General features: G+C 51.8%; 1 protein-coding gene across 2 annotated transcripts; it reads left to right on the top strand.

Annotated features, from left to right (window-relative positions):
- The first annotated feature begins 35922 nt into the window (after positions 1-35922).
- On the top strand, positions 35923-99288 carry CRISPLD2 (cysteine rich secretory protein LCCL domain containing 2). 2 transcript variants are annotated; one of them, XM_036345627.1, is made up of 15 exons: positions 35923-36079; positions 52622-52935; positions 58487-58605; positions 61084-61216; positions 61625-61740; positions 65797-65897; positions 71623-71757; positions 73587-73647; positions 76262-76328; positions 76800-76930; positions 78787-78830; positions 80035-80107; positions 82972-83047; positions 87424-87557; positions 96829-99288. In XM_036345627.1, exons 2-15 carry the CDS (start codon positions 52696-52698, stop codon positions 96881-96883), a joined length of 1485 nt encoding a protein of 494 aa, XP_036201520.1. In that variant the 5' UTR covers positions 35923-36079; positions 52622-52695; the 3' UTR covers positions 96884-99288. The 2 variants fall into 2 exon arrangements, with proteins under 2 accessions (XP_036201520.1, XP_036201521.1); XM_036345628.1 differs by having other exon boundaries at positions 35930-36079; positions 52604-52935.
- Positions 99289-105268: the final 5980 nt, after the last annotated feature.

Here is a 105268-nt window from a genome sequence, read left to right as displayed (position 1 = left end):
AAGTCTCATAGAGTTTCTCTAACTTTAGGTCATTTACATGTAGAACTTTGCCCATTAACCTTGGTGTGTGGGTATAAATTGAGTTACTTTTCTTCATTAGCATTTGATACGTCCTTATAGACAGTCCTTAAACTAATGTGAATGCTGCGTTATCGTCAGAAGTATATTATAGAGAGATTTTTCTTTAATATGTCATTTATTACAAGACTTGGAAGTTCTCTTACAGGGAAGAATGTAATGAGGTTTAACTGGTTGGTGTATTGTTTGCCCAACAACCAGGAAAGTGCGTGAGCTACTCTGGGCTCCACTCAGAATTAAAAATGGCAGTCATGCCCTGGCCCGTGCGGCTCCGTCAGTGGTTAGTGTCAGCCCTCGAACCAAAGGGTCACAGGTTTGATTCCTGGTCAAGGGTATGTACCTGGGATGCAGGCTCGATCCCTGGCACTGGTCAAGGCACATGCAGAGACAACCCATCGATGTCTCTCACATCAATGTTTCTCTCTCCCTCTCCCTCTCCTTCGGTCCCTTCACTCTGTCTAAAAATCAATGTGGGGAAATGGCAGTCATTTCACTGTCCTATTTGAATAACCGTAGTTCAGCGGCCCGAGGGGCCCAGAGCAGCATTGTGCTTTTGTTTTCAGTGTCGTCACCTCATCATGATCTAATGTGTAGGCGACATGAGCAGGAACTTTGTAATCAGCAGTTGCACCATTTATGTCTTTTACTTAGTGGAAATTTCCTAGGCTCTCACTGGCTGCTTGTACTTGACCAGGCCAACTGGTTAGAAAACAGATTGCCATGTAAGTCAGTTGCTTTGAATTGACCGATTAAACCAGTGCGTTTGATCTTGTACAGCTCCCCGCTAACTTGCAGGAATCAGTCATCATTGGTTGTGTGGTCTGGCCACCTCCCTCAGGGGAGACGAAGACCCAAGGCTTTTCTAACACTTCTCCAGCTCAACAAAGAAAACGACCTAGTGAGGGCAAGTGTGTCCATTACACCAATTTCCTGCGGGGCAGTGGACATAGAAAACATTAGACAAAATCTGAGTGGTTTAAAAATAGTTCCTGCCTGGCAAGGCCACACATTAACAGCCAGCTCCACATGCAACGTTGTGTTTTTCCTTTAAGTTCAATCACCGCAGATGGTCAAGGGGCATGCTTGTTCCTCAGCAAACGCTTCCTCTTGCTTCCTAGGATGATTTTTTAAGTGTTGTTACTCATCTTCTGGTCTGACCATCCCCATCTTATTTCTATCTTTTGGAGGAAAATTTATTTGCTTGAAAATGAAATTCACTTCCTAGCCCTTGTGATAATGTTTGTTCTTTTCAGGAATGAACACATGAACCAGTGAACAAATGCTTGGTCCGCTTTTCCGGTCTTTCTCTTTCCTTCCCTCCCCACCCCCTTTACATGAAGGGGTGTATTGTTTTAGTTAGCAAGTGTATGTTCCCTTCATGGGATTTAATTGTGAGTTTACTTCTCACTAGTACTTGCATTTCGCTTCACACATTTGGTCATGTCTCCCGCTGTACCCTCGCTGACGGTAATTAGGTATAATTGACTAAGTACAGATTTGCTCAGCCTTTGGTCAAGTGGTCTGTCCTCTGAGACACGGGAAGTAAGCTTTTAAGTCACCATATTTGATTAAAGGAAACAACGCAATCCTGGCTGCTGTGGTTCGAGGGAATTATTTTGGTTTTGACTCGGATTTCACACTGATGTCGTCTAAAATATTTTCATTTTCTTGTAAGCTCCATTTTATAATAGACTCCCACTGAAGTCTTACTTCTCATTCATTGCGAAAGTGTCGTTTGTTTTCTAACAAGTGAAATGTTGAGGCAGCGTCACGTGTTCTACCAGAGGAACCGACGGAAGGCATGTCTGTGCATCGGGAGAGTCCCTGGGCAGGCTTTGCGCATTTGGGAGCCAGAGAAGCCTCACCCCTAAGTTTCTGATTTGTGTGTGTTTTTTTTTTATTTTATTTTATTTTATTTTTTATTTTTTTAATTTTATTGCTTAAAGTATTACAAAGGGTATTACATATGTGTCCATTTCCTCCCCCCCCCCCGCCCTAGACAGTCCCCTAGCCTCCCCTATCCCCCAGTGTCTTATGTCCATTGGTTATGCTTATATGCATGCATACAAGTCCTTTAGTTGATCTCTTACCCCCCCTACCTCCTGCCCCCCAACCCTCCCCGGCCTTCCCGCTGCAGTTTGACAATCTGTTTGAGGCAGCTCTGCCTCTGTATCTATTATTGTTCAAAAGTTTATAGTGGTCTCTATTATCCATGAATGAGTGAGATCATGTGGTATTTTTCCTTCATTGACTGGCTTATTTCACTTAGCATAATGCTCTCCAGTTCCATCCATGCTGTTGCAAATGGTAAGAGTTCCTTCCTTTTTAGAGCAGCATAGTATTCCATCGTGTAGATGTACCACGGTTTTCTAATCCATTCATCTACTGATGGGCACTTAGGCTGTTTCCAGATCTTAGCTATGGTGAATTGTGCTGCTATGAACATAGGGGTGCATATATCCTTTCTGATTGGTGTTTCTGGTTTCTTGGGATATATTCCTAGAAGTGGGATCACAGGGTCAAATGGGAGTTCCATTTTCAGTTTTTTGAGGAAACTCCATACTGTCTTCCATAGTGGCTGCACCAGTCTGCATTCCCACCAGCAGTGCACAAGTGTTCCTTTTTCTCCACATCCTCTCCAGCACTTGTCGTTTGTTGATTTGTTGCGATTTGTGTGTTTTTTAATAGAAGTTTTTTGTAGTTTTGTGTGTGTGTGATTTTTTTTTACATCTAAACCCATCCGGAGTGTGTTTTCTGTTTTCTGTTGTGGGCCATCTGCATGGTTTTCAAAGTGTTGGTGGTCCTGAGGTTACTGGTTTGGGTCTGGTGATCCTGACCTTGGGTTTCCCATCTGTCCCTCAAAGAAAGCAAATCTCTTCACATGCTTTTTGAGTATTTTGGGATTCTCTATGTCAGTGGTTCTCAACCTTCTGGCCCTTTAAATACAGTTCCTCATGTTGTGACCCAACCATAAAATTATTTTCGTTGCTACTTCATAACTGTAATGTTGCTACTGTTAGGAATAGTCATGTAAATATCTGATATGCAGGATGGTCTTAGGCGACCCCTGTGAAAGGGTCGTTCGACCACCAAAGGGGTCTCGACCTACAGGTTGAGAACTGCTGCTCTATGTGATTTAAAATGAACATTTTTTTTAAATCCTCACCTGGGGATATTTTCCATTGATTATTTATTTATTTATTTATTTATTTTTTAGAGAGAGTGGAAGAGAGCAGTAAAGACAGAGAGAAACACATTCATTGATTGGTTGCCTCTTGCACGAGCCCCGACCAGGGCCCAGGCCAGGGAGGAGCCTGCAACTGAGGTACTTGCCCCTGACCGGAATCGAACCCGGGACCCTTTGGTCCGCAGGCTGATGCTCTATCCACTGAGCCAAACTGGATAGGGCTCTATGTGACTTAAGAAAAAAGCATTGCTCTGCTTTGAAAAAATGATTGGAAGTCTCTTGTAAGATGTGGACTTACTTCCTGATGTGAGGATTGGTTCTTCATCCTCGTTCCTTTTCCATTTTGTCAGCAGGGCCGGCTCTGGACTCTTGGTGCTGTTGATAAGTCTGTCTCCTTTGCTCAGGCAACCACTTACTTATTGCTGCTCAGGCAGCTTCTGCGACCTTAGGGCTGGATTTGCGTCCTGCCCTTTTTTATCTAAGGCAGCCTGAAGTGGTGCTCCTGTGCCTCCCCCATTCCAGCAAATACCCTCGCTTGGGTCCTCCTGGGGGTGATGCAGTGACATGAACCTTACTCTGTTTTTGGAAAGGTGTTCATTAACTTTGCCATGAGTAGCACTGACTTTCTAGGAAGACATCCCCTGTGTCCTGTGGTTTCAAGTGCTCCTTGCACTGCAGGCCCTCCCTCCCAGCGAGAGAAGCGCAGGCTCCAATGGAGTCCTCTACCCCGGGCTCGCGACCTGGAGCATGTCCATGGGTGTTGGCACCAGCGACTCACAGCAGTCAGTCCTCTGTGGCCACCCTTGGGGTGCGCCTGCTTGCCGCTGCCCTCAGCTTCTCTGGCTTCCCCACCGCCTATCCCCTCTCCGGGACGTAGTTTCTGCTTTGCCGTAGGGCTTGGTCTGTATTCTTTTTAAGATGTTCACAGTGGCCAAGACCTAGGGCAGTGATGGCGAACTTTTTGAGCTCGGCGTGTCAGCATTTTGAAAAACCCTAAGTTAACTCTGGTGCCGTGTCACATATAGAAATTTTTTGATATTTGCAACCATAGTAAAACAAAGACTTATATTTTTTGATATTTATTTTATATATTTAAATGCCATTTAACAAAGAAAAATCAACCAAAAAAATGAGTTCGCGTGTCACCTCTGACACGCGTGTCATAGGTTCGCCATCACTGACCTAGGGCTTCCGACAGCCCTGGCTGGTGTGGCTCAGTTGGTTGGGTGTCATCTCGTGCACCAAAAGGTTGTAGGTTCGATTCCCGGTCAGAGCACATACCCAGGTTGCAGGTTTGAGTCCCAGTTGTGGTGTGTGTAGGAAGCAACCGATGTTTCTATCCCATTGATGTTTTTCTCTCTCTCCCTCTCTCTAAAAAACCAATTAAAAATGTTTAAAATGAAAAAACAGGGCTTCCTACAGACCAGGCCCACTTCTGAGCTCCTTACAGGCACTCGGCCCTTGCAGCGCCATGGGTACTTTGTTCTGTGTGCAGCTGGGAATGGTGCCGGCTTCAGTCTGCTCTGAGCCCTGACCCTGCTGTGCGAGGTGCTCAGCCTGCATCCCTGTGGTGCCTGCCTGCTTGCCCCTTTCAGCTCCTGGTACTTGGGAGGAAACCGGAATGGCAGACGGGCTGGTGGGTATTGCAGAGAAACTGAAGGGGGAAATCTGGGTGAACTCCCAATGCTTGTAGCACGGAACAAAAACAACAATGTAATGAAATGATTAAGAACTGGATGCAGAAGCCACACAGCCTGTGTTCCAAACTCCTCTGCAATGATCAGCCACGTGACCTTGGGGAGGTGGCCCAGAGTCCATAAAAGGGTGGAGGTGGCACTGCCCCCCCAGACCGAACAGGATTAGGCTGGAGGATGGGTGTGATCTGTCAGCAGCACAGTGCTGGGGCCCGGTGAGCCCTGGAAACCGATGGGTCCTTTGGGTCATCCCCAGGCCTGGGGCTGGGGCCTTGTTTCTGGCAACTCACCTTTTGAATTTTTTTCGTGCCTTGACCTTTGACCTTGCCTGCCCGTCCCCTCATTTGACTTCCTGTTATCTTGGTAGTTCTGGATGTTTCTGTTCCATTCAGACAGCTGGGCTTTGTCTCTTGCCTGGCCAGGGCCACCAGAGCAGAGAGATGCTTGCTACTGGCTGAATTTCCACTAAAAAAACAGGTGTGTCTGGGTGGTGGGTGACCCGGCAGGACTGCCACAGGGAGCGGTCCTGCCTGCCCAGAGGAAAGTCCACTCCTCCCACTGTCTTCCTTTGATTCAGCTGCACGGCCCGGGGCGGCTGCACCACACGCCTGTGTTTTCCTGTGACGGCTCTTCACAGCTATAATGGGACTTCTATTAAAAACTAAAAGCCACCCGGCGCAGGACAAACAAACCCGTCCAAGACAGGCCCAGCCCGAGGTTGCATCCAACCCAAGATCTGGAGCAGCCTAAGATTTGTTTTCAAAGAAACAGAAAGATAAAACTTTAACTCACTCGCAATACAACTGAGAAGAAAGCTCGCACTTAATTTAATAAATACAGCAAATGACACGAAGCTTCAGTTCTCTAACATAGCCAGTTAAGAGCATGGGAGGGGTGAGGCTGCGGGAAGTAAAGGAGATGGAGGAGGAAGGGCAGGACGTGCCCAGGGGAGCCCAGGGGAGCGCTGTGGTCTAGCCTGGCCCTCCCAGGGACACAGCACAAACCGTGACGGGGCCTCGGAGCCCCAGGCTGGCCTTGGTCACCACCAGCCACTGAACAACATCGCTAACACTAACTAACCCCTAATCCAGAAGGTTCTCTTCTGGCCCTTTAAACACAGTTCCTCATGTTGTGACCCAACCATAAAATTATTTTCGTTGCTACTTCATAGCTGTAATGTTGCTACAGTTACGAATCGTCATGTAAATATCTGATATGCAGGATGGTCTTAGGCGACTCCTGTGAAAGGGTCGTTCGACCGCCAAAGGGGTCGCGACCCACAGGTTGAGAACCGCTGCCCTAATCTCTCCGGGAGTTCTGTCTCCTGAAACTGTTGACCCTGCAGTTCTGAAGGTCTGTTACTTCTGTATGGTTTGCGTTTTAGAAACTCGTTTTGGGAATTTGGAGTTGTCCGTCTGCTCGGCCTGCGCGACGCTCACAGGCTGCGGGGTGCCTTACTTCTCGGGTAAGTCCCTAGTGCTTGACGCTTGCACTGTGAACCCACATGCACACTGACTTGTGAGCCTTGTTCTTCTAAAACCAAATCTATTTCAGTGTTTCGGTCCTGCTAGCCCTAATGGCGACAGTATATAATTCGACTCAAAGGGAAAATAAGATTCACTGTGAAAAATAGAATAAGTAGGCGGACAGTTCTTCATGGCTTGGCTCAAAGCCTCAGAGCTCACCCTTCCTGGAGCCAGAGCCACAGTAAGGTATCGTGGCAGGGTCTGGCCAGAGCGTCACTTCGACGCAGTCCTGGATGGAATTAAGCTGTGGCTCAGAACTTGAGCACAAGCCAGCTGACCTCCTGGCCCACTGAGCAGGTGACCCACTGGTCTTTGAACACCCAGCAATGCTGGCACCCCCTCCTCCCCAACAAGTTTGCGGTTGATTGAGCAAGAAGGAGTGGGCCAGGTCCTGCCCCCTTTTCGTGGAAATGATGAGTTCTCGGAGTTGAGGTGCCAGAGCAATAAAACCTGGGGTGGGCGGGGCTGTGATCTCCAGATGCTGTGTGCTCTCGCTGCGACGGCCGTGGTTTGGAAATATACTGTGAAAAAACGAAGTGGCTACCATGAGTCTGCACGTTCATATGGTTCATATTTGACTTGGAATACCCGAAAACCAAACCCTTTAATTTCCCTTGAGTAAAAGTGATACATTGACTAAAATGTCTCGTCCTACTTAAGTGGGAGCCGCGGCGAGGATGATGATGTAAAACACCCAGGAGTCATGACTGTGCTGGAGCGCCGGGCTGGGTTTGGGTCCAGGGGTGTAGGTATGACTTACATACGGGGAAGTGCACACATCGTACATATTAGCTCCATGGGTTTTGCATATCTATCCATGTAGATGTATAAAGCATTCCCAGCACCCCGGGCCCCCGAGCTCCCTCCCTGTCACTACCCCCATCCCTAAGGGCGACCAGTACTTGGCATCTATTATACATCAGTTTCTCACCCTCCGCACTGTAGACATCTGGGGCCAATAATTCCATGTGTGGGGCTGTTCCCTGAATTGTAGGATGTTAGCAGTATCCCTGACCTCGACCCACTGGATGCTGGTATCATTCCCTGCCCAGGTGTGACAACCAAAAATGACTCCATGCATTGCCTGATGTCTCCTGGGAGACAAAATCACGGCTGGTTGAGAACCACTGCCATAGATCGTTGTGACTATTTGGAACTTCGTGTCCATGGCACCATCCAGTGTGCACTCTTCATATCTTCCATGCGGAATTATTTCTCTGAAGCCCACCCACGCGGCGATTTGTCCCAGTAGTTTGTTATTTTTCATTGCCGAGCAGCACCATTATATTCATAGACTGCAGTGTGTGGATGCGTCCTATTGTTGACGGACCCTGTCGTTTCCAGTTGGGGCTGCGATGAGTAAAGCTATGAAGGTTCTCCTGCTTGTCTTTGGTGCACGTGTGCCCTTGTGTCTCTTGGGTGCACATCAGTAGACTCTGTCACAGTTTTCCAAAGTAGCTGTACCAGTTTCCACTCGCACCAGCCAGGGAGGGGATGCCAGCCACGGGGCCTGGTCAGGATGAATGCAGTCCTTTTGATGTCCTCCAAGTCACTTGGTATTGAAATTCACAAAAAGGGGATTCAAGTTCACAGAGAGATAGCCAGAGTTTGCCAGTGTTAATAGCAGTGTATCCACTAATAAATTATTTTCAAAATGATAAATCTCAACAGCTGATTAATCTCACAGCTCCACCTTTCATAGTTTGGAACGATGATTACCATTTACTAACTGCCAGGCAGGTAACATTGAGTCTTTGCACAACAATATCTTCCTAATCCTTGCCAGAATCTTAGGAGTGGGGCGGGGTTGGTCCCATTTATAGATCAGGAAACGGAAGCTTAGCTAGTAGTTTGCAGTCACCACATTTTATCCAACACCCTCTCTCCCCTAATTTGCCCCCATTTTTACAACCTCTGTGAGATGTGCAGAAATTGGCACCCATATTTTCTGGAGGAAGTATGTGTGAGTGACAAGTGCATCTGGCAGGAATCCTGATCCTGGTCTCCAAGTCCTGCCCTCTGGCTTGCTACTCCTCACCTGCTGCCCAACAGGAGGGCTACCCAGGGCCTGAAGCTTGACCTGAGGGGCCAACTGCCGACTCATTTTGCAGCTCCCCCTTTCATGTCAGTCACACATTTGCCACCCTGAAGCCAACTCCCAAAGCCCAGGACAGAAGAACCTGAGAGCAGATACCCTCAGCCGAAGCATCACCAGGGGTTGTCTCTGTAGCTTGTTTTTTCTCTTTCTTTCCAATTTTCCCATTTGTATATTCCAATTTTTCTACAATGGGCATTTTTTAAATCTTCTACATTTAGAAATATTTTCTCCCTTTAGTCTCCCCTGCTTGGTATTGCCAGCCCAGGGAGCCGCTGGAACCCCTCCCACCCCCACCAAGGGTCCTGGGGTCTCCAGGGCCCGCAGTTTGGTCCTGTTGCAAGTCAAGGAAGGGCTTATCTTGATTCCAATAACTGAGGGACACGTCTGCCAGGCCTGCTCCCTCTTGGAATTCAAGTACTGGCTTGAGAATGTGAGATTCAGTTGCATGCACCCGAAATGCAAGTATCTAATTCCACTTTTAAAATACAGAGAGCGCAGGCCGCCGTGGCATCGTGCGCCATTCCATCGCAATGAGTTCATCACTCAGATCCTAAACCTAAGGATTAAATTCTCTTTTAAATATGTACGGTTTCCAACTTCTGGGAAAGTATGCCTGGGAAAAATGTCTTTGGGGTTTCATCAAACACTTGGAAAATAATCTGAAAACATTTTTCCAAACCCTGAGTGGTTCCAGCCTGAATCCTAATTGATACTTAATAAGCATGTCTGTAGGACCTTCTCAGCCCGCTCTTCCTGCTGTAAATAGCGAAGGAGACCTGTGCGTGCTGAGGATTTATCGCCAGTTACGCTGCTCTGGCCAGGCTGTCTCCACCATCACAAAACAGCCTGTCTCCCTCTCCCCGCCTCGCAGAAGTACTTGCCCCAAGTCTGCTATTCATCTTTACCAGAATCAGATCTTGGGTCCATTTCAAGTGCATTTATTCATTTGTTAGACCGTTCTTGAGCATTGACTCGGGGTCAGGTTTTTCTTGTAGTTGCAGGGAGATAAAAAACGAGAGGAGGTGAGAATTTTGACAAGTCCAGTGGAGCTCACGGTCAGTGGGAGAGAGGTACAGCAATACAGCAATACTGTGGCGAGTGCTTAGTTACCGAACATGCAGAATAAAACACACAGGTCATGCGCACGTTCTGTTAGATTTATTCCTGTAGTATTTCATTTCGGGGGAGCTATTGTAACCAGTATTATTTTTAAATTTTCAGTTGTCAGTTGTTTATTGCCCGTATAAAGACACATGATTGATTTTTGCATGCTGACCTTGCATCCCGAGACCTTGCTAAATTCATTATTTCTATAAGCTTCTTTTATAGGCTCCTTAAGCTTTTCTACATAGACAATGATGTATGCAAAGAAGGATAGTACTGTTTCTTCCTTTTCAGTCCTAAGGCCTTTAAATTCCTTTTCTTGTAACGTTTCACTGGCTTTCAATAAAGTGTGTTATTGGAATGGTAAGAATGTATATACTTGCCTTGTGTCTGATCCTAAGGGGAGACATTTGGTCTTGCACCATTGAGTAGAATGCTAGCTGTGGAATTTTTATAGATATCCTTCAGCAGATTAAGGAAGTTCCCGTCTACTCTTTTTTTTTTCCCTCTCACTGTTTTTTATCCTCACTGTTTTTATTGATTTGAGAGAGAAACATCATGTGAGAGGGAAGCATGGATCAGTTGCCTCCTGCACACACCCCAATCAGGGATCAAACCCACAACCTTTTGGTGCATGGCAGATGCTCCAACCAACTGATCCACCTGGCTGGGGCGCTTCTACTCTCAGTTTTTTGAGAGTTTTTTTTTCTTTCTTTCTTTTTTATCATGAATGGATGTTGACTTTTGTCAAATGTTTTCCTGTACCAATTAATATGATCATGTGTTTGTTTTTTTCTTCAGTCTGTTAATATGGTGGGTGGCGTTGACTGATTTCTTTACTATTCCAGCAACCTTGCATTCCTGGGATAAACTCCATTTAGGCCTGCTGTAATATATTTTTTATATAGAGCTGGATTCAATTTGCTGGCACTTGTTGAAGATTTTTGGGTCTAGGTTTATGCTGTGCTCTGGTCCGTACACATTTCTCGTACTATCTTCACATCGCTTAGGTCTCAGAATAATACTGGCCTCAGAAAATGAATTGGTGAGTATTCCCTCCTCTTATTTTCTGAGAGACACTGTGTGGGATTGGTGTTATTTCTTCTTTATATGTTTGGTAGAATTCACCAGCAAAGTCACCTGGGCCTGAGGATTTCTTGTGGGGAGTGGTGGTTTTAACTACGTGTTTAATTTCCTTCATAGATAAAGGGCTGTCGGATAATCTCTTTCATCTTGGAAGCGTTTTGGTCATCTGGCTTTTCAGGAATAGTTCTAATTCATCTATGTTGTTGAGTTTATGTTCATGGAGATGCTCAACGTGTCCGCTCATTCTCCTTTTAATGTCTGTATGGGCTTCTCTGGGGGTAGCACCTTTTTATTCCGGATATTGGTCGTTTGTGTCCTTTCTCTGTCAGTCTTGCTAGAGGTTTGTCAAATTGGATTGCTCTTTTCAAAGTGTCAGATTCTGGTTTCATTGATTTTTCTCTTTTTTTCTGTTTTCAATGTCATTGAATTTTGCCTTCATCTTTATGATTTCCTTCTGTTTGCTTTGGCTTTATTTTACTCTTATTTTTCTGGGTTCTCAGTGTGGGATTGTGGGTTAAGATTTAATTGGGGAATACCTATTTTTTCTTTATTTTTTTCAAGTGCTATAAATTTCCCTATAAGCATGGCTTTAGCTGCATCTTACCAATTTTGATACTTGGTATTCTCATGTTCAGTTCAAAACCATTTTCTAATATCGCTTGAGACTTTCATGCATGTGCAGCTCAGGGGTGAGCCTGGAGTCCCTGTACCACTTCCTTGGGGTCGCTTTCTTGAGTGCCTCCCCCTCTCCATCTCCCCTAACAGATGTCCTCCTTCCCCCTTCGGTGGGCCCTGGTGCCCTGCCCTGCCATGTTCTTCCTGCCACTGTCTGCCTCCAGGGCCAAGTGGTAGAGCACAGACGTGGGAAAAGCTGTGGACCGCATGATCTTGGGACCACAGATTTGTGATTAGAAAGAGCCTTCCACTCCTTGAAGTTTCAGGTGCCTGCCTAAGGCCAAGTTCACTATCTCCCTCCTGCATTCCGCCTACGGCCAGCCCGGAGCAAGTGGGAAAAACAGCAGGAAGGAAAAATAACCGAGGGCATCCCCTCTCTGACTCATCAGAATCTCCCTTTGGTGTTGCTTGGCCCAGAGACAGAGGGTTCTGTTGGAGCTCGCTTGGCCTCACTTGGTGCGTGGTTCACGTGGAGGTCTTGGTGGGCTCAGCACCACTGCCCCGGGGGCGGGCGCTTTGAGTCTGGTTCCTTCCTGTCTGTCTGCCTCCCTGTACTTCTCAGAGTTCCCGAGAGAGCGCCCTGCATGCCTCAGGGGTCGCAGCTGCTTCCTTGGAAGAGCCAGGAAGGACCCTGCTCATCCGTCGTGAGGACCCACCCCTGCGCAGGCTCATTTTGAATAAGGCAGCCTGTGGGAGCCCGCAGGGCAGCTGCGGGCGTGTGGACCCCAGCGCAGCCTGCTCGCAGGGACCCAGGGAGTCAGTCTCATTTAAACTGCAAAAGCCGTTTTCCTTCACAAAGTGCACGTTCCCACCCAGACTTCAGCTTCTCTGGGCACATGTGTTCCTCAGCCTGACGCCACGTTTCGCACGTTGAGCTGAATGTTCTGCTCTTCACTGGGAAAGTGGAGACAGGGTGGAGAAGTTCTGAGGGAGCTTGTCAAGTCCTGTCCTGTCACAAATGGAGAAACCAAGGTGCAGGGAGGGAAGGTGGCAGAGCTGGGAGTCCCCTGCCTCCCAGGCCCTGCTGTGATGTCACTGGGCAGGGGTGTGCACAAACCCCGCTGACCTGAGGGGCGCTGTGTGCGGAGCTCGGGGTCTTGGCTCCCGGCCATGACTGTGATTCATCTAGGGAGCGAATGTGCTTGGGTCAACTACACACAGCCGAGAATCTATATTTGAACATGAAAAAGAAGAGCTGCCGTTCCTTAAATACTGGCCGTTAAACACCAGTTACTAAGCACTTCATAATCCCCCCCTTTATCTCTACTCGGCCCTAAGGGGTAGGCCATGCTGACCGTCTCATTTATAGATGAGAGGAGGGAGGACCAGAGAAGGGAGGCGACTTTCCCAAGGCCACACAGCACGGAAATACTATGACAAGGATTCGAACCCAGGCCCATTTCATGGTTTGTTTTAGTCAGGACACGCCTTCCAGGTACACACAGGGGGCTGGCTTGTCCTTCCACGATGTGCTGTCAGGATCTCAGTCTTCTGCCGATCACAGCTTCCTCAGGGAGAACCAGCCCGTCAGCCACGGCGTCAGCCAGCGTTCCTCACAGAGACCTCAGCAAGTGGCCAAGGAGCCAGCGCTCGCTCAGATGACTTTAATTTATTGGTGGGAAATGTTAGCAAAGAGCAGTTACCCTCGAAAGGTTTGTGCGTTTATGGTGTTCTGTTTTGATTAAGAATTCTGGGAAGCCGGAGACGGCTTTCTGTGAAGAGAGCTGCCATTTCCCTGCCAACATTGGCTCCTTCCACAGACGGAGCAAGAACACGTCACTCGTGGGGACTTTGTGACCTTCTCTTCCGCTGACCTGTTCCAGCCTCGGTCAGCAAAGCTGACTCAGAGGTCCGAATTCCTGCCCCTTCCTTAGCGCTTGTGAGGAGGTGGAATCTCCCCAGTTCCCCATCATTTTGATTAATCTCAGAAACAGGCCACAAGGGGGCTGCCCCTGGGACCCCATTCAGGCCGTGGGTGTACACCCAAAACACGTCATCCCGTCGTTGCTGGCAGCTCGCATGGCTGCAAGAGGTAGGTTTGGTGGTGGTTTGCAGTGAATAAGCAGGTAGCAATAGCTCGTCTACCCTCCGTTCATAATGAGGCAGACCATTCGGCCACAGGTGTGCCCTGCTTCACAGGTACGTCCCTTCTCCAAGTTCACAGGATGCCCTGTTCTTTCACGTCATCTGGCAGCCACTGTGCTACCTTTGACAGAGCCGAGAGGCTGGGGAAGCTGAGGGCTTACAGACGCCCGACACTCCCTCCTCTCTCTGCTCTACAGATTCTCCGTCAGATGGTTTCCTTCCTCCCTTTTTCCCCTTCCTCTTCCCTCTCATATTTCTTCCATGTTCTTGTTGTGCACATTTCCCCCTAAAGTAACGCATGCTCATTCTAAACAGTTTTGTTGGGCAGAGAACAGTGAGGGGGGGGGGCGGCGGGGGGGGGACCACAACCCATCAGCTCATCATTCACATTTGTGCATATTTATTTTTTGTCCTTCTTATATCTCTTTCTTTCTTTCTTTCTTTCTTTCTTTCTTTCTTTCTTTCTTTCTTTCTTTCTTTCTTTCTTTCTTCCTTCCTTCCTTCCTTCCTTCCTTCCTTCCTTCCTTCCTTCCTTCCTTCCTTCCTTCCTTCCTTCTTTTCTTTCTTTTCTTTCTTTTCTTTTCTTTCTTTCTTTCTTTCTTTCTTTCTTTCTTTCTTTCTTTCTTTCTTTCTTTCTTCTTTCTTTCTTTCTCTCTCTCTCTCTCTCTCTCTCTCTCTCTCTCTCTCTCTCTCTTTCTTTCTTTTTTTAAAAAAACACACACACATTTTAATTGAATTTTAAAAGGAAAGGAAGGAAGAGGGAGAGAGAAAGAGAAACATCGATGTGAGAGGAACACACTGAGCACACTGGCCAGGGCTCCTTTCTTTATAGATTCAGGACTGGACCCTGATGCGATGCTGTTTTCTTCAGTGTTTGCTCAGCGTATTTCCCCGGGGCAATGCAAACACCATCACTTTCAGTGGTGGTTCTAGGGATTGCAATGTGCGTCTTTAACTGATCACAACCTACTGAGAGTTAATATTAAATTACTTCAGGAAAATAAAGGACTCCTGCAACAATATATTTCCATTTACTCCTCCCCCATACTAAATGTTGTTGTAGTCACATATGTCATTTCTAGACACATTGTAAACCCAGTAACTCAGGGTTATAATATTTGCTTTAAACAATCCAGTTTATCATTTTGTTCTTTTATGGGTTGTGCTTTTGACATTGTATCTAAGAAATCCTTGCCTAACCCGAGGTCACAAAGAGTTTCCCATTTGCTTTCTTATAGAAGTTTTATAGTTTTCAGTTTTACATTTAGGTCTATGATGTGATTGAGTTAATTTTTGTACATGGTGCAAGGTATGGAACAAAGGTAATTTTTTGCATAAGAATATACAATTTTCTACCACCTTTTGTTAAAGATACTGTCTTTTCCCATCGAATTTGCCCTTGCACCTTTGCAGAAACAATTGGCCATATATGTGTGGGTTTATTTCTAGACTCTCTATTCTGTTTTATTGACATTTTGTCTCTCTTGATACCAGTAACACTTGATTTTGCTTTGTTTTCTAATAAAAATCTTGAACAGGAATGTAAATCTAACTTCGTTCTTTTTCAAGTTGTTTTGTCTGTTTTATATTCTTTGTATTTTCATATGTATTTTAGGACCTGCTTGTTAATTTCTAACAAACAAAGATTGCTGGGATTTTGATTGAGACTGCACTTAATTTGAAGAAATACTCAAATTATGGTTCATGAATACAATGTATTTCTCCATTTATTTAGGTCTGTAATTTCTTTCAGCAACATTTGTAGTTTTTAATGTATAGGTTTTGCTCATCTTCTGTCAGATTAAAGCCTATGTATTTCATATTTTGTATACTATTGTAAATGGTATTTAAAATTTTTATTTTTTAATATGTAGAAGCACAATTGATTTTTGTATTTGATCTTGTATCTTGCAATCTTGCTACACTTACTTATTAGTTCTATGGCCTTTTTGTAGCTTCCATAGAATTTTTTACATGGCGATCATGTTGTCTGCAAATAGAGTCCTATTTTTCCTTTTCCAATTTGGATGGCTTTTACTTGTTTTTCTTGCCTTATTACACTAGCTAGCATCTCCATTACAATGTTGCATAGTAGTGGCAAAGGGGACATCCTAACCTGTTTCCAGATGTTAGGTGGAAACATTGAGACTTTTACTGTTAATTGTGATGTTAAATGTAGACTTTTGTAAGTCTGCCCTTTATTATGTTGAGGCAGTTTCCTTCTATTTCTGGTTTACTGAGAGTTTTTTTAATCATGCTTGAATGTTGAATTTTGTCAAATGCTCAATCTATTGAAGTGATTATCTGGCTTTTCTTCTTTAGTCAGTGGTTATGAATTATATTGATTGATTTTAATAAGTCTTTAACTTGGAATGATTTTAGATTTTATAGAAAAATTCAAAGATAGTGCAGAGAGTTCCACTATACTTTTTGGATTATAATCTAATGCTACATAATTTTGTTTTTCATATCATTACAGCTTTGGTCATAAGTCTTTGAAATTGTTACTGTGTCCACTGTTTTTTATGCCCCTATCCTTTTTCCTCCCCCAACACAGCAATATGTTTTAAGCTTAGTCTTTTTATCATTAGGATAAGTTCCTCTTTATCCCTGGAAATGTGTCTTGTTCTGAAGTCTACTTTGTCTGGTACTAATATCACCACTACAGCTTTCTTTTGATTAATAAGTGTTGAATGATATACATATTTTCATACCTTTACTTTTAACTTCTTTATATCTTTACATCTAAGATAGTTGAGCCTTGCTTTTTTATACTATCTGGCAATCTCTGCATTTGAATAGGCATGTTTAGGCCATTTATGTTTAATATCAATATCAATATAGCTGGGTTAAGACCTAGAATTTTTGCTATTTGTTTTTAATTTTTCTTATCTCTTCTTTGTTGTCCCCTCCCCATTTTTCTTGCCTTCTTTTAGGTTAACTGAACAGCTTGTATTGTCAGTAGGAAGGGACTGGGATTGAGACAGGTCTGCCCTGGTATGGTCTGGAATGTGTGTGTTCTTGGCTTTGTGCAGGAAAGATTTCATGATAAAAGTCCAGGTGATTTTGAGAGTACGTTTATTAAAGCTGGGGCAAGTGAAACCAAGGGATGGATTAAGATCGAAGAGGCAAGATCGTAGCAACAGGAGTGAGCCTAGGTGAGACTGCCTTGGCCCTTTAAGAAGGAAAGTCACAAAGGCAGAAGTGAGCCAGCTGGGCTGTGTGGACTCAGGAAACAAGTTACAGCGGCAAAAGGAGGGCATTGGAGACAGGTTCAGGGGGGTAAACTTGGGACAAGCTGCTGCTGCCTGCTGCTCCCCTGATTGCAAGTCTCCTTTAGAATTTAGGAGAAAGAAAGCAAAGATACATGCCTGAGGAAAGAAGGGTGTGTGTGTATGGGCAGCGGGGGAGGGGAAGGGGCGTGGGGGAGGGGGTGAAGGTGCCGTGCCTTAGTCTCCAGGGTTTGTATCTGTTTCTAAAGGCAGGAATTCTAGAGGAGATCTCAGGGGAGGATCTCTAGAATATTCATCAGCTTTTCAGATGTGTCCTTTCCAGATGATGTGCTGATTCATCAAAATGAGCATATAGGGTCAGGGCCATCCTCTGGTCAGTTTAGACTATAATCCAGTGCTACATAATATATGTATTTGTAGTAAGGAACGTTTTAGAGCATGAAATATGCAGCTCTAAGGAGACTCCAGAGAGTGTCACCAAAGAGGGACCGGAACTGAGGCGGGTCTGCCCCAGCATCGTCTGGAATGTGTAAACTATTCGCCCTAAGTGTCCTTGGTTACTGAGGGAAGATAAGACCTGGCTATTTCTCTGGCTGTAAATTGCTCAGCTGTTTAACTATCTGTCTCAGTTTTCCTCATTCCACTTGTCAAGGAATTTTCCCAGCTTCTTATTCTGATTCCTGCCTTATTCTGATTCCAATTTATCTTTTTTATTTGCTTGCAGGTATTTAAAAAGTGAAAATTTCCTTGGGGATGTATAGAAAGTAGAGGTTTTTTCCTAAAGTAATGAGAGCAATCACAAGATGACTGGTTAAGGAAACGGTCGAGGATAATAATGCATAGGACTCTGCCCCTGTTTACCACTAGGCAACAGAGGAAACCTACACCAGAAGCCGAGTGCATTTAATCCCCTGAGTTCACAGTTGTGTTGCCCATGACTCGAATCATCACAGGAGTGAAGTGGAGAGTTCTAGAAATGTGGGAGAAGTGAGGTAATGGCTGAAAGCCCAGCCATCTGGAATGACACGGTCACCTCGACCCCCCTTTCCTATGGCTCTCCTTCCCTCCCTCATGCTAAGCCTTTATCTCTGGAGCTGCATATTTCATGCTCTAAAACTTCCCGAGCCAAAGGACACCTCCCTTTAACCAGTATTTTCAGTTCTTATCTGTGTTAAGTACAGTTCTTGGGTTAGCTTGCATCTCTCCAATGGATCAATTTTAGGTAGTATTTTTTTTGGGGTGGGGTGGGGGGTGGGGAAGGCTAGCAATGTGCAAGGCTCTATACTCAGAGCTTCACCTCCATTGGTTCATTCACTCCTCCCAACAACACTGTGAGGTTCACATTATTATTAGCCCCACATTATAGTTGATGAAACTGAGGCTCAGGCCTTCAAGGAAGCTGCTGGAATTCAAGCGGGCCTGTCCAGCAGTCAGAACCCATGCCCTGAACCCCTAAGCTATCCCAAAGAAGCCCATCGTGCTTGGACTCCTATTTCTCTCTTCTCTTCCCCATGGCTGGAGTGAACGGTACATTATTGCACAAGATGTTCTGAAACATCTTTCCCTTCAGCTATCAGCCCTGGGGAGACAGAGGAAGTGAGACATGGTTCCTGCTTATAGATGCTTGTCATAAAATGAGGTGATGAAGCCATTGTAACAGTTAGCTATTGCCACAGTGATGCTGAGTAACAAACCACAGATAACTGGTTCCTGTGTCTGCAAATCAGCTGGAGGTGAGAGGAGTGGTGTTATCTGATCTATGCCAGGTTCAGCTGGGCTGGCCTCCAAGCTGCAGGTTGGATTCAATTCTTCTTTCCACATCTTCATTCTGTGCCCAGTCCTCTAAGGGTCAGCTGGCCACGGCAGAAGCCCATTGGTCAAAGCCAGTCACATGGCCAAAGTCAAGCGGTAGGAAGTACTCTCTTGAGGCTATGGGAAGCCGCGTAGAACATTCTTCTAGCACATTGAAGAATTATGGACCAATAATTCAATTTACCTCTTCCATTTGGACAAGTGAATAAAGTAATTTGCATGATACACTTGATCTTGGCCAAAAGGCCTCGAGAAACTATGTGTAATTTGCATGATAAATGCAAAAAAGCAAAAGATGCTGTTAAGGAAGACAGAGATAAAAGCAATTGTGACCTGTCAGCCACACCTTCTCGGAAGAGGCAGCATTTGTGCTGGGTCTTGAAAGGAGGGGTGGAGTTTTCCAGATAGAGGTGGGTGGAGCATATGCAAAGGCCCAGGGGCACAAAAGGCCCTTGTGAGCTCAGAGGGCAGTGAGGCTGACACACAAGGTGGGTGGGGGCAGGGAGTTGGGGACAGTAGAGGGTGCTGATCCCAGGAAGCAGTCAGTAATGAAGCTGATGAGGTGTCTTGGTCAGGCTTGCATTTTTAGGTGAGCATCTGGCTGCAAAGTGGAGAACAGAGAGTAGGCACAATAGTAACTGTCATTTATAGGTTTTAAAGTAAGTATGCACTTAAGACATCTAATTACATTTGAATCTCACAACAACCTATTAAAATAGGTATTATTTTAACATACAAATCAAAGCATTTTTATTTCTTTTGAAGTATTTCCTCATTGGTGAAGCTTGATGAGTTGGAGGCTTGAATGTGCTCTCCTGTGGGGGAAGCGATGGGTCAAGAGCAACTCTTAGCATGCCGTACGATTCCATTAAGGGGACATTCTAGAACTGGCAAGGCAAAGCAGGGGACGTGGTGTATGGGAAGGGAGGGAGGAGTGGGGTAGACCGGGGAGGGGTATGAGGTGGTGGAAACATTCTATAAAGTGATTGTGGTTGAGTTGGTGTCGATGTTTGTCCCAGCTCATGAGACTGGTGTACTTTATTGTAGCTTGCCTGGCCGGTGTTGCTCAGTGGTTAAGCATCGGCCCATGAACCAAGAGGTCACCAGTTTGATTCTCTGTCAGGGCACATGCCTGGGTTGTGAGCTTGATCCCTAGTGGGGGACATGCAGGAGGCAACCAATCGCTGGTGTTTCTCTCTCATTGATGTTTCTACTCTCCATCTCCCTTCCTCTCTCTCTCTAAAAATCAATAAAAACATTAAAAAATAATAAATAAATAAAGTCCACCAAGTGATTTAAAGGCTGATTTAAAAATGTCTCAAGCCCTGATTGGTTTGGCTCGGTAGTTGGAGCGTTATTCTGTGCACCAAAGGATTGTGGGTTCGATTACCAGTCAAGGGCATGTACTTCAGTTGCAAGTTCCCCAGGACGTGCAGGAGGCAACCAATCAATGTGTCTCTCTAATGTAGATGTTTTTCTCTCTCTTCCCCTCTTCTCCCTTCAACTCTCTCTAGAGGTTGGTGGCAAAAATATTCTCGGGTGAGAATTAAAAATAAATAAATAAGTAAATAAATAAGAGCCCCTCTGAAGCCTCCTGCGGGCGAGGCTGGGTCAGTGTGGGCAGTTAGTCAATGGAAGAGGACTGAGGTTTTACAACACATGTATGTGCTTTCCTCTTGCATTTCGGGGTATGTGACCTTTTCCTTTATCTGCCTTGGGGGACTAGGAATGCTTGGCAAGAGCTAAGCAAAAAAGGAGTTGGAGTTTAGCTTTCAGAGTTCTTATTGAGATGACAGGCCAGACTCAAAAGGACTCTCTAGACTCCTTTAGCTCTTACTTACGCATCAAAAGTCAGGCCTGTGGTACTTGACCTTCAGGCTGATTATCAGCCAGAGGGGACATAAAAGTCCGTGCTTCATGGACGGGGCACCCTCGCAGCACAAGAAGGCGGGAAATCCTTCCACCCAGCTCCAGACAGGTGAGGCAGGAGATGGAGATTAAAGAGATGTGTGTGTGTGTGGGCAGGGGTGGGGGTCGGTGTCGGGGGGAGGGCAGGGGGGGGGGGGAAGAGCGGAGGGTGCAACACGTCCTGAGCTGCCCCCTGCATCTGAATCCTGGAGTTGAGGGAGGGAGCAGAAGGCTGAAGGCAGAAGGGCTGAGAGCCACCCCCAGTGTGATGTGGAGGGGACCCCCATGCATGCTGGCCCAGCTCCAACGTGGATGGCACGGAAGCCCAGGCGCTGGTGTGGCCTGGATCGGAGGGAGTGACCGGAGTGAGCCCGAGCTCGATAGAGGGGTGGATGGGGCCACTACAACGATCTTTCCAAGTCCTGACCCCAGAACCTGTGACTGTGACATTTGGCACATGTGACCCAGGACCAGATCTCAGGACGAATGCTCTTGGTTTCCCTGGGTGAGTTCTAAGTGCAACGAAAAGTGTCCTTGTAGGAAGAGGAGAAGGCCATTGAGGACGGAGGCCACCAGGACCTAGAAGGGGCAGGAGGATCCTCCCAAGACCCTTGGGAGGGAGTGTGGCCCTGCTGACACCTTGACTTTGGACTTCATGTCTCTATAACTGGGAGATCAATAATTCCTGTTGTCCTAAGACCCCTTTTGCGGCCATTTGTTACGGCAGCCCCAGGAAACCAAGTTAGGCTCCTGTGTCTTGTAAAGGGATCTGGGGGTGGGGTGCGCTCCCTGCTCCCAGCAAAACCACAGAGACCCTACACTTTCCTTCCCACCATGTAGCATCTGAGGAGGGGGAGAGTGGAGGGGACACAGCTGTGAGAGGCTCCAGATGGCACATCCGTGGACTAGTGACCTGAAGCTTTTCAAATGAACAGAGGTGATGTCAAGTGAGAAACTGAGACACTGCTTCTTGTCAAGTTTAGATGACGTACCACTCCCCACACACTCCCAACCGCCCTGTTACAGAAAACAGATCCACATCCCTGAGTAGCTGTGGGTGTAAAGGTAACTGCTGTCCGGGGAAATGAGAAACGCCCGCAGGAGGACAGCTTGGGGAGACAGGATGCGTGGGCCTCGGCCACTTTCAAGTGCAGCCGTCAGAGCTCCTGCAGCGTCCCTGGGCTGCCCCGGTGGCGGCAGGACAGCGCTGCCCACCAGGACACTGAGAGCATTGGCGACGCCGTGCGGCCGCTCGGGCTGAGGTACCCACCGAGGGCCACGTGTGGACCCCCAGACCACGCAGAGTCTGAGACTGGCTACTGTCCAGTTTGTGCATCTGGAACGTGTTGCTTGATTGCTCGAAAATTAATCAGGATGAACCGGGGCTTCTGGTAAAAAGGCTGTAAGGAGCGCCTCTCGGAGCCAGATGAGTCAGGGCCCTGCCGATGCTGTGTGGTCTGCGAGCAGCGCTGCCTGGAAGCGTCCGTGCGCTCTGGCTGATTCACAGCGGTTTCCCCTTGGAGGGCAGCTCTGCAGCCCCCCAGCCCCACGCCCTTCTGCAGAGACAACTGATCATGCAACCGTGTTCGTGTCCTGTGGCTGCTGTAACAAGTGGCCACACCTTATAGGCTCCCGGAGAGAATATATTCTTGGCTTTTGTCAGCTTCTGGAGGCCGCCTCCATTGGTTGGCGCATCGCCCTTCCTGCACCTTCAACGTGCATCACTCCAGCCTCCGCTGTCATCACCGCTCCCTGGCTCGGCCTCCCTGCCTCCCTCTTATAAGAACCCCTTGATCACATGGACCCACGGGATAGTTCAGGGTAATCTCATTTCAGGATCCGTACCCTAATCACACTAGCAAAGTCCCTTTTACAGTGTATAGGGGGCGGAGTAGTGCCCCTCCCACCCCCAAATCCATGTCCGCCTGGACCCTCGGGATGTGACCTTATTTGGAAATAGGGTCTTGGTAGATGTAATCCAGTTGATGTCATACTGGACTGGGGTGGGTCCTAATCTAGCCACCGGTATCTCTGTAAGAAGAGGGAAATTTGCTCACACATACACAGGAAGCTAGTCAAGTAAAGATAGGCAGAGATTCAAGTGACATGACCCAATGCCATCGATGCCGCAACCACCGGAAACTGAGAAACCAGCACGGGGCCAGTTCTTTTCTAGGGCCTTGGGGGGGGGAAGGGGGAGGGGCGGAGCAAGGCCCTGTTGACCCCTGATCTTGGACTTCTGGCCTCCAGGCTGTGAGAGCACACCTTTCTGCTGTGCGAAGCCTCCCCGTTTGTGGTCCTTTCTTACCGCAGCCCTAGGAAACTCATGTCCACGCCAAGTTCCAGGGACTAGTCAGCTGGGGGGACCTGAGCTGTGGGAGGCTGCAATGTGGGAGGGTGGGAGAGGGCCTAGCTGTGTGCCCATGGGGAGGTTGGGCAGCCTCTCTGGGCCTCAGTTTCCCCATCAGAGAGAGGGGGCAATAATAACACATACCCCCGCAGAAAGCGTGAGGATTGGCTGGAAGGCCCCATGGGGAGGTTGGGCAGCCTCTCTGGGCCTCAGTTTCCCCATCAGAGAGAGGGGGCAATAATAACACATACCCCCGCAGAAAGCGTGAGGATTGGCTGGAAGGCTCCATGGGCTCGGCATATTGTAAGTCTTTAAAGATGCCGAGTGAGCGCCAGGAGCTCAGGTGGGCTCGGGGCTGGAGGCCCACCTTGGCCCTTGGGGAAGGAAACGGTTCCTCCTGAGGTGACAGGGCAGGGCTTGAGCTAAGGTCAGTGCAGAGCTCTACTCACAGGTGTGAGAAGGTGGAGGCAGCCTCGGGCAGAGCCGCTAGGAAGCTGCCATAAAGTTCACAGGCTGCCGGGCTCAATCAGGAGGTTTTTCTTACTGTTCTACAGATTATAAGTCCAAGATCAAATGTCCACAGGGCTGGGCCTCTGGGGGGCCTCTCCCCTCGGCCTGTGGGCATCCGTCTTGTCCCTCTGTTCTCACAGGGTCGCCCCTCCGTGCATATCTGTGTCCGAATCTGTAAGTCTATGGCAGTGATGGCGAACCTATGACACACGTGTCAGAGGCGACACGCGAACTCATTTTTTTGGTTGATTTTTCTATGTTAAATGGCATTTAAATATATAAAATAAATATCAAAAATATAAATCGTTGTTTTACTGTGGTTGCAAATATCAAAAAATTTCTATATGTGACACAGCACCAGAGTTAAGTTAGGGTTTTTCAAATGCTGACACGCTGAGCTCAAAAGGTTCGCCATCACTGGACTGGATTAGAATGCAACCTCATGACCCGATGGGCCTTAATCACCTTTTTAAAGACCTATCCCCAGACATGGTCATATTCTGAGGTGCTGGGGGTTAGAACCTCAACACAGGAATTTGGGGGACACCATTCAGTCCATGACAGGAGTACAGAGTGTTCTCAGGATTTTTTACTGGACAGTTAGCTGTTTGAGGGAAATGTATGGCTTTCTCTCCCTGACAAGGTTACATGACAAGATCTGTTCATTAGCCTTTGCTGTGCAACAAACATCCCAAATTGTAGGGGCTTCAAACAGTGACAGTCTTATTCTCATGGTCTCCGGGGCGGCAGTCCGGCTGGCCCTCCGTGATCTCACCAGGGCTCACCCATGAGCTGCATGCGGGTGGCTGACAGCTTCACTGGGGCCGAGGGTCCCGGGCTGCCCGCTCATGCCGGCCATTGGTGTGGCTGTCCGCTCAGACGCCATGGTTTGCCTTCATGGGTCCTCTCCTCCTCCACTGGGCTAGACTCAGCTTCTCTATGGCATCTCCTCTCGGGGTCTGAGAGGGAGAGCAGAAACTGCAGACCTCTTGAGTCCCAAGCTTGGAACAGATACCCCATCACTTCCGCCACAATCTATTGGCCAAAGCAACTCACATGCCAACCCAGGCACCAGGGGACGGAGAAATAGTCTCTACCTCTTGACAAAATGAGGGCAAAGTCACTTGCAAAAGGGCCGGGACACGGAGGCAGGAGTCGCAGGGAGCCATCAGCGTCATGATCTATCACGTTGTCAGTTCTCCTTTGAAGAGACATGTTCAGCTTTGGCTCGAGTTGAAAGCAGGATCCAGTGAGCAACAGACCACAGTCATGCAATGAAGACAACGATCAGGAGGATGTGCACACCAGATGAGATCATTCTCGCAGTTGTCCCCAGGTCAAAGCACCCACTAGGACTTGCACATGGACAGGTCTCACGAATTCACGTACTCACCCAGCCAGAGCCTGCCGATGACTCTGAAAGGTCTGTCTTCCCTCAGGCACCAAATTGCCTATTTCGCAGGAACACTGAGGCCACCCTATTGTTTGAAAACAAACATCTCAGTTTATCATGGTTACTCAACAGGGAAGACAGAGTCCTGGCATGTTCTGTTTAACAGATCTTTGGGTATTCAGGACTTTTGTTGTTGCCATTGTTGAGCAGTTTCTTGGGAGTCAGAAGTGATTCTGTGGCAGTCAGCAAGCACTTGGCGAGCGCCTGCTGTGTGCCCAGCACTGACGTAAAAACAAGGAACCGATAGATGGTTCCTATTCCTGTTACCTGTTGCTACACAAGAACACCTCCCCCCCAACCCCCCCCCCCCCCCCCCCGCCCCAAATTTAGTGGCTTAGCAAAACAGCAATGATTTCTTCCGCTCACGTAGCAGGGGGTCTGGAGGACCCATTCCGGATGGCGCACTCTCATCACTGCAAGTTAGTGCTGGCTGCTGGCTCTCTCCACATGGCAGCTTGGGCTTCCTCACAGCATGGTGGTGGGCTTCCAAGAGCAAGTGTCCCAAGAGGAAGAAGTGGAAGCTGCCAGTTTCTTAGGGACTAGCCCAGAGTCACTTCCACCATATTCTTGGCCATGCAGTTCAAAGCCAAGAGAATAGTATCTTCCCCAAATTCACGTCCACCTGGAACCTCTGAGTGTGTCCTTACTTGGAAATAGGGACCGTGGGAGTAGTAAGTTGAGGTCATACTAATCCAATATGACTGTGTCCCTGTCATTAGAGGATACAGTTATGTAAGTTATGCCACGTAACGTAACGTAGCATAATGTAATGTAACGTAACATAATGTAACTTACAGGACAGATCAGAAGCTGGAAGAGACAGCGAGGATCCTCTCCTACAGGCTCCAGAGGGTCCTGGAGAGAACACATTTCTGTTGTGTTCGGCCCCTAGTTTGTGGTCATTGGATCTGGCAGCCCCAGGACACTAATGCTCACATTTACCCTGCTTTTCAAACTGTGAGCACAAGCTGTACCTGTTGGATTGCTTTCTGGGGTGGGGGTGACTAGGGAGAGTGTTCCTGGGTGTAATGCTTGTCAGGGACAGCATTGATAGAAACAGGAGGGGTGAGAAGTTGGAGAACAAAGATGGTAGGGATGATACTAAGAATTCTCAACAGTGAACTCGTCTACTACAATAGCACGAAAAGTGTGCCTGTTATTATTCCCATTTTACAGAGGAAGAGACCGAGGGGCAGAGAGTCAAGGCACTTGTCCAAGGCCTCAGGCCAAGTAGTGATGGGGCTTGGATTCAAGGCCCAACAGGGGATCTGGGAGCTCAGGGCCATGAGGAGCTGTGTGAGGGCCCCTCTCCAGCCGGAGGGGTGGGGTGCTGTGACACCCTCGCTGGGAAGACCAGTTTCCATTCTGCCAGTCCTCTCCTCCCCCAGGCTGACAGAGAGGTTTAGAATCCCCTGGAAACACCACACCCTGGGCGTGAAACCCAGGGCCCGGCCTCCCTGGAAAAGGCCGATTGTCACCCAGGGAGAAAGCAATCACCGTGGCAGCATTTGCCAAAAGAGCTGAATTTTCTGAGGAATCCCCAGTGTGAGCAAGGAGTTTCTTATGAAATTTAAATGGAATCTCCCCATTTTTTAAAATTGATTTTTTCAGAGAGAGAGAAAGGGAGAGGGAGAGAGAAACATCTATCAGCTGCATCTTGCACACCCCCTACTGGGATCAAGCCTGCAACCCAGGCATGTGCCCTGACCAGAAATCGAACTGGTGAGCTTTTGGTACATGAGATGATGCTCAACCAACTGAGCCACACTGGCCAGGGCGGAGTCTCCCAATTTTTTAAAGATATAATCACACTTTCATTTTATCACTTTCTCCCAAAAGGAAGAGGTGCCAGATGGATGATTCAAAGGAGAAAAAAAAACCTAAGAAACAATAACAAAACATTTTATTATTTATTTATTTTAATTAAAAATTTTTTATTTTTAAATATTTTTATGGATTTCAGAGAGGAATGAAGAGAGAGAGAAATATCAGTGATGAGAGAGAGTCATTGATTGGCTGCCTCCCGCATGCCCCACACTGGGGATGGAGCCCGCAACCCGGGCATGTGCTATGACTAGCAATTGAACTCTGACCTCCTGGTTCATAGGTCAACACTCAACCATTGAGCCACGTTGGCTGGGCAATAACAAAGCATTTAAAGTCTAACATCAGATCTCTTTTCACCTTTAAACTGAAGATGTTGTCAGGATTAGCTACTATGAAGAACAAAGACCCTCCTCCTCCTTCCCACCTAAACAGGAATAGAACTTCATTTCTCTTTTATGCGTTAGAAGTCTGATCTAGGTAGTGAGACTGATGTAGAGATCTACACTGTCATGGACTGAGGGGTCAACATTTATGGTTTCTGCTCCCAAGGTACCTCATGGTCAAGATGGCTGCTGCTCTCCAGCCATCAGACCCATATTCCAGGTCGGAAGGAAGGAGAACAGTGAAAGGTGAACGTCCCCCATCCTATAGGGAGGCTTCCTTGAAGCCAGACACAACTCTTAAGCTGAAATGTACCTCAGTGGACAGGAGAAGCTACAAGGCAGGCTGGGAAGTATAGTCTTGTAGCTGAGTGACAACTATTAGAATGTAAGAATCTTTCTGTTTTAAGAAAGGAGATCATTGAGCAATCGGTGCGACTGCTGGGGAATTTTGTGGCCAAGGGGACCCAGCACTGAGATGGAGACTTGGGAAGTGGGCATTATTGTCCCAGGGCGGGCACAACTGTGTCACACCAGGTGTTGATGATTGGCATCGCTTTTTGTAAACTTTCCCTTGGCTGAGGAGGAAGGATTTGCCAGCATTCCAGGATAATTGTTTATACTTCAAAGCCATAAAAGCATTTCCATCCCAAGTCCTGTGACAACAGGCTCCCTGGATGTTCCAGTACTTGCTAACTGAAGAATTCAACAGGATGCCCTCCTGGCCACCCCTTCGCCTCTGCAGGTATTCCTCACGAGAGGAAAGCTCACAGTTGGAATTCAGGACTCGGATAGGTTCAGGGGGGCGGGGGGAGGGTGGGACAGACCTGCATCGGACCTATTAACATTTAATAAACAAATCACAGTATTGTTCCAATCGCAGGGTTTGGAGCCCCCGGGACTCACACAGAGCGATCCTGGGTAACGTGTGTGAGCCTGACTTCCTGGTGTGATGGGGATGCAGTAGGTCCCACCTCTCAGCATTGGCATGAGGCTGTAATGCAGGATTCCTGTTGCTCAATAGATGGTGAACTTGGGGTTCCTATTCCCACCTGTGTGCTCAGGGCTCACCGGTGCTGAGAGAAAGGGAACTATTCTGAGGGCTGTGGCTGACCGTCCTCTTTGGTGCCAGGAGCTCTCCCCGAAACATTCCAGCTACCCACTCAGGCTGCACCCCCCCATGGATGCCCACAATTCGGGAGGCTTGCCTTTTGGGGGCTCCCAACTCTCTCTCTCCAGGTTGAAGTCTGCATTGCTTAAGGCTCTCACCTCCCCATGACGGTCCCTGCCTGCACACGCTGAGGTCCCGGCTTCCGGTCTTTGCATTCGCTGCCCTCCGCCGAGAGAGCCCCGACATGTCTCCTGATCGCCCATCTAGACCCATCTGTCTTGGCTGTCTCTCTGCCTGGCCCCCTTTCCACCCACTACTGTTACAGACTCTTGATGCCCCGGCTGGTGGGTGCGCCAGGTTAGCCCACGCTGAGGTCCCTTCCCTGCCACAGGCAGCTGGCATGGCTGGGGATCTTGCTTTGGGTCCCCCCCAAACAGACTCTGAGACAGGATGTGAGTGCAAGTAGTTTCTTGGAGGAGATGACCCCAGAAATACCAGGAGGAGGGTAAGTGAGACAGGGACAGGAAGGACTTAATAATGTATGGCTGTTGACCAGCTACCACTGTGGTCCCTACAGCGTAATCCCCTGGGGCTCTGGAAGCCAGTGTTGTCTCGCCTGAGAGGTGAGGAGGTTGGGGTATCTGTACTGCAGTTCTTGCTAAATTATCTGTGAGTGCTGCTCTGCGGGGTGTAATTCCATGTTGCTTTTGGCCTGCCCCGAAGTCCTGTGCTCAGAATAAGCTCTGAGGCCAAGGAACACATATGCTGGCAGCTGGGAGTCAGGCTGCCGTGTACCCAGCCATCATGGTTAGAGGACCAGGACGGGCATGAAGGCATCTGCCAGAGTGGGCATGTGGCCTGGGCCAGGCCAATCCGGTCTTTCTCTGGGGTTTTATTTCTCAACTAGAGGCCCAGTGCATGAAATTCATGCATGGGTAGGGTCCCTAGGCCTGGCTGGAGATCAGGGCCAATCTATGGGGTGACCAGCAGGGCAATCAGGGGGCCCCTGCTGGCACCCACCTTAGCCAGCTTGGTGCCACCCACTCGCTGGCCCTGCCCCCCTACCACCGCCGCCAGTTGCCTCCCTCTGTGGGGTGACCAGTGGGGCGATCGGGGAGGGGGGGGGCTCGCACCTGTCTTGGCTAGCATGGGGCCTGCGGACTGGGGGCAGCTCCTGCATTGAGCGTCTGCCCCCTGGTGGTCAGTGTGCATCATAGCAACCAGTCGTTTCGCCAGTGGCTCCACCATTTGGTTGATTTGCATGTTAGGCTTTTATTATATAGGATATGTAGCCAGGTGGGAGGTGCCGGCCTGCTGAGTCACAGAGCTGGGCAGGGTTGAATTGTGGCTATCAGTGGCAACCTCCTCTGTTGGAGGAGTAACAGGAGGGAGCCAGGCAGAACCCAGAGAGGAGCCAGGAAGTCAGCGGAGGGGCCAGAAGAAGGTGTGGCCATCTCTTTGAGGTCCTGGACCCAGGTGTGCCGAAGTTCCTCTCCTGACTTCCCACTTATAGAAGCTGACACATTGCCTCTTTCTTCTGTAGTCTGTCCTAGTTAAGTTTCTGTAACAAGCAACAAAGGAGTCCCGGTTAATGCACTGGCCCTGCTCACGTCTGTGACGCCACAGTGCACCCCTCGGTGCTGACACCGCCCCTCTCCTGGGCTCCTTGGAACCATCTGATGCCTCTGTTATTGCACTCAGCACAGAGGGCTGCATTGATCGTTCACGCAGGGCCCCGCCATTAAAAGGCTTGTCTCATGTCTGCCTTCTTCATCTCTTTTTTTTCCAGAAAGCCTGGTCCAAAGAACGGCCTCAGTAAATGTCATCAAGTAGAATCAAAAGTGAACTCCAGCATTCATTTATTTTTAAAAACCTATTGACATTTTCTGCTTGTATTATTTCTTGTGGGATAACTCGAGTTGGGCACATTTGCTATTCGCTGTTGGATGAAGAGTTTCTTTAACTTGTCCCAAACCACCTCTCTCAAACTTTAAGAGGGTGCCCATCATATTCTGGGATTTGGTGTCCACTTTTCCTACATGAGTCATATTTTTTTATATAGTTAAATAATTCCACAGCTAAGCCTGAGCTTACCAAACTCTTCTTGTAAAAAGCCTTCCTCTCTTTATATGGCTGTTTAGACCTTGTCAGTTCTTTACTATTTTTCTCCTATATTGTCCACATGTGCCATGGCATGAAGTATATGCTCAATACATCTTCAATGGGTAGATGAATGAATGAATGCACAGGTATCCCGGGAGGATAGAGTGATGCCTGGGACCCGATCCCCGAACTTCAGGGTCCTTGTCCCAGCTTTGGTTTCCAGAAGCAGACGCTGTCCTGAGGTTTTGAGGGCAGGCGGTGTATCTGAGAGGTGCAAGGAATAGAGGAAAGAGGTGGGTTAGTGAGACAGGGAGAGAAGGAAGCTGATAAACTGAGCATCATTAAGGCAGCTACCACGTGGCAGACTGGAGAATTTTTCTGAAGCTTCTCAGCTGAGAGATGGGACCTGGGGTATTTAGATCCTCAGCCCTGTTAGCCGTTGTTAGCTGATGCCCTAGGCACTTTGGGGATGCCAAGCTTGTGGGCTAGGTAGGTTCTGACAGCTCAGGGGCAGCCTCCACAGATGTAGGTGTGGAAGTCAGGTTTGTGCATGGAAATGAGTGGGTCTCCTAGGGACATGCATGGGACACGATGAAGCCTGCTTCAGCTTTACCTTAAGCTACTGTCCCCCTGACTCTTTTGCCAGCTGTTCCTACAGATTCTTTACGGTGGATCATCCCCATCCATCTGGCCTTTGGGTGTGTCTGCAATATGCAGCGCCTCGCCATCACGTTCATGTCGCCTGGCTGTGTCCCCTTGGTCTCATTTGACTGACCAGGGGTAGACAACTCTCCCCACGGGGCCAATTAGCATCACTTGTTGGGAAGTTAGAACCGGGATATGGCTGGGCGTAGCCTGTGCTGGTCCCCGTGAGCCCCCATGCTGGTGGGAGGGTCATGTCCACAGGGAATAGGTGAGGCCTGGCTGCAGAGGGAGAAGGAAGGGACCCCTATACTGAGGGGGAAATACATGGTCCTGCCAGGATGCCCGGCTCCCTTCCAGGACTAACGCGAGTTCTTTTCTGTTTTGTTTTATTTTATTCTTGTAATTTTAGTTCTTTGAGGGTCTTGATTACCCTTGGATTCCACAATAACCCAGCATCCTACCCAGAAGCTCCCTCCTCTGCTTGCACTAACCTGAGTGTGTTTTTGTTACTCACAACTTTAGCCCATCAGTACCTTCCAACAAGTCAGGCAAACCCTTCCCCCTGAGACCCCGGAGGACCACACGATGGGCGTCGGTCCATGCAGAGGTGCCACCATCTTTCTTTTCCTTGTGGTTCCTCTCTCTAAGCCATGCTCATCACAGAACGATGCCCCATGTCTCCTTGGCTCGGCGTCTTCACGGTCTTTGAAGCCGAATCGAGCCTGCAGCTGCTGAATGGGCGGGTCAGGAACAAACAAGAAGCTGGATTCCCGGCCATGGCTCTCGATGTCCAGCTCAAGAGACTCCAGGGAAAACAAGTGGCGAGGAAGACGTTGGTGCCATCTTCCCCGCTGCCCCCAGGCAGACTCTGTGATCTGATCAAGGGTATGAAAGTGACACCAGCCCCGTGACACCCACAGTGACATAGGAAAGAAAGACCTTGATCTTTGCTTCAAATGATTAAACCTTCAGAGCACCTGTGCAGCCCCCCCTCCCCCCCATTCTGCACTTGCGACGTGTGTGGTCCTGCCGTCAGCCCACCTTGGTTTGGAGAGAGCCGTTGGCAGAGGGGTGGAACCTCTCTAGGAGGTCATGACCAGGCCCACATGTTCCTTTATTCAGGTTGGGCTTCGTTACGGTTTTCAGAAGGACCTTTTCCTTCGTCTCAAACTCTCCATGACTTCATTCCTGCCTGGGAAGCAAACAGGGAGATCCCTTTGCTGGGATTTCCAAGGATGTCAGTGGCCAGTCCCTTCCCATGAAGATCCTTGGGTGCATCTTGGTCCCTTCCCATCCAGGACCTCCCAGGAGCCGATGTTGCCCATGACACACCATCTTTTTCCAAGTCAACTGTGAATTTTTGGAAATCTAAGATTACACAGTGATGGAAAAGTTGATTAAAATTAAACTTTTCTGTCTCTTTATTCTGCTGGCTCTATTAACAATGATATTAACTAATACTTGCTATGTGCAGGTATTATTCTAATTTTTCTAATTATTTTCTGTATATAAACCATTTAATATTTTAATAACAGCCCTAGGGGAGAAAGAGGCCATTGCCATTTTACAGATGGGAAGCCGAACACAAGGCCAACAGCTTGGAAGTAGAGAAGCCAGGATCGGAACCCAGCCGGACTGGTTCCAGACAATGGCACCAACCAGCAAGCTACGGACTCAGTCTGCCCCAAGGGTGATCCCGCCTGGGAGGCAATTGTCACTCAGATGTCAGGTCACTTGAACAGCTGGTGGCTGGTGGAGTTAGGATTCAAACTCATCTGTCTAGACGCAAACACAGTGCTCCTTTGGCTGGCCTAACTTGGCCCCCTACGAAGGTTGAATTGTCCTTTATTGAGTGCTCCGTGCCAGGCACTGAGCTGTGTGTTGTTATGTATCTTGTCTACAAATTCTTTGATCTCTACCTGTTGAGAGGTGTGCTTTATGTCCTCTCTTCTTTGACCCGAGGCAGACTCTGTGCTTTGACCAAGGGTATGGCAGAGTGACACTCTATGATTTCCAATGAAAGGTCATAAAAGGCCACACACCCCACCACATGGGTGAACCAGCTCGGATGCCCAGCTCAGTCCAGCCTTCGGATGTCTGCAGCCCCAGCCAACATCTGACTCCAACCTCGTGAGAGACCCCCAAGGAAGACCCATCCAACTGGGCCTGTCCCAAATTCCTGACAAAATTCTCAGCAAAGTAGAGTGGCTGTTTGAAGCCACTATGTTTAGGAATAATTTGTTACACAGCAGTAATAACCATAACATCCCATTTGAGGAATGCTAGCCCAACTGGGCTATTGAAGAGAGATACGAAATATCTCAGAAATGCCCAATGGGTTCACACTAAAGCAAACCCAAACTCCCTAATCCCTTCAGGCCACCTGGTCTAGAGGTCAAGGTCATGGGCACTGGGCTTGGACTGCCTGCGTTGGAATCCCAACCCCATCTCTCAGTAGCCAAGTGACCCTGGGCAAGTATCTTCATCTGCCTGAGCCTTAGTTTCCCCATGTATAAAACAAGGCCAACAATAGCCACTTCCCTCACTGGGTGGTGAGAGGTTCACAGGCTGCTGCCGGTGAAGCCCCCAGGATAGCGCCTGGCACATGTATGTGCTTGCTGAAGTCAGCAGGCAGGGGTGGGCATAGCCAGATGCCAGGCCATGGAGGCTCAGTGGGGTAGACAGAAGCAGTGAGGCAGATGAGGAGAAGACCACAGAGGGAGAGGCAAGAAGAAACTGAGGGAGAGAAGAGGGTGGGGGTCTGGAAGGTTCTGTTGTGTGCAGGGTGCTGGAGCAGTGGCTGCCAGGCCAGAGGGGGGTTGGGAGCCTGGCTGGGGAACGACATTGTTTAGTGCCCTCAGGTGGCAGCTCTGCCAGTGGGAAGGTGTCTGCAGAGCTATCCTGGGTCAGCAAGGAGCCTGCAGATTTGCCATAAAAAGCATCATTAAGGAGGTGGAGGTCCGAGTTAGAGTGTGAATATTTCAGTATTAACACCACCTCCTCCCCTACCCCCACCCCGCCAATGGTGTGCCCATGAGAAATTAGATCCTGTGAAGCTTTCCTTCCCCTCTGCTGGGCCGGAGACCCAGTTTATTGCATTCCCCTGTACCCAAGACATGTGTTTGCTTGTTTTATAAAGAATTTCTTTAATTTTAAAAAAATAGATTTTTGTTAATTTCAGAGAGGAAAGGAGAGGGAGAGATAGAAATATCAATGATGAGAGAGAATCATTGATCAGCTGCCTCCTGCATGCCTCCTACTGGGGATTGAGCCCGAATCCCAGGCATATGCCCCAACTGGGAATCTAACAATGACCTCCTGATTGATGCTCAAACACTGAGCCACATGGGCCAGGCTGTACCAGAAGCTTAATGGTACACAAGGTGGTGGCAGTTCAGTGGGTAGGAGTGTGAGTTCAAATCCCGGTTCCTCCACTTGGGAGCTGTGTGGCCTGGGGAAAGTTACTTACACCCTCTGTGCCCAGTTTCCTGATGATTACAGCCTCAGAGGATTGTTGTGAGGGGACAGGATGCTGCATATGGGGCTGGGTACCTGAGAGGCATCTGTTAATAGTCCAAGGTTTGCCTTTTGTCAAAGCGAGGACTGTGGTTCTCGAACAAGTTGGTTCACCCCTGAATACATTGATGCTTGGAACAGAGCCCAGTACATAGGTGCTTAATAAGTGTTGAATGATTGAGTGTCAAGCTGAGAATGGTGTTTCAAAAACGGAGAGAAGAAAAGTAAAAGAAATGAAAAAAAGCAACAGAGGTTGTCTACATTGTTCTTTATCTGCATTTGAGCTGCACCAAAATCTTAGGCAAGAGTTTCCAGCTTTCTGAATCCATATCACACATGCCCCACCAGTTACCGAGGCATCTCCGTCCCTCATCCCTGCCCTAGTCGTTCTCCGTCTGTATTCCCCTGTAAGCTCTGCCCCATCTGGGCACCCCAGGCCCTGAGATCCCAGAGGGGTCTTATCTGAGCCTGCTCACCACTGCATAGCACAGGGGCTGGTGCGAGTGATTCAATGGGAGTGGCAAAGATATGAGTGGTGAATGAGCTGATTCCGATGTCTTCATGCAGCAGGGGGACAGGCTCCTCCTGTGTGCTGGCACACAGTAGGGCCACACTATGTGACTGAGTGTGGAGCACAGAGAGGGAGCCCTTCAGCTTCTCCAGCCTTGTTTATTCTCCTTGGGCTTACATGCTTCAAAGGCTATTCCTTCTTGGCTCGAAATCGTTTTGTTACAGTAGTAAGAGCAGAGTTTGAACCTGTGCTGCTGCCCCCTAGCTATGGGACTCTCTTCTCCAGGCCTCAGTTGCTAAATCTGTGAAATGGGACAATCTCCATCTCACGGGATTCCTGTGAACATGTATTTGGATAATGAAGGTAAAGGCGCTCAGCCTACATGGGTGAGGGGTTTTACTGCTCTCATCCAGTATCATCTCCTAGTCTTCGTTTCTTCATTTGCACTTTGTGAAGAGAGAGCGAGATAGAGGGAGGGAGTGGGGAAGGGAGGGAAAGAGAGGCAGAGACAGAGAGGAGACAGACACGGTGAGAGAAGACAGAGAGGCGGAGGCAGAGACATTGACACTGAGTCGGGGTGGCATGCGTGAAGTTCTACCCATGTGCAGAGGATGGGAGTAAATATAGCAAGTGTGTATTCTGTACCGCAGTTTTCGGAGCCCACGCCCTTCCGGATTTTATTCCTACAATCCCGGGAGGTCACCTCCCTATTCCCTTTTTCCAGCAGAGAAGGCATTTTGGTAAATTTGCAAACCTCTAGTGGAAAGTGCTTGGCACGGCGCCGGGCCCCTGGTAAGCGCTCAATGGAACCGATACTTTTATGGTCACGATGAGGAAACTGAGCGCGTGCTCTTCTCAAGCCCAGCTCTTAGGGTGCGGGTGGTCCTGGACGCGGTGGGGCTCGCGGGGCTCGCGGGGAGGGGCGGGCTGGGGCGGGGCCTGAGGGGCGGGGTGCGGCCCTATCAGCTCCGCCGGCCCCGGTGGGGCGGGGCCTCCGGGCGAAGGGGCAGCGTACAAGAAGCCGCGCTCTGGGTCCCCGCATCCACAGCTTCCTCCGGCTGCCGGCGAGTCCCGTGTCCTGCGACCGGCCTGTCCCGCTGTGCCCGCGCCGCCGCTGTCGCCGCCGCCGCTGCGGCCGCTGCACAACGCGGGAGAAGCCTACGAGCCGGTGATTGGAGCCCAGGGCGGTAAGTGTGGCTTCGAGTCCTTTCCTCGCTCCAAGCTTTGATCCGTTCCCCTCATCTCCGAGTTGAAGTATCCAGGGCAGATGCCAGCTCTTAGGGCTTACCGTGTGCATGCACTGAACGGTGTGCCTGCGTCCCAGCACCGGGTCAGCGGCTCGCCGTTTCACAGCTGGAGACACTGAGGCTAGTCGAGGGCAAGTCAGTGGCCCGAGACCACAGCCAGGGAGGGAGGGAGCCGGGACTCAAAGCCAGTCTGGCTGCAGCTCGTGCTTCGGGAGGCTGTGTGCCCTTGCCGTCCGGTGCCGTTCGCCAGCATTTGTTGTGCGCCCTGTACACGCGGGGCGTCCGTCAATGGGAAGCTGATCGTGTGGAGGTGGCAGGAGGTTGAATGTGTCTATACACGTGAGGACGCGGGGCTGATACTAACGGTGTGTGCATTTTGCTCCATAGGTTACAGGGCCACACCCCTTTATGTTGTTTCAATTGCGACAAACCTCTAGGTAGCCTTCCTCTTCTCGTATTTCAGATGAAGACACTGGGGATTAGAGAGGCGAAGTGAGTTGTCCAGGCAGAGCCAGGGCTGAAACCCAGCTCTCTCTGCCCCCAAAGCTCCCGATGGCCGGGGGTGACCCCAGGCCTGGGGCATGTCAGCGTTCTTGCAGGTTCCGAGCGCGTTCCTGGGGACCTTCAGCTGGAGTGGGCATCTGCATAAACTCCTTGTGTGGGGAGGATTCTGCTGAGAGCTGGGGGCTCGGTTCTGCAGTCCCGGGGAGATGGGCTGCCCTAGATGGACAGAACCAGGGCCAGCCCCTCATGTGGGCATCCCCAGAGCCTCCCTTGCCAAGTGCTAGGCTGGTGGACAGGCCAGAAAGGGCTTAGCCGACGCCTGCTCATTGAAGTCTAAGTTGAATTGGGCATCTTTGAGCCAAAAGGTGAGTAGTTGCTGTGGTTGAGAGAAGCAACTGGGGGCGGGTGGGGGCTGTGCAAATACCCAGCTTGCCTTGCAATACAGAATGGGTTTGTGAGTTTTTATCTTGAGCATCTGAGCCCCTTATTCTGGCAGAATAGGGTGAGCCACCTTTCCCAGCTGGGCCAGGGCATCTAGGGTGTAAAGTCTGACAGGTGCTGCAGAAAAAGACGAGGGGCAGGTCCCCTTTCCCAGATAGACTGAGGGGGCTCTTTGTGTTCTGTGTACCTGCCTTTCTGCTTCTGCCTCTGCTCTGACTATTTTCACATGGGAGGAGCAGAAGGTGTGGGGGCTGTACTGCTAGCGTAACAGGTATGAGGCCCTGCACTTTACCTGCATTGTCACCCCTGCAACACACCTGGGCAGCAGGCCTCTTGATGCCCATTTCACAGATGAGAAAACCAAGGCTCAAAGAGGTGAAGTTCATGCCAAGGTCCCCTAGCAGGTGTGCCTTGCTGTCACCCCCAAGTCTGTCTAGAGCTGCAGACCCCACTTAACCCCTGGGTCTTGCCTCCTTTAAGATGATTCTCTTCTCAACCCCCACCTCCACCTCTGGGCCGGACCGTCACACAAGGTGTTGTTTTGTCTGGGAGGGGCTCCAGGTAAAACTGCTGTCAGCCAAGTTGATCCCAAGCCTCAAGTCCCTGACAGTGCACCCCGGGAGGAGAATGAAGAGGGTCATTTTGATTTTTACAGAGTCTCTTAAGATGTAGGAGTTGGAACACTAATAATAACATTTATAATCATAGCAGCCTGACATTTACCCAGCACTATGGGCAGCCATGCCCAGGGTTTTACATGAATGATCTCACTGACATTTTTATGAGGTGGGCACTGGCCCGTCCTCCTCTTGACCAGGAGGAAATTTGGGGCTTGGAGTGATTGAGGCATGTACCCAGCATGACACAGCCAGGGCAGGGGAGAGCTGCCATCCTGGCTGGGTCCTGCCCCAGATTCTGGAAGAACATGCTCATCCAGTGGTGAGCCACTGGACTGTCCCAGCAGAGCCTGCTGCTCGTCAAGGCTTCTCCTGCCACTGGGATCGAGGTCCCTGCCTGGGTTAGGGGTGGGTCTGGAGAGGGGACGCACTACATAGGGGCTTGGGCTCCACTCTGCCAACAGGTACTGCTCTCAGGGCAGAGAGCCCTGCCCCAGGACCCAGGTCAATACTGGCTCCCAGGATCCTGTTTCTAGATTCGAGAGAAGAGCTGGCTGGCTGGGGGCGGGAATGGAGTCCTGGCAGATGAGCTCGAGGCTCCTGCATTTCACCCCTCCCTCAAACGCCCCCCGCGGGCTGTCCGGCCTGGACTCAGTTGCTTTTATTCAGTTGCATGTGAAAACTGGCTTTCAGAGGCAGGACCCCCAGCGCTGACCCCTTTGGCCTTGCGGGAGCTGGAACATTCCTCTGTCACCAGTGTAATTTACTATGCATGGGAGGTGCCTCTGTGTCTGCTTGCTCCCAACCTACGAGGCTTTTTCTCCTTTTTTCTTTTGCAAACTCACTGGTTTTTGATCAGTCCCAGATGTGCAAACCCAGCATCACTCAAAGGGGCTGATGGCTTGTCAAGAAAGGAAAGTACAACACAGGCATCGCTTCATTTCATCTTCAGTTCCTTGAGCTGAATAGACTCTCAGGCCTTCATGGGACGGGGGTCTGGGGCCCCTCACATGCAACACGCTTTGTTCTGGAACAGGGAGGGCCGGGCAGATCTGGGTGGTGGTTGGTAGGGCCAGCCATGCCCTTTTTTCTTTCTCTTTCCCTTGGAAAAAAAGTGGTTTTATTGTGGTAAAACAGGCATAAACGTAAAAGCTACCCTATTAACCATTCTAAAGTGTACCGATCAGTGACATTTAGTGCACTCGCAATGTTTTGCCAACATCCCCACGATCTAATTCCAGAACATTTTCATGACCCCAAAAGGAGACCTCATAGTCATTACTAGCAGTCACTCCCCTCTCTCTCCTCCCCAGCCTCTGGGGGCTACTGATCTACCTTCTGTCTCCATGGATTTACTAGTCTTGACATTTCATACACGTGTGGCCCTGTGACTGGATTCTTTCGCTTAATATGATGTTGTCCAGGTTCATGCATGTTGTGGTGTGTCAGGGCTTCATTCCTTCTTATGGTTGAGTAATATGCCATTGCGTGGCTAGACTGCATTTCGTTTCTCCATTCTTCTGTTGTTGGAAGTTTGGGATGTTTCCACATTTTGGCTATTGTGAATGATGCTGCTATGAATAGTTGTGTACATGTTTTTGATTAAACACTTATTTTAAACACCTGTTTTGGGTCTACACCCAGGAGTGGAATTGCTGGGTCACGTGAACCTATTGAGGAACCATGTTCTCTTTTCTTGACTCCCTTCTTAAAGAAGCATCAACTCAGGTCCTCTCATTTCAGAACTGGTCGAGGCCCTCTGCCCTGGGTGCAGGGAAATCTGGCATCCGGGTGTTTTGGGGGAAGTGTTAGCATTCCACCCAGGGTCACAGCAGCACCTGGCTTTGTACCCCAGGCTGTGCCCCTGTGGGCACTCGCAGACAGACACCCCCCTTTCAAGGCTGTGAGGACAGACCGTCTCTCGTGATTCCGCCTGAAGGAGATTTATCTTCTCCATTGTCTCAAATGCTCTGTCAGCTTAGACAGAAACCACAGATTCAGGGGGAAAGGAGAGGATTATGCAACTTCTGGATCATCATTTAAAAAAATATTATAAATTATGAAATCCCACATTTTCAATCTGAACGTCTGGATTGTATCCCATTGTGAGTGCAGAATGACAATATCCCAAGCTGGAAAAAGAATCGAGCTTCCCTTTCCTTAATTTTTTTTTTTTAAATTGATTTTCAAGAGAGAGGAAGGGAGAGGAAGAGAGAGAGAGAAACATCAGTCAGTTGCCTCCTGCAGGCACTCCGACCTGGGACCAAACCCGCCTTCTGGGCGTGCGCCCTGACTGGGAATTGAGCGAGCGACCTTTCAGTGCACAGTGCGCTGCTCAACCAGCTGAGCCATACCGGCCAGGGCTCGAGCTTCCATCTCACTTGCAGTCAAGTGGTCCTGGAATGGACCCTGCCCCAGCGTTCCTGCGAATTGGAAAAGGCCCACCCGGAACTCTCTAGCTGGCATCCCGCTGACTTGATCAGAGCCCGAGAAATCTTTCCAGACTAAAGAAGCAGTGCTCTCTGGAGGGAAAGGTGATAGCGGGTGGGGTGCTGGTGAGGGTGCCCCAAGTGGAGGTACCATGTGTGTGTGCAAAGGCCCGGGGGTAGGAGAAGGCCTGGCACCCAGGGAGAAAGACAAGACATTCCGAGTGGCTGAGTTCAGGGTCAGATTCAGGAACAGCGAGGGTCTGCCCTGCAAGTGGGGTGAGCTCCACTGAGTTTGGATTCCCTGCCACCGGTTGCAGGGCTAGGAGTGTATCAGGGTGGTGGTTTCACTTGAGAACACATCACTGTGGTATGAGTAGTGTCCCCCAAATTGTGAGCACCCCATCCTGGCTGGTCCCCTAGGTCTGTGATTGGTAAACCGCGGCTCGCGAGCCATATGCGGCTCTTTGCCCCCTTGAGTGTGGCTCTTCCACAAAATACCACGTGCGGGTACACACGTACAGTGCGATTGAAACTTTGTGGCCCATGCTCAGAAGTCCGTATTTTGTGGAAGAGCCGGTATTTTGTGGAAGAGCCACACTCAAGGGGCCAAAGAGCCGCATGTGGCTCGCGAGCCGCGGTTTGCCGAGCCGTAGTTTGCCGACCACTGCCCTAGGTGACCGAGTGTTGGCACAGCAGCAAAGCTCACAAATCCAGGACTGTTCCTTCCTTCCGTGTATAGCAAGGCCAGGGTTTCAGGTGGTGCCCTCAGTCCCTAATGTCCCCCGCCCCCCGCCCCCCGCCCCCAACATCTTCCTTTCCAACAAAGAGACTTTCTCTATGACAGACTCTGGCCAGTATCAGGGCCCAGCTGGGAGGTCTCACTTTGTTCTGTTTTCATTGTGTTTAATTGGATTCCTGCTTCCGTTCAAGGCAGAAGTGGTCAAATTCTCTGCAAGTGGTGGAGAAGGAAAGCTACCTTCTATAAGTAAACATTTTTGAACCCTCAGAGTGGGCCAACTTGAATAAAAAAACACAGAACATGTGCCTGTACAAGGAGACACTGAAGCTGGACAAGATTGGGAAGAGGGTGTGCCAAGGGTACAGTTTGGGAACTCCTGGATTTAGGAGGGCCTGAGGAGGTTTGAGAGGCTGGCGTAATCTGGAGTAGCAGTTCTCCAAGTGGGGTCCCACTCGAGCTAGTGGGACACAGCAGCACATGGGGAACGCACCAGAAATGCAGATTCCCAGGCCGCTCCCCAGACCCCCTGAATCAGTGTGGCCAGTAATCTGTGTTTTAATGAGGTTTCCAGCACTTTCTGGCGCAGACTCAAATGTGAGACCTACTAGAAAGCTGATGAAGACGTTGCCCGGGGGTGGTGGGTGGGGGGTGGGTAGATGGGAAGCTGCGAGGAAGGTTCTGCTTATGGGGCCTGGTGTGACGGAGAGAAGTCACATGGTGAGAAAGCAGCGAGTGGCTTGGGAGCTAAAGTGAGCGCCAGAGTCAGGGGTCCCTTGAGAACAAGTTGTTGGCGGATCCATAAGTCTTTCTCCCGGGAAAAAGCTCAGCACGTGTCCCGAGGTTGCCGGCATCTTCCTTCCCGGCGTGTTTAGTGTCCCTGTGTGCACAGGAGCTCTGGAAGGACAGCTATTTGTAACCCTGGGTGTCCCCTCTGAAAGAACGCGTTGTTTCCGGGATAACATTTAACACACAGATGCGTGTACGTGTATTATCTGCTACCACCCTCTCCCTCCCTCCTGCCCCACGCCGGCTCCCAACACAGCCAGTCTGTTCTCCGGGCAGAAGCGCAGGGCAGCTGAAAATGTTGTTTATTCCCAGAAACCTTCAAGACCTGGGCTTTGCTGGGACTGGAGATATTTTGAGCTTTGGCATCGCTGGACAAAGTGCCCTCTCAGACGTGGGATGAACTGGGCCCTGTCTGGGAGAGTGGGTGTCTGGTCCAAGTGGGCAGCCCCGGCCAGCCGCAGGGCTTTATCTGGGCTCCAGCAAGTCAGTTCACTTTGAAGCGCTGTCCTGCCAGAGCCCGGGCTCCAGACTCGTCTCAGCTCCGAGACTCCTGGGGAGAATCCTTGAGGAGTTTCTCTTGCATGATGGTGTTCCCCTTGCAGCCACTCACGCTGCTCTTCATCCATCCTTCAAACAGAAGCCCAGAGAGGACCGCACGCTCACTCCTGTACTGGCAGATGCATTTTTCCGAAGTGCATATGCACATGCTAGGACCCCGGATCAAGCTGCAGGCCTGAGCAGTCCCCTCCCCCCTCATTCACCCACCCCCCTCCCCCTGCCACCTAGGTTGGATTTCTGGTTTTGAACTTCACATGATGCACCATGCATGTTTAATCACTGGAGTCTGGCTTTTATTCAGCGTTATGCCTGTGAGCTTTGTCTACCTTGGTGCATGCTGACGGGCTTTCGAATCATAAACCAGACCCTGTCACCATCAGCTTCTTCCTCCACCCCCATGCTTGTCTTTGTCATGACCTTCAAGGCCCCTGGCCACCTGTCCCACCTGCCTCTGTGACCCCATTTTCCCCCCTTTCCACCTGTCCTGGGTCATGCTGAGACCACCTGTGTCCTGTGACCACCTCTAAGCCTCTGTCCTCACTGTTCCTGCTGCCCGGAGTTGCCTTTCCTGGAGATGTCAGCGGGACCCCACTGTCCATCCTGGCCAGAGTGGTCCTACCCCCACTTCTGCTCAGCTGCCCTGCCCCATTCCCAGGGCTGCTTTCCTCATGTCTTTATTTAGTTGCTGTTTGTCTCCTTCCCTTCCCAAGAGCGGACTGTCTTGTTTCCTTGCGTATCCCTGGGACTCCGTGGCCGGCAAAGCAGTACGGAGATTCCACAGCCTGGTGCTATAGAATTCCCGAGCTTGTGTCTATGAGCTTGGTTCACACCCAGTGGCCGTGACTCATCCTGGCAGATACCACCCAGTACCAGTGAATCATGCATTTCAGGCAAGCGGCTGGTCCAGGTGCTGCCAGCCCTGGAGCTGGAGCAGAGATGATCTGTGATGCCTGGATTCACCCAGGAGACAAGGGAGAGAAACAGTCCTTAAACACTGCTACGTCCAAGGACTTTGTTGTTGGGCTTTTTAGAACCACTATTTTAAACTTCAAAAATATATATGTATATTTTTATTGATTTCAGAAAGGAAGGGAGAGGGATAGAGAGATAGAAACATCAATGATGAGAGAGATTTATTGGTCAGCTGCCTCCCACACGCCCTCTACTGGGGATCGAGCCCACAAATGGGGCATGTGCCCTTGACTGGAATAGAACCCGGGACCCTTCAGTCCGCAGGCCGACACTCTATCCACTGAGCCAATGCGGCCAGGGCTAGAACCACTATTTTAGTGATCTTCGCATCCTCCTTCCTCAAGAGGAGGAAACCCCGGGCCTCTTTGTGCCCATGAGGAATTGGAGGCGAAGGGCCCTTCTGGGCATTTCTTTGAGGAGGAGCAAGGATTCAAACCCAGGTCTGACCCAGTGGCCATGCTTCCCACACGCCTCTGGCAGTCCTGGATGCCTTGTCCTGTGGAGATGGCATTTTCTGCTGTTTATCCAAAGCTTTGCCGAGAGCATTGCTCCCCAGCAAACATCCACACACCTGCAAGAAAAGAGAAAGGGCCCTGTAGTCCTGGCTGGGTAGCTTAAGACTGTATTAATTTATTACGCAGTCCCTGGAGTGTGGCTTCCTTGATATATTCTCTTGGCTTGAGTTGAATGCACCTGGTTTTTAGTTCTTTTTTTTTTTTTTTTTTTTTCCCCACAAAGTAGATTAAGTGTCTGTTGGATGAGTTTCCTTCTTGTATATTGTTCTTGTTCAATATATATCCCATAAGGAAGTACCTTTTGCCAAAGGGACAGGAGGAAAAAAGGTGCCTGGGGTGGGTTTTCTCTCAAACCAAGCGGACTGCTGTCCATCTGTCCTTGGCTGTGGGGAGTCCAGGGGCCTGTTTCCTCCCGCCCAGCCCTAGGCCTGTGGAGAAGGGTTTCAGGAAAACTAACCAGATCGCCTGCCACCCCGCCCCGGGCGTCTGGTGCTGACCCAGACGCTCTTCCTGAGAGGTGCTGCCCAGTCCTGGGATCTGCCCAAGACGTGCCTGCTGGGGAGTCCTCTCCCCTCCTCCCAGCCACCACCTCATTCCTGGGATTTCTGGGCGGTTTGTGGGTACGACTCTGATCTGTGCTTGGCCTCGCTCGGATGTCGAGTTCTTTGCGCCTTTGGGGTTAGCTGCTGTCCTAGGGGTGGGGTGTCTCACTGAATGAGTCTGGCTGACATGGGCCTGCAGGCCAGAACTGCCCTGACGTTTTGCGGGGGGTGGGGGGGACGGGACTGCCTGGACGAGCCAGGATCGGTAAGCAGACGGAGTGTGACAGACGCATCGGCTCTGCTCACAGGCCTTCTGTGTGCCCGCGAGCAAGTTGCTTATCCAGTTTGAGCCTCAGTCTCCTTATCAGTATCACAGGCCTCATAGCCGCAGGGACCCCATTAGTCTGTGGAGAGAATGAGCATGAGAGGCTGAGAGTAGAGGCTGCTTAGTCCACACTCATTGCGCTTCGGCCGGGTTGTTGGTGATGACTGTTCCTTGAATCCACTGGAACCTGAGGTTGAACAAGGCTCAGTGCCAGCCAGCGGTGTGCTGGGGCCAGCTCCCTAGTTAAAGTTTCAGAAAGGCATGAGCCAGTTAGACAACCATCATTAAATGTTGACTTACAAAAACTTACAGTTAAATAAATCACCGTTAAAAGAAAGGTAATAAGTACTCAAAACTCATCATATCCTAAATTTTTACTTTACTATTATCTCTGCGCTTGAGGTTATTTGGTGTGCTAGCGCAAGTCTTTCCAGAAACCCCACGTTCAGTACCTCCTGTTGCTGGCTTGAAATTGGCCATGGCGGGAGTATTCATACCAAGGCAATTGGCAAACACTACAAATAAGGGCAGGTTAAACAAAGTTTATTTTTGAGCATTGGTTGTTACACATTTACAAACACCCCCCTGATTCCAGCCCTCAAGAAGCACATAGTCTGGCTGGCGAGGTAAACAGTGTGAATGGATGCAGTGCAGGCTGGTGAGTTCTAGGGCACCAGGGGCCAATTCACTCAGCGAAGACTGAGCCCTGGAAGGAGACGGAGCTCCATGGCAGCTGTGGCATCTGAGCTGGGTCATTGGCATCAGCATGAATTACCACCTACATCTGTACCAATGGTTCCTGGCCATTTGGTCAGCATCAATGCCGTAGACCTGATTTGTGACATCTCGGCACCTGCTTCCCCGGGAGGTGGGGAAAGTGGCCATGGCTCACGGCATGTGCTGAATAAAGTGTGTTTTAAATTTAGGGGAGGTTCTCTCCTCTGCCTCACCAGCGTTAGACATTTAATAGGATTTTTAAAAGTTAGATTTTGGCCCTGGCCTGTTTGGCTCAGTGGATAGAGTGTCAGCCTGTGGACTGAAGGGTGCTGGGTTCGATTCCAGTCAAGGGCATGTCCCTTGGTTGCAGGCTCAATCCCCGGCCCCAGTTTGGGGCATGTGCGTGCTCGGGAGGCAACCAGTTGATGTGTATCCTTCACATGGATGTTTCTGTCTGTCTCTTCCCCTCCTTTCCTCTCTCTCTAAAAATCAATGGAAAAATATCCTTGGGTGAGGATTAACAGCAACAAAAAAAGTTAGATTTCCTCTCAAGGCAGAGGTGGGCTCTGAAATAATGTGCTGCATTCCGCATTATTACTAGTAATGTCAGCCTTCTAAGAATCCCTTCAAACAGCGCCGTCTGCGGGGCATTTAGCATCATCATCATCATCATCATCACTAACACTGTTAGTTGTACAGTACATAACTAACATGGTCATGCTTATCTCTCCTTCGTTCCTCACTCCACAGCTCATCCCTGGACCCTAACCTGCCCCTCCCCCAGCCCAGGTCGGGCAGATTAATCCCTGCTCATTGGTGAAGATTCAGCTGAAGAGTCACTGCCTCCCTGAAACCTCCTGGAGCTTAATCACGCTATAGGCCTGCTGGTCTTGTTTGTCAAAGTCTGACAAGCCCTGCAATTCCCCTCTACCATATAGATGCAGAGAAGCTACGTACCACGTCCAAGGTCACACAGTTAGTGAGGGGCAGTGTCAGACATTGAACCCAGGTCTCTGGTCCGCGAGAGCCCAAGCTTCAGGCCATGATGAAGAAGCCAACACCATGTGTATTGTTTATGCGGCTCTTCTGATCTCGGGAGGAGGAGGAGAGCCACACATTCATTCCATAAATATTTATTGAACACCAGCTTGGCAGGCATTGGTGATTCAGCTGTGAATGAGCCAACAGGTCTGCAGGCGTGATTAAGCGGTGACCCCGGAGTTGAGTCTGAGGTGAGGAGCAGGAATTAATCTGCCTAGCCTGGGCTGGCGGAGAGGGCCTGTTGGGGTCACAGGATGAGCTGTGGGAACAGCATGTGCAAAAGCAGAGAGCTTGGCACAGTCTCGGAGCTGAGGGCTGTCAGACTCGGTCCTAAGATTCATCTTTCTGGCAGACTTTCCTAAACACAGGCAAAGGCTGCCGGGCAAGATGACGCATCGAACTTAAACCGTGTTCCTTTTCTCGCTTCTGAGGGTTGAATATGGTGGTGGCATCACCCAGGAAGTGACCATCAAGGAGACCCTTTCCTAGACTGGGAACACACAGATCTGCTGACCCCTACGCGCCCATAGAGCCTTGGCCAGGCGGGAGGGGCGTCGCGCTGTGGAAAGCTCTCCAAGCTTTCAGAAAGCTCCATTTGAGTGTTGGTTCCACTAGCTACACAACCTCCCAAACACCAGGCAGTGTCTCCTGGGCTGAGTTGTGTTTTCTGTAAAACGGGGTTGAAAGCAGCAGAGATCAAAGCCCTGGACCGCTCCGGGCCGTGCTGCAGGGATCTGCCTCCTGTGACCTCAGGCACCAGGCTTGGGTCTCCCTGCCGACCCCGGGGTTTGGAAGCCTTGTTGGTCCCTCCCCACCTCTCCGTGGCCTGATGTCTGGGATGTTCCCATGAGACCTCGGTGTCCTTATCATATCTGTGGTCTGCTTAATCGTGCCCGCACACCTGCCGGCTGGCTTTTGCAACTTTGGCGAAAAAGAACGAGAGAGCATTTCCAGAGAGCATTTCTGCCGTGTCTTGGAGCCGTCCACGGCAGATGTTTCCAGGGGTGGCATGAGGCCAGGGGTGTCAACACGCTGAAGAGGGTTTCTCTAGAAAATGCCTTTGGAGGGGCCTGCCCCCCCCCCCCCCCCCCCCACACACACACCTTTGGCAACCCTAGGAGAGTTGGAGGCACAGAAGAGTGTGGGCCGGGCTGTCCGGGTACCAGAGTTCGAGCTCCTCCAGGAAGTTAGGAAAACAGCTGGGACCTCAGCAGGTGGAAAGCGCTCTGCAGAGAGTACTCATCAATGCCTGGGGTCAGAGGTCAGCTGGTCACATTTGAGTCAGAGGCTGGTCAGCAGATGGCAGTTGGCAGGGTTTCAAGCCCAATAAGAGGGGCATGCTTTGGTGAAATGTCACCATGACGTGAAGGTTTCAGTCTCCTGGGGGTGACACATTGGTGCCTTCTCATCAACAGAGCCACCATCTGCCCCAGGGCCCACTGCCTCAGCTCCACTGAGCCTAGCAGTCTGCCAGGAGGCAGAGGAGGGTGAAGAGGATTGCAGAGGAAGATAGGGCTGGTGGGACCCCACCCCTGCCTGGGTGGTGGCAGGAAATCCACGGAGTGGCAGTAAGAAAGGGTTTTGGGGTCAGATGGAGCTTTGTTCCAACCTAGGTTTTCCGCTGGGTAGGTGTATGACCTCGGATGGATTCCTTAAACACCAGAGGCCTCAGTCTCCACATCTCTAAAATGGGATAGTGGAACCAAACCTCTGGGACATTGGGAGGCGAACTGAGAAATGCAGCAATTGGCACATAGTAGGTCTTCCTCTTAAGCCCCCTGCCAGCCTCCCTGGGGGGAGCGTGTACTTGTCATTGGAAAGCTCCAGGCAGCCTTGGACAATGTGTATGTCTCATTTGTAAAAAGCTTTTTATTAAAAAAATTGTAAGTGGAAAAGGGACTGAAATGCTTGGCCCGAATTTCTGATTGAGCTGTTTGGACAGCGGAAGCTGAATGGTCAGAACAGGCCAAGGTGCTGGCGTTGCCGGTGAAGTGGGCTGACTGTCACTGCAGGTTCCAGCCGGGCCCTTGCCTTGCCCCTCATTTGCCTCTGTGTTCCCGCCGTGCCTCCTTCCATAGAGTGCCCAGCAAGGTATTTGGAACATGAACCTGTTCATCTGTTTGTCTGATGCTCAGATCAGTTTGGTGGGGCTGCTGTAACCAAGGACCCCGACTGGGAGTTAAAGAACAGACTTCTATTTTCTCACAGTTCTAGAGTCTGCAAGTCCGAGATCAAGGTGTCAGAGGGCTGTTCCTCCTGGACCTCCCTCCCTGGCTTGCAGATGGCCATCTTCTGCCTGTGCTCTCACATGGTCTTCCCTCTGTGTGTGTCTGTGTCCTAACCTCCTCTTCTTATAAGGACACCAGTTGTATTGGATCAGGGCCCACCCTGATGACCTCATTTAACTTCACCGCATCTTTAAAGGCCCGATCTCCAAATACAGTCACATTCGGAGTTGCTGGGGGTTGGGGATTCCACATAGGAAGTTATGAGAGACACAACCCAGCCCAGAACCGTGTGCTCGCTCCTCTGTGCCAGCACCAGGCTGGGCTCTGGGCCTGCAGACAGACATGCGGGAGACGCCAGCCCTCCTATCGCTTAAGTCATCAGTGTTCCCCTGCTGCCCAAATTTAGCAGGAGCATCGAGATCCAGGCTTTGTCCCTCTCCAACATGGACCCCCAGGCACCCTGAGCCTCAGGCCCAACCTCTTTCCAGCCCAACAGTAACTATACTGGACATGCCGCCCAGCATGATGCCACGGATGGTGGGACCCAGGGCAAGTCTGGCTTTCCCAGGCCAGCGACTGGCGCAGAGAGGAGAAGGCTTGAAGAAATCGTTTCACTTTTGCTTTCTTCCACTGGGAACGTTCCAGGAAACTCCCTGGTTCTCCCAACTCTAAAACTCTACCTGAGGCTTTATCAGTTCTCGTTGGAACCTTCGAGAGAAGGTGGCTTGTTGACTCTTTTGGAATAAGGTTGCACTTGTGCAGGGAACATGCCAGAAGGACGCACGTGGGACCCTCAGTGGTTTCACTGCCCTTTCACGCGCCAGCGTTTTGCTTTGTTTTAAAGTAGACAAGTCCACGGGGCGCGTTCACCACGCAGGCCCGGCCTTGGAGGACGCCTGCTTTGCTTACAGCTTCGCAGCTCCTGCCGACTCAGCCTGTCCACCCCAAGGGAGCAGCGGTGCGCACTTCCATATTCGCTTGAGGTTTTAAAGTAGAAATAACATATTAAAGGTAAAGATGAAGTCCCTCACTTTCTCCTTCCCAGTTCCATCTTACCCTGGAGTCCACCGCCACCATGAACTTTTTCTGATTCAGTCCTGGTTTTATCATACAAACACACACACATCCATACACATACATGTGCACAATACAAACATACAGGTATGTGTATATAACATATACATATAAATATTTGTGTGTACATGCCCGTGTATATCCAAAAATATACAAAGTATGGTTTATGTTTTAAAATTTACATAAATGGTACCAGGAGCATGATATCTTACAACTTGCTTTTTTCAGCCCAGCATGATTTTGAGTTTTATTTAATGCTGACACTCACATAGCTCTAGTTCATTCCGTTTACCTGCTGCGTACTGTCCTACCCATGACCACCCCACGATTTATTTACTGATTGGCCCCACAGTTAGCCGTTGCAGTTGTGCCCATTGGCAGTTTAAACCAAACCCAGAATTTAGTCTGTGAGCCACAGGGGAGTTATATAAGCAGCTCCTGTTTCCCGCCTTGGCGTGCCCCGCCCCTCCAGCGCTTTAGCGTAGAGTAAAGCAAATGAGTGTTGTTGTGATGCCAGAGTGGACGCCTCGTGATGTCAGTCCTCACTGTCCCTTCGTCTCAAGTCTTGGTCCAGCGTCATTGTGTTTTGGCATCGCCTTCGGCCTGGCCTTCTGCAGCTGGGAAATGCTCTTATTTGGTGGGGTGACTAACCTGGGAGAGACATCAGGGACCCCGAGGAGCTCTGCATTACGGGCTGAGTCCCAGTGGGGCGCGTGAGCCCGCAGAAGTCCTTCCCTCGGTTCCCGGGCTCTGCCCCAGAGGGAACTCCGCAGCAGGGGGGCCACATGTGGCTCATGCCAGAGAGAGCCAGGCCTCCCCTCTGGATGGCGGTTATTTTTATCTGAAGCTCCGGCTCCGTCAGGACCTTGGAGAGTTTCCAGGGTCCGCATGAGAACTGCCTCTTTCCCAGAGCAACTGGCCTCTGCTCTGCCTCCTGGGATTCCCGGTTCTACTGTCCAAGCTCCAGGTTCAGCTCCTCCCCTCCCTGCCCCCGCTCTGTGTCTTGCCCCTGAGGGTGTCCTCCTCTGGCTGCCATCTTTTGGTCCCAGCCAGCGCGACTGCTGAGCACCTGGTTGTCGCTAATGAGCCTCCTTGAGAGGATCAAGCCTCTCAGGTTCCAAGTGGGTCAGCACCGAGGCACAGCATCAGCCTTCCCACCCAGGAGCCTCGCCCTCCTGCTCCCTGTGATGTCCTCAGTCAGCCTGTCCCACCAAATGGGGGCTGTGGCTTTCCGTGGCTATCTCCCCAGCTGGACTGGGAGCCCCTTGAGGACAGAGACAGTGTCCTCTTCATCTTCATGCTCCAGGGTCTAGCACAAAATAAGTGCTCAATGAAGGTCACCAGGTGATGACGGCTCTCCCTGGGGAGAGAGCAGAGGTAGAGAGAGACGTAGATGAACACACTCACTCAAGCCCTGCCTTGTCTTTCGGACCAGGCGACAGCCAGGAGGAGGGTCACAGTTTGTGCCGCTTTAGTGGCGGGGAGACCTCTGGCCTCCAGGAAGAGAGGAGCCAGGGCAGCATGAGTGAGCATCCTGGACCCTGAGAGTCACCACACCTGGCGTGTGCATCTGCAAGTCTCAGCATCTGCACTTACCGGTGCAGCAGCCCTGGGCTCGTGGTGTCACCACACGAGGCCTCAGCTTCCTCACCTGTAAAATGGGAGTGAGGACAGACAACCTGATGGATTGTCCTGGGATTGGAAACGATGTGAATGAAGCTACCGGTCCATGTAGAGGCTCAGGAGGAGTTTTTAGAAAGAGCAAAAGGCACAGAGGAAATTCCCCTAATGAAACTGGACCTTGGGGTTTTAAAGCTGGTAGGTGTATTCGAAGACTAAGACAGCTCTTCCCATGACGAGTGCCAGGGAAGAAAGGTTAGGAAGAGGATTAGCTGGGAAAGGACTTGTAGCCCAGAGGCAAGGAAGGACCAAGACCCTGGATGGGTAGTAAAAGTGAGAGAGCGTTCTTTCCTGCAGTTGGCACTGTGGCTCCCTGACAGGGGCGATGTGACCCCGCAGCCCCACAGTCCTGACACGTGTCAGAGTTAGGGTTCCAGGAACGCGCTTTGGGAAGTGCAGCTCTGACAAGGTGCTGCAAAGGCTGGGGAGTCCCTGCCCGCCCTCTTCTGTCCCCTCGTGTTGCTGTTGGTTTTGTCTACCTACAGTTGGTTACCATCCTGACGTGTGCGTCGGGTACTGATTACCCGCGTGAATCACTAACCTAGCAGCCGAAAGGGTAACGCCTGGCAGTGTCTGGGGTAGACCACATGCTCAGTTGTTGAGCAGGTTTTCCAGGCAGGGTCGGGGGTGAGAGTGGGGTACACAGCCCCCCTTTGGAGGTCCTCCCTCTTTCCTCTGTCACTTCCTCTGAGGATCACGTTGACAGGTGACTTGCTGCTCCACAGAGCAGGCAGCTGGGCCCTGGCTGGGGCTGGGTGACATGTTGGAGTGTTGGCGACAGTGTGGGTGGTGCCAGTGGAAGGGCCGTGATAGGAGGAGCCTCTGCAAGGTGGGGTCTGGGGGTGCCTGTTCACCACATATGGCAAACCGAGTCCTACTGCACGGGGACCGGGAGCTGCACGGGGACCAGGAGCATTGGTTCAGGGCAACTCCCTTGGCGATGTGAATGACCTTCTCAATCTCCACTGGGAGCAGGAGACAGAACTCAATCCATAGACCCACCTGAGTCCTGAATGAGTAGACTCGCTGACTCGAAATGAGAAAAGATGGGACAGGAGAACTTGGGTCCGGGAGAGGTTGTGCCAGGATGTCCTATGTGGAGTCCGGGCAGCTGCCTTGCTGGACACCCTCCATGCGAATCCCAGCTCCACCATTTCCTGTCGGTGGGACTTGAGTGATTGAGCTTTTGTGAGCCTCAGTTTCTACATCTGCAAAGTGGGGCGAATACTATCTACTCCGGTCACTGCTCAAGCCAACGCCTTAGCTGGTTTAGTACTGACCGACCATCTCCCGCTGCCCTCTGCTTCCTTTCAGAGCGCGAGCACCCAGCTCTGCCCCAGGAGCCCAGGCCGCCCCGCCACCCCAGTTCCGGCTGCAGGAGAGGAGCCATGAGCCACGTCCTGAATGGCCTCGTCCCCTTGGGACTGGTGCTGCTGGTCTGTGGAGCCCAAGGCTTTTTCCTGCCCAACGTCACGCACTTAGAGAAACTGCTCAGCAAGTACCGGCAGGACGAGCCCCACTCGCGGGCCCGCAGGGCCATCCCCAGGTCGGACCAGGAGGAGATCCTCATGCTGCACAACAAGCTGCGGGGCCAGGTGCACCCCCCGGCCTCCAACATGGAGCACATGGTGAGTCTGCACGCTGGGCCCGGAGCCTCTGCTTTGTCCCCATCACTGTGGTGGGGCGGGCGTGGGGTCCCGGGCAGCAGAGGGTCCCCTGCCTTTTTCTTGATGCGGTGACAAGCAGCACCCGTGAGCAGAGGCCGCCTCGTGGCCACCTCCCCTGCCACCTCCCTGAGCTCAGCCCACGTGCTGCCCTGAGGCTCCCGGAAGGTGGAGTGCGAGGGCCTCGGGGCTGGGCTGCCACCTCCTAGCTGTGTGGCCTGGACACCAGCCAGCCTGAGCCTCAGTTTCCACTGTGAGCATCCTGTGCTGCCATGGTTCCTGTGACAACTGAGCATAGGCCTCACACCTGGGCTGTGTGTACTGTGGTTACTGTGGCAGCTTCGTCTTCCTCCGGCACCTTCTCTGTCTGAGGGGTGTGGCCGAGTCTGTGAGATAAGGTGTCTTTTGGGAGGGAGAAGGGAGAGAAGGGACAGTGTGGGGGAACCCTCTGAATCTGGAGAAACACCACACTTAGGAGCAGAAGGGGAAGGCCGCTCTCCTAGGTCCACATCTCTTCCCCTCTCCCCTGTGCCTTCACTCACCCATTCCATTCTGTCGGTACCATCTCCCATTCCCCCGCCCTGGGAAATAGGTGTGGTTATTTTGCCCATTTAATAGATTAGGAAACTGAGGCTCAAGGTCACACAGCTGGCAGTGACAGAGCCAGATTTGAACCCGAGTCCTGCTGACTCCAGGACCTGTACTCTCAGCCACCAGTCTGTATCCAATGCGCTTCCCACCCCATCTTCCCATCCTGCTCCTGTCTCGCCTCGATTAGGGGGACAGCCTCAGCCCTGGGCGTTCACTGCCCGCCAGGCCCTCATCTGGCTCATTCTGAGTCCTGCCCTCATGTTCCGCTTCCTAAATCTTCACTTTTCTCCTGCTCAGGAGCCTCTAGGGCCCCCTGTGCCCAGGACGGAGCCCCAATGCTTCCTGCTTGGCATCCCAGGCTTCTCTCGGGAGCCCTTTCTGCCTTGATGATTTGTTCCCCTCCCTCCCCTGTGGCCAGAGAGGTCTTCCTGGTGTCCTCTGAGGATGCATCGTGGGGACAGCTGCCCCTCCCTCCCCGAGAACACTTTGCCATGATCACTTTCCCTGCCCAACTCCTCTGCGGCCCCACCCTCTGCCACACCCTCCTCCCCTGGACTCAGCGGTCGCTTTCATGTTGCCTTGTGCCCTGACCTGGTAGCGCTCGTCCCATGTGCCTGTGCGCCTGTGAGCCCCTCACTGTCCCTGTATGAACCCACACTGGGTGGCCCATCACCAGCGTAGGGCAGCGTAGGGTCACCCGTCCGGGCAGAGCCCTGCGAGCAAGGCTTCGGGAATTTGTTACGAAACATTCCTTTTTTCCCTTAGGAAAATCATCCAGGCATTTATTCCAAAGGGGCTGTGCTAATTTTAGGAGGAAGAACAGGCACCCTTTCAAAACGCATGGGGCAGCGTGTGCAGACTTTCTTAAGGTCAAAGCTGCAGGAAGTTAGGGTAGATTTCTTTGGGGCTTTGGAAACAGACTTCTCCCACCCTTTCCTCGACCTGTGGGTTTGACCTTGGTCCCCCTGGAGGAAGGACATGCACCTCTCTCTGGACAGGTCACCCAGTGCTCTTCCCACCCCAAAGCCCGAGTGGTGTCCACAGGGGGTGGTACTTCCCTCAGCCCGAAGCTTGCGGAGCCCCAAGCCCCTGGGTCCTGGCTGCCTCCCACCTCTGTTGGCACAGGCTGGGTTTCGGCTGGTCTTTTCCTGGCGGCACTGAGCTTGTCTAGTGGTCGGATGGAAGACTGGATGCGAGAGAAGGAGCTGAGACAGGCAGCCGGCAAGGCCAGGCCTCCTGGACCACCTGTAGCGAGCCTGCCACCCTTTCCTCTTTGTCAACGTTGTGATAGTTCAGGATTGGAGTTGGGATCTGGGTCCGTAGGTCTCAGTAGCCTGCCTGTCAGGGAAACTGAGCCTTCGGGGGCGTGGTTGGGAATGCCTTGTGCAGGGGCCCTCTGGGAGGGAAGGCAGTCAAGGCTCAGCCCCTCCACCAGGCATCTAAGGCCCGGTGCTGCCCATCTGCGCCTGTTTCCACCCGAACAGGCAGCACTGATTGAGAAAGTGTCTTGAACACGTAGCTTCCTGCTCAGCCCTGTCCGCCGAGGCTTCAAGCCACAGGCCTGTGAAATAGCCTCAGCACTGAAGGGTGAGTGTTAACGTTCCAAAGGGTTAAGATACATGATTTGAGGATTTATGAGTGAACAGGCTCTGAAGCCAGCCTGCCTGGGTCTAGGCAGCTGCCACGTGCCCGCTGTGTGACTCTGGGCAGGCTACTTGGCCTCTCTGTGTTTATCTCTCCTCACGGGCACAATGGTGACAATAAAAGTATCTTTTTCGTGGGGTTGTTTGGAGGAGTCAATGAGGCAATGCATGATAAGTACTAAATAAATGTTAACTATACTTTTGCTATTATTATTTTAGTAACTATTATTCATTGAGTAGAATGGGACCAGCACTTGGTGACAGCATGCAGATAGGATGACACCCCTCGGAAGCCAAATAAGGCTGGGTTGTTAAAGTTCCAACTTCCCGGCTGTGTGATCTTAGACAAGTAAATTAACTTCCCTTAGCCTCAAGCTTTAATTTGTCTGCAATAGTGGAAAAATAAAACAGACCTCAAGGGCTGTTGTGACAATTAAAAATGAAAATGGTGCTAATGCTGTGGCAAGTGGCAGGTGCTCAGATGATGGCAGCTCCAGAGGACCAGGGCCCAGCACTGTTCGTCACACAGTAGGCGCTTGAGGAAGTTAAAGGTGGCACTGAGTACCGAGGCCACATTGCATCCCACCCGAGGCTTGATGCCCGCTCTCAGTCAGCCGCCCCCACACCCTATTCCAGCAGGTACTGCTATCCCATTTAGAGGCAGGGACACAGAGGCACAGAGAGGTGAAGCCACTTGCCCAAAGTCACACAGCCAGCAAAGGCAGAGCCTGGTGTCATACCCAGGTTCACCTGACACAAATGCTCTCACCAATGCATCTCACTGCCCTATTCTTCCCCTTCCCCTTCCTCGAGCCGTCCCTTTGAGGGGTAAAGAATGTCCACCTATGCCTTCCTTCGGAGGGACACGCACTAGTTGGAGGGCAAGTGCTCATCTGGGGAAGCACAGGCTGAGTGGGAGGTGGGGCCAGGAGGGGCAGGGTGGGGACTGGAGGATGTCCGTGAGGGCTGGCCTGAGCTGGGGAAGTGAGCTTCATTGTGTGTGCATTCATCCACGCATGCATGCATTCATTCCCTTATGCATGCCTTATTCTGGGTGATAGTCGAGGCATGTAACACTGCGTGGAAAGGACACTGGTCAATAGTGTCAGTTGTCAGCAGCTCACCACACAGCCAGACCCTCGACTGCCAGCTCTGCATAGGAACATTGTGTGTTTGTTTGTTGTTATTGCTTTAATCCTCACCCAAGGATATATTTCTATTGATTTGAGAGAGAGGGAGAGAGAGTTGTGAGAGAGAAACATGGATCGGTTGCCTCCCATATGTGCTCCAACCCAGGATTGAATCTACAACTTAGATGTGTTCTGACCAGTGATGCTCCAACCACCTGAGCTCCCCGGTCAGGGCTGGGGAGCAGTGTTCTGAGGTCCTACTGTGTGGCAAGCATGGCTGGAGCCGAGAGGAGGGTGGGAGGTGAGGGTGAGAGGATGGGGATGCTCAGCCTCAAGTGGAGGGAGGGCAGATCTGGGTTCCCGTGGCTGTGTCCTGCTGCAGGCCAGACATCAGGCCTGCGTGTCTCCAGCCAGAATGTCAAAAGCCTTAACCCCCCAGAGGTCCCGCCTGGCAGTCCTCTTTGCCTAACTCGATCTTTGCCCTTCCCGCTCCCCTCCCCTCAGAGCTGCAGGAAATGCTATGGACTCAGACCAACGGCAAGCAGGGTTCACATTGCTCTTGAGCCGTGCACAGAATAAATAGTGAGCTTCTGAGAAGCCCGTGACCCTCAGGTGGGATCGGCGCCCGCCCAGGCTCTGCCCTGCCTCTCTGGACACTGGGAAGGGCCTCAGCTGGCCACCCCAGAGGGGTCTTGTGCATGTGCCAGCTGCCCTCATGCCCACTGCCCACCTCTCCCCTGCTTGGAGATGAACGAGTCACTGACTCGGTGCAGGTGGTCTATGGGGGCTGACCCATGAGTCCGGGAGACAGGAGGGAGGAAGTCCAATTTCAGAGTGCACTCCGGGGGTCCCGGTGGGGGTGGGATCTGCCGGGATCTGCTGAGTGAAGGGAGCAGCAGGAGGCTTGCCCTCCTGAAGGCCGGAGGTGGGTGCGTTTATCCACAGGCCTGTCCCCATTGGCTGAGGGTGGTCCCAGGAGGGTTGACTCACCCCCACCCCCCACCCCATTCAGGCTTTGCTTGGACGTGGGAGAGAGATCCCAGGCAGAAGCAGCTCAGGGCTTGGTGGCACTGAAGGCGGGGCGCTGTCAGCGAGGGATGGATCTGAGGGTACCCAGAATGTCCACGGCAGCTCAATGGGAGGGGGTCAGGGGTGTGAAGCGGGTCCCAGGGGCTCTGCCCTAGGGCAGGACTTGCCCCCGGATGTGAGGAGTCTTGGCTGGAAGGGGCAGCAGGACAGGAGGAGGAGAGGGAAGGGCAGCCTTGTGACACTCCATCCTGGGGCCTCGCAGTTGGTTAAGCAGCCCCTGTTCCTGGACGGGCCGGGGGCTCTGCCCAGACAGCCTTTCAGTGGGCACCTACTGTGCGCCAGGGGCTGGGGCTACGCGGAGCGGGGACGGCCCTGCCTGCCCGTGAGCTGGAGCATCTGCCCAGGGACTGGGAGGGGGCGTCGCAGCAGCTGGTTCGCAGTGGGCTCGGAGAGCCGCCTGGCATCTGCTCCTCCGCAGAAGAGAAAGGACCCGCTTGCTTTGTTCTCTGTTCTTCCCTGGGGAGTCACGTGTGTTCCTGGGCCAGCTGGGAGGCAGGGCTGGCTGCGGAGCCTGTCTGCAGAATCTTTGGCCCAGACCCCTGCCCCACCCCCCTTGGTTTAGGTTGGGCCATGATGCCAGAGGGGAGCAGGGCCGGGCAAGTTGAAGGCATTTCTTGATACTAAAAAAAAAAAAAAAAAAAGGCAACATGTACATGACATAGAATTTACCATCTTAGCCATTTTTAAGTGTACAGTTCAGCACCTGTAAGTACATTCACACTGTTGTACAACCATCACCACCATCCCTCTGCGGGACGTATTCATCCCCATTTCACAGGTGAGGAGACTGAGGCTGAGAGAAGGGCCTGACCCAAGGTCCCCCGCAGGTTAGAGGTGGAGCAGGAGCTTGGAGGGCAGCCGTGGACCAGGCTCCTCCGAGTCCTTGGCTGACCTGCCACTCCATTGCTGAGTGAGGGACTCAGTGGAGACATGCACGCAACCAGTGACCGGGGCCAGAACCGGCTGTGGGTTCCCCCGCAGCCTCGGCGGGAGGCGTCACAGCAGCGTGGGACCTCACACCCACCCCTGACTCTGACGGTGCCATCTCTCCTCCCCCTGCAGACCTGGGATGAAGACCTGGCGAGGTCAGCGGCGGCGTGGGCCCACGAGTGCATCTGGGAGCACGGGCCCACCAGTCTGCTGGTGGCCATCGGGCAGAACCTGGCCGTCCACTGGGGCAGGTAAGAGCCGCGGGGCCCCCCTTCCTGGTGAACTGGCCATTATCACACGTAGCCCTTGTGATCACCCACTAGGAGAGCGAGAGGCCACCCGTGTCATTTACGGCTGGGGAAACGGAGGCTGTGCCCGGGAACACGTCCGAGTAATTGGCAACATGGATGTGAGCCCGATTGCTGACTCCAGACACCGGCCAAGGGACTCGGGGTTTCCAGAGTGTGGACTTCCCATCCTATCTCCTTGGAAGGGCTTTCGGGGCAGTTGCCGCTGGCCAGGAAGGGGCTGGCTGGGAAGCTGGGAATGTTCGCCCTTTAGTGGCAGGTCAGTACCGTCTCCTCTGCCCCAGCCCAGGTCCTGCTCACTCTTTAAGGCCCAGCCAGGTTCCACCTCGTGGGCAGGCGTCCCTCACTGTCCCCCTTGTCCGGCCATGGAGGGGCTCGTTCACACCGCTGAACCCCCAAGGCCTCCTGGGCTGGCAGCGCCTTGCCCTTGGGAGGCACTTGACAGTGGTCAGTGGAATGTCATCCCCTGGCCTTCTCCAAAGTCAACTGGGCCACATACGCAGGCACGCAGCCCAGCTGAAAGTCCTCTCCAGGCTGGGGCTGGTTTCATCAGAGAAAGTGGAGAAAATGTCTTTTGACCAATTAAGACTTACGGAGCCACAGCCAGCGGCTGTGCCAAGGCCTCTGAATCCGACCCAGGGAGGCCAGGGTCCCGGGTCCACTTTCATTTTGTCCTAATCATCGAAAAGTCGGACCGGACTTGAACTCTCCCCTCAAAATACAGGTCAGGCTTTGCTTGACTTTGCCCCAGACGTCTTTCAGCTCCCGGAGTTCCGGAGTTCAGCTTGGCCGCAAGCCGCTCGCTGTCCTTGAGGGCAGCTCCCGCTCAGGACAGACCTGGGTAGGTGTCACGCTGGATCTGGAGAGACATGGCTTCCTGGAAGCAGATCCACGGGGCACTCTGTCCTCGGGTGGGTTCTGCTTTCCATAAAGTCAGTCCCCGATGGCACCGGACGGGACGTCTGCAGGGGAAGAAATCCATCATCCCGCCGCCTGCTGCAGCTCTTTTCATTCTCCGGGCGCCCGTGTAGCCTTTGGCTGTCGGCCGGCATATTTCTGCGCAGTTGTAACTGTGGCCAGCTTTTAATTCATTTTTCCCCCTTCTCCTACAATACCAAACAATTCCCCTACTACATAGCCGTCATGGTTAGCGTCTCGCAAAGGCTGCCCATGGGCTATCGAGGAGACAGGCCTAATTTAGCCATCCCATTCTCGTGGCTCGCTGGTGTTGTTGTTGGCTCGTTTGAATTGCTTTATTAGGATAACTCTGAGGAGTGGCTGGGCGGGCCAAGGACACCAAGGTCTCCCCTTCTGGTAAATGCTACTAGCTTGCGTTCCTAAAGAGCTCCTCGTTCGCAAGCCCCCCGGCCCCGCCCGGCTGGGCTCTGGGGACCGACGGGTGGTGGGTGTCCCTTCGCTCTGCCGCTCGGTGGCTGTGTTCCCTCCCCGGCCGCTCCAGGAACGCAGGCCGTTCCCCGGCCACGGCCCTGACCACTGCCGCCCGCTCTGGGCTCCGACAGTAATTGTTACAAGACCGCTAACTGCCCATCTCACCGCAGCGCTCTCAGAAATGGCCAGGCCCCGCGCTCCTTCTCTTTTATGGAAACCGCTTTGTTTACACTCGCTGGCGACGGCGACCTGGGATTTGCATCCAGTTTATTTTCTTTCCTAAGAAAATAACCGGTGTCAGCCTGGCGGATGGGGCCCAGCGAGGGGCAGTGGCCACCAACGATGATGACCCCGGGCCCTCCTTATTGTGGCCGAGGAGGCTCCGTAAGAAATCCTAAATAGGAAGTTTTCAAGAGGGTCTGTGCACTGACTGCAGAGCTCTGTATGCCACAGGCTCTGGCCCGAATGAGTTTCCCACCTTGCATTTGAGTCCCTGGGTCCCCCAGGCAGCTGAGCAACAATGACCATCCATTGGCGGGTGGTGGGGGCCATCTGCCTGGCCCCCTGTAGCTAGCTGCTTCCCAGCTTCCAGACCCTTCCCGGCCACAGGGGGTGTCCCATCTGTGCAGCACCTGTTTAAATATTTACTCAATATTTTTTTTCTACATTGACTTTAAATGTCTTAAATCAAGTTTTGTCTTAAGCAAAATATAGGGTTCATGGACTGCATATGTTTTCCCAAATGTACATGAAAATACATATATAATTATGAATGACTCACTGGGGGCCAGGTAAAGGCTTCCTGGGCACTCAGGCAGCATGTGGGCCACCCCAGGGACACTCCAGGGAAGCCCAGGGAAGCCCCTAGCTGATTTAGGTTGTAAGCATTTCTAACAGGTGCTGGGCAGGATTGGGGGCTATGGCCCCTGAAGGAGCCCTTTCTCCAGTCGACCCCTGGGTGGTGGTGGCCAACTGCTGTCTCCATTGTCGTGTGTGGTGGCCGGAACATAACCAGCTGATCTGTCCCTGCAGGTATCGCTCTCCCGGGTTCCACGTGCAGTCCTGGTATGACGAGGTGAAGGACTACACCTACCCCTACCCCCACGAGTGCAACCCCTGGTGCCCAGAGCGGTGCTCGGGGGCCATGTGCACCCACTACACGCAGGTAACACTGAGGGGTGGCCTGGCCTCAGCCCACCGTCCCCAGTCGCTCCCCGGGCCCTGCAGGGTTGTAGCCCAGTCGGAAAACCGCCACTGTCATCGCCTTAACTTTTTCCTTCAATTTGATGCTACTCAAAGTGTAGCTGGTGGGCTGATCGGCTCACAGGTCGAGCGCTGAGACCGAGCACGAGAAGCTTCTATGGCACTTTTACACGCTGGGGCATTTCCTTGTGTGTGGTTTGTTTTTCAGTTTCTGGTTTTGTTTATTTTAGATCTTCGGTGGGTTGGGGGGAATCTGGCCCTTCGTCCCTTCACCACAGACCCTCGAACCAGCACCCTGTGATCCAGGCCAGACTGTGTGCCCTGGGGTGCCTGGCCCCTGGGTTCTGACGCAGGGCTGTGGTCTTTTCAGATAGTGTGGGCCACCACCAACAGGGTCGGCTGCGCCGTGCACACCTGCCCGAGGATGAACGTCTGGGGAGACCTCTGGGAGAACGCCGTCTACCTTGTCTGCAACTACTCTCCGAAGTAAGAACAAGTGGGCATGGTCCTGTAGGCTGGGATGCTTTCGCCAGCTGTGGGGGACCCAACTGAAACTGTCTTCAGCAGCGGCGTCTCCTCATTATTTCACACTAGAGGCCCGGTGCATGAATTCATGCTGGGGGCGGGGTCATCTAGCCGGCCTATCCCAATTGGGGTCTAATGGGCTGAGCGGGCCACAGGGAGGGGACGAGGGGGGTTGGCGGGCCAGCCCCATCCCTGATCAGGGTGGGGGTGCCGATCAGGGGCAGGGATGGCTGGGGGGAGGGGCCGCGGGCAGTTGGCTGGCCGGCCCCGCCCCCTGGTCGAACTCCTGGTCAAACTCCCGGTCGAGGGGACAATTTGCATATTAGCCTTTTATTATATAGGAGCATCTGGGTTAGCTTAACCGATCAGCAGTGCCAACCAGTGCTCAGGCTCCTTTTGTCCTCCTGCTGTGCTATCCTCTCCTCGTGGACCCCTGGCTGCAAAGCACTGGGCATCACATCTTCCCAAGCAGAAGGAAGGAGAATGGTAGAAAAGACCTCTCTCCTTAGGCCTTTCTCACCCTGGCCCACTTTCTCCCTAGGTCATTGGCTAGCACTAGACCAATTTCAGACAAGGGGGGAACCAGATCGCTCCAATTGGCTTTGACCAATGGAATTGCCCCATTTGACTGCACAAGCCTCCTCTGGGACTACCTGCACAAATCAGAAGCAGGAATAGCTGTTGAAGGGACCACATCGAGTCTTGATGTCACAGCCCCTCTTCCTCCTCACGCAGCCTGATGGCATTTATCCCTTGACTCATTTCACCCCCATTGCTCATCAGGCAAACATGTGCTCGTTCTCGGGGAATTCCTCACCCAGCTCATAGCCTGCGGTTTGCACGCTGGCGGCCATCCTAGCACCATGCCCTGCACATTGTGGGCCTTGAGGTGTATTTGCTCAGTGACTGAATGAAATGGGAATGACTTCATTTATTTGGTTTGGGTCCAGAGTGGCCACGGGTGCGATGAAGGGGGAATTGCTGAGGTTGGGAGGAAAAGGGAACTCTCCATCAACCATCTGGCACGCCTGTGGTGGCCGTGTCTCAGCAGCCCACGGGGATAAGGGGGATTATGTCATTGATGGAGGGATGCAGCCCATGGAAGAGCAATAAACTGGCCCACGGTGGTGGAATTCCTGGCAGAGGGGCAGGTGGGGAGTGAGAAATAATTAGATTTGACTCTTTATATAAGGAATACACTAGAAGACCCTATCAAAAATCCAACCCTTCTCTTCTTTAGCTCCCACTCCTTTTCTTGAAAAAGGAATAATCCATGAGGGTAAAATACACTAATCTTTTTTAAAAAACATATTTTATTAATTTCAGAGAGGAAAGGAGAGGGAGAGAGAGAGAGAAACATCAACGATGAGAGAGAATCATTGATCAGCTGCCTCCTCCATGCCCCACACTGGGGATCGAGCCCACAACCCGGGCATGTGCCCTGACCAGGAATCAAACCATGACCTCCTGGTTCATAGGTCAATGCTCAACCACTGAGCCACGCCGGCTGGGCTTAAAGACACTAATCTTAAGTAGGCAGCTTGATAAATTTTCTCACCTACAAACATGTATTTGTCTGCTCGGGCACCCAGAAACTGGGCGCTTAAATAATAAACATTTACTTCTCACGGTTCTAGAGGCTGGAAGTCCCAGCTCAAGGGTCAGCAGGGCCAATTTCTAGCGAGGACTCTTCCTGGCTTGTAAATGGCATTTCCTTGTGTCCTCACGTGATATTTCCGGTGCACCCACTGGGAAACAGAGGCAGAGAGAGAGAGAGAGAGAGAGAGAGAGAGAGAACTCGTTGATGTCTCTTATATAGATACCAATCCCATCCAGGACCCTACCCTTATGACCACATTTAACCTTTATTACATCCTTAGAAGTCCCACCTCCACTTAGAGCCACAAGGGGGGTTAGGGTCTCAGCTTATGCATTTGTGGGCACACACAATTCAGTTCATACCTATGTAACTACCACCAGGTCAAAACAGAGAATGTTTCCAGCACCCCAGGATGCCCCCCAACCCGAGTGGCCCCATTCTGACCTCTCTTTCCACCTGCCAGTCTGTCTCATATGAATGGACCTGACAAATAAGCCCTCACGAACCAACACCCTCCTCCCAGCACCACTTCTGTGAGGTCTGTCTGTGGTATCGTGTGTTCAATGGGCCGTTCTCCGATGCTGTGTGCTATTCCATGGCTTCTCCTTCAGCGGGCAGAGCCCCTGGCCTTGCAGCGGGCAGAGGCTGAGAGGGTGGGCCCAGGGGTAGTGTCTGGGCTCAGATCCTTTTGGGCAGGGTGGGGAGTGAGGGTCTTATACCTTCACAACCTTGTACATTGGAGAGGACACTTACTTTACGGGGCTGTTGGAAGAGTAAAGCAGTTGTCCATGGCCAGGGCGTTGGTGCAGAACCTGGCGCCCAGCCAGCCCTTCGTACACGCTCACTCGAGCATTGTTCCTCCTGGACATCAGAGGTGTGGCTCGTCCTCGAGGAAATCCAGAACCCTCGATCAGCTGGCGTCTCAGCCGGGGGAGGGATGAGCCACCTGGGGGTCCAGATTGTCTGAAGAAACTTACTGAGTCTAACCCAGCAACAGGACAGGCTCTGGGGCCCTCTCGGTCTGCCTGGCAGGGGGCTGTTGGGGGAGTCCTTCCAAAGGCCCCCATGAGTCCCTAGCCAGCCTGCGTGTCCCGAGCAGAGGTGGCCAGCTGAGGGGGCTCTGAGCATGGTGAGGACACTACCATTCGTCACCTGGGTGTGTGGGGGTTGAGGCGATGAGCGTGTCCCCAGCCTGATGCCCACACGGCCCTGGGTGATGCCATCCGCTATTTTGAGCTGCCGGAGGTTAAACAGAGAGCGTGTTTTTGCAGTTTGTCTTCTGGCCAACGCCCGCAGGGCCCTCCCTGGCCTCCCTGGAAAGCTGTCAGAAACATCACCTGGACACGCTTGTTGGCTTAGGAAGCGCTCAGAGCGTGTGGCCTTCACCTGAGCCGGCCTGGGTCTGAGGTGTCCATACAGTCACTCACCTGTCGCCCCCACCCCCTCCATTACAGAGCAGATGGGCTCAGGGCTGGGGAAAGTGGGGGTCACCAGCTGGCAGGGTTGGGGTCCGACCTAGGGCACCTGCTCTTCACCACTCAGCTGGAGGAGGGGGGGGGGGGCCCAGCCTGGCCCAGCAGCTGGCCCGAACCCTTTCCTGGGAGAACGAATGGATGACTGGGCGACCACGTAGGGAGTTTCTAGAACAAATCGCAGAGACTGGTCCCCGGTCACTCACAGCTCCAGTTTGTGCTGCCAAAGACTTAGATGCCATGAGAAGGATTTGGGAATTCCACTCACCACCTGCTCCCTGGCCCCCCGAGAAATCTCACCGAGTGGCCTCCAGACTGTGATGTTCCTCCTGCCCCAGGAACTTCCGAGGGAGATGGACGGCGCCTGGGCTGCTCAGAGGGACCTTGGTCTCAGCCCTAAGAGCCGAGTGTGGTCAGAGGCTCTGAGCCCCACAGCCTGGGTTCCCATCTCGCTGTGTGGCCTCAGCCAAGTCGCTGAGCCTCTCTGAGCCTCAGTTCCTTCCTGTGTCAAAGGATTGGATTCCAGCATGTCCCTCCCGGGTGCTGGAAGGGTGGGTGACCTGGTTGGGTGTGTGGTCCAAACACTCACTCATTTGAAAATGTTTGAAAAGAGGGGTCCTGGCAGCTTTCCGGGACAAAGGCGCTGGGGCTGGGTGGGGTGGACAGTGTTCAGAGTTCTGTGAGGGGAGCACCAGCGGTACCTGTGGGGCCAGCGGGTGTAGGCACACACACTAAGGTCAGGGAGGGGTTACGGAGCTCTCAGCTGGGGATCTTCTAGAATTGTTTAGACTCTGCGCTCAGAGGGGCCCTGGCAGCTCCTCTTTCCCTTTACGTGGCAACCACCGTCCTCCTCCCCCACTGTGTTCAGCCCCGAGTGGGGCCAGGAAAGGGGTGACCTGGGCCCTCGAGTGGCGGCCCCTCCTGACTGTTTCTGTCTGTCCTCAGGGGGAACTGGATTGGAGAAGCCCCGTACAAAACCGGCCGGCCCTGCTCCCAGTGCCCGCCCAGCTACGGAGGTGGCTGCAAGAACAACTTGTGTTACCGAGGTAGGAAATGACTTCAAAACCGTGAGTCACAGAACAGCTCATGCAAAGCACAAACCCCAAGACGGGAACAATGGAGCCCAAGGTGCCCCCTCCCCAGCCCTGGGGCAGCCGCCCTCAGCACCCCCGCCTCCCTCCCTCCTTCTTCCTCCTTGTGCACAAGAAGACTTGGGGTTCAGTCCCCCGGTTCCCTGGGGATCCATGGCTGCCCTGGATGTGCCCCCAGTGAGCATCCCATGGCCAGATTCTGAGCTGGACTTGAACGCAGCATCCCCTCAGACAGGTCCCTGTCCTTGTTTGTTGGTGCTTATAGTTCGATATGAGACAGACAACAAACAAGGAATTAAAAGCAAACAGCTAGACTGTGATGTCCTGGGAGCTCCCGGCTAGGCAGGGCTGTCCCTCAGGCTGTCCTTCCCGTCCTTGTCCCACACCTGCCGCCCCCTCCCAGGCAAACCTGGGCTCTCTTAGGCTGGGCAGGTTCCAGCCCCCACCCCACGTGTTTGTTGTCGCCACTCAGAATGTTTCCACTCACCCCCTACTGTACACAAGGCACTGTTTTCGAGCCTAAAGCATTGCTCACAATTGGGAATATTTCCTCAGGCTCCGTCCCAGGAGAGGCGTAGCTGGGCCAAAGGGCCTCTCCGTGTTTTTAGGGTTAAGATGAGTTTTTTCATGTGGCTCCATCCACAGGCCTCGTGATGGCTCCGAGGGGCTTGGCAGGGGGGCTGGGCACGCAGCGAGAGCCACCCTCTGTGCCAGGCCCTCCCTGACGGAGGGGTCATGGGGTCAGTTCTGTGGGCTCTGGGGTGAACACGCTGGTGGCTAGTGGGGGGCCCCAGACCCTCTCAGGGGCCCAGGTTCATTGCTGATTCTGCCCGTTGGGGGAGGAGGAGGGGACAGGAGAAGCAACAAACCAGGTTTTCGGCTGGTGTTCCGACCAGGCGATCACTCTACCCATCAGCAAATGGGTGTGATTACCCCATCTTCCGTAATACATCTCAGGCACAAATGAGAACGCATGCATTTGGTATAAATGCATTGAGCACCTGTTGTGTGCCAGGGTGCTTCTGGGTGATACCAGTGGGGATCACTATGGCGACCAGACAGTCAGGGACCTGCCCTCATGAAACTGAGGTCCAGGGGGTCATGGCCACGAGGAGTGATTCTCGTCTTCCAGGGGAAGTAACTGTTTGCCGGGAGCTTCGAGCAGGAACATCGGCTGTTGGCTAATGGGGTCAGGGCAGGCTTCCCCGAGCAGGTGTCCTTAAGGAAGAAGACGTAGCCTAGTAATGAGAGAAGTGAAAGCGTTTCCGGTGGGGGGAACAGCATGTGCAAGGGCCTGGAGGCATGAGGCAGCACGGTCTTGAGTTTACTCTTGTGTATGGCGTCAGCTGGTGGTCTAGTTTCACTTTCTTTGCACGTATCTGTCCAATTTTCCCAACACCATTTATTGAATAGATTATCTTTACCTCACTGTATGTTCTTGCCTCCTTTGTCAAATATTAATTGACTCTAAAGGTGTGGGTTTATTTCTGGGTTCTCTTCTGTTCCATTGATCTACCCGTAAGCATTTGCTAAATGGAATTTCTCCCGCTTCCCGTGTCCTCTCAGGCCATCCTCTTCTCTGTCTCCACGCGCCTGTCTTTGGTGAACTGTTCCCTGATACGCCCCCTCTGCTCCCTGGATTTGTGAGCCAAGCATGGGTTTTAGAGGCTGGCAACCTGCTCTGAGAATATCAACCTCGCCCATCCCAGTGGTGGGGCCCTGGGCAGGTGGTCTCTCTGAGCCTCAGTCTTCCTGTCTGAAAAGAGGGTTGTGGTGTCAACCCCGGGGGCCTGGAGGACAGGGAGAAGAATGCAGATGAGGGCAACAGGCAGGCATGTCAGGTCCCGTCTCCACGGTCCTATTCAGGCAGGCCCTGCGACTGTGCTTATAGTTTGATATAGAACAGACAACAAACAAGGAATTAAAAACAAACAGCTAGACCAGGGGTCCTCAAACTTTTTAAACAGGGGGCCAGTTCACTGTCCCTCAGACCGTTGGAGGGCTGGACTATAGTTTAAAAAAAAAACTATGAACAAATTCCTATGCTCACTGCACATATCTTATTTTGAAGTAAAAAAAAACAAAACGGGAACAAATACAATATTTGTATTTGCATGTGGCCTGCGGGACATAGTTTGAGGACCCCTGAGCTAGACTGTGATGCTGGTTCACGCACCAAATGAAGCCTCCAGCACCCAGTCACCCAGAGGGGTCGAGTCTCCATCAGATTTGGGGGTTGTAAAGAAGGATGGCCATTGGGGCTCCTCCTGAGTTCCCCACGGTGAGGTGCTCGGTGTGTGCGCGGCCCACAGCTGTCTGGATTCAGGTGGAGCAGGGTCGTGTTTACCGTCGCAGGCTGTGTGGACTCAGGTGTACCACGTGCCTTCTTGGAGCCTCAGTTTTCCCATCTGTAACAGTGACAGTAAAGTCCTGTTAAATTTCAGCCAAAGCAAAGCAGAGAGTTGCTATTCGCATTTGCTGAGTGGCCTTCTCAAAGGTGAACTGATGCACATCTCTGTGCTGGTGGTGGTGGGGGGTTAACCCCATTGTACCTTTACAGCATGCACCCTGCCCCCCTCGATGCCTGTGGACTAGAGTTGGAAACCCCTGCCTCCTGTTCTCCCACAATTAAAGCAATGAGAAGGATGTTAGTTGCTAGCGCAACAACCTGCACATAGTCTGTGCTTTGTAAACACAGGTGGTTAGCTCCTTGAAGAAGTGGGAGGTATGACTGTACTTATGCCTGCACGGTGTCCTTCATCCCCTGGTGAGGAATATTGGTCCTCTCCCAGCCTAGGGGTCTCATCCATCTCTGGAACCTGACAGATGCCTCCTCCTCCTTAGAAACACAGCTCTGGTGTCACACCTCCTCCAGGGAGCCTTCCCTGACTACACAGACTGGCAGTGCACCTGCCTTCCTGCTCTTACTGCAGCCAGACTCTCCCTGAACCTTGACCTGTAGTTACAACTGCTGGTTCACACCAGTGCCTCCGCGGGCACGGAGCGGGCGTGTTCTTCATGTCATCTCACTTCAATACCCGCAGGCCCAAGAGAGCCAACTTCTAAGAACAAATATAGACAACAATGCCTTAGATGCTGGTTCACCCACCCAGTGAAGCCCCTGTACTTGTTTCTTTATTTCTGGTGGAAAATTGCCAGCTTCACTTGGCAGGTGTGCCAGTTTTCCTAGCTAACCATGCAGCAAGTCTCCTGTCAGGTGACTGACCTGCATAAGCTAGTTATGGAGCATGCACGGCAGGGCCTGGCCTATAATGGAGATGGAGCAGGGATAAGGACAGGCCTTAAGAGAGGTTTGTTCCCTCTCGCCTTGCCAGGTGTGGTGAAAAGGGTGTGGGCTTCCGGGAAAGGCAGTTTGGCTCTCAGCTCTGTGAGCTTGGGCAGGTCCCTTAGCCTCTCTGAGCCTCGGTTTCTCTGTCTGTGGAATGAGGCTCATCACGTCTGTCGGGGCAGCGAGAGGAAGCTGTGAGGACACACTGGAAAAGGCCCGCACTCAGGAAACATTAGCTGTGAGCGCTGTTATCACTCATGGACCGCAGTGGGCACCTGCAGAATGATGTAAGCAATGCTATGTGCCCCGAGACCCCAGGTCCGGGATGGACAGTGCGCACAGTAACCTGGCCGTGAACTTGGGCATGGAATTTCCCCAGGCCTGCGCGGGTCCACACAGGGCATCTTAATTAGGATGTGCTCAAATAGAGCCGGTCTTCTGGGCAAGCATTCCACTTTTCATGTGTGTGTCTGAGGGCGAGGACTGTCTGCCCATTTTCTTAAATAGTGAGCCCTCAAATGCTTTAGACTGCCTTACCAAACTATATTCGGCTGAATAAAGCCACGATTATGTGGTATAAAAACCCTAAAGGCCAGTGGAAGAAAACCCGGTTATTCTAGAGACAGCTCTGGCTTTCAGTGAAGGGCAAACCTGAGTAGCTACATTGACGGGAAGGCAGACCAGAGACAGTCGATCATGCCAAATGGCGTTGTAAACCTGGTGTCTTCATAAAGATTTCACCTAATAGCTCTTGGCTACAAATGGTACTTTCAGAATTCCCTTCCTAAATGTTTTTAAATGTCACTGGGAATATGTTCTTTTCAAAGGAATCCAGAGACAGAATTCTTTGGGGCCGGGGGGGGGGGGGGCGGGGGGGCGGGGGTTAATGATCTTTCATTCAGCAAATTTTATTGAGCAACTACTATGTGCTGGGAGCTGAGTATCCAGAGGGCTGTGAAACAGGTTAGCTGTAGGCCTCAGGGAGCTCACAGCGGTAGGAAAGCAGGTGGTAGTGAAGTCACGGCAGTGAGCTAGCTGCCCAGAAGCAGCACTGGATGATCCCCGAGGGACCGGACTTGGGGCTCAAGATCACAGTTCACCTCCCAGCTTAAATCCCGTCCATTCTCTCAGGACTGGGTTCGCCTGGGGTGGAGGTTGAACAAAAGGGAATTGGCAGTGAAACAGAAGCAAAGAATTCCAGCCTCAAAAAGTATTGGAGAACCACTCATCTGCCCTTCATTCGATGTCTGCCCTTTGGAGAACAGAGGCCATTGCCCTTACGGAGAAGTGGTAACAAGGCTGAGGGATTGACGGGACTTGAATATTATTAATCCAATGACACAAAGAGGCCTACGAGGGTGCTTCATTCCTCCTCCTTGAAGTCCTTCTTACCCAAACACATTTCTGTCGATTCTTTCATGGAGGGAGAGCAGGAGGCAAGCCTGGTCCACAGACATCCGAGGGGGACAAGGGCACATGTGGTAAAGGTGCCACGGTCCCCAGCAGAGATGTGCAGCGGTTGATCTTTGAGGAGGCCATTCAGGCAAATGCAAATAGCAAACCTCTGCTTTGCTTTGGCTGAAATTTACGGTTTGGTAACCTGATGACAGGTTCTGGCCAGCAGTGAATAGTTATCTTTTGTGATGAAGACTAGAAGATACATAAACTGATGTTTATAAGAAATGCAGTCTGTTCGGTTATCAGAATGTCTTAAGATACGGTTGTCATGATCATTGTGGAGAAATAATAATGTTTGGGTGGGGAAAAGATTGGGACCCAATGAACTCACTTTTTTTAAAAAAACAAGAGTCAGTTCTCTGGCTCATTCTACATGATGGGTGCAATGTCAGTGGGTAGCCACACCTCAGTGCAGGAAAGGAGTTGAGTTCGGTTAAGTGATCTTGGCTCACAGGGGCAGAGAAGGGAGCAGGATGTGCTGGAGATGAGGGGCAGTGGGCCCAAGGCCTTTGACACGAGTCTTCGTGCACCTTAATGGGTGTACAAACGAGGAAGGCCCTTCTCCCAGGGCCTCATAGGGGAGGCAGCTATGGTGTGGGGTCAGAGGATGTACTTCCTTGGGCAAATGATGGTGCAGGAGGAGGCAGGACAGGAAACTATGATGATAATCCCGGTGTGGAGCTGGGCCTCTCACTCTGCTCAGCCCCTGGGGCCAGAGCAGACACAGTGAGCAGGGCCTGTCCGTCTCACTCGCTGGCAGAATTCCACCTGGCCAGGTCTGTTCTGAAATGTAACTTTCTCTTTGCCACTGAAATGAGTCTTTGTCAAACTAAACCTCAAACAAGTTTAGGTTCCAAGTGTTGTTTTTTTTGCAAAGTGCATTTTTGTTGAATCTCAGCATTTATTTTTTCTCCTTCCACCTTCACTACAAAGAAGGGACTTACGTCCAAAAACCTGAAACAGACGATATGAACGAGGTGGAGACAGCGCCCGTGACTGAAGGGAAACACGACTGGGTTCAGCCGAGGGTGGTCAGACCCAAGAAAACGTCCACCGTGAGCTACATGAGTGAGTCAGGCTCCCTCTCTGCCCTGGGTGCGCCCTCGAGCCGCCTCTGAAGGGGCCCGTTTGCTTTGGGGTGGGTGGGGGAGGGGAGCTGATGGGCTCAGAGGGCTCCAAGTCCACAAACAGCAGGAGCAGGGTGGCCTGCAGCTTGCAGAAGTATAATTCTAAGGTGTTCCTAAAAAATGGTATTTTTAAGCCATTTCTAGGAGCTGTGCTTGAGTGACAGTTCCCCTCAGGCAGGTGAGACCTTATCCTTTCAAAGGGGATGTGAGCTGAAACTGGGTTCTGCCTGGAAGCGCCGGGCTCCCTAAGGGAGAGCACAGAGCATGCAGGGCCTGTGAGCCCAGTCCTTCTCCACACACCAGCTCTGGGACTTGGATACCATTTGACTCTCTGAGACTCAATGTGCTCATCCATAAAATGGGGCAATAATACGAGGTGCTATGAGGAATGTCTGCAGTGCTGTGGGCCCTGGTGTCAGCCGGGATCTCCCTGTACTTGAGATCATCACGTTGCCTCAGACAGCCCCGGGGCGGGAAGTTAGATGTTTCCCCCAGACTTCTGGAAGTCCCAGAACGCTCCCATGCTCACCTCTGTCGCCCTTCCCCCTCCCCTGGTTCCCAGCACACCTCCCCTCACAGGGCTCTTCTCCTTTCTTCGCTCGCTGCCCGGCTGGAGCTCAGTGCTCTGGCTCCCCTGACACTGCCGCTGGGCGCCCTTCCTGGAGGTCGGGGCTCTGGAGGGCACTTTCTTTCTTTTTTTTAAAATATATATTTTATTGATTTTTTACAGAGAGGAAGGGAGAGGGATAGAGAGTTAGAAACATCGATGAGAGAGAAACATCGATCAGCTGCCTCCTGCACACTCCCCAGTGGGGATATACCGGCAACCAAGGTACATGCCCTTGACCAGAATCGAACCTGGGGCCTTTCAGTCCGCAGGCAGATGCTCTATCCACTGAGCCAAACTGGTCAGGCTGGAGGGCACTTTCTTACAGACACAGCAATGGGCCTGGGCAGTCTGCCCCCGGCCTGGTTCTCTCTGATCCTCCCCTAGACCGTGAACAGCGTAAACTGGACTCACCCTGCGCAGGGCCCACCTTGTGCCCATCTGCTCAGAAACCATCCCCTCTTTTTCAACTACTCTCTCCCCCGCCCCTGACAGCCACTCTATCCTCTTGGGCTTCAAGTGCCTTTTCCCAGACTTGCTGCTTGTTTAGCCATCCTTAGCTTCTTTGACCAGGAAATAGATTGACACTCTTTTCTGTTCAGAGGTTTGAAACGGTTCCATTGGTTCTTTTAATAATGCAAAATCATAGTATGTCTTTTTGTCCAACTATCACACTACTCTGAGGCTTCTATACGTCCCCATAAAATAAGCAAAAAGGAAAGCTTGGCAAAGGCTGTGGGGGAGATGGCACAGGTGGGAATGCCTGGTCTCCGCTTCCAGGCTGCATCAGGCTTATTCTCCAGAGCCCGAGGGTCCAAGGGGCACTTAGAGTGTGCCAGCCTCCCTCCAAGGTTACAGCCACTTTCTCACTTGATGCCACAGACACAGCACCCACTGTACTTTCACCCGTTACTCACACGCGGACATTGAGCCTCAGAGAGGGGAAGCAACATGGCCAAGGTCAAACGACTACTCTAAAGTGGTGGACCTGGGATTCGAACCTTCCCCCGAAGCCTGCAGCCATTGGGCAATGCTCCTGCTCTGGAATGGCCTGGTTTCCAGAACATTCCAGAGAGCTCCTCAGCGTGGGGGGCGGGGTCTTCCCACGCAGTCTCATCCTCTTGGCTCCTGCAGTGATGACTATTTCTGCATTTCTCTCCTAGCCCAAGTTGTCAGGTGTGACACCAAGATGAAGGACAAGTGCAAGGGATCCACATGCAACAGGTGAGGCTGGGCGGGATCCCTCTGTCACTGTCCCCTGCAGCCCCTGCTGCCGGCTGCGGGTCACGTCATGGTCAGCCAGTGGGTGGCCACCCAAACCAAGCCGGATAGAAAATCACACACAAAAAAGATGGTGTTCTCATTCTCTACTTTTAGCAGCAACGGTGTGCTCCCAGGGTTGAGTGGGGAGGTAACTCAGCTTGCTCTGTGTCATAAATTCAGGTCCCTGTGAATGCCAACCTTTATTAAGGTAAGAGTGTGGCACACAAAGATGACCGGTTTCTGTCAGCCGAGACCAGAGTTCCTCAGCCTTGGCCCTACTGACCTTTAGGGCCGGATACTGCTCTGTGGCGGGGACCCTGTGCAGTGGAGGAGGCTGAGCAGCACCCCTGGCCTCCGCCCACTGGAAGTCAGCACCTCTCTAGTTGTGATCCCCTAAAATGTCTCCAGAAATTGCCAACATCCCCCGAGGACAAGAGCACCCCTAATTGATAACCTTTGACCTAGATCAGTGGTTCTCAACCTTCTGGCCCTTTAAATACAGTTCCTCATAACTGTAATGTTGCTACTGTTATGAATCATAATGTAAATATCTGACATGGAGGATGGTCTTAGGCGACCCCTGTGAAAGGGTCGTTCGACCACCAAAGGGGTGGCGACCCACAGGCTGAGAACCGCTGACCCAGACGATGGGCCCAAGCTCTGGGTCTCCTCCCGCGGGGACATACATTCCAGTTGTGTTTCACCCCTCGTCAGGAGAATGTGTTCAAAGTACAGATGCTCAGCCTTATTGTCTCAAGGAATTTGCAAGCTGCAGAAATGCCAGACTTGTACATGGCTCATGTGCTGCAGACGTGACAATCTTGACCAACGTTTCTGTGTCACTGGGGACTCCATCACACCTCTGTGTGAGGGGGTCACACGGTGGCCCAGAGTCCTGTGCACGGAGGATCACGCTGGGGCGGTGTTAGGATGTGCGGGCGGCAGCTCCTTGGCCATCGGTGGCTCCCGCAGGCCTGCTGTTGAGGCCCCGCTGGAGGAAGAGCTGCCAGTGTGGCCCCGGGAAGTGGAACGCATTCATCTGGCAGATGGAGTCATCAGGCACCGCCCACTCGGATGCTGAAGGATGTCTCCCAAGAAGAAGGAGTTTGGTTTGGGCAGTGCCGCGGGGCTGCACTTTCTGGCAGCGAACGGCCAACAGGTGCAGCGGCCTCACACAGAACCTCAGGTTCACGGCTGGAAAACCACGTCCTCGGTAGAGGGGTCCTTCCTCGGCGTGGGTGCGCTAGAGCGCGTGGCTCCGCCTTGGGCAGGCGTGTCAGGAAACGGGCTTTAGCAACCCAGGATGAGGCCGTTCAGGAGGCTCAGACCTCGTGCCTTGAGCAGCTGGTGCGGGCCAGCAAGTACTGCAGAAGCCAGCTGTCCATGTGTTGGTGAGACGAGCTAGATGTGGCAATGGTGGTGGTGCAACCGTCCCCTGCAGTGTCGGGGACATTTGCACATCTCCCTGTGTGCTGGGCGACTCGGAGAAAGCACACAGCGTCGGCGAGGGGTATCCACTCCCATACTCATGGCTCTAGGATGTTAGGAGCGCTCTGGATTGTCCCATCGTGACAATGGGACTTCTGTCCCACAAGCTCATGATGACAGCATCACGCCCGCGTGCTCAGTGGGGAAAAATGCCAAGGTTTAAAAAGTATCCCTCGTGAGGTAGCATCGAAAGAGTCCCCGATGGGAGCCTCCCGGGCAGGGAGAGGCAAGGGTCCATCCACACCACGATTCTTCGAGACCTCCAGTCAAGAAGCATAGCTCACCCCCACCTGTGCACACCAGTGTTCCCGCTGTCCCACCATCTGGCACATCCTGTTTCTGGACCTGGTGCTTTTATAAAAATAACATTTACTGGGCTTATTTTCTGACTTTAAAAAGGATTCTCGTTCACTGCAAGTAACTCAGGAGAACAACCACAATAACAAAGTAGAAAGAAAAAAACAGTGTCCAGAATCTCCCAGGACTGGCAGCAGCTCGACGTAGTTCCAGCCTTCTCCCAGGCACTGACTCGCTCATGCTGCTTAGGAGACCTCGTGTGTTACTGCTTTCACATGAGTTCCCAAAGTCAGTGCGTTCTCTGGGGCAGTGGTTCTCAGCCTTGGCTGCACATTAGAATCGCCTGGGAATCTTTAAAATCCTGACTTCTGGGCCTCATCCTCCGGAAATTCTGTTTCTTTGTTACTAATGTTGTGGCTCCACCGCATAACAAAGAAACAGAATTTCCGGAGGATGAAGCCCAGGAATCAGGATTTTAAAAAGATTCCCAGGTGATTCTAATGTGCAGCCAAGGTTGAGAACCACTGGTAGTCACATCTCTGTCTTAAGCACAAATGTTGATGAAGCACCTGAAAGCAGTCGTTAAGAAGGTCAAACCGAATCTGTAATTGTGTTCACGTGACTATCAACCTCAGCTTGGGCGACCTGGGACTTGCCAGAAAACAATGGATTCCACATCACCGGAGCGTTTCTGCGTGTGGTGATAGAGCTGCTGAAGAAAACAGGGATTAACTGCACGGTGATGCGGAGTCGTGTTCACCTGTGGAAATCGCTTCCTTTCTCCCGTCAGGTACCAGTGCCCAGCAGGCTGCCTGAGCAACAAGGCGAAGGTCTTCGGAACTCTCTTTTATGAAAGTGTAAGTGGCCAGTTTTTCTTTAAATGGCTTGCTGCTGTTTGTTTTTAAAGAAGGTTGGTGGTTTTCAGGGGAAAAGGTTTCCCTTCCCCGCCTTTGTCCGACCTTCGTTTGCAGAGATGATCTGTGAGTATTTGTGGGCCCACAAACTGGTGTGGCCGCTTTGGGGACACTGGGGCCAACCCTCGGGAAGCCCCGTGTCCGTGTAGACGCCCCGTTAACATGGCGTTAACATGCTCCACTGCGTGGGGAGAAGGGCTGTTTGTCGCTGTTCTTACTGTGTCAAGCCCCTCGGATGGGCTTTTAAAGATAAGCAGCCCAGGGACAAAGACGCACGTGTTCCGGAGAGAGGCAGGAGTCGGAGGTGGGGTGAGCTTCGGCCCGACTGTTTGGCTTCTTGTGGGTTGAAGACAAGCATCTTGGGGACGGCCGACCAGGATCCCTTCCGGGCACTCACAGTCTTCCCCTCCGCAGTCGTCCAGCATATGCCGGGCCGCCATTCACTACGGGATCCTGGACAACAAAGGAGGCCTGGTGGACATCACCAGGAACGGGCGGGTCCCCTTTTTCGTCAAGTCTGAGAGAAATGGCATGGAGTCTTTGAGGTAACTATTCTGTGAGCAGGGCTCCTTACAGCGTTTTCTGGTTATAACAGTGTTGTTGAGAGATGACCTTAACCCATGCCTCGGAACTCGCCCATAGGCAGCTCAGCATATTTTCACTTCGGTAGTGGGTGCCCCCTCCCTCTCTCTCCCTCTCTCGTTTGGTTGGGTTTCGGCTTCCGCTTTGCCTTTCTTCCTTGTCCCCAAGAACCATCAGGCACCTTATCACTAACAGTTGATGGTATTTTGCGTTTATAGGCTAATTCTGGATTAGCACTTTTTCTTCCCAAGAATGAGGCTTTTCATTTTTTAAACATACTTCCTTTTTTTTTTCACGATAATGTTTCTCACATAAGGTATGTGGCTGGTGGATGGGCCAGACAGTCCTTGGCTATTCTGACTTTTTGGGGCTCGGCGAGGAGGCCAGGTGTTGACCTCTATGGAACAAGAGGCTAGTGACCTGGGACCATAAAGCCCAATAGAGGTCATGGGGTCAAACAGACCTGGCTCTGCTTCTTCCCTGTGCATGACCTTGGGCGGTTTCTTCATCTCTTTTGGGTGGCCGCACCCTCCTTTGTAAATGAGGACCATGGCAGGCCCCGGGGCTGACACCCACTAATCCATGATGGCACAGCCTGTCAGGGCCTAGCCCAGCGTCTGTGACAAGGAAGCACCGAGCAAATGCTCCATGATTGTTCAAGGCAGCATGTCCCCTGCGAATTGTGAGGCCACGCTGAGCGTTTCAAAAATGACAGGAGACATCCTCTCTGAAAGGTCCAGCTCTTCAAGGGGTGTCCGAGTACCCCCTCTCCATCTTAGCTAAGGACCTAGGGTTATGAAAACAAAAAAAAAGAGCAAGGAATTGTCAGCCAAAGCCAAGGAGGTGCTCACAGAGATGCCAGTTGGGCGACCTCATGAGGAGTCTCAGTGCAGGCTGTGGGCGTGGCCAGGTTCAGATCCTGCTTGCCTGGGACGCTTGTCCTAGACTCGCAGCCATAGGCAAACTACGGCCGGCCCGTTCGGCTGTTCTATCCGGCCCGCGGAACTGAGAGAGCAGAGGGTTCTGTTGCTCTCCCCTCCGCTCCTTCACCAGCAGCAGTGTTAACATGGCAACGTCGGGAAACACAGCCGCAGCTCCTTCTTCTGAGTCCAGTTTAAGAACCCATTGTGGCCCTCGAGTCAAAAAGTTTGCCCACCCCTGTCCTAGAGCCACCTCTGGTTCAATGCCCAGCTTTGCACCTAAAACGGGCTCTTCACATTTTAGACTTCAGGGAATGTGCGAAATCAACATAAAGCAAATTAAAGCTTTATTTTTACTAGCTTCTCATTGCAATGCAGCATGTCCTTCCGTTATGAACGTTGGCCCCTAACCAGACTAGGTTAGCAGCACTGGCCACTCTCCCAGTGGTGGACGCGGACTTGCTGCAGACTCGCGAAGCAGTCTCTGCGTCCTTACGCTGAAATGACGGCAGTCAGAGGCCCCCCTCTAAACTGTTCTTCACGCGTTCATAACACGTGTGGCTATTACTCTAATGCTAATTTGTTTTAATCGTTTGATAATGATATTAATAATAACTGATTTTCCTTTAGTCTTTTCAGTTTATCGTCTGCATTTTAAAACTGTCACTCTGAGCAGGGGTGCATGGCTCCTTTGGGCTGCCTGAGGGGTCCTTGCCCCAGAGAAGTTAATGAGCTGTGTTCGGAAAGTTCATTCTAGATCCTGCCCTAGGTGTTCTCAGGACCTTCAGGCTGGTGGGAGATAAGTAGGGAAATGAAACATTGAAGCTGTAAATAAAATAAACGTGGGAGCAAATGTACAAGCCATTCTGTCTGCATTTACCGAATGTTTCCTTCTATAGCAAATACAAGGCATCCAGCTCATTCACGGTGTCGAAAGTGAAAGGTAAGCTGGTGGCTTTTTTCTTTTTTTTTTTTTAATGTGACCATAATACATAGGTTATCTTGGGTTTCCCTGGAAATGCCATTCCCCTCCGTTATGGATTTAATGTCTATCCTGCCTGCTACTAATGCTGTTCTCAGGAATCGGTCCTGTAACTAATTCCTAAACATATCTGAACTTGGCATTGGCCCCAGAGAGCTAAATCAGAAGCACAGGCTTGGCATTCCGGCTGAATGTCACAGAAACACCAACACCTGGGTCTGGAGTAGCTAATAGGTTGCGTAGGGAGGATCAGTTTCTATTGCTTGATGGTGACTACCTATTCCTAGAGCATTGTGTTGAGATGGATGCTAGGGCCTCATTCTGGGCTCAGCAGAAAACAGAGCTTGATAGATTAGTAATGTCTGCCATGGACAAGAGAGGGAAACGTGGGGTACGTTCATTTGGTTGGATGGGATGCATCCACTGGAGAGCATGCTTTTTAGTCACGACCTCCTTCAGACCAAATCCTGCTGTTTATGGAAATAAAGTTTTATTGGCACACAGCCATGCCCGTTCATTTATGCATCGTCTATGTGTGGTTTCTTTGCAGCATAGATCATAGGGCCCACCAAGCTGGAAATATTTACTCTCTGGTCTTTTAAGCAAGAGTTTACCCAGCTCTGGACTAGATGGGGACATGCTGTCAGACACAGCAGGTGGTCAGTGTTAGAACCACTTTCTTACATCTGTTGTTTAAACACGTGACTTCGCAGAAAAGAGTCCCTGGCCTCCTTTGAAATAGCTCTAGGCCCAGGAATTGGAAACCTGGATTCTCATCCATGTCCTGCGGGGTCTCAGCTTTTCTGAGCCTCCGTTTCCTCTTATAATTACAATAATACCTGCCGCGGGGATCCAGCACGATGGAGTAGGGGAAAGGTTTCAAAATCGAAAAGCACTCTGCCAACGAGAAGTACAGTTGATCCACGGAGAAGCTATTGCGGTGGCAGCATCCCTGGCCAGTAAACACGTTCAGGCATGGGCTTGTCTCATCCCTTGAGTGGTTCGGGTGGAGTGCCAGGAGCGCTGGGGCTTGGCACCTGTTCTCACCCAGCTCTATTGGAGGGCTCAGTGAACCCCTGGGACCCAGGTGTCATTTCAAAGGCGGGTGACCCGAGGCCCAGGCTAGCTCTTGACCTGACCGTCTCCTGATGGCTCCTGTTCACAGTGCAAGACCTGGACTGCTACACCACCGTCGCTCAGCTCTGCCCATTTGAGAAGCCAGGGACCCACTGCCCAAGGTAAGGCCCACTGGCATCTGGGTTTGCAAAATGGGGCCTGAGAGAAGGTGCCGTGCTGGGTTGGGGGTCATCTCCTGGCAGCGAAGTACAGTGGAGATCCGGATATGGCCCTTGAATGCGTATGCCCAGGAAAGCAGTCCATTCGTGTTCAAAGCCAAGGGCCACTCGACCTTCCCTGGCACCGCTGGTTCTCAACCCTGGTTGCACATTGGAATAGTCTGAGAGGCATTTGACGCAGAGATTCCCGGGGACCCTACCCTGACCACTGAGAGCTGGATCTCTGGGATGGCCCAGCCAGGGACCAGCCTCGTTAGACGCTACTGGCTGAGCTCAGTGGGCAGCTGGTCCCAGACTCAGTTCTGGGAACTTAGCTGTCCATTTGCTGCTCCTCCCCTCACTGGTCGGAGTGCTCACACATGTAGAAGTGACTTCATTTGCCACATGGCTCCTCCCAACCCCTCAGGCCGACCTGGAGATTTGTCACTGTGACCTCTTAGATCAGTCTAGAACTCTGCAGGCTGCATGCTGCTGGTCCATTTCAATCAGCTCGTTGATTCTTCTGCCGGAGCTGTGATATTTTCTCTGCCTCAATTTAGAAACAGCTTATGAAAACCCAGTTTGGGGGGTATGATTTGCACACAATAAAACTCACCCATTATAAGTTTACAGTTCAACGTGTTTTGATTAATGCACAGTCGTGCAGCCCTGGCCACAATCGAGACAGAAAGTTCCCTGTGGTCAGGCCCTCCCCTCCCTCTCCCCTTCCCCACCTCCCCACAAACCACCATCTCCTTCTGTCACCCTGATTTTGCCTTTTGTGGGATTTCTGTAAGTGGAGCACCACAGCGTGCAGACCTTGTGTCGGGCCCTGGCTCTCTGCGTGCTCCGGGAGCCATTGGTGTTGTGGAGCGTGTCCGGTTTATTCCTTCATGTCGCCGACGGTGTTCCATTCTGTGGATGTGCCACAGCGTGTTTAAGGACCAGGTTTACACGCATCTTCCAAACCTTAAGTGGCTGATTTTGGAGGAGGGTACATCATAACGTAAAATAAAGAGTGTCCTCGTAGCATTTGTGTCTGAAGTGCCCACGAGGTCCTCTCAGACGCTGGTGATGTAGCATCCGGTGAACCCTTACCCTGGGCCTGGAAGCTGGTGGGTTCTCCCAGGGAAATACTGACCTGAAAACTGACAGGTGGACACCCCTGAGGTGTGAGCAGAGTCCAGCCCACGGAGGGAGCGGGCGAGGGACAGGAGGCTGGAGACTGGACAGGGGGCCCTGACTCCTCCCCTTTGCTACTTGCCTTCCTCTGGAGGCTCCCACCACCACCCTCACCACCGCCCTCACCACCGCCCTCACCACCGCCATCACCACCGCCATCACCACCGCCCTCACCACCGCCCTCACCACCGCCATCACCACCACCCTCACCACCGCCCTCACCACCGCCATCACCACCGCCATCACCACCGCCCTCACCACCGCCATCACCACCGCCCTCACCACCACCATCACCACCACCATCACCACCGCCATCACCACCACCCTCACCACCACCATCACCACCGCCATCACCACCGCCATCACCACCACCCTCACCACCACCATCACCACCGCCATCACCACCGCCATCACCACCACCCTCACCACTGCCTTTCTGACTCTCCCCCCACCAAATGCTCAAGTGGGGATAGCAACCTCTTAGTAGATTTCCCCAAATATTAAAGAGAAGCGGAAGGAAATGATCTCAACCAAATAAAACACAAAAAGACAAACTTGACATAGGACACGTATGCAAACGGTCGGCTTTGGCCTGCCACTCCAGAAGATCTAGGAAAGAATGTTCTTACCTGACTTCTGGTTTCTTTTTCGAAATCCCTCACACACACACACCCTCTTTCTCTCTGCCACCCTGCGCCCTCCCGCGCCCTCCTGGCCCTCACTCCTGCCTGGCAGCCTCCCGCCATCCTGCTGTCCTGGGGCCACATGTGGATTTCCCCTCCCTGGGCCCCCGCTGAGGTGCCCTGTTCCAGATCAAGACAAAAGGCCTTTTCTTAAGCGAAGTTCCTGCCTTTGGCTGGGCCCACCCATCTCCAGTGCCAGGCAGCGCCTCATCCTCTATCCCCTGTGCTGAGGGCGGGGATGTGGTAGCCGACATGGCGGTGACTTGACGCCTTTCCGCCTCAGGTTATCGGCCCCCCTTCCCGGGAATAGTCTGTGACTCACGGAGGTGAGGGCCCTCCACCCTTTCCTCCCCCACACGGGGAAGTGACCTTTAAAAAGTCTATTGATTATAATCTCCATAATGTGCCCACAGGATGAACTAGACAACACCCAAGAGGGGGAGGGACCACCTTTTACAGTCCCACTCTCCCCTCCCTTAGATATTTATCCCCTCTCACCTTGTTGTCTGTGAGTGTCCTTTTGTTTGGGGTTTTTAAATTCCGTATGAACTATTTAAGAAGAGGAAATATGTCTTTACCACTGCTGGAGTGGGAGGAGTATATACTTTTCTCTTTCTTCTTTTTTTAATCCTCATCTGAGGATATGTTTATGGACTTTAGAGACAGAGAGACATCGATGTGTGAGAGAAACATCAGTTGGTTGCCTCCCGTGCACACCCCGAAACCTAGGTATGTGTCCTGACCAGGGGTTGAACCCACAACGTTTTGGTATATAGAACGATGCTCTAATCAACGGACCCACCGGCCAGGGCTTTTATTTTTTAAAAAGAATAAACAGTTTGATAGTTTCCTGCCATCGAAGAACTTACATCTTGAAATTCAAAGAAAGAGGGCCAGTTGCTTCTCAAGAAGTTTTGTTTCCCGCTGACCATGACCATCACACAAATGCTCCTTGTTTTCCAGGGTTCGTTGTCCGGCGCACTGCAAAGACGAGCCGTCCTACTGGGCTCCTGTGTTTGGCACCAACATCTACGCAGACGTGAGTACGCTGGCATTCCAGTGACCACCTCTCAGAGCCTATTAAGCCCTCAGAAACCACATTCCAAGGTCTGGATACCAGAAACCCGAGATCTCATTCCTGGGCCTCCAGCTAAATTTAGACCAGTCATTTCTGCAACCATTGCCCTAGTTTCCCACTTACAGAGCTATTTGTTCGGCTACTCTGGATGCGTCTGAATACAGATGCAGGGGTGCCTCATCAGACGCAAACGTTTTCATAGTTTGGTAAATGGAATCCTGCCTTCCCCCATTGATACGCGTGTTTAACCCGAAAGCTTTCATGTGTCACATACTTCACTTCCCAGATATTTAGTGACCTTTCCAGCTCTCCTGATGCATTTAGAGAAACCGGTCCACTCTGCTCACTGCGTTTCTTATAGGCTGGGTATACCCTGAGCTATGAGCACACAGAGGAAGATACGAATTTTCTTCTCGTTAATAACCACTGGTGGTATTGGAGCCTGTTCTTCCACATTTCCCTCCTAACGTTAGCAAGGAAGCTTCAGCCTGATTTTCCTTAAGTAAGCCCTTCAGGACATAGTCTGCTCCCTCCAGCTGCCCACGTTTAGGGACATGGTGACCCAGCAGATGTGAGTATGGTCGCTGCTCTGCCCAGCAGCCTGCGTGATCTCGCCAAGTCATTCACCTCACTGTGAAACGAGCCAGCTGTGGCTTTCTAGTCCAGGGCATCTTCTAGATCTGGATTCCCATGATTAGAGTAGCATCACTCATCCCCAGCGAGCGTTTTCCCTCCCCTGTTTCTCACCTTCACTGGTGTGGCTCTCTCTCACATGCCATCGCCATCTTTGCCTTCATCTGCCTTCGTTTGTTCTGGATCCCTGTGCAGGCGAGGGCACTGAGTTCTACGAGGTCAAAGCCGCCTAATGGCCAACATTTTTCCTATCTTTTTTTCTTTCCTCTTTAAATGAGTCATTGTTTTTCCTCAAAAACTGCTTGGCCAAAACTGAGTTCTAAAAGTTTAATAAAGGAGTAAAATTACACACACACACACACACACACACTCACTCTTATACTAAATGTCTGAACCAAAGTCTGCTTTTAAAAGACAGAGACTTGGACTTTTAAATGACTTAAAGTGATTCCAGCAAAATACAAAGAAGCAAACGAATGAAGCAGGAGTGGCAATATTTCTATCCTATAAAGTAGAATCGAAGGTTAAGCATACTGAATGGGACAACACAATTCATTATGCAATGCCACAAAAAGTATCATCTCTTAAAGAGATGAAAACGAAGTCTGCATGCAGCAAACAGTATAGCAGCTAACCGTCTAAAACACAAGCCCTTCCCCAAAGGTAAGACGTACAAGAACTTGATACAAATGGAATAATAACATAAAGCTGCCTTTCCCTACGTGTCAGGGCCTTTAAGAACACCACCTGCAGGTTTTGTTATCTCCATCTGACAGAGCAGGAAAGTAAGGTCAGAATAACCTGTCCCATAACCTGCCCAAAGCACACAAGCTGGTACCTGGCGAGGTGAGATGCCATGAGGTGTGTCTTGCCTTCGGCTCTCTTCCTTCCATCCCGTTGTGCCTGAATGTACCTGCGCTCATGGGGGCACTGATGTTAGCACGCCTGAGGCGGAAACCTGTGTGAAGGCTTGAACTCATTCTCTAGAGTGTTGAGTTTTGGGAACCACGTGCTCATGGGCAGAGCTTGGCACACAACAAGTGTTCAATTAACGTTTGTTGAAGAATGAACTCAATGAAGATGCCACAGTGGTCAATACTTACTCTTCAGACAGCAAGAGAAGGAAGGAGGAGAGGGAGACAGAACAAGAGAGGAGGAGGCCGGGCGGGGGGGAGGAGGGGAGGAAGGAAGAAAGCTACCTCCGTCCCAGAGCTTCTCTTCTGGCCTTGGTTTCTAGGTCACTCACTCTGTATTCTGGGAAATGGTGATGTCTTTTGGAAAGTGTCTGTTTAGCTAAGAGATTTATTTTGGGAGCGTTGTCTCCAGATCTTCGAAGGGCCTCACAGGGCTACAGTCCCTGCCTGCTCACCCAGTGTACTTGGCAGACCCCTCGCTTTGTAGTGAGCTGCAGGCAGGAGAAGCATCAGGGTGTAGCCCGAAGCACAAGGTCTGGGTCAGAAGACAAGAGTTCAAGCCCCACCTGTGGCATTTACTAGTTGGGTGCGGGGGGAAGCCCCTCCCTGTCCCCCCCCCCCCACCCCACACTGAATCTCAGCGTTCTTATCTGTCCTCCCTGTCTCCCTTGGTGGTTGGATTTGTTCTTATGCATCAGAATCCCCGGAAGGCTGTTCCAACAGACTTCCGGGCCCCACCCCAGCAGTTCTGACTCAGTGGGTCTAGGGTAGAGCCAGAGTCCCCAGCGATGCTCACACACTGGTCCGGGACTGCACTCAGAGGACCACCAGGTGAGAGATGACCGTCCCTTGAGAATTTTCAATAATAGCGTGACTGTGATGATTAGGGTGGTGGTCTTTGCCTGGTTACCAAACATCTACTGAGCACTGGCTGTGTGCAAGCCTGCGTTCAGCCGCAAGCCTGCGTTCGGCCATTGCTTCATCTGCACAATAGCCCGTTGATGAGGTGGCCCCTGGAGCAGAGGGTGCAGCTCGCTGGCTCTGGGTGGCGGTCGGGGCTCTGCTGTTTGCCACTTAACCTCCCCGAGCCCCAGTCTGCCCGACTGTCAAGAGGGACCACTAAGAACACCTACGTTGCAGGGTTGTTGGGAGCTGACTGTATCAGTGCATGTGAAACACTTTGAGCAGGGCCTGCCTTGGGGACGCTCAGAACTGTAGCTGATCCCCCTTTACATTAGGAAATAGAGACGCTGGGGCTTAACACGCCCAGGGCCACGCGGGCAGCGTGGAGCGGCTCCAGCCTCACGGAGGCAGATCTCGCTGAGGACCATTGTCAATAAACAGTCAGATATTCGTGTGACGTGGGGCCCTGCGAGGAGGAAAGGGACAGCCTGTCCCTGTACGGTGAGAGGAGCGCTGTGGGAGAAGGGGGGGAGAAAAGGGAAGAACAATGTTTGCCCAGCCTGGGGGATGAAGATGTGTGTAGATAAGGGCGAGCACTGGGCCTATCGCGTGCGAAAGAGCAGCTGTGGGTGTGAGGTTTGCGTAGGCCTGGCCATGGCTTCGTGTTGCCTCTGGCATCCGGAAGTCCTCCAGCGGAGGAAAGGCCGGTCTCAGAGGGCACACAACCGGAGGGCACCGCCTCTTGGCAACCGTTAGTCATGTACAGCTCACCAGGCAGGGCCTGCAAAAGGGCCAATGCGGGCCAGCAGAGGTGTTGGTCCCCCTGGAAATAGCCCCGGGGCCCCACTTCTGGTAACTTGGGTAGCAGGGTGAGCAATACTGGGAGAGAAAAAAAAATGCCAGTTCCGCTGCCAGTGAGAGCAGTAAGGGCGCTGTGCCCACGGACAAAGCTCGCCCGCCAGCGCGAACACAGGGGAGTCCCAGCAAGTTCGTTTCTTTCTCGTCTCCCTGCCGCTCTGAGATGGCTGTAAAGGGGTTGCTTCTGCAGCTTCGAGGGCACAGACCCTGTTGAGAACTGGGAAGTTGTGGGTCCTTTCTCTGGGGGTGGTGACAGGATGACAACTGTCCGGGTTGGCCTGGGACGGAGTGGCTTCCTGTGCTCAGCACTGGCCCCGGGAAGGTTCTTGCTGGCCCTACAGGTGCCCAGAGCTCTGCCTGCACCCCCAGGGCCTCACAGACCCCTGCGGGCCACTTCGGGCTAAGGAACCTGCCCTCATTTCGTTTATTCATTGAAGAAGATGAGTTGAGTTGGGGCAGGACTTAAGGAATTGGCCTTCAGTTAAACCAGGTAAATCAGTCATGGGAAGCAAGAAGTCCAGTTCTCCAGCATTTAGTATGAATGTGCATGGGTTCTGGGCTGTCCACCTTTTTTTTTTAATCCTCACCCGAGGATATTTTCCCATCGATTCTTAGAGAGCGTGGAAGGGAGGGAGGAGAGAAAGGGGGAGAGAGGGAGGGAGAGAGAGAGAGAGAGAGAGAGAGAGAGAGAGAGAGATCAATTGGTTTTATTTGTTCATAGCCCGAGTTACTTGTTTTTGTTTGCTTCACTCTGTGAAGGCAAGGTCTTCCTTTTGTTCCCTGTGGAACCCCCCTGCATCTAGGACAGTGCACGGCACAGAACATTTTTGTTGAACAAATGAATGAATGAATGAACGAATGAATGATGTCGGGTCTCTCTGGAGAGACCCCTGAGGAATCAAGGCAGTGATGGTCCTTTCCTCAAGGTTGGCACGGCCACCAAGCAGGAGGCTGACCCCCAGCAGGAGGCTGACCTTCACCCCGGAGCCTGACCCTCGACATTGACCACAGCTCTTCCTGTGCTTTCAGACCTCGAGCATCTGTAAGACGGCCGTGCACGCGGGAGTCATCAGGAACGACAGCGGGGGCTACGTGGACGTGATGCCCGTCGATAAAAAGAAGACGTACGTGGGCTCGCTCAGGAACGGGGTCCAGTCTGAAAGGTAGGATTGTGCTCCTCGACTCTCCACACCCAAGGCTGGCAGGGGTGCCCCGGGGGGCCCGGCAGAGGGCCCAGGATGGTGCCCGTTAAGATGAAACTCAGGCAGACTTGCATTAGCTCTTACCAGAACACCCCGAGAAGCCTGTACTTTCCTCTTCCTTTCTCTTTTCAAAGCAAGAGCTTGTCTCTTTCTATTACCAATGCACAATTTTTTAGAAAATTTAGAAACATCAGAGGAGTCCATAGGAAAATAGCCATCCATCACCCATCACCTGGGGGAGTTGCTGTTAGATGTTTGGTGCCTGTCCCTGTGGTCCCTTTTCTATGTGTGCATGTGTGCCTGTCTCCCCCTACCCCACAAACAGTGGGATCAAATTATAGTTACACTAGAGGCCTGGTGCATGAAATTCATGCACTTGGTGCAGTGGAAGGGGCGGGGGAGTCCCTCAGCCCGGCCTACACCCTCTTGCAGTCCGGGACCCCTCAGGGGATGTCTGCCTGCCAGGTTAGGCCCGATCCCTGAGAAGCCAGGCTCGCTGCTCCTTAGCGCTGCATCGGAGGCGGGAGAGGCTCCTGCCACTGCTGCTGCGCTCGCCAGCCATCAGCCTGGCTTCTGGCTGAGCGGCACTCCCCCTGTGGGAGCGCACTGACCACCAGGGGGAAGCTCCTGCATTGAGCATCTGCCCCCTGGTGGTCAGTGTGTGTCATAGTGACCGGTTGTTCTGGTTGTTCCACCATAACGGTTGCTGGGCTTTTATATATCTAGATAGTGGTTAGATATAGCTCCATAATAATATACTTACATATTGTTACATAAATGAGAGCGGAGAGTCTGGAGGCTCTGCTTCTTACCAGCGTTGTGACCTTGAACAGCCGCCTGATTTCTTTCAGCCTCAGTTTTCTCATCTGTGATATGGGGATAACAGTAGTCTCTACCTCACAGGGTGGAGGGGGGATTCCCTGAGATGATGCCCAGCTCTCTTTAGAAGCCCACCGGCCGTACTGGGGCAGGACCCGCCGCAGTGACCTCACTTTAAATACATCGTTAGCAGCCCCATGTCCAAGTACAGTCCCATTCTGAGGGTGCTGGGGCCGGGGCTTCAGGATGTGGACTGGGGAGGGGGCTCAGTTCAGCCCAAACACAGGGAATGCTGAAGACTTTACATTTGAGGGCCCTCTTTAGAAAAGGTGTATGAAGTCAAGAACATAAGATGCGCTAAGGCCCCTTGAACCTGAAGGTCTCGTGGCTCCATCCTCCTCCCCTCCTCCCGGAGCGCGCTCAGCCTCCGGGCGGTGCTGTGTGTGAAGACCTTACGGAATCCCGTGACGGGAATCGCACACACTGCTTCCCAGGGGCCCCTGCGCAGTCCCTGCCCTCAGCCCGGAAGCCACAGCTAACTGCTCATGCAATTTCTCCCTCAGCATTTGCAACCTTTGTTTGGGGAAAGCTTAATGAAGGGAAATTCCATTGATTTAACGGGAGGGAAATGAAGCAGCTGATGAGGTGGAATTTCCTGGCCAGGCCGGGAAGAAATCCCAGCGCACCAGCCTATTGAGCCCTTTAAGAGAAGCCACGTGGTAGGTCGGCCTCTGTCCTCTGCCTGTACTATCCTGAGGACATCACAGCAGCTCCCAGGGCTGCAAAAGGGCTTATTGTGTGGCCTCCAAAAGGCGGGTGTCTGGGGAGGGCAGGGGGCCAAGACGGGGTCCCAGAATGGGCTTCTTGTTCACTGTGACGCCCCCCTCCCCATGAGGCCCGTCATTCCTTCTCTCTCCCCAGGGACCCACCTGGATGGCCACTGTTATTATGAGCATCTGCCAGGCAGCCTTGCCCAGGCCCAGCGTGGCCGAAGCCCGCTGCACTGTTCAGAAAGTGTTAGTGAGCTTCCATAGCGCCCCCCTAGCGGGGACTCTGCTCCCCTCTTCCCTGGACTCCTCCCTGCCCCACACCCCGCATCCTACAGGCTGGAATCTGGTGGTGTTTGGGCAGGTTACTCCACTCTCTGTGCCTCGGTTTCCTCCCCTGTAACGGGGGAAATGATAGCTCCCGCCCCCTGGTGGAGGTGAGGTGGGGAACTCATCGTGGGCTCCCCGGGCCGGCAGCGTCCCAACCAACCAGGTGCTGGTTAGAAGAGCAGATCCTCGGCCGCCTCAGACCTGAGTCAGAAACTCCAGGAGGGGCTCGGCTGGCACACTGGAGGGCGACGGCCGCTACTGTGACGGGGATGGAAGGGGACCGTGTCCCTGGCACACGTAGCCAACACTGTACATGATTCTGACATTTTGCCATCATTTACTACACACGGTGAGCCAGGACCTGCGCTGGGGTCCAGGGCACCGAGATGACAGGGTCCACCCTGCACGTACGGAGGGAAGAGGCTAGACCAGAGGGCACGTGGGGCCGATGGCGTTTGGGACCCTGCTGCACTGTGTGTCCTTGGGTAGGCAGCCTCCCCCAGCCGCGGTCCCGCCGCATGAAAAGGTTGCTGTGACGATGAATGAGACGGTGTGTGCAAAGCGCCTACTGGTGGCTCATAGTGAGTGTCCGATGAAACTGGTGGCCCTTCTAAGGTCTGCTGTGTTCCTTCTAAGGTCTGCTGCGAACCTCCAGATGCTGTGGCTCTTAACATGGTGCCAGTCAACTTGATCATAAGAAACAGCCTTAGCTAGATTACCTTTCTGGACAAGGAAGAGGCTTGTTAAGGAATGCAATCTTTCCTCTTGCATCCACCCTCCCAACATGCACTCACATCAGACGTCTTACGCGGGGTGAGCCTTAGTGTCCAGGTACCAGGACCAGCAGGGAACCTGCCTGCCCTCTGCCCTCGTGGGACTTAACAGTCTAGACGGGGACAGACGTGGAAATACGGTAGTAGCAGGGCACTGGGTGGTTCTGCTATAGAAGGAGGTGCAGGGAGCTCAGTGTGTCAAGCAGGACCCCGACTTACTGTCCAGAGGTGCCTGCTCGGTGACGTGGCTGCAGCAGATGCTGGACGGCTCCAGGGTGGCCCTGCCCCATCTCCCCTTGTTCAGATGGGGCCTCAGCAACCCCTGCACAGAGCCCAGGGCTGAGGAATTTCCCCAGAGCCTGTTCCCCTTAGGGATTGTGGGGATCAATCTGGGCCAGAGGGTGGCTCTGTCCCCAACGTCGGCTGGGACCCTGGAGTGGTCACAGTCAGTCTCAAGGGAGATGTGGGCCCTGGCCATCGGCAGCCCATTCCCAGCAAACTGGGTTCTAAGTGTAGGGAATCCTTCAATCACTCAAACCAATAAAACTCCTGAACAGCACTGCCAGCATGTGGCCAACAGCTGGTCCTGCTTCAAAGTGGTATCGGTTTAAGGGTGGGGAACGTCTGGCCCTCGGGCTGTAGAAGGCCCAAGAACTCATTTAGTCTGGCCCTGCCAAGGCATTCAGGGTGAGCTGGTCAGATGTTTGACCAAATATAGCAGGCTAATTTTTAAGTTGATGATTTTGCATGGCCTGAAAGCGATGTTAGAAATACCCACATGGCCCTTGGCAGGAAAAGGTTCCCCACCCCTGGTTTAGGCAATGACTTTTCTAGAAGAGGATTTCCTGAACGTTTTGAAAGGTGGCCGTGCCGAATTAGGACAGCGCAAGGGGACAGGCACCTTCTCTCACACATGCGCCCGTGGAGGATAGCGGAGGAAGGAAAGGCGTCAAAGAGAGCTTTTGATGTTGGGACTGGGCTTTGTGCAAGTATTCTGAGGAAGAAGCTGGACGTCTGGGTGAATATTAGTTCAAGACGTTTTCTTAGACCAGGACCATTTTTAAAGGCAGATTTCACAAGGAGATTGGGAAATATGCCGCCAGTGACATGGACAACTCCTCGATCCCTCCCAGGACAGGTCACCCTGCTCCCAGAACTGCCAGCTGTCCTCTCTCTTCAATCCAGTCTGCGTTGTGCAGCGCCAAATGGGGATCTTCTCACTGACGGGGGGAGCCTCTAGGGCTCAGCCTGAACTTTGCAGCTCCTTGTGGACCTGCAGACCCTGCCTCCGAGGGGCTCCCACTGCCACCTGGGTTAGCCAATGCCATCTTCAGGGCTGGCCTGGCCACAGCCCGTCCATTTAGGATAACAGAAAGGGGTCCCACGTCCTGAGTCCATATCCCAGCTGCACCTGGAACAGGTGTTTCATTTGGAGCTGATTGTGTCACCTCTCAAAGCCCTGGTTGCCCCCTGAAGGTGGGAAGAACCTTACAGATCCCGTGGGATGACTGCAAGGAATGGATGACAAGTGAGGTCTTAGGATGGAGGCGCACCTGTTGTATAGTGAGTGTGCTGGGCAGGGCCGCTGGCAGGAGGTGAATGTTAGCGCCTGGGGCAGGGTGATGGCCGTCAGAAGGCTGGGAGTCATTAGCCAGGCAGAGACGGGGACACCACCGGAGGCTGCAGACCTTTCCCAGAGCACCTTGTCAGGGAGGTGAGAGGCCCCGCATGAGCTGAGCCAGCCAAAGGGACCCCCCCCCCCACCCCGCCCCTTCCGGAAGCTTCCCAGGCTAACCCGGCTCTTCCAAGTTCTGTGGGGAATTTTCGTATTTGTTTCCCCTCCCTCCTTCCTCCCTTCCTTTCCTTCCTTTCTTTTTCCTTTCTCTCTCTTTCCCCTCCTTCCTTCTTTTTAAAATAAGATTAGAGAAACTTCAAAAAATACTGCAACTAATTTTAAGAAATTACTGTCACTGGAACTCCAACACCTAGGAGGAACCACTCCACATCCTGGTATGTTTCCTCCCATTTTCTTCTGATTACACACAAGCACCTTATTTTTTAACTTTTTTATAAAATGGGACCGTGCTATCCGTCTCGTCCTGTTAGCTCCTCCGTCAGCCGCAGGCTGTGAATGTCGTTCCAAGTCAGGCTCGATGTCGCCACACCATCGTCTCCGTGGCTACACACTGTTCCCTTGCGTGGACAGACCATCATTTCCCAGCCAGTGGACATCGTGTTGCTTCCTCTTTCCTTTTGTTAAACAACATGGCGAAGAACACCTTTGCACAAGCCCGTGTGCTGTATTGACACTTTCTTTAGGTAACTTCCTTTTGGTAGAAGAGCACAGCCGCCACGCGGATCTCTTTATATAAGGCACAGGGTGTCTCTCTCTCTCTGCTGTTTATACCCTGACCCCAACGGCTCTCCATTGCAACGGAGAACAAAACCCCCGCCTCTTACCACGCAAGGTCACACCTGTGGCCAGCCTGCCCACTTCTGCACCCTCTCTTGGCGCATTGCTCCTCCTCAGGACAGCACTTCCCTCACTCGCTTTCTCTCTGCTCCTCGAATGTGCCAAGATCATTCTCACCGTAGGGCCTTCGCTGGTGCTTTACCCAACCCTGGACGCTCCCAGCTCCTATACATTCCTGCGGCTGGATCCCCCTTGTCATTGGGACCTACACACATGCCACCTCCCTGAGGACGCATTCTACCCAGAGCCTAGAGCCGCTTTCCTCCTCCCCCATCTGATGTGATCCCGTTGTCCTGGGTTTTATTTTCCTCCCAGGACCCGCCTCTCTCTGAACTATGGCGTACACATAGTTAGCTGCTTATCTCCCACCCCCCGGCTGTAAATGGTATGAAGGCAAGAGCCCCATTAGTTTTGTTAACCCCATATCCCCAACACCCAACCCAGTGCCCGGCACATATCCGTCAACATTGGTCAAATGACAGACAAATTGCTGGGTCAGCAGTTGGTTCAGAACTAATTGAGGGATTTTTAATACCCTTTATATGAAAATTGCTCGATACCTTTTATGAAAATTGCCAAGAAATGCTTTGTCAATTTACACTCCCTTCACATATGTGTGGGAGTTACAAGCTAATCCAAAAAATAGAATCAGAGGTCAAGATTTAGGAAGATAGGTTATCGTATGATTTCTCAAATCACACTCATTTCAAACATGCACAACTGTCAGCTTACCTGGAGGGCCTGGCGCTCAGTGAATAGCTGAGGTGTGCACAAATGGACCCACTGAAGGTTCTGAGCAACCCAAACGAGGGGGATTCTCTGCCCGCGGCAGCGCATGGGCCACCCTGGCGTGGTCTCCCTGACCCTCCAGCAGTCAGCACGGTGTCTGATGTGCTAATGAACACACGCCAGTTCAGTGGGCCTGCTCTTGCCTCTGAGGAGGATGAGTTGCTCAGTGGGGCTGCTTGGTAGATCCAAGCAAGATGTCCAGGTACCAGGTACCCATCTGGACACCAGTCTGAATGGCCCCCTGGTCCCTGGATTGTTTGGGGCCCTGGGAATGGGAGAACCCCCTGCCCCATCAGGAGTCAGAGGAGAGCCACGCCCTGGTCATTTTCTCCAGTGTGGCTTGCCCACCACGTGGAAGAGCCAACTGCCTTGTGGCTCTGGGTGGTTCTTCCAGACGATTCATTCGGGCGAAGAATCCAGGGAAATCTTGCAGCCCGGAGGCCCGAGGAGGGCCTGGAATCTGAGCTCTCCAGAAACCAGCAGGGCAGCCGGGGTAACCCAGCCCCTGTGTGGCCACTCTCCCTCTGAGTCGTCCGCTGGACAGCTGGCTCCCAGGCCCCGTGGCCAAGCATCCTGCTCTCTCTGGGCCCTTGGCCTTCCCTCACAGCTCCAGCTCGCCAAGGGCTCCTATCAGATCCACATTTCAAAGTTCAATCCCAGGGTAGCCAAAGCCTGGACTTGCCACGGGGAAAGGGGAAAAAAGGAGGAATTCCAGCAGCCTGTTCCTGAGGATCCCTGACCTTGCGAACAGCTTGAGGTGGTGGGTGGGGGGGGGGGGGGGGCAGGTCTCTAGTCCAGCAGTTTCCAATCTGGAGGGGGGGCTCTGAGGAAATCATGCTTGGGTCATGGCTGGGCTTTCATCTTACACTCAAACGCATGCATAATGAGTAAAATGCAAATTAAAACTATTTGGAGGCCATGCCCTGGCTGAGATCGGCTGAGAACACAAAGCTAGATGATTTGCTTGGTGGATGGGAGTTGTCAGCTGGTAGAATCTTTATGGAGGGCAATTTGGCGAGCTTCCCAAATTACAAATGCCCACATCCTTTGATCCAACAATTTCACCTCCAGGAGCTTGTCCCCAAGCACCCTCCTACATACGTGAAAAGCCACGGACAAGGTTGTTCTCCTTAGCACTGTTTGCAAAAACAAGAGATTAGAAATAACTAAATACCTATTTAAAGGCACTGTTACCTTAGTATAATACTTTAATACAGGGGTCCTCAAACTTCTTAAACAGGGGGCCAGTTCACTGTCCCTCAGACCGTTGGAGGGCCGGACTATAGTTTAAAAAAAAAAAACTATGAACAAATTCCTATGCACACTGCACGTATCTTATTTTGAAGTAAAAAAACAAAACGGGAACAAATACAATATTTGTATTTGCATGTGGCCCGCGGGCCGTAGTTTGAGGACCCCTGCTTTAATAGAACAGAAGACTATACAGTTGAATAAAAAGCCTGAGAAAGCTCTCTATGTGCAGACAGCCACCAGCAATGGCTGAAAGACAGACAGTAACAAATGCTGGTGAGGGTGTGAAGACACCGGAACCCCCAGGGATTGCTGGTGGGAATGTACAATGGTGCAGCCGCTGTGGAAAACAGCTGGGCAGTTTTTTAAGAAATTGAACAGGCCATTTAACATACAAACCAGCAACTCTGCACCCAGATATCCACCCAAAAGAACTGAAACAAATGCCCACATAGACACTTGTACACAAATGTTCATAGCAGCATTATTATTTTTTTAATCTTGATTGTTGAAATATTACATACCAGGTATGTCCCCTTTTCCCCCCAGTGGCCCTCTCCAGCACTCCCTCCCCCCACACCCCCACCCCAGGCCTTCACCACCCTTTAGTCTGGGTCCATGGGTTATATATATATATATATATATATATATATATATATATATATATATACACGGTCTTTGGTTGACTATCTCCCACCCACCCAACCTCCTCCACCTTCCCTCTGAGATTTCGTACTCTGTTCCACGTTTCCATGTCTCTGGATCCACTCCATTAATCAGTTTATTTTGTTAATTAGATTCCACATGAGTGAGATCATGTGATACTTGTCTTTCTCTGCCTGACTTATTTCACTTACATAGCAGCATTATTTATAATAGCCAAAGGTGGAATCTAAATGTCTATCAACTGAAGAATGAATAAACAAAAGTGGTATATCCATATAACGGAATACTATTGGGCAATAAAAAGGAATGAAGTACCGACCCTGCTACAACATTGGTGAACCTCAGAAACGTTATGCCAGGTGAAATAAGCCAGCCACAACAGGCCACATGGTGTAGGACTCCATTTCCATGGCATGTTCAGGATAGGCAAATCTGTAGAGAGAGAGTTCCCAGGTCCTGAGAGGAGGGGAATCTATAATAATAAAAGCCGTAATATGCTAATTAGACCGGACAGCTGAACGACCTTCTGGATGTCCTTCCTGACGAAGCCGTGGCAGCGGGGGCCAAGGCAGAGGCAGTTAGGGGCGATCAGGCAGGCAGGCAGGTGAGCGGTTAGGAGCCAGCGGTCCTGGATTTCAAGAGGGATGTCCGACTGCCAGTTTAAACCAGCAGTCGGATATCCCCCGAGAGGTCCCAGCTGGGCTGAGGGGACCCCCCCCCCCCCCCCCCCCCCGCCCGTGCATGAATTTCTAGTTGATTATAAATGGTCATGAAAGATCTTTTCCAGGGTTGCCGGGAGGGTGGTGGTGATTGTAATGATTTAAAATAAGATTTGAGATGATTGCATAATCTCCTTGCCTGAAAAATGGGATACATAATGGTACCTACCAGGGGAGGAAGGTAAAAAGGCTCATACAAAGTGCTTGGCACAGAGCTCGGCACAAAATCTGAGTGCATTCGGCGTGCCCATTTTAATGACAGCAGCACATGCATTATTGTTATAATGCCAACCGGTTAATCTGTCAGCCAGATGGCCACTATTTGGGCTGACAGGTGTTAGTAAAAACCAGGCAGGAGTGTTGGAGGGGGAATTCAATTCAGACAGACTGGGGCCAGTAAGTCCCAGAGTTAAAAGAAAATAACTTAACAACCCTGACCTAGATTCAGACCCAGGCAAGGAGAATGGAATTTGCCAGCTGTTCCTGGCGGGGGCGGACTCTGTTTCCAGCAGCTGTGGGGAGGTGTCCCTCGGCCCCGGTCCTTCCCCCACGGGGACACACGGGACACCCAGCTCTTCCTTCCCCGCTCAAGTCGCTGTGGAAATCCACCCTCCTCAGATAACACGCACTCCCCTTCTTTTGCAGCTTGGAGACGGCTCGGGACGGAAAGGCCTTCCGGATCTTTGCTGTCAGGCCGTGAACTTGCAGTGCCGGGGAGAAGGGGGTCTTCCAGAGGGCTTCTGGGTTTTGCTTCTTGTTTTTATTTTATCATTTGGGGGTGGGCTGGGGATATGGAGTGGCAGGAAACTTCTCTTGAGTGGTGTTGAATGTCACGTCCTTCGCGCCTTTATTTCATCTCTGTGCCGTGGAGAAACAGCGTCCTCTGGGGCCCAGCCGGCACCTGGTGACTGGTCCTGCCGAGGCCTGGCGGCCTCCATCTGCCGCCCCCTCTGCACAGACAGTCACTCAAGATGCTCCTCCTCATGTAGCCTCATGGGGAGCGAGGATTCCAAACCCGCGGAGAGAGCACCAGACTTGGGGATCCCAGGTTGAGGCCTTCAGGGGTGCAGGAGGAGGCAGGCTGAGCACACGCAAGGGGAGTTTCAGGAATGGGGTAGAAGGTAGTTATTTAAAAAAAAAATTAAAACACAGTCCGTTCAGATCAATGGAGAAAAATGAGTTTAATGTTTGCTGGTCAGACAAATGGGCCAGAACAGGGGGCTGGGGAAGCGAGACTCAGGCTCCGCCCTGGCAACTGTCCTGGCTGGCGTCCTGCCGCGGGCAGGCTGATTCTATAAACAGCAGTGCTGGTTTATTTAGAGTTCAGTAGTAACTCCAGAGATTTATCTTGTCTTTGTCCTTCCCTTTGTCCATGTGGCCATCTGCTGTCGTGACGTTTGGTCTCGTTGAGGACTAATGAACCAGGACCCCTTCTTTACCCCCTACCCATTGTGGCTCACACGCCAGCCCAGACTAGCTTATGTGTCATAGTTCACACCGGGGTATTTGCTTTGCAAGCGATTCTGTTTGAAGCCCACTTAAAAAACACACACAAAACACTCCTAGTCTCTGTTGGTTTCACCGAGACATCTAAGAACAGCCAAAGAAGGGGTGTTTGGTTGCTGCTTTTAAAAAGTGACAATTAAATGTGCAGATTCTCCTTCTGTCAGATGACCTATTTTTTAGCAGTGAGAGGAACGGGTTCCTTAGTACCTTCTTCGCCGAGGTTAGCAGCTCTGGGAAGAGGAACAGCCTGTGGTTATGAAATGGTCCTGCGGCATAATAACCACAAGAGAGAGGAACACTCTAGAAGGATTCCTCTTCCTGTTTTTGTGGAACAACTCTTGCCAAATGTTCCTGCGACTCCGAGGAGTGTGGTGCTCTCTGGCTTCCTTCACTTTATAAAAGTTCTTCATCAGCCCAGACCAAAACCCACAGTGAAATAAAATACCCTTTTGTAAATAGTGTTTCTTTACAGAAGGTAAAATTCCAGCATCAGGCTGGCCAGTAGATCACTTTTGTGAGCACCAGTTTTCAAATTTGATTTCACTCCCCATCAAAATATCTCAAAGGCAAAGGAATCACCAGGAAAAAAAGCAAAACCAAAAAACAAAACACAACTGGTGCGTTGAATGCATTCTGAATTAATGCAAAAACTGAAGGGGAACAGCTTCTCCCCTCCCCGCTCCAGGGAGTTTGTATAAGCAAAAAGCTCTTCGCTGCGTGGAGCTGAAATGTGTGGGGCCATGCTTTTGCCGTGTGCGTTGTGGGCTTGTAGTAACTCATAGGTTCTGACTATTCAACCCCATGTGTCAGAGTGAAAGCATTTGGTCAGCCTGTCAGATATTGTGTCCGGTTCCCTGCAAAGACCTGAGTCCTCAGAAACTTTGGGTAGTACCAGCTCTGCTGCTGGACTCCTGCGCGTCCGTCACCAGCCTTTGGTGGCTGTGGCTGTGCTCTGTCCGGCCTGCAAGGCTGGGCTTTTAGAATTAGTGACAGCCCACGGGGCTTTCCGTGGCTTCTGAAGCCTCGAGCCCGAGGCAGACCCTGAGGCTCCAGAGTCAGCAGACCCATCACTTTAGATTACGCTCCCAGGTCCCCGAGTGCCTCCGTGAGTGGGCCCATCGGTCGCGCGGCCTGCCCAGAGCCAGACCTTGTATCTTTTCCATCCTCACGAACATTTCGAAACTGGAACCGTTTTCCTTCTGAAAATGAAAACCAAGACCACAAATCATAAGCCCTTGTCATCAGGGACCACCTCTAACTGTGTTTCGAGGTGGTGCCTGCTTACACCCATTGCGCCATCAGCGCTTAACCCATAAGAAGATGGAGAATCAGGCCAACAGGGTTTCTGGGCCTCCTGCCCCCGACACGAAAAGTTTCAGTTTCCTCCAGACTTCTGTGCCTTGTGTTCTGAGATTTCATATCGTCTGTAGGCTCACTCGGCCCGCAGCTTACATGTGTGCTTTTTTTCTATGAAAAATGATGTATTTTACTACTTCCTATGTACAAACGTTTACTGTAAAAAAAAATGTTTTTTGTGCTTTGCATGAACAGGGACCACATTGCTATTGTCTCAATAAAACTGGTTTGATTTCTAAAACATTCCTATGACGTCTCTTTTATGGAGAAAGCGCAACAGTGTGTAAAATACAACTGTGGAAACCTCCTCACAGGCTGTTACCTATTTTGCTTACGCGGCTTCTACCAGGAAGGAGCGTGGCGGGATGCTAATTACTACGGTATTTCCAGAGGCTCTGGGAGACCCCCACCTGATAAGCAGGACAAGGTGTCGTTTAAAGTGTGCGAATCACAGGGGGTGGGGGACTTGCCAAATTCGGATTCTGGTCCAGCAGGTGTGCAGTGGGGCCGGCGCCTGCATTCCTCGGGAGCTCCTGGTGATGCTGGCATGCTGATCCCTGTCCTACTCTGAGAGGCGAGTGGTGACAGGCTCAGCCTCATTCTGTCACTGTCTTAATCAGCTGGGGCTGCCATAACGAAAGACCACAAACTACTCAGGGGCTTCAACAACAGATTGTATTGCTCTCAGTTCTGGAGGCTGGATGTTCAAGATCAGGGTGCTGGCAGGGCTGGTTTCCCCTGAGGCCTCTCCCCTTGGCTTGTAGACGGCCACCTTCTTGACTGTGTTCCTTTTCTCTCTGAGTGCATCCCTGCTGTCTCTTCTTATAAGGACACTAGTCCTACTGGATCAGGGCCCCACCCTTAGGACCCCAGTTAACCTTAACTACCTCCTTAAATACAGTCAAATTGGGGTTAGGGCTTTCACATGTGACCTTGGGGAGGGGAATACAATTCAGTCTCAAATAGTCGCCTTCTTCACAGCCATCAGGCCCTGTTCATGGGCTCGCAGCCCCGTGTCCCCACGTGCTCCAACGCACCGTCGCCCACAAGCGCTGCTGGGCCCCTGGCTGACCCTTCTCCTCTCGCCATCAATGCTCCACCTTCGCTTTCACGGGCCCTCTATTTCCTTGATGGGGGGAGAGCTTCCCTCTTTTCTAAATATGGCGAAGGCTTTTTAGGTGGTAATTTTACAGTATTAAGTAACCAATTGTGTGAATGAATTGCCACAATCACCGAGATTGGATAATAATGACTGATGTGTGGGAACCACTGGTTTCTGACAAAAGCATTGTCAGGTTCACAGAAAGGCCCCCATGGGCAGCTCCCCAGGGTGTTGGAGAGCCTCCCTGTCCAGCCGCCTCCCTCAGAATCTGCCGCCTTCCCAGCCTTCCCGGGGTCTAATATCCCAGGGTGCCCCCCCACCCTGCGCCCCAGCACCTTGTCCCCAAACCTCCGGCCTGTACGTGTTGCCATGACTACTGGAGAAAGCGGGGGGGGGGGGGGGGAGCAGGGCTGGTGCTTCCTTTTTGCAGAATTCTGGGGTGAGGCAAAGGCCGCGAGAGTTGTGTAACTTCACGTTGAATGCTGCAGTACCTTGGTCCCAAGTCATGCTGCTTGGGGACCTGTGGAGAGCAGCTACAGTGAGAGGGCACAGTCCTCTCATGGCCACGTGCAAGTCCCAGCCCACTTATAGCCAACAGCTCTAGTTGTAAGCTTGAACCTATGGTCCGAACACGTGGCCCCACGTGCCTGAGTAATATGGGCTTGATAAAGTTCAGGTGCATGCAGTTGAGGAGGATCGAAACCCTCGAGAATGTTGTAAACATCTTGACCACGCCCTTACTTTGCCTGGTGGAATCTGGCTATAAAATAAAGACACGGCTTGTAGTCCGTGGCGCTGTCTCTCCATCCGGGAGCACGTCCCACCCAGACCCAGCTTTCTTCTCTTGTCTGTCTTTTCTCAATCCTTCACCGCCCCCTCTCAGGGTCACTGAACCTGACTGAGCTGGTGCAGAACATAAGGCACCCTGGGGCTGAGTATGCCATGGCCGTGCCGACTCACCACAGGGACCCACGGACAGGGGGCTCCATCACTTGGTGACAGAGGGACAGAGAGCACAGACCTGGGAGTCCTCTTATCAGCTGCAGTACCTCAGACAGTCAATTGCCTCTTTGGGCCTAAGGCTGGTCATCTATAAAGTGGACATTTATCACCCTGGCTAGTGGGCTCAGTGGTTAGAGTGTTGGCCTGCACACCCAAGGGTCGCAGGTTTGATTTCTGATCAAGGCCACAGACCTGGTGGGGCACGTGCAGGAGGCAACCAATCAGTGTGTCTCTCTCACATTGATGTTTCTCTCTCTCCCTCTCTCTTCCTCCCTCCCACCCTCCCCCTCTCTCTCCCTCAATTTCACTCTCTCTAAAAATCAATGGGAAAATGTCCTCTAGTGAAGATTAACAACAACAAAAAAGGAAATTTATCATAGGCCCCTCATAGCCGTGTAAAGATTGAATTAGAGGAGCTGTAGATAAAAGTGCTCAAAGTATGTGCTCAGGTGATGCTAACTATTTGCCCCAGTTGGAATGCTTTTGGCTGCAGGTAACAGAAACTCCATCGAATGGCCCGAGGACCTGATAGAAATGCAGGTTCTCAGGCCTCCACCCAGACCTACAGATCCTCGGCGGTCACCCAGACCCTGTGTGCTAACCAGCCTCTGGGGGGCTCTGGTTCTGGTGGGAGGAGCATCACTCTAAAGACGTCCAGATATCTCAGCCTCGGGAGTCTGAGGAGGTGGTTCTGGGGCATCAGCTCAGTGAGCTCAGGACACCCTGGCGACATCTCTCCAGGCCTCTCCCCTCCCCTGTGGTCATGGCAGGGCCACAGCTGTGCCCACACACTGATGTGAGACAGGAAGATGGACGGCAGTGGAAGGACGTCCTCCCAGGTCCTCTCTTTGATCAAGGAAGGACACCTTTCCTGGTGTCACACAGTAGGCCTGTTCTGAAATCCCTTTCATCATAAACAACCACGTGTGCATTCCCAGATCTGTCACAAGCAACTGTTGAAGGAACAGGAAGGTTCAGAGTGGAAAGAGGGGGACTAGGAGGCCATGACTGCTGTCTTTACATAACAATGTGCTCTCATAGGAGGAGGTATGATGTGAGTTAAGAGGCGGGACTCGGACATGCCTGAGCTTGAATCCCAGCTCAGCTCTTTACTTGCTGTGTGATGCCGGGCAAGTTGCTGAACCTCTCTGAGCCTCCGTGTCCTCCTCCACAAAAGGGTGATGAAAGCAGTGTCCACTCCACAGGGTGGTGATGTGGATGAAATGAGCTCAGACTTGAGACATGCTCCGTACTTGGCATGCGCAGACAGCTGCCACAGGTGGTCACTCATTGTTTTGCAGAACTAACGCCAATGATAGCATGTCACGGGGAGACAGGTTTGGAGCAGGCAGCTAGATGGGCGTGAGCAGAGTAGGAACGATGGGCCAGGTGCAGAGCGCTACCAGGATGGAGGGCCCCGGATGCCTAGCAACGGACAGGCGCTCGCAGGACCACTCCTTCAGCATGAACACACCTAGGCCTCGGGTACGTTCTGGCTCCCGGCCCAGAGGAGCAGCAAAGCCAGGCAGAGTAAAGCCACGGCTGACATCAGGACCAGCGCATGGACTAATGATGCCCTCCCCTGGCGCCCACCAATCAGTAGAAAGCACGTGCTGAGGCGGCACACCTGGAAAGCTGATGAATATTCTATTGAGATCTTCCCCCTGAGACCTCAGATAGAAGCCCTCAGGACAGGACCCAGCAGGGCTTTCTCTATTCTCTCTCTTCTCTCTTCTCTCTTCTCTCTTCTCTCTCTCTCTCCCCTAAGCTCCAAAGGCCCTTCTTTTGCAATGACTTGTTTCCTGAGCCCATTTCTTCTACAGCTACTTCTTCTAACTCTGTGACTTTCTTTTCTCTCTTCTTCTTTTTTTAAAAATAATTCTTTATTGTTGAACGTATTACATATGGCCCCCCATTTCCCTCCTTGACCCCTTCCAGCCTGCCCCACCCTCTTACCCTACCTCTGTGACTTTCTAAATAAACTTTCTCTTATAATTTGTGTCTTGGCTCTGAATTCTTCTCTTAGCTAGAACTCGAGAACTGAGGTGGCAGAAAGGAGGTTAACACCCGGTGCCTTTTCCCCGCCACTAACACTATAATTGACAGAACTGTCCAAAGATGAAATGGCTCCTGTGAATAGGGAGTGAGCTTCCCGTCTCCGGAAGGATACAAGCAGAAGGTAGAAGAACCTTGGACTAGATCAACGTTAAGGCTTTCCCTCATCAGTCCTGCCCAGAAGAGCCTGGGAACCCAGGGAAGCGGGGACATGGAGCTATTGAATCCTGGATCCTCAAGTCATGGCAACTTCATTCTATAAAAGAAAACACACACACACACAAACCCCACAGCTGTGTAGGTGGTCCCGGAGTCATTAGGTTTTAGTGGGTTGGTTTTTGTTTGTTCGTTTATCCACCTTCCTTCCAATTTTTCACCCCAAGCCAAAACCTGTCCTAATCTTTCAGACCTTAAAAAATCTTTTAGACCCTTAAAAAAACAAGCTTGGTGCCAAAGGCGCAGGTTTTGAAAACCTCACGACATTCCTTTTACTCTTTCATCTTGGCCAACGGAACTGGTAGCAGTCTTCAGCCAAGAACCAGGAAGACGGGCCCTTAAACCAATTCCCTCTGTCAGCGCCTGGCCTGGCCCTGAGCGAGCGGCAGACAGCCTCCCTGTGTGCCCCGGCTGCCACCAGGCTGCGCAGGCAGGCTCCCAGCTCACCTGCTCTCACCTCCTTTCACCCATCCTGGCCGTGGTCCCAAGGATGTTTCCTCTCCGTCCCACCGCCCCCATCCCGTCTGACACAGGAAGGTGGCAGAGAACTTCATTGTGTCACATGCCTGCTAGGTACCAGGAGGGCTCCAAGTATATTATATCTGATTTGATAAGCACACATGTCCTTCAAGCACTTGCTTATTCAATTATATTTGCTACATATAATTCAGGGGCTATTTGATTTCATTTGTCAAAGTGTCCGTTAGAAATGCATTTAGCTTCGTGTCATGGAGACGCCCCGCAGTGGGAGGTAGGAGGTCCAGGGGACAGTGCTTGGGAAGTCCCCAGGGACCAGATTCCTCCCGCTCCCGACCTGTCAGCCTCCACGTGGCCTGTGCCCTCCCGGCTGAAAGGTGACCGGCTGCTTCGCCTCCAGCATCACAGTTGGATGTCCGGGAGCCAAGAGGAACTATGGCGAAAGGCAAAGCGCTACAGCAGCTCGTTCGGTCCCTTTGATTTCAGAAACATTTTCAAGTATGGAACGGCAATTGTTTGTTTTTCTAATTTTCTGCAAAGTTTCTCACTCTTTTATTTTGAAGATATTTTCCTTTTCAACTTCAGCAGAGATATACAGGGCATCCCCCCAAAATGTATATGCACTTTAAAAGCTGATAGCTCAATTTTGAAAATGAAATGTATTTTAATAAACACTGCCTTTATAATTATTCAAAGTGTGTGTGTGCATGTTTTTGGAACACCCTATAGATTAACGAATTCCTATATCTGCGTCATCATGAGTCAGTCACTGTTGATTGTCTTTTTGTGAATCCTCACCTGAGGATATTTTTTCATGATTTTTAGAGAGTGTGGAAGGAAGGAAAGAAGGGAGAAGGAGGAAAGGAGAGAGAGAGGAGGGGAAGAAAGGAGAGGGGGAGGGAGGGAGGGAGGGAAAGAACCATCGATTTGTTGCCTCCTGCAAGTGCCCTGACCAGGACCAGGGATCAGACCTGCAACCCAGGTATGTGCCCTTGACTGGGAATTGAACCTATGACTCTTTTGTGCATGGACCAACACTCTAACCACTGAGCCACACTGGGCAGGGCAATTGTCTGTTTTTCCTGAGCAGGAGTTGGTACATTTCCCCCTCCCCACCTTAGAATTGGGACCAGAGCCTCTGAGTGCCTTATCCCATGTTTCCTCTTCAGTCTCTCATGGTCTACACCTTTGAAATCTTCCCAGTATGACCTTCCGAGGGGCAGGAGAGAAGCGTCGAGCCAGACGGTGTGAGTTCAAGTCCCAGCTCTACCACTTATGACCTGGAAACCTCTCTCTGGCTCTGTTTCCTCATATCTCACATGGGGACCATAGGAGCAGCCACTTCATAGGGCTGTTATGAGGCTCAAACAA

Source organism: Myotis myotis, unplaced genomic scaffold, assembly GCF_014108235.1.
Source record: "Myotis myotis isolate mMyoMyo1 unplaced genomic scaffold, mMyoMyo1.p scaffold_m19_p_19, whole genome shotgun sequence".
Taxonomy (NCBI): Eukaryota; Metazoa; Chordata; class Mammalia; order Chiroptera; family Vespertilionidae; genus Myotis; species Myotis myotis.
The sequence above is the reverse complement of the archived record's forward strand: the minus strand, read 5'-3'. Positions and strand labels throughout refer to the sequence as shown.

What these genes read in the sequence shown, in the direction of transcription:
- CRISPLD2 (XM_036345627.1), top strand. Translation starts at nt 52,696, where the DNA reads ATGAGCCACGTCCTGAATGGCCTCGTCCCCTTGGGACTGGTGCTGCTG. An exon ending in CCTCCAACATGGAGCACATG is followed by an intron (nt 52,936 to 58,486) that starts GTGAGTCTGCAC and finishes CTCCCCCTGCAG; the next exon opens with ACCTGGGATGAAGACCTGGC. An exon ending in CACGGTGTCGAAAGTGAAAG is followed by an intron (nt 78,831 to 80,034) that starts GTAAGCTGGTGG and finishes TCCTGTTCACAG; the next exon opens with TGCAAGACCTGGACTGCTAC.